Raw genomic sequence first — 144,179 nt, forward strand, 5'->3', positions numbered from 1 at the left:
TACATACTGGCTCCCTCTTCAAAATATGTCCCTTTGAATAAAAAGGCCTAGCGATTGTGGTTGAACTTGGAGTCACTTGGTCTCTATGGCAACCACAGCGAATCTCCACAAGTCACAGGAAAAGGGCACTTGACATCCTGAAGCACAATAGACAGACTCTTTATATTATATCCATTTCTCTCACTGCTAGAAGGATGAGCAATGGGAAAAGACGCCATCAAACACGCATTCCAGAGCTGCCGAGTAGAACCCTCTCTGCACTCAGCCTGATGCCTTAAGCTGTTGCTGAGTTCAAGAGTCATTCATGAATAGCACCACTCGTGACAGCCTCAGATTGCTCTGTGACACTCTCTACCTCAAGCACCCACAGAACTGAACCTAGCTGTAATTTAGATGTATCAGAAATTAGTTTAACCAGGTAAGACAGACAATCCAAATGAACAGTGCCTTAAACACACGAGGCTCTATTCTTTCACATAAAAGGTCTGGAAGTAGGCAGTTAGCTGTTATTAGTTGCCATTGAATTGGCTCTGATTCCTGGCAACCCCGGAACAAAACATTGCCCAGTTTTCTTTACATGGCACCATCTTCGTGGCTGTTGGTGTGCTGGGGTCTATTGTTAAGACCACTATCCTGTGGTGATCCACAGAATACGCACTGGCTAATTTTCAGGAGTGGATTGCCAGGTCTTCCTTCCTAGTCTGTCTTAGTCTGGAAGCTCTGTTGAAAACTGTCCATCGGGGTGACCCTGCTGGTAAGTTTCCAGCATACTAGCAACATGCAAGCCTCCACACTATGACAAACTGACAGGCAGGTGGTGGCGGAGGAACACTCCAGTGCATATATGGCTACTGCCCAGTGATTCTTATAAGGAAACTAGCCTCCTTCCAGAAATCTGTTCCACCATCCCTAGGGCGTGACTCTTTTCTTTGTGGTCCGAAAGCTATCATATTCCAGAGAGCAGAAGGACGAAGGGATGATGCAGAAGGGCCAATGGGTGTGTGCCCAGGTTTTACTCAAGTTGCCACACAATATTTGTACTAACATCTCATTGACCAACACTTAAATCCTTGGTTACAACTGGTTGCAAAGGAAGGGAAGTGGGGAAATACAGTCTTTATTCCCGATGGCCCCGTGCCCAGGTGAAAAACAGGCATTCTATTATAAGGATGGAGGGAATATGGATACTTGGGTAGGGAGCCGGAAGTCTGTGGCATGATATGGAATTCCTTGAAGATCTGTCTCAACCTCTCAGTTCAAACTATAGCTCAATTTTTTTATTGTAAATGTATTTGTACCAGAACATTTGCCTTTTCAACATTCTTCACCTGTACAACTCAGCACCCTTAATTATGTTCATCGTGTTGTGTGGCCATCACCATTATCCTCTTCCAAACTTTCCCATCACCCTAACAGAAGCACAGTGTCCCCCAAGCAGCGAGTTCCCCTCCTCTCCTCCTTCCCGCCCAGCCCCGAACACCACTAATAAACTTTGGTCTCTATACACTTGCCAATCCTAGATATTTCATATAAGGGGAATCATACAGTATTTGTCCTTTTGTGTCTGACTTATTTTACTCAGCGTAATGTTTTCAAGCCTCATTCATGTGGTAGCCTGTATCAGGACTTCATTTCTCTTTGTGGTGAATAATACTCGATTGTATGAATGTACCACGTTTTGTTTACCCATTCATCTCTTGATGGACATTTAGGCTGTTTACACCTTTTTTGCTATTGTGAATAGTGATGCAGTGAACATTTGTGCGTAAGTATCTGCGTTATAGCTCAGTCTTGGCTCCGAGCTCTGGCCCGTAAGCCCACCAGTAAATTATATTTTATATATCTTATAATTGGAAACCCTGGTGGCATAGTGGTTAAGAGCTGTATCTGCTAACCAAAAGGTCAGCAGTTCAAATCCACCACGCTCTCCTTGGAAACTCTATGGGACAGTTCTACCCTGCCCTATAGGGTTGCTATGAGTTGGAATCAACTTGACGGCAACAGGTTTGGTTTTTTTTGTTTTTGGTTTATACTGAGAGTTAACCTCTGTACCAGTACTGAAGCTTTAGGATCATTGGCCCATAGTTATAATATATAAAACCAAAACCAAAACAAAACAAAAAAACCAAGCCCATTGCCGTTGAGTCGATTCTGACTCATAGCAACCCCTGTAGGACAGAGTGGAACTGCCCCATAGTATTTCCAAGGGGTGGCTGGTGGGTTCAACCTGCCAACCTTTTGGTTAGGAGCCAAACTCTTAACCACTGAGCCACCAGGGCTCCAACTCTTAGTATAGACGCCACTATACAATGAAGTCATGAGGCAGAGGAGCCTAGGGTGGGAGGCATCAGTGACATCACTTGGTCCAGGATGGAACTCGTAGGCAGACATGTCTCCAGGTGGGTATGGCCTTCTGTTGTCCCTGAGCAGCAGCATGCCTGGGCCAGGGCACAGCTGGACACATCATAAAGCGAGGAATGCCTGCCCTCCAGCATTGCACTCAAGTGTGGGAGTGAGATATACTGATTGCCGGGAGCCAAAGAGTCTGAGGGTGCCACCTTTTGAGGGAGGGCTGAGAAAGTTAGCACCTGGAAGCCTCACAGCCCCGGACACTCAGGTCCATGAGAGACTGGGTTCAGGCGCAGCGTTGACTGCTGGGTTATTTATGGGGTGGTCCTGCTTCTTTCTCCCCAGGATTAGAGAGGGTCAGTTTTCAGGCAGTCTGGGCTTACGGCTTCAAAAAAGGAAGACCACAGCCGAACAACTTAGAATAAGAATCGCATGTCTCAGGTTCTGAGATTCAAAACATACTTATGAACTCCCAGCAGATATAATAGGTTGTCAGAAAGGGCTTTTGTGTCTCAATGCTGGCTCTGGGGTATTAAAAGCAAATGTTTCTGCCATAAGCAACAGATCTGGGGAAAATGCATGATCGTAAGGACGTAAGTGCCAATTTTCTCAGCCCTTAAGCTTGGATTCTGTCAGGGGACAGGCAGGACACAGGGCAGAGGACAATGGAGGGAGGCAGCGATGGAGTTTCAATCCTACTGCCTCAGGCCCTCTCTCAGGGGGCAAAGTGCCACAGAACCCCAGACACGCTTATGGATTTTGTTCCCTGAATTTCACTGGGGCTCTGAGCAGTGACAAACATAGCAGAGTAGAGATGACAGCATGAGACACTGTCATGTGTCCCCTTTAAAATTCATTTCCACTCAAAACCTCAGAATGCAACCTTATTTGAAAATAGGGTCATACTGGATTAAGGTAAGTCTGAATCCTTACAAGGAGAGGAGAGGACAGAAGCACACTCAGAGAAGAGCCCATGTGAAGACAGAGGCTGGGACAGGGATGATGCTGCCACAAACCAAGGAACTTCTGGGGCCACCAGAAGCTGGAGGAGGCAAGGAAAGAATCCTTGCCTAGAGGCTCTGGACTTGACTCGGATTTCTAGTCCCCATAACCGTGAGAAAGTAAATGTCTGTTGCTTTAAGCCATCCAGCATTTAGATGGTGCTAGAGTTTTTTTTTTTTTTTTTAGAGGGCGAGAGGACCTTGGGTGGCCCAGATGGATTGCTCTTGACTGCTATCCTAAAGGTTGGCAGTTCAAGCCCACCCAGGAGTACCATGAAAGAAAGGCCAGGCAATCTGTTTCCATAAAGATTTCAGCCAAGAAAACCATATGGAGCACTTTGTACCACATGGAGTGTCTAAGAGTTGGAATTGACTTAATGCAAATGGGTTTGAGTTTAGTTTGGGAGAAGAAAGAAGGGCAAGTTTTGAATTGATGGAGTTGAAAGCTGAACTGACTAAGAAAACTCTGAATTGACTGAGGAATACTGGAATTGACAAAGTAAGTCATTTCTGTCATCAGGAGACATCAGGCTCAAGACAGAGACTAAGTTCAGTTATAAAATGAAGAACCCTCCATGTTTGGCCCACCTGAGTTTACAGCATGAGAAATTTGGACTTGCTACAAAATTGTGTATCAACCAGCTTAAAAAGTCATCAGACTTTATTTCTTATCCACTTGAATCGAACAGTAAACAAAAGGTATTATCATTCCTGGAAGGATCTCATGTTAAAAAAAAGAGTTTCTGTGAGTTTACTCACAAATCTTCATGAATAATCCCCCCACTCTTTTCTTTTTAGCTAAAACCCAAACCCACTGCCGTCAAGTCGGTTCTGACTCATAGCGACCCCATAGGATAGAATAGAACTGCCCCCCCAGAGTTTCCAAGGAGCACCTGGTGGATTTGAACTGCTAACTGCCGTAGCACTTAACCACTACACCACCAGGGTTTCCTTTTAGCTAATAGGCACATTTAATCAAATGTTATTTAATCAGATGGGGACACTGGTGGTCAGTGGTAGAATGCTCACCTTCTATGAGGGAGACCTGAGTTTGATTCCCAGCCAATGCACCTCATGGGAAGCCACTACCTGTCTGTCAATGGGGGCTTGCATGTTGCTATGATGCTGAACAGATTTCAACGGAGCTTCCAGACTAAGACAGACTAGGAAGAAAGGCAATCTACTTCCAGAAAAAAACAGCCAATGAAAACCCTGTGGATCACAACAGTCCAATCTGCAACTGGTCATGGGGACCACGAGACTCGGCAGTGCTTTATTCTGTTGTGTATGCGGTCGCCATGCACGAGTCAGGGGCTGACTCAGCAAGAGCTAACAATATTTCATCAGACTTTATTCATATTTGTGGATAAAAATTGCACAGAAACCTAATTAAATAAGATCTGCCAAGAAGGGAATAATTGGCTTATCAAGGACCTCCAGAGAGGAGATCCTCACTGGACCTTCTCAGTCTTCTAGTTAGTGCTAACATCTTCATGCTTGGTCTCTCCAAGACAGGCTCTGCTGCTCCGCCACATCTCAGCATTTCCCAGAGGGTTCTGCTGCCACAGCCTCACAGACTTTTAGTCAGCCTCTCCCCTTCCCAGCATCCTTGGGGAAAGTTCGGTACCATTGCACTGGAGTAATAATGGGCGTAGCACCCAACAGGGTGGGAGTCTCAGTGGTGGTTCCCTTATTTGCTTGTTTTGTTTGACTCCTCATGCCTTCATTGAACTTCTTTCTGTAGCCTTTAAAAAAAAAAAAAAAAGTAATCTGTAAACGCCTTCACGGTAGCCAGGTGGTCCCCCTAGACTCTGGCCTGTTGATTCCTGGTCACTTAATTAGGGCCAATTCCCTCTAGCTGTGAGACTCGGGCACATTATGTCACCTCGCTTAACCTTGATTTTCTCATGTATAAAAGCAGGATATTCATACTTTTCTCATGGAGATGTTGAAGGGGTTAATATAAATCTCAGCACCTGATGCACAGTGGGGCTCCTTGTCCTTTCTTTTCTTTCTCGATGCCTCTTCTGGGTGGAGAAGAACGCATGAGAAAGCATCCTCCACCCCCAAGTCCTATACACTGGAATCTTTGAATAGCATTTGCTGAAGGTCTGCTCTACCCAGTAAGATATTTTGAGGTCATCTATGAAAGTATGTATCCAGACATAAGAACTGGTTTCCATCAAGTCAACTCTGACTCATGGTGATTTCATGTGTGTCAGAGTAGAACTGTGCTTCGCAACGTTTTCAAAGGCTGATTTTTGGAATCAGATCACCAGGCCTTTCTTCCAAGGCACCCCTGGATGGACTCCAACCTCCAACCTTTGGGTTAGCAGCTGAGTATGTTTACCATTTCCACCACCTAGGGACTACGCATTCATACACAGTTTTTTATTTTTAAGAGATCTCTGAATATTTGATTTCTCTTTAGTAGGAGTATTGGGAAGCCTTGATTTTTCTCAAAGAGAAAAATGATTTTTCAGTTATAGAAGGGTGGCCAAGCTGTAGAAAATCTAATTGACATACAAGAGCCCATTGTTTCTATGGTAAGTACTGAATTATGTCAGACAAAGATCAGAAAGCTGCTGCTGGCTTCCCAATGGATGTTAAAAATAGCTGGGATAGTGTGATTTCATTATCCAAAGCAAGGGTGAGGAGACTTAGAAAAAATCTAGCTGAGAGCTACTCGAAGTTGATGGTCTATTTAAAAGAACAGCAACTAAATAAACTGGGCTTATACAAAGAACAACAGAAAAATAGAAACCGTTTCCTACATTGGCTATTAAAATAAAGGATACAACATAAAACTCTGTTCAACAAATACAGAAAAAAATAAAGCCCTATACCATAAAATTTTGATTATCTGGTGCCCTTTGGAAACAAGCTGATAGCTGACTTTTCTATATAGCTCAGGATTTATATCTTCAAGCAATTATTTTTAAGACTTTAAAATGGCAATCTCTCTAAACAGATCCTACTCTTCTGTACATTCTTAGAGTATAAAAGAGTGCAATTTAGCCTTCTCTTCCTGACTTTGGGTCTTACTAATTCATATTAATAACAATTATACCAAAAATCAAAATCAATGCCACTGAGTTGACTCATGGTGACTCCATATGTACCAGAGGAGAACTGTTCCCCATAGAGTTTTCAAGGCTGCCAGCTTTTAGAAGCCCATTTGCAGGTCTTTCTCCCAAGCTGACGCTGGGTGGGTTCAAACTGCCAACCTTTCGGTTAGTAGTCAAGTACTTAACCATTCGTGCCATTCATGAAGTCCTAACTATTACGCAGTCCTCTGTTAATACGAGGATGATCTCAAAATCAGTGTAGGTACCCATCTGAGGCTGTTTGCCTCTTTATTAGCCCCCGATTGCTGCATGTTTTTATATTCTCACTGCTGTTACTATGTCCATTACGTTATTATGTGGTCCCTTATCTTCTTCCTTATCTCCTTCAGTGATTGGCAAGTTAGATCCAAGTTCATTAAAGCTATTTGTAAACTAAGAGTAAATTGATTCTGAATGAACACCTGTGGGTTTGAAAGAAAGGAATATGAGCCTTAATGATTGGACTTTATATACTTTAGTTATTCAGAGCCTTTTTTGTTTATGTTTTACTCTGCTGGTTCCTGATTATACCTTGTTATCAAATGATACCAATGTCTATGAAAGCCTTTCAAAAACTGTAAAAACCAAACCCATTGTTGTTGAGTCAGTTCCGAGTCATAGAAACTCACAGAATAGAACTGCCCCATAGGGTTTCCAAGAAGTGGCTGGTGGATTTGGACTGCCGACCCTTTGGTTAGCAGCCAAACACTTAACAACTGTGCCAAATTAAAAAGTGCTGCTCAAATATAAGGTAGTACTAGTATCTGTAGGGATTTTTGTATAACCTGCATTTTCAGCTCTGGTCAACCAGCTTTGCTCAGCTCTCTTAGTCCCTGAATAGGTTGTACTTGTCCATACACTGGTTCCAGTTACTACATGCCTGCGAAAACAGAGTGAGCTGGGCCTGGCCCTAGTTTAGGAGGAAAGTGCACCTGGATAGAGGGTTTTATATTAACGAGACCTTGTTGGTTAAAGACGAATTTTTGCAACAAGTCTGGCAGGGGTTGCTGGCCACTGGGCTGACCGAGACCCTCTAGCTTGTCATGTGGGTCCTGGTGTGCTTCAGGCAGAGCTCCGAGGTCTCCCTGGAGGCCCACAGGGCCTGGAGCACCTGGAGCCCTCAGGCCAACCTCTTCTTGCCGTGAGCAGCCTTAGAGATCTATCCCAGTTTGCTGTATAAATATTACCATTTTCTATGTTTGTCATGGTGTGAAAAATGCCAAGAAGCGCAGGTGTAAGGTGGTTATGCTGGATTGCAAGAAGCCATGTTTAGAGGTGTAGATGGCCTAGTTGGTGGTGTTAGTTGCCATTAAGTCGGCCCTGACTTATGGCAACCCCATGCACAACAGAATGAAATGCTGCCTGGTCCTGCACCATCCTCATGATCAGCTGCCGATTGGCCCATTGTGATCTATAGGGTTTTCACTGACTGATTTTTGGAAATAGATTGCCAGGCCTTTCTTCCTAGTCTATCTTAGTGTGAAAGCTCCTCTGAAACCTGTTCAGCATCATAGCAACACACAAGCGTCCACGGACAGATGGGTGGTGGCTGCACGTAAGGTGCATTGGCCAGGAACTGAAGCAGAGTCTCCTGTTATGAAGGCAAGAATTCTCCCACTGAGCCACCAATGTCCCCAGATGGTTTAGTAGACCCTGCTTATGTGTCCTCTGATATTCACTTTCCTGGTGTCCTTCACTGAGGACACATTTTTCTTTCTTGTTACAGTAGACAGGTGTGGTCTGAGGAGTTCACTCTCAACAAAGCCACTGACCCACCCTCGTGTGAAACAACCAAGCTGGTCCCAATATGTGGGAGGCTTTAAATTAAATTAATTCATTTAACATGTATTTATGGAGCACAGTCACTGTAATAAACTCTGGAGACACAAGGATGAGTAACAGAACCTCTATCCCAAGGAATTTGAAAGGGAGATGGACGTGTACACAAAGAATCCCAATATGATGTGATAAAAGAAAGCACCACACAATTTTGACCTTCATACAAGGACAGCTGCCCTGCCCCTTCTCTCCTCATCCAAACAGGAGATGAACACAGCACAGCAACAAGATTCTCAACCTCACTAAAACACCTCACGGCATGTTTCAAGTCTGTTGTTACAGTTCTGAGTGGTATGACAGCTTATTACGTGGCTGAAGAACCATAAAAAAAAAAAAGATTCATTAATTTTCTCGTCCTGCTTATCTGCAGATAAACGTCCCAGTCTCAGCAGACGCCTGTGGTGTCTGACGCATTTACCACAGAGCAGGAGAGTGGGTTGAAGTGACTTCCTGTCACACCACAGTTATAGACAGGGAGCCCGGCCAAGAGCAGACACTGCAGAGCAGCTCTCCTCTGAGCCAAACCGCGAAGGTGGGCTCATTCTTTGTTTTCCTTCCACTGAAACCGTTTATCACACCTGAAAACTTTCCATTCTGAATTCATTTAAGATTTTTATTGAGAAAAGTCTGGAATGGGACAGACGGACACAATCAGGCTTTAATTTTGAATTTTTTTTAAGTCAGCTGTTATGGTAATTTTTGACCTAAGATAAAGGAGGGAAATCAAGCAAGTCAACAAAGCCACCTCTAATGATGACATTGTAAGTGCTTTGTTTTGAAAATCCAGGAACATTTTTGAGCTTCAGTGTGAAGGTTATGGTTTCCTTTTCAAACAAAATGACTTGAGATTTACTTCAGGTAAAGTTTAAGAGGACTGTGTTCTCTGAACATCTAAAATCCTTAAAGTCAATCTGAGTTTACCTGTTCTGTTCAGTAACATCACCAACAACTAACATTAATTGAGCATTTGCCTGGGACTGTGCCAAGTGTTTACACGGATTAACTCTTATTAGTCTAAAATCAGAAAGTTATTGGTGTGTCAAATTTTATATTACTTTGATCTTTCTGACAAGTATGTTTTGTTGCCTGATAAAAGATTCAAGAGACAGAAAAAAAAAAAAAATAGACTGTCAATGCAGTATTGGGCATAACTGTTGTTCGGTGATTATCTAAAGTTCTGGATTGGTTTTGAGAACATGCTTATTACCCCTCCCAGGCCAGGCAGGTTTAGAGCCTATGTGCTCTGAGGACAGAGCTGTGTGTGTTAGTCAGGTTCTCTAGAGAAACAGAACCAGTGAGGTGCATACATAGAGATAGAGTTTTACTTCAAGGAATTTGCTTACGGGATTGTGGAGGGCTGGCCAGTTCAAAATCTGTAGGTCAGGCAACAGACTGGAGACTCCTATAGACTTGTATTCCAAGGTCCATAGGTCAAATGATGACAAGAATGAAGAGTAAGAATGTTCTGGCAGAATAAATGTCTATCATCTGAAGGCAGAACACTCCCTAGGGAAACTCTCCCTCTCTCTCTCTCTTTTTTTTTTTTTTTTTTTTTGGTCTTAAAGTCTTCAACTCATTAACTGAGGCCAACCATCATTAATCTGCTTTATTTGAAGCCAACTGACTTAACCACATGTAATTATAACAGCAACTAGACTAGCATTTGGCTAAACAACAAGGCACCTTAGCCTAGCCAAGGTGATACATAAAATTAACCATCACACTGTGTTTGTTACCTATTCAGATTCTACTTTGTACTTTATGTAACCCAATAATTTACCAGCAACAATGAACTAGGGTCTCCTACGTTTGAGGCAAATGTTACATTGGCTATGAGAAGGCTTCATGAAACAAACACTTTTAGAACAGAGTACACTTCTGTGGTTTTGCCCAGAGAGGTCAATATTGGTGCCTGGTATATCTGAAGCATCAAAAACCAAACCTGTTGCTGTGGGGTCAATTCCAACTCATAGCAACCCTATAGGACAGAGTAGAACTGCCCCATAGAGTTTCCAAGGAGTGCCTGGTATATTCAAACTGCTGACCTTTTGGTTAGCAGCAGTAGCTCTTAATTACTACGCCACCAGGATTTCCATCTGAAGCACAGACAGTCAATATTCCACTCATTTCAGCAGCTCAAAAGCCTGACTTTCCTTCTCCAAAGCAGCCAGCTCACCATACTTTGGTCACATTGGCCTCCTTTTTCATCCTTCAGGCACACCAAGTCCTTTTTTGGCCTCAGGGCCTTTGCACTTGCTGTGCCCTCTGCCTGGAAGGCTCCCTCATCCAGCTGTTTTTAAGCTTGCTTATTCTCATTCTTCAGATCTTTGCTCAAAAATCAAGATGTTTTCCCTGACCACTTTGCTAAAGTAGGACTCCGCAAGTTACATATTACATCATCCCCAAGTTACTTGTTACACTACCTATTACATTTGTTTCCAACACAGCATTAGTTCTAATCTGTGGTTACCTTGTAAATTTACTTGCCTTATGTCCGGCTCTCTTCCCAGCCACGTAAGATCCATGAGAGTGGGGCCTGTGTTCGCCTTGCTCACCACCGAATCCCCACTGCCCAGCACAGTGCCTGGCACCTAGTAGTTGCTCAATGGACATTTATTGAGTGAGTGAATGAGTAAATGAATTAAAGTATAAATGAATAAATATTCAATTTAGCTATATTAGTAAAATGGGATATTATCGGGTAGCATACAAGCCTTCTGGAGTCCTGGTGGCCCAGTGGTTAAGAGCTTGGGTGCTAACCAAAAGGTCGGCAGTTTGAATCCACCAGCTGTTCCTTGGCAACCCTAGGGGCAGTTCGACTCTGTCCCATAGGGTCGCTACAAGTCAGAATGGACTTGACGGCAATGGGTTTGGTTTTGTTACATAAGCCTTACTACATTTATATTGGAGTTCCTGGGTGGTACAAACAGCTAACACACTTGGCTGCTAACTGAAAAGTTGATGGCTTGAGTTCACCCAGAGGTATCTCAGAAGAAAGGCCTGGCAATTTACTGCTGAAAAATCAGCCTTTGAAAACCATATGGAGCACAGTTCTTCTCTGACACACATGAGGCTGCCATGAGTCAGAATCAACTCAATGGCAACTGGGAGTATATTTATATTGTTGCTTCTCTGAAAAACGTGCCCCTGTGAATCAAATTGTGAGTGGGCTGAAGACTACACGTAAGGGTAAAAATGGGCCAGCACAGAAAGTGCAAATGGTAATATGAAAATACTAAATTTGCCTTTGAAGAAGGATAAAGGAAGTTGACGGGTCTTAAAAAATCTTTAGGTCCGAAAATATTTCATCTGTCAAAATCTTGCCGCTCATTCCTTTTTCCCACTCTTGATATGACTGCTCCTGGAAAAATAGAAATGTCCACCCACATTGCTGATTGCCTCGTGTTTCCTATAAAAACTGGGGGAGGGAAAAAAGGCAGAGGAGAATGGTTATAGGGAGGTGCTAAAAAGCTTCTTTTAGAGACCCCCTAATTCCTTGGTCTGTTTTAATGGGGCAACTCCTGTTTTAAGCCTTAGGCTTTTGAATCTATAGAAATCTACAGCTGACACTGTAAGCCATTGGTTACCAGGAAATGAAGCCATCAAATACGATGTTAATTTGATTAATAGAGGAGGGAGGATATTTGTTATGAGCAGCCTCGAGTTGCTGCAAGAGATTGCCAGGATGTAGGCCTCTGCCCACAGGAGGGAGAGAAGACTGGAGGAGTCTAAAAGACAGAAAAAATAATGCCCTTGACCCTCAGCCTCAGTCCTGAGGGACTGTGAAGCTGAGATGGAGATCAGGTCCCAGAGGGAAAGGACATGACTGCAGTTTGGGGGGAGCTCTGGGACTCTGTTGCTTCTGATCCTGTATATAGTAACCAAACCACTTGCTGTCGTTTGCTGTCGAGTTGATTCTGACTCAGGGTGACCCCAGGTATCACAGTAGAACTATGCTCCATAGTGTTTTCCATGACCGATTTTTCGGAAGTAGATCCCTAGGCCTTTCTTCTGAGGTGCCTCTGGGTGAACTTGAACCTCCAACCTTTTGGTTAGCAGCTGAGGGTGTTACCTGTCTACACCATCCAGGGACTAGTAAACTGTTGGGATTATCCAAATCTTAAGAGTGGAAGAGTGACCACAGCCCAGATTTTAAAGTGGCCGCGACTGTGCAGGGAGAAAGACATTGGTGGTGCTTACTGGTTCTTGTGTCAACAGAAGAATAAGCTGGCAGCTCACTCCCTGCCATTGAGCACCCCTCAGGGTCTTGGGGAACACATTGTTGGGTGACAGTCTCACAAACAACCTCTAAAGAGCTGGCCATTTCCTCTAATATGTTCAAAGTGCCACTTGAGATGTACAAAGTCCTGTAGAGACTCAGAGAAGGAAAGGCGCACTTCTGTAGATCAGGAAAAGGCTTCAGGAAAGAGCTGGCTCCACAGGATAAGCAGATCTAAGTGGACAGAGAAAGAAAGGCATTCTGGGAGATCAGAGGGCAATAAGAAAGATACAGAAGAAGGAGCAGGGGAAGTTGTAAATGACTGATGTGGAGGCCTGCTACATTTGGTTTAGAGAAGAGGAAGAAGTTAACAAGCCACTGGGGACCCACAGAGGGAAACAGGGTTCTTACTCCGGAAAAGAGTGTTAAAAGTGGAGGCTGATTGACAGATAACAGTTTGGAAAAGACCGATTAGCTTTGCCTTCATCTGAAGGCAAATAAATATTCATATCTTTACCAGTAGATACCTGTTGGCAGCCACAATGTTGCCAGGTATCGTCCTAGCACTGGGGATGAAGTAGGGGCCACTGTAGACAACAGGTCCCTGAATGGCACAAATGGTTTGCACTTCACTGCTAACCTAAATGTTGGCAGTTCAAACCTCCCAAGTGGCACCACAGAAGAAAGTCCTAGAAATCTGCTTCCGTAAAGATTATGGCCAAGAAAACCCTATGGAGCAATTCTGCATGGCCACAAGCAGCATTAGTTGGTCCTGTTGCATTTCATTTCCCCTGAACTCCTGACTCTATGCATTGCAGGCCAAGGGGGTTTTACCCTAGAAGCCTGGTCTGCAGTGGATAGCAGTGATGTCACCCCATGGCCTGATTAGAGCTGGGTACATTGCTTTTACTAATGAGGGAACTAAGGCTCAGGGTGATGAAGGGACTTGCCCAAGATTACACAGTAGTGGAGCAAGTCCTTACTAGAGCCCACTTAACCTGACTTGAGTCAGCTTTTCTGACTTACAAGAGAATCTTAAAGGAAAGTGTTTGTATGGGGGGACCATGGTCTCAGGGAACATCTAGTTCAATTGGCATACAGAGTTTATAAAGAAAATGTTCTACATTCTACTTTGGCGAGTAGCATCTGGGCTCTTAAAAGCCTGTGAACGGCCATCTAAGATACTCTGCTGGTCTCACCCCTTCGGGATCAAGGGAGAATGAAGGAAACTAAAGATACAAGGGAAAGATTAGTCCAAAGGACTAGTTGACCACAGCTACCACAGTCTCCATCAGACTGAGTCCAGTACAACTAGATGGTACATGGCTACCACCATTGACTGCTCTGACAGGGATCACAGTAAAGGGTTCTGGACAGAGCTAGAGAAAAAGGTAGAACAAAATTATAACTTACAAAAAAAGTCCAGACTTATTGACCTGACAGAGATGAGAAACTCCAAAAGTATGGCCCCTGGACACCCTTTTAGCTCAGTAATGAAGTCATTCCCAAGGTTCGCCCTTCAGCCAAAGATTAGACAGGTCCGTGAAACAAAACAAAGACTAAGGGGGCACACCAGTCCAGGGCCAAGGACTAGAAGGCAGGAGGGGACAGGAAAGCTGGCAATAGGGAACCCAAGGTCAAGAAGGGAGAATGTTGACATGTTGAGAGGTTGTTAATCAATGTCATAAAACAATATGTGTACTAACTGTTTAATGAGAAGCTAGTTTGTTCTATAAACCTTCACCCAAAGTACAATAAAAATAAAAATAAAATAAATAAAGGAAGGTGTTTGTACTGAAAGGAGGTGGGGAGATTCTAAACTTCCAAAAACATCCTTGCTTCCCAGTTGCCTATGACAGTGATTGTCCACCTTGGCTGCACATCAAACTTAACCTGGGAAGCTTTTAAAACTCCCAGTGTTCAAGGCCTACCCAGGCCAATTAAAGCAGAATCTCTGGTTACTTGTACACCAATGTTCACTGCAGCATTATTCACAATAGCCAAAAGGTGGAAACAACCAAAGTGTCCATCAACAGATGGATGTTTAAACAAAATATGGTATTGCCATCGAGCCAATTCCATCTCATACCGATTCCATGTGACTGAGGAGAACTGCCCATAGACTTTTCTAGACTGCAATCTTTACGGGAGCAGATCACCAGGTCTTTTCTTTCTCGGAGCCTCTGGGTGGGTTTGCAGCTTAACCATTACACCACCACCCACCAGTGCTCCTAAAATGTGGTATATCAATACCAAAAACTCAAACCAAACAAGTTGCTGGGGAATCAGTTCTAACTCATGGTGACCGCAATGGAATTATCATTGTTAGGTGCTGAGGAGTTGATTCCAACTCATAGCAACTCTATGTACAACAAAACGAAACATTGCCCAGTCCTGTGCCACCCTCACAATTGTTGCTATGTTTGAACTTATTGTTGCAGCCACTGTGTCAATCTGTCTCATTGAGGGTCTTCTTTTTCAATGACCCTCTACTCTACCAAGCAAAATGTCCTTCTCCAGTGACTGATCCCTCCTGATAACATGTCCAAAGTACTTGAGATGAAGTTTCACCATCCTTGATTCTAAGGAGCATTTTCACTGTACTTTTTCTAAGACAAGTCTCATGAACTTGTTTTAACCTTCTTCAGCTTCAACTTGAACTTGCATATGATCAATTGATGGTCTGTTCTGCATTCAGCCCCTGGCCTTGTTTGGACTGATGATACTGAGTTTCTTTATTGTCTCTTTTCACGAGGTAGTCTATTTGATTCCTGTATATTCCTTCTGGTAAGGTCCACGTGTATAGTCACTGTTTATGTTATTGGAAAAAGGTATTTGCAATGAAGTCATTGGTCTCGCAAAATTCTATCATGTGACCTCTGGTGGTGTGTCTATCACCAAGGCCATATTTTCCAACTACCAAACATTCTTTGTTTCCAACTTTCACATTCCAATCACCAGTAATTATTAATGCACCTTGATTGCATGTTTGATCAATTTCAGAATGCAAACATTGGTAAAAATCTTCAATTTCTCTATCTTAAGCCTTAGTGGTTGGTGTATAAATTTGAATAATAGTCCTATTAAATGATCTTCCTTGTAGGCATACGGATATTATCCTATCACTGACAGCGATGTACTTCAGGATGCATCTTGAAATGTTCTTTTTGATAATGAATGCGATGCCATTCCTCTTCAATTTATCAGCCCCAGCATAGTAAACAGATTACATGATTGTCCAATTCAAAATGGCCAATACCATTTCAGTCCACTAATGCCTAGGATATCAATCTTTCTTCATCCCATTTCTTTTCTGACAACTTCTAGCTTTCCTAGATTCATACTTCATATTCCACATTCTGATTATTAATGGATATTTGCAACTGTTCCTTCTCATTTTGTGTCATGCCACATCAGCAAATGAAGGTCTCAAAAGCTTTACTCCATCCATGTCATTAAGGTCGACTCCACTTTGAGGAGGGAGCTCTTCCCTAGTTGTATTTTTTTTTTTAATATTTATTGTGCTTTAAGTGAAAGTTTACAAACCAAGTCAGTCTCTCATACAAAAACTTATATACACCTTGATATATACTCCTAGTTGCTCTCCTTCTAATGAGACAGCACACGCCTTCCCTCCATTCTCTAGTTTCATGTCCATTTGGCCAGCTTCTGCCCCCCTTTGCCTTCTCATCTCTTCTCCAGACAGGAGCTGCTCACATGTGTCCACTTGATCCAAGGAGCTCACTCTTCTCCAGAATCATTTTCTTCCCCATAGTCCAGTCCAATCCCTGTCTGAAGAGTTGGCATTGGGAATGGTTCCTGTCTTGGGCTAACAGAAGGTCTGGGGACCATGACTTCTGGGGACCTGCTAGTCTCAGTTGGACCACTAAGTCTGGTCTTCTTATGAGAATTTGGGGTCTGCATCCCACTGCTCTCCTCCTCCCTTAGGGGTTCTCTGTTGTGTTCCCTGTCAGGGCAATCATCAGTTGTAACTGGGCATCACCTAGTTATTCTGGTCTCAGGCTGATGTAGTCTCTGTTTTTTTTTTTTTCTAGTTGTATTTTGAGTGCCTTCCAATCTGAGGGGTTCATCTTCCCACACTATATGAGATAGTGTTCCGCTGCTAATCATAAGGTTTTCAATAGCCAGTTTTTTCAGAAGTAGATCACTAGGTCCTTCTTCCTAGTCTGTCTTAGTCTAGAAGTTCTGCTGAAAACTGTCCACCATGGGTAACCCTGCTGATATTTGAAATACCCATGGCATAGCTTCCAGCATCACAATAAACACACAAGCCACCATGGTACGACAAACAGAGAGATGAGTGGTAGAATGAAATATCATTCAACATTAAAAAGAAATGAAATTCTGATGCACACTATGACATAGACGAACCTTGAAAACATGTTGAGTGAAATAAGCCAGACAGAAAAGGACATATATTGTATGATCTCACTTATGTGAAATATCTAGAATAGCCAAATGCATAGTCACACAAGTGGATTAGTGGTTACCAGGAGCTGGGGAAGGGACAAGGAGGAGTGATTCCTAACGGTATTGAGTTTCGGTTTGCGATGATGAAAAACTTTTGGAAATAAATGATGCTGATGACTGCACAGCACGATAAGTATAATTGATGTCACTGAGTTGTAAAGTTAAAAATGGTTAAAATGGCAACCTGTTTGCTTATATACATTTTACCACCATTAAATTTTTTTAAAGGCAAACAAACAATCTCTGGAGGTGAGCCCCAGGCATCAGCATTTCTTAAAACTTCTCAGATGGGACCAGTGTGTGGCTGAGGCTGAGAACCACTGCTTAATGGCAAGCCCAGTTGCAGCTCCTGAAAATAAAAATACAGTAATTTAGGAGTGCTCTAGGAAAAAAAAGAAAAAAGGATTGGTAATTTGCTACTTTTCTCTGGCCACAGTGGAGCAGTCATTTTTCAAGATAAGGACCTGGGTTAAGTGGGTGTAAAAATATGAATAAAATTTAAAATAAATTACTAAGTGAGACATAAAAGCCGTGAATAATGTAAAAAGGGGAAACGCCAGAAGAACTAGGGCAGAAAGCAAAGCCAAGAAAACAGAAGAAGCGGGTCACTCAGAGAAGACTCTGTGGGGTCTGAATACAAATGGAGGAAGGAAAGCTAGTACGCAAATCCTGTCTTTTTGAAACTTTGGAGCGATAAGTATTTCGGATGCCTGAGGGAAATCAGCTCTTAAAAATGATCGACAAGCTCTAGCCACAGGCTGCCAACGCCTTCCGTGAGGACAATCCCTGCCAGGTATGTGCAGCGTGTCCAGGGCTGAGCGGGAAGCTGTGAAGGGCAGTAGAAATTCTGCAACGCCAGCCAGCCTCACCCTTCGCAGGTGCAGTGTGGGGAAAATCCTTTGGCGGATGGGGAAGAGAGAGGGACTTTGTTCAGTTTGCAAAAGCTCTGGTGATTTGGGCATCCTCCTGTCCTCTTCCTCCCTCTCTACCCCTCCATCCCTCCACTGAGAACTTCTGGTCCTCATAAGGACTTACCTCTGTGACCTGCTCCCCTGTAGGCCCCATACGATCAGAAACTTCACAGTCATTGGCACTTTCAAAGCAACTACCTGAAAGGACACACCTGGTGGCAAGGTGGCAGGTAATGGTTTCAAATCACTGTCACTTGGACTGTGATTGACATTAGCCTCAGTAATGGTTACCACCCAAACCTACCAAAGGAAAAAACCAGTGCCCAGTGACTGAAAACAATGTGTTCTTGAGAGGAGCTTTCTGGCTGAGTTTTATAAACTCAAACTATGTCAGCAAATGTAAGCATTTATTTCCACCACCCATCTGTCAGTTTGTCATACTGTGGTGGCTTGTGATGTGTTGCTATGACACCAGAAACTATGCCTCTGGTATTTCAAACACCAGCAGGGTCACCCATGGTGGATAGGTTTCAGCGGAGCTTCGAGACTAAGACAGACTAGGAAGAAAGGCCTGGTGATTTACTTCTGAAACGTAGCCAATGAAAACCCTATGGATCACAACAGAATATTATCCTATATAGTGCTGGAAGATGACACCCCTAGGTAGGAAGGCACTCAAAATACACAGTGGCCAAAAAGATGGCACAGGACCAGGCAACGTTTGGTTCTGTTGTACATGGGGTCGCCACGAGTCAGAGCTGACTCGATGACAACTAACGATGAAACAATAAAGCATTTATTTGCTTTATGATTTCAGGGTCACACTTTCTCCCTCAGACACTCTACTGAAGAGAAATCCCACTGTGAAAGGTTTATTTGTTTGAACTGACAATTCTTTACCATTAATTAATTATGCTTGAAAGCTGTTAGGTACTTGCAATTGCTACGTGTTTGGAGATAATTGTAAGGCACTGAGTCCTACCCTGATGGCATAGTGGTCAAGTGCTACTGCTGCTAACCAAAAAGGTCGGCAGTTTGAATTCACCAGGAGCTCCTTGGAAACTCTATGGAGCAATTCTACTCTGTCCTATTAGGGTCCTATGAGTCCGAATCGGCTCGATGGCAACGGATTTGGTTTTTCTTTTTTTGTTTTTTTGGTTTTGAGTCCTAAGATACCTCTATGAATTGTACTAGAGCCAGGGCAAGAGAATTTTGTGATATTTGAATGATTTTAGTTCTCGGGTATTGCAAGAATTATGTGTGTGGTTCTCTAACTCAACCTATTTGACCTGTGAAAACCTTGAGAAGATAGAGGAGTTTTGATTAAAAAGTACTCTTTATACTCTCTGAAGACTTTGTTTGTAACATGGCTAAAAAGGAAAAGTTGGTATGGAAGATCTTCCTTGCCTTCTCAGTACACTTCCATGTAGTTGCAAGTTGTACCTTTCCGTGCTTTATAAGATGGAGTATTCTAGATTGTTCTCAAAGGCTTTGATTGGATGAGCATAAATGTTTGATTTTTATGAGCTCCCAGTTATCCGATTTCTCTTCTGGTGTTTGTGCGTTGTTAATAATGTTTTGTATACTGTTTATGCTGTGTATCAGGACTCCTAGCATTGTCCCTATTTTTTCTTCCATGATCTTCATCGTTTTAGATTTTATATTTAGGTCTTTGATCCATTTTAAGTTAGTTTTTGTGCATGGTGTGAGGTATAGGCCTTGTTTCGTTTTTTTTGCAGGTGGATATCCAGTTATGCCAGCACCATTTGTTAAAAAGACTGTCTTTTCCCCAATTAATGGACTTTGGGCCTTTGTCAAATACCAGCTGCTCAAAGGTGGATGAGTTTATGTCTGGATTCTCAATTCTGTTCCATTGGTCTATGAATCTGTTGTTGTACCAGCACCAGGGTGTTTTGTCTACTGTGACAGTATAATAGGTTCTAAAATCAGGTGGTGTAAGGCCTCCCACTTTGTTCTTTTTCAGTAATGTTTTACTTATCCAGGGCCTCTTCCCCTTCCATATGAAGTTGGTCATTTGTTTCTTCATTTCATTAAAAAAATACCATTGGAATTTGGATCGGGATTGCATTGTTTCTGTAGATCTCTTCGGGTAGAATAGACATTTTCACAGTGTTGAGTCTTCCTATCCATGAGCAAGGCATGTTTTTCCACTTATGTAGGTCTCTTGATTTCTTGCAGCAGTGTCTTATAGTGTTCTTTGTATAGGTCTTTTTTGTCTCTAGTTCGGATAGGATGTGTTTTCATTCTCATTGGATTCTATGAATTACTTTTTCCATCCTTAATTTCTTCTGTAACCCAATAGTTTTTGAGCAAGATATTGTTCAGTTTCCTTGTGTTTGATTTTTTTTTTTTCCTTGCTTTTTCTGTCATTGAATTCTACTTGGGGGCTATTGTAAATGGTATTGATTTGGTAATTTCCTCTCCGAAGTTCTCTTTGTTGGTGTAGAGGAATCCAGCTGATTTTTGTATGTTTATCTTCTATCCTGATGCTTTGCTGAAATCTTCTATTAGTTCCAGCAGTTTTCTTGTGGATTCTTTAGAGTTTTCTGTGTATAGGATCATATCATCTGCAAATAGAGATACTTTTACTTCCTCCTTACCCATCTGGATGCCCTTTATTTCTTTATCTAGCCTAATTGCTCTGGCTAGGGCCTCCAGCACAATGTTGAATAAGAGTGGTGATAAAGGGCATCCTTGTCTGTTTCCTGATCTCAAGGGGAATGCTTTCAGACTCTTTCCACTTAAGATGATGTTGGCTGTTGGTTTTGTATAAATGCCCTTTATTATGTTGAGGAATTTCCCTTCTATTCCTATCTGCTGAGAGTTCTTATCATGAATGTGTGATGGACTTCTTCAAATGTCTTTTCTGTATCAGTTGATAGGATCATATGGTTCTTGTCTTTTATTTTATTTATGAGGTAGATTACATTATTTTTCTAATGTTGAACCATACCTGCATACCTGGTATGAATCCCACTTGGTCATGGTGAATTATTTTTTTGATATGTTGTTGAATTCTGTTGGCTAGAATTTTGCTGAGGAATTTTGCATATAAGTTCATGAGGGATATTGGTCTCTAATTTTCTTTTTTTGTGGTGTCTTTACCTGGTTTTTGTACTAGGGATATGGTGGATCCATAGGGTTTGGGAGTATTCCATCCTTTTCTATGCTCTGAAATACTTTTAGTAGTACTGGTATTAACTTTTCTCTGAAAGTTTGGTAGAACTCTCCAGAGAAGCAGTCAGGGACAGGGCTTTTTTATGTTGGAAGTTTTCAAATTCCTTTTCAATTTCTTCTTTCTTACAGGTTTATTTAGTTGTTCTACCTCTGTTTGTGTTAGTTTAGGTAGGTAGTGTGTTTCTAGAAATGTGTCCATTTCCTCTAGGTTTTCAAATTTGTTAGAGTACAATTTTTCAAAATATTCTGTTATGGGGATTCTTCTAATTTCAATTGGATCTGTTGTGATATCACCCATCCAATTTCTTATTCAGGTTATTTGCTTCCTGTCCTGTTTTTCTTTTGTCAGTTTGGCCAATGATTTGTCAATTTTATTGATCTTTTCAAAGAACCACTTTTGGTCTTGTTAACTCTTTTGATTGCTTTTCTATTCTCTATTTCATTTAATTCTGCGCTAATTTTTGTTATCTTCTTTTCTTCTGGTGCACAAGCGTTTCTTTTGCGGTTCTTTTTCTAGTTATCTGAGTTCTTGGGTTAATTCTTTGATTTTGGCCCTTTCTTCTTTTTGTATGTGTGCATTTATTGCAATAAATTGACCTCTGAGCACTGCTTTTGGTGTGTCCCAAAAGTTCTGACAGGATGTGTTTTCATTCTCGTTGGATTCTATAAATTACTTTGTTCTATCCTTAATTTCTTCTGTAACCCAATAGTTTTTGAGCAAGGCGTTGTTCAGTTTCCATGTGTTTGATTTTTTTTTTTTCCTTGCTTTTTCTGTTAATGAATTCTACTTTTATGGCTTTATGCTCAGAAAAGATGCTTTGTAATATTTCGATGTTTTAGATTTTGTTAAGACTTGCTTTATGGCCTAATATGTGATCTATTCTGGAGAATGTTCCATGTGTGTTGGAAAAAGAAAGTATACTTGGCTGCTGCTGAGTGGAGTGTTCTGTATATGTCTACGAGGTCACATTGGTTGACTGTGGCATTTAGATCTTCCGTGTCTTTGTTGAGCTTCTTTCTGGATGTTCTTTCCTTTACCGAAAGTGGTGTGTTGAAGTCTCCTACTATTATTATGGAGCTATCTATCTCTCTTTCCAATGCTGTTAGAGTTTGTTTTATGTATTTTGGAGCCCTGTCGTTGGGTGCATAAATATTTGTTATGGTTATATCCTCCTGGTATGTGACCCTTTAATCATTACATAGTGTCCTTCCTTATCCTTTGTGGTGGGTTTTACTATAAAGCCTTTTTTGTCAGAAGTTAATATTGCCACTCCTGCTCTTTTTTGATTGTTTTTTACTTGATATACTTTTTTCCATCCTTTGAATTTTAGTTTGTTTATGTCTTTAAGCATAAGGTGTGTGTCTTGTAGGCAGCATATAGACAGATCTTGTTTTTTTATCCATTATGCCACTCTCTGTCTCTTTATTGGTGTATTTAGTCCGTTTACATTCAGCATAATTATTGGTAGGTATGAGTTTAGTGTTGTCATTTTGATGTCTTTTTTTGTATGTGTTGTTGACAGTTTCTTTGTTCCACTTAATTTTCTGTGCTGAGTCATTTTTCTTTATATATTTTCTTTTCCTCTTTTTCATTGTTGTTGATTTTGTATTTGATGAATCTTTATGTTTTTCTTGTTCTCTTATTCTGATGTGTAGGATTGTTGGTTTTCTTTGTGGTTACCTTAATATTTACCCCTATTTTTTCTAAGTTTAAATCAATCTTTTTTTCTTTGTATCATCTTGACTTCCTCTCCACATTAAAGATCTATGACTACCTTTTTTAGTCCCTCTTTTTTGTTTTAATGTTGTCACATTTTACATAATGACATTTGTGTTTCCCTGTTTTGAGCACTTCAGCTTTGATTTATTCCTGTGATTTCCCTATCTGGGTTGATATCTGGTTGCTCTGTCTTGTGTTCCAGTTTTGGGTTGTTATCTGATGTTACTGACTTTCTAACCAGAGCATTATTTTTAGTATTTCTTGTAATTTTGGTTTGGTTTTTGCAAATTTCCTAAACTTCTTTGTCTGGAAATGTCCTAATTTCACCATCATATTTAAGAGACAGTTTTGCTGGATATATAATTCTTAGCTGCCAATTTTTTTCCTTCAAGTCTTTATTATATATGTCATCTCATTGCCTTCTTGCCTGTATGGTTTCTTCTGAGTAGTCCAAGCTTAGTCCTATTGACTCGCCTTTGTAGGTGACTTTTTGTTTATCCCTAGCTGCTCTTAAAATTCTCTCTTTATCTTTGGTTTTGGCAAGTTGGATTATAATATGTCTCGGTGACTTTCTTTTGCATCTAACTTCTGTGAGGTTCAATGAACATCTTGGATAGATATCTTCTCATCTCTCATAATATCAGGGATGTTTTCTGCCAACAAATCTTCAACAATTCTCTCTGTATTTTTTGTTATCCCCCCCGTTCTGGTACTCCAATCACTCATAGGTTATTCCTCTTGATAGAGTCCCACATAATTCTTAGGGTTTCTTCATTTTTTTTAATTATTTTATCTGATTTTTCCTCAAATATGTTGGTGCCCAGTGCTTTATCTTCAGTCTCACTCGTTCTGACTTCCATTGTCTTAATTCTGCTCTTATAACTTTCTATTGAATTGTCAAATTCTGAAATTTTATTATTAATCTTCTGAATTTCTGTTTGCTGTCTCTTTATGGATTCTTACAACCTATTGGTCATTTTGCTCTTGTCTAATCTGCTTAAGTTCCTTTAATGCTTTGTCTGTGCCTTCCTTGGCTTGTTCTTCATTTTGCCTTGTCTCCATCCTGATCTCTTGCAGAGTTCTGTATATTAATCTTTTGTATTCTCCCTCTGGTAATTCCAGAAAATTCTCTTCATCTGGAAGAGTTCTGGATTCTTTGTTTTGGGAGTTTACTGAAGCCATCATGGTCTGCCTCTTTATATGATATGATACTGACTGTTTTCTCCAAGCCATCAATAAGTTATTGTATTTATTTTATGTTTGCTTACTGTGTCCTACCTTCTTGTTTTGTTTTGTCTTGATATGCCCAAATAGGCTGCTCAAGTGAGCTTGTTTGATTATTGGCACCTTTGAAGCTGTAACGTCTTGTCCTCAGGTGGTTGGAGCTGTTACTAGGTATGTGAGTCCAGGAATCCATTCACTTTTCTTGTATGGATTCAGCTCAGGTGTCCAGATAGGTGCCAAGTGTGTGGTGCAGGCTCTCAGCTACAGTCCTAGACAAGCAGGGGTGATTAGTGTAGGCACAGGTATCTGGGTGCAGTAGAGGGTCATGCGCTGAGCAAGGCAGGGGGGCTGACAACTGCCCCTGAGTGTCTGTGAGGAAAGTGTGCCCCTGTTTCCTAGACCATGTAGGTGGGTGGGCTTTGTGTCCGAACTATGGGCACCCAATGCTATTGGCTGTAAGGACTGGGAGGCACTACTTATTCTTGGACCCCTGTTGCAGGTGGCTAGGTGTCATGGGTGGAACCACCAGTCCTCAGGCCCCTGATGTGGGTAAGTGAGGACACTGCTTAATAGGCAGATTGGTGTCAAATCACATGAACTTGCCTCTCCACCATATAGCTGAAAAAGTTGAAGTTAGACTTCAGGTATATACCCTGTTGTACTATGCTAATGAGGGCCTACACAGGTCTATGCAGGGGTGAAAGGTATTCAAAATCTGTGGACCCCTTATGCCTGTGCCTAGGCAAAGGAGCTATTTCTGCCCTGAGTTCCCAGCTTAGGGGAATCAACAGATTATTTTTTTTCTGTTTGTTAATTTGGTCCCTCTCCAAGGCCAGACGAAAGACTCAGGGTGAGTGCAAGGTCCTTCTTCTGGCCCAGGAGATGCAGCCAGCTACGACCCAGTGCAGAGCAGGAAGGGACCAGGTAAGTGGGTGAAAGGCTTACCCTGAAGGAGTATGTTTGGATTGCAGTAGGTTAAACGCAAGTACTTATTGTTTGCCAATTGTGGGCTGATTCACACATGTTCTAGAGAACTGAGCAGACTCTCTGCCATTCAGCCTCCTCTGACGTGGAAAATGCATTCCCAATGCCTCTGCTTGTCTCACTGTGCTTGTGGCAGTGGCAGAATTGGCCTGTGTGGTGCTGGTTCCTGCCAGGTCAGGTCTGGCAACTCTATGCTGCTTCTGAAATGTTTCTCCCTCCCCTGCTGCTCAGTCCTATTCCTCAGCTTTGCCTTTGGTGTTCTTATATAATTAATTCACTTGTTTTTTTGGGTCTTTGTTGTGAGAGGGACCAGAGGAAGCATCTGACTACTCTGCCATCTTGGCCCTGCCTCCAAGAGCATTGATTGGAAAGACAGGTATCATTATCAAAGTGTAGTTAAACAGACACCATCATCTTTGATGATTTACCATGTTACTATAGTTTCCTGAAAGCAGAAAAAACAAGTTCCAAATTGGCAGATTGGCATAAATGGTGCATAATGAGATATTTTTTGATTGTTTAAGGTGGTAAATGGATGTCTTTGATATGAATGGTTGTAAATGTGCTTTTTGACACCTGTGTAAATGCATAAAACAGATATTGTGGTGCCAGGCCCAGCAGAAATTACCATAGATACAGAAATCCCCAAACAAACATTTAACCTAATGACTACCAAAGGAATCATAATGTTCCCATTGAATCATCTAAAATAATATGAGATCTTTCTTCCTGCATGGAATTAGTCAAGCTCTTCTTTGCAGGATTCCATCTATGGTGGAAGCTTCCTTCAGGCTTAACACAATTATTTAAGCATTGGCTGATGCTGTGTACTCGTTAATGCAAAAGGGATATCTTGTAGCTCTTAAAAATATGACAAGGTTGGGGAAAGGAGACATAGTCACAAACCATGGGATTAGCAGCCAGGAAAAGGGAAAGTACAGGCTCAGCATTTGGATATTCAACTGATTCCTGGACTCATCCAGAATAGCATAGTATAAACTACCTATTAACTAGACATTTGTTGTTGTTGTTAGGTACTGTTAAGTCAATTCCAACTCATATCCACCATATGTACAACAGATCAAAACACTGCCCAGTCCTGTGCCATCCTCACAATCATTGTTACGCTTGAGCCCATTGTTATAGCCACTGTGTCAATCCATCCCATTGAGGGTCTTCCTCTTTTTCACTGACCTTCCGCCTTACCAAGCATGATGTCTCACCGTCCTTGCTTCTAAGGAGCATTCTGGCTGTACTTCTTCCAAGACAGATTTGTTCATTCTTTTGGCAGTCCATCGTATAGTCAACATTTTTCACCAACATCCTAATTGAAAGGTGTCACTTCTTCTGTCTTTCTAATTCATTGTCCTGCTTTCACATGTGAATGAGGCAATTGCAAACACCATGGCTTGGGTCAGGCACACCTTAGTCTTCAAGGTAACATCTCTACTTTTTAAAACCCTAGAGGACTTTTGCAGCAGATTTGCAATGTGTTGTTCAATTTATTGATTGTTGCTTCCATGGGTGTTGATTGCGTATCCAAGTAAAATGAAATCCTTGACAACTTCAATCTTGTCTCCATTTATCACATAGACCAATGGAATAGAATTGAGAGCCCAGAAATAAACCCACATATCTGTGGTCAATTGATTTTTGACAAGAGCGCTAAGTTCATTCAATGGGGAAAGAAGCGTCTCTTCAACAAACAGTGCTGGGAAAGTCGGATTGCCACATGCAAAAAAAATAAAACAGGATTCATGCCTCACACCATACACAAAAACAAATTCAAAAGGGATTAAGGACCTAAATGTGCAAACTAAAGCCATAAAAATTTTAGAAGAAAATGCAGGGGCAACGCTGTTGGGCCTAGCTTTTGACAATGGATTATCTAATATAATAACAAAAACACAAAAAGCAAAAGACAAAATAAATAAATGGGAACTCAGAAAAATCAAAAACTTCTGTTCACTAGAAAAAAAATTTTTTTTTTTAAAACGTTATCAAAAACATGAAAAAACAAGCTACCAACTGGGAGAATATCTTTGGAAACTATATATCTGATAAGAATCTAATAACCAAAACATATAGAAAACTTCAACAACTTAACAACAAAAAGACAACCCAATCATAAAATGAGCAAAGGACTTGTATAGACATTTCACCAAAGAGAACATTCAAATGGCCGCCAAACACATGAAAAGATGCTCAGTGTCATTAGCCATCAGAGGAATGCAAATCAAAACCACAATGAGATACCATTTCACTCCCACTAGGATGGTTACGATATAAATAAATAAATAAATAAATAAAACAAAAAATAACAAACGTTGTCGAGGATATGGGGAAAATTGGAGCCCTGACCAGTTGCTGGTGGGAACACAAAATGGTACATCCATTGTGGAAACAGTGTGGTGGTTCCTCAAAAAGCTAAAAATAGAACTACCAGGTGATTCAACAATTCCTCTCCTAGGCATATACCCAGAAGACTTGAAAGCAGAGACTCAAAAAGAGACTGGTACACCAAGGATCATTGCAGCACTATTCATGATAGCCAAAAGGTGGAAACAACCTAAATGTCCATCAATGGATAAATGGTTAAACAAAATGTGGTACATACATACAATGGAATACTACTTAACCAGTAAGAAAAATCAAGCCTTAATACATGCTGCAATATGGATGAAACTTGAAGACGTTATGCTGAGTGAAGTAAGTCAATCACAAAAGGACAAATATTCTATGACCTCACTTATATGAAAAGACAAGAACAGGCAAATGTATACAGACCAAAGTTTGTTAGTGGTTACCAGGGGCAGAAGGGAGGGGGAAGGGGAGTTATTGCTTATGAAGTACAGAGTTCTGGTTGACAGTGATGGAAAAATCACGTTGATTAAGGGTATGGTTGCACAGCTGATTAACGTAATTGCTGTCAATAAGTTGTACACCTATAAAAAGTTGAATCAGGGAGGCGGAGCCAAGATGGCGGACTAGGCAGACGCTACCTCGGATCCCTCTTACAACAAAGACACGGAAAAACAAGTGAATCGATCACATACATAACAATCTACGAACCCTGAACAACAAACACAGATTTAGAGACGGAGAACGAACTAATACGGGGAAGCAATGATTGTTTCCAGAGCCTGGAGCCAGCATACCAGTCAGGTACGGCACAAGCACAGAGACCTGCTCCACCCCCCTGAACTAACCCCGGGAGGGGGACTAGCCGGTTCCACGGGCGGCGTGGGACGCAGCCGTTAGGAGAAGTCCCCGGGAGGCAGTGACTGATCTTGGAGCAGAAAGAGCAGCATCCGAGCCGGGGAACCGACCCACAGGGATTTGGACTGCACGCAGGTACGCCATAAACACGGAGAGTTGCTCCACCCCCTGAACTAACCCCGGGAAGGTGACCATCCGGGTCGCGCGGGCGGCGTGGGACGCAGCCGGTAGGAGAAGTCCCCGGGAGGCAGCAACTGGTATTGGAGCGGGGAGAACAGCGTTCCAGCCGGGACACTCGGTCGCGGCACAAGCACGGGGAGCTACTCCACCAATCTGAACTAACCCCGGGAGGGGGCCCACCTGGTTCACGGGGGCGGCACGGCCACGCGGCTGGAGGGACGAGAAGTCCCCAGGAGGCAGCGACTGATTTTGGAGTCGAGAGTGCACCGTCCCAGTAGGGGAGCCTTGACGCTGGGCGTGGGGCTGGAAGCGGAGGATCTGACCGTGACTCCAGCGGGCCAGACCCCCCGGGGGCAATCTCCACACAGACAGCACACATAGGCGACGCGCCCGCGGGAATCTCAGATATACTAGTCATTCCAAGCAAGACAAGCAACTCTGGCTATATTCTGAGGTGCTACTCTCCTATCTCTCTGTTCCCTCCCCCACCCTCCCCAGGCGGCTTCATTAACATCTGAATAGCCTGAGCCAGAGGGAGAACTCTGATAGGGATCTGACTGCAGTTTTTTTTTAGCGGATTTTCTGGAAAAACTAGTTTCCCAGTGATGGCTCGGAGACAACAATCCATATCAAACCACTTAAAGAAGCAGACCGTGACAGCTTCTCCAACTCCCCAAACAAAAGAATCAAAATCTTTCCCAAATGAAGATACAATTTTGGAATTATCAGATACAGAATATAAAAAACTAATTTACAGAATGCTTAATGATATCACAAATGAAATTAGGATATCTGCAGAAAAAGCCAAGGAACACACTGATAAAACTGTTGAAGAACTCAAAAAGATTATTCAAGAACATACTGGAAAAATTAATAAGTTGCAAGAATCCATAGAGAGACAACATGTAGAAATCCAAAAGATTAACAATAAAATAACAGAATTAGACAACACACTAGGAAGTCAGAGGAGCAGACTCGAGCAATTAGAATGCAGACTGGGACATCTGGAGGACCAGGGAATCAACACCAACATAGCTGAAAAAAAATCAGATAAAAGAATTAAAAAAAATGAAGAAACCCTAAGAATTATGTGGGACTCTATCAAGAAGGATAACCTGCGGGTGATTGGAGTCCCAGAACAGGGAGGGGGGACAGAAAACACAGAGAAAATAGTTGAAGAACTTCTGACAGAAAACTTCCCTGACATCATGAAAGACGAAAGGATATCTATCCAAGATGCTCATCGAACCCCATTTAAGATTGATCCAAAAAGAAAAACACCAAGACATATTATCATCAAACTCACCAAAACCAAAGATAAACAGAAAATTTTAAAAGCAGCCAGGGAGAAAAGAAAGGTTTCCTTCAAGGGAGAATCAATAAGAATATGTCCTGACTACTCAGCAGAAACCATGCAGGCAAGAAGGGAATGGGACGACATATACAGAACACTGAAGGAGAAAAACTGCCAACCAAGGATCATATATCCAGCAAAACTCTCTCTGAAATATGAAGGCGAAATTAAGATATTTACAGACAAACACAAGTTTAGAGAATTTGCAAAAACCAAACCAAAGCTACAAGAAATACTAAAGGATATTGTTTGGTCAGAGAACCAATAATATCAGATATCAGCACAACACAAGGTCACAAAACAGAACGTCCTGATATCAACTCAAATAGTGAAATCACAAAAACAAACAAATTAAGATTAATTAAAAAAAAAAATACACATAACAGGGAATCATGGAAGTCAATAGGTAAAAGATCACAATAATCAAAAAGAGGGACTAAATACAGGAGGCATTGAACTTCCATATGGAGAGTGATACAAGGCGATATAGAACAATACAAGTTAGGTTTTTACTTAGAAAAATAGGGGTATATAATGAGGTAACCACAAAAAGGTATAACAACTCTATAACTCAAGACAAAAACCAAGAAAAACGTAACGACTCAACTAACATAAAGTCAAACACTATGAAAGTGAGGATCTCACAATTTACTAAGAAAAACGCCTCAGCACAAAAAAGTATGTGGAAAAATGAAATTGTCAACAACACACATAAAAAGGCATCAAAATGACAGCACTAAAAACTTATTTATCTATAATTACCCTGAATGTAAATGGACTAAATGCACCAATAAAGAGACAGAGAGTCACAGACTGGATAAAGAAACACGATCCATCTATATGCTGCCTACAAGAGACACACCTTAGACTTAGAGACACAAACAAACTAAAACTCAAAGGATGGAAAAAAGTATATCAAGCAAACAATAAGCAAAAAAGAAGAGGAGTAGCAATATTAATTTCTGACAAAATAGACTTTAGACTTAAATCCACCACAAAGGATAAAGAAGGACACTATATAATGATAAAAGGGACAATTGATCAGGAAGACATAACCATATTAAATATTTATGCACCCAATGACAGGGCTGCAAGATATATAAATCAAATTTTAACAGAACTGAAAAGCGAGATAGATACCTCCACAATTATAGTAGGAGACTTCAACACACCCCTTTCGGAGAAGGACAGGACATCCAGTAAGAAGCTCAACAGAGACACGGAAGATCTAATGACAACAATCAACCAACTTGACCTCATTGACTTATACAGAACTCTCCACCCAACTGCTGCAAAATATACTTTTTTTTCTAGCGCACATGGAACATTCTCTAGAATAGACCACATATTAGGTCATAAAACAAACCTTTGCAGAGTCCAAAACATCGAAATATTACAAAGCATCTTCTCAGACCACAAGGCAATAAAACTAGAGATCAATAACAGAAGAACGAGGGAAAAGAAATCAAATACTTGGAAAATGAACAATACCCTCCTGAAAAAAGACTGGGTTATAGAAGACATCAAGGAGGGAATAAGGAAATTCATAGAAAGCAACGAGAATGAAAATACTTCCTATCAAAACCTCTGGGACACAGCAAAAGCAGTGCTCAGAGGTCAATTTATATCAATAAATGCACACATACAAAAAGAAGAAAGAGCCAAAATCAGAGAACTGTCCCTACAACTTGAACAAATAGAAAGTGAGCAACAAAAGAATCCATCAGGCACCAGAAGAAAACAAATAATAAAAATTAGAGCTGAACTAAATGAATTAGAGAACAGAAAAACAATTGAAAGAATTAACAAAGCCAAAAGCTGGTTCTTTGAAAAAATTAACAAAATTGATAAACCATTGGCTAGACTGACTAAAGAAATACAGGAAAGGAAACAAATAACCCGAATAAGAAATGAGAAGGACCACATCACAACAGAACCAAATGAAATTAAAAGAATCATTTCAGATTATTATGAAAAATTGTACTCTAACAAATTTGAAAACCTAGAAGAAATGGATGAATTCCTTGAAAAACACTACCTACCTAAACTAACACATTCAGAAGCAGAACAACTAAATAGACCCATAACAAAAAAAGAGATTGAAACGGTAATCAAAAAACTCCCAACAAAAAAAAGTCCTGGCCCGGACGGCTTCACTGCAGAGTTCTACCAAATTTTCAGAGAAGAGTTAACACCACTACTACTAAAGGTATTCCAAAGCATAGAAAATGACGGAATACTACCCAACTCATTCTATGAAGCCACCATCTCCCTGATACCAAAACCAGGTAAAGACATTACAAAAAAAGAAAATTATAGACCTATATCCCTCATGAACATTGATGCAAAAATCCTCAACAAAATTCTAGCCAATAGAATCCAACAACACATCAAAAAAATAATTCACCCTGATCAAGTGGGATTTATACCAGGTATGCAAGGCTGGTTTAATATCAGAAAAACCATTAATGTAATCCATCACATAAATAAAACAAAAGACAAAAACCACATGATCTTATCAATTGATGCAGAAAAGGCATTTGACAAAGTCCAACACCCATTTATGATAAAAACTCTTACCAAAATAGGAATTGAAGGAAAATTCCTCAACATAATAAAGGGCATCTATGCAAAGCCAACAGCCAATATCACTCTAAATGGAGAGAACCTGAAAGCATTTCCCTTGAGAACGGGAACCAGACAAGGATGCCCTTTATCACCGCTCTTATTCAACATCGTGTTGGAAGTCTTAGCCAGGGCAATCAGGCTAGACAAAGAAATAAAAGGTATCCGGATTGGCAAGGAAGAAGTAAAGTTATCACTATTTGCAGATGACATGATTATATACACAGAAAACCCTAAGGAATCCTCCAGAAAACTACTGAAACTAATAGAAGAGTTTGGCAGAGTCTCAGGTTATAAAATAAACATACAAAAATCACTTGGATTCCTCTACATCAACAAAAAGAACACCGAAGAGGAAATAACCAAATCAATACCATTCACGGTAGCCCCCAAGAAGATAAGATACTTAGGAATAAATCTTACCAAGGATGTAAAAGACCTATACAAAGAAAACTACAAAGCTCTACTACAAGAAATTCAAAAGGACATACTTAAGTGGAAAAACATACCTTGCTCATGGATAGGAAGACTTAACATAGTAAAAATGTCTATTCTACCAAAAGCCATCTATACATTTAACGCACTTCCGATCCAAATTCCAATGTCATATTTTAAGGGGATAGAGAAACAAATCACCAATTTCATATGGAAGGGAAAGAAGCCCCGGATAAGCAAAGCACTACTGAAAAAGAAGAAGAAAGTGGGAGGCCTCACCTTACCTGACTTCAGAACCTATTATACAGCCACAGTAGTCAAAACAGCCTGGTATTGGTACAACAACAGACACATAGACCAATGGAACAGAATTGAGAACCCAGACATAGATCCATCCACGTATGAGCAGCTGATATTTGACAAAGGACCAGTGTCAATTAACTGGGGAAAAGACAGCCTTTTTAACAAATGGTGCTGGCATAACTGGATATCCATTTGCAAAAAAATGAAACAGGACCCATACCTCACACCATGCACAAAAACTAACTCCAAGTGGATCAAAGACCTAAACATAAAGACTAAAACGATAAAGATCATGGAAGAAAAAATTGGGACAACCCTAGGAGCCCTAATACAAGGTATAAACAGAATACAAAACATTACCAAAAATGATGAAGAGAAACCCGATAACTGGGAGCTCCTAAAAATCAAACACCTATGCTCATCTAAAGACTTCACCAAAAGAGTAAAAAGACCACCTACAGATTGGGAAAGAATTTTCAGCTATGACATCTCCGACCAGCGCCTGATCTCTAAAATCTACATGATTCTGTCAAAACTCAACCACAAAAAGACAAACAACCCAATCAAGAAGTGGGCAAAGGATATGAACACACATTTCTCTAAAGAAGATATTCAGGCAGCCAACAGATACATGAGAAAATGCTCTCGATCATTAGCCATTAGAGAAATGCAAATTAAAACTACGATGAGATTCCATCTCACACCAGCAAGGCTGGCATTAATCCAAAAAACACAAAATAATAAATGTTGGAGAGGCTGCGGAGAGATTGGAACTCTCATACACTGCTGGTGGGAATGTAAAATGGTACAACCACTTTGGAAATCTATCTGGCGTTATCTTAAACAGTTAGAAATAGAACTACCATACAACCCAGAAATCCCACTCCTCGGAATATACCCTAGAGATACAAGAGCCTTCATACAAACAGATATATGCACACCCATGTTTATTGCAGCTCTGTTTACAATAGCAAAAAGTTGGAAGCAACCAAGGTGTCCATCAACGGATGAATGGGTAAATAAATTGTGGTATATTCACACAATGGAATACTACGCATCGATAAAGAACAGTGACGAATCTCTGAAACATTTCATAACATGGAGGAACCTGGAAGGCATTATGCTGAGCGAAATGAGTCAGAGGCAAAAGGACAAATACTGTATAAGACCACTATTATAAGATCTTGAGAAATAGTAAACCTGAGAAGAACACATACTTTTGTGGTTACGAGGGGGGGAGGGAGGGAGGGTGGGAGAGGGTTTTTTTATTGATTAATCAGTAGATAAGAACTGCTTTAGGTGAAGGGAAAGACAACACTCAATACATGGAAGGTCAGCTCAATTGGACTGGACCAAAAGCAAAGAAGTTTCCGGGATAAAATGAATGCTTCAAAGCTCAGCGGAGCAAGCGCGGGGGTCTGGGGAACATGGTTTGCGGGGACTTCTAAGTCAATTGGCAAAATAATTCTATTATGAAATCATTCTGCATCCCACTTTGAAATGTGGTGTCTGGGGTCTTAAATGCTAACAAGCAGCCATCTAAGATGCAGCAATTGGTCTCAACCCACCTGGAGCAAAGGAAAATGAAGAACACCAAGCCCACATGACAACTAAGAGCCCAAGAGACAGAAAGGGCCACATGAACCAGAGACCTACATCATCCTGAGACCAGAAGAACTAGTTGGTGCCCGGCCACAATCGATGACTGCCCTGACAGGGAGCTCAGCAGAGGACCCCTGAGGGAGCAGGAGAGCAGTGGGATGCAGACCCCAAATTCTCATAAGAAGACCAAACTTAATGGTCTGACTGAGACTGGAGGAATCCCGGCGGTCATGCTCTCCAGACCTTCTGTTGACACAGGACAGGAACCATCCCTGAAGACAACTCATCAGACATGAAAGGGACTGGTCAGCGGGTGGGAGAGAGACGCTGATGAAGAGTGAGCTAATTATATCAGGTGTACACTTGAGATTGTGTTGGCAACTCTTGTCTGGAGGGGGGATGGGAGGATAGAGAGAGAGGGAAGCCGGCAAAATTGTCAAGAAAGGAGAGACTGAAAGGGCTGACTCAAGACGGGGAGAGTAAGTGGGAGTAGGGAGTGAGATGTATGTAAACTTATATGTGACAGACTGATTGGATTTGTAAACGTTCACTTGAAGCTTAATAAAAGTTATTATTAAAAAAAAAAAAAAAAAATTGAAAACTTTTGTGCATCAAATGGCTTCATGAAGAAAGTGAAGAGCCAACCTACAAATGAGAGAAAATATTTGGGAATTATATATCTGATAAGGGTTTAATATCCAAAATATATAAATAAATAACTCCTGCAACTGAACAACAAAAAGACAAACAACTCAATAAAAAAAATTGGCAAAGGACTTGAATAGACATTTTCCCAAAGAAGATATACAAATAACCAGCAAGCACATGAAAGATGTTCAACATCATTAGTTATTAGGGAAATGCAAATGAAAACCACAATGAGATACCACTTCTCACCTGCTATTATTAGAAAAACAGAAACAATAAGGGTTGGAGAGAACATGGAAAAATTGGGACCCTCATGCATTGCTGACGGGATTGTAAAATGGAGCCAAGCTGCTAAAAGTTTTGTGGTTCCTCAGAAAGTTAAACATAGAATTACTATATGATCCAGCATTTCAACTATATGTATACACCCAAAAACTTGAAATCAGGGGCTCAAACAGATACTTGTACAACAATGTTCATTGTAGCATTATTCACAATAGTCAGAAGATGGAAACAACCCAAGCGTCCATCAACAGATGAATGAATAAACAAAATGTGGTATATATATGATGGAATGTTATTCAGCCATAAAAAGAAATGAAGTTCTAATACATCCTACAACATGGATGAACCTTGAAAAAATTACGCTAAGTGAAATAAGTCAGACAGAGAAGGACAAATATTGTATGATCTCACTTACATGAAATATGTAGAATAGGCAAATGCATAGAGATAAGTTTATCAACCGTTACCAGGAGCTGGGGAGAGGGGAAATGGTGCGTTATCACTTAAGAAGGAGAAATGGGGAGTTACCTGTCCATTCCGTGTATTTCTGTTTGAATTTCTTTTTGTACTGATGAAAAATTTTTGGAACTGGATAGAGGTGAAGGTTATATAAAATGGTGAATATAATTAAGTCATTGAATTGTACACTTAAAAATGATGCGAGAAAATTTTTTGTTATATATGTAACAATAAAATTAGAAATAACAACTATAAAAAAAAAAAAAAAAGTTGAATCAGCAAGAGTTGTATGATAGATATATTAAGAATGACAAAAAGAAACGAGTAGCTCCTGAGGTTGTTTTTATGTACAGCTAAATGCCTCATGGCATTTGTTTCCTTGGTTTGGAGGCTTAGGGTAATGGTTTCATGTGACAACCCTGTTAATTGGCCTAATAACGTGTACAGTGCTTCTTCTCTACCTTATAGCTTGTTGCATAGTCCCTGGTGTCTTACAAGCTTGCTAGTGGCCATCCAAGGTACAACAATTGGTCTCTAATCACCTGAAGCAACAGAGGAAGAAGAAGAGTCAGGAACAGGAGTAAATGAAATGTGTAACTAATTGCCTCCATGAACAACTACCTCCTTTGCCATGAGACCAGAAGAACTGGATGGTGCCTGGCTACCATTACTGAACATTTTGATCAGGATTCTGTAGAAAACTGTACCCAAAAGGGGGAAAATACAGAATGGAATTTCAAATCCCCATGGAATCCAAATTTTCTGGAGCCATGGAGGCTGGATGAACCCCTGAAACTGTTGCCCTGAGAAACTCTTTAAATCTTAACCCTTAAACTAAAAATATCCCCTGAAGTCTTCTTAAAACCAATGATTTCACTTAACTAGTAAAGAATGTCTTCCTTGGGCATTGTGCTCTTTTAAAATCAATCTATATGGGATCAAAGTGACAACCTCAAATTGAAAGATTAGATAGGAAACTTAGGGGGCAGTGAGCTTATGTTAATAGGGAGGAACAGCTTAGAAAAGGAAGATGAGAATGGTTACACACCTCTAAGAATGAAACTGATGTCACTGAACAGTACATATAGAAATTGTTGAAATGGTGTATGTTCTGCTGTGCATATTTTCAAGAACAACAAAAATAAATTATTTTTAAAAAATGAGCAGAACTTTATCATATCCTAGTTCTGGAGTCTAGAAGTCCAAATCAGGCTATCAACCATTTGGTTTCCTTCTGAGAGCTCTCAGGGAGAAACTGTTCTATGTCTTTCCTAAGCTTCTGGAGGCTCCCAGCAAACCTTGGCATTCCTGGCATGCAGCTGTATTTGCCTCCATCATGATGTAGCATCCCTTCCTCTGCCTCCCTGTCTCGGTACATCTTCTCCTCTTTTATAAGGACACCACTCATAAAGGATTAAGACTCACCCTACTTCAGTATGGTATTATGTTAACGTAACTGATAACATCTTCAAAGACCCGGTTTCCAAACAAGGTCACCTTCACGGGTACAGGGGTTTGGACTTCAGCATGTTTGGGGGGAACACAATTCAATCTGACAAGGGCCCTTGGAGGTACCGTGTAGGATGGGGGAGCTGGGAGGTTTTTCTATTGACACCTGGCCCTCATTTGTTGGGAGTTGCCCCTGGTGGCATTGAGTGTACAGCATTGCCTGCAGGCTGCCCTACACATGGGCTGAGCAAGCACTTGGGCACTGGAGAAAGCCTTCAGACAGAGAAGCAGAGAGATGCAGGAATTCGAGGTGGGAAGCTGACAGCCCATATGCAGACTGTCCACTGTAACTGCAGAGGTAGCTGGGGTGAACCCAGGGCATTTGAGACAGAGCAATAGTGTCTGCTATACTACCTCATGGGGTTGTTATAAAAATGGTGTGAATTAATATTTGAAAAACACTTAGAAAAATTCCTGGCATTTAGTAAGCGCCACTTAAGAGACTCTCAAATAAACTCGTAGCAACGCTATAGGACAGAGTAGAACCGCCCCATTGGGTTTCCAAGGCTGTAAATCTTTAGGGAAGCAGACTGCCACATCTTGCTCCCATGAAGTGGCTGGTGAGTTCAAACTGCCAACCTTTTGGTTAGCAGCCGAGTGCTAAACCACTGTGCCACCAGGGCTCCCATATAAAGAGTAGGCAACCTTTGAAATAATAGGGAATGAAACTAGGCACAACAATTAAATTGCAGAAATTATATACACCTAAAGGGAATACTGGAGCCCTCGTGGCATAGTGGTCAAGAACTTGGCTGCTAACCAAAATGTCAGCAGTTCAAATCCACCAGCTACTCCTTGGATACACTATGGGCCAGTTCTTCTCTATCCTATAGGGTCGCTATGAGTTGGAATCAACTCGATGGCAATGGGTTTGGTGTTTGGTTAAAGTTAATGTTTGGTGCAGGACAGGGCAGTGTTTTGTCCTGTTGTACATGGGGTCGCTATGAGTCAGACAACTCGACAGCACCTGAAAACAACAACAAAGGTAATACTGGTAAAAAACTCAAATAAATTCTGCAATGAATTGTGAAGGAACACCAGAACTGTTGGAAGCAAGTAGGTAAATTATAGGCAATGGCCTCTCCAGCTGTAAAGCTGTGAGTCAGCACTGTATACTACATAAGCTGATAACAATGACTTAGCGTAATTCTAGGGTGGCTGGGGACATTAGTTATCAAATAAAACTTACGCCATACTTAATGTATGCCTAGTCGTTATAGCATGATATTTAGGCAAAAATAATATACCATTTACATAAATTACTATAATTTGTGTTACTTTTACAGAACCAAGTAAAAATTTTGCTCTTCTCATTTTGTTAGTCCTATCCAGTATATAAAACTGGGAAAATATTGTTTATCATTACAACCATTTGTGTTCAAGGATGAAGGCCCTGATTGTGACCCATGTAGTTTGGGCTTCCCTTGTTTACAACCCTCCTGACTCTTAATTCTATTCATTCTCACCGTGCTAAATCACTCTGAAGTCCTCCCATACCCAAAAAAACAAAATTAAACCCATTGCTGTCAAGTCAATTCCAACTCATGGTAATCCTATGTGTTGCAGAGTAGAACTACTCCATAGGGTTTTCTTGGCTATAGCTTTTACAGAAGTGGATTGTCAGACCTTTCTTCGGTGGTGTCACTGGGTAGGTTCGAACCACCAACCTTTAGATTAGTAGTCAAGCACAAAATGTTTGCACCATCCAGGACCAAGTCCTCCTTCCCCTCCCTTTTCCATGTGGCTTTAAGACATATAAGCACATTTCCCTCCCCTTTCCCTGAGTATTCTTGTTACTGGAGGGCTCTCGACCTTGTCTTATGTATTGTCTCTTTAGCAAGAGGTCTTAGCCTTGTTGTCACATTACAGCAGGATGGTGAGAGGGATCCCTGACCAAGGGTACCCAGGAAAGAATAGGGAACACAGTGGGAATGAGTTGAATCTTTATCATCTAGGATTCCCAGGTGATGGGAGGTGAAGCATTTGTCTTAACGAGTCATAGGTCAATGAAAGGACAGTGCTCATGCAAACTGGTTCTTGTTCCCAGGATTCATCTGCAGAAACCTGGGCAACAATCTTCTGCAACCATCAGTAGCTATAAGAATAAGCCTTCATGGTCTCAACCCACCTGGAGCAAAGGAGAATGAAGAACACTAAGGTCACACGACAACTAAGAGCCCAAGAGACAGAAAGGGCCACATGAACCAGAGACCTACATCATCCTGAGACCAGAAGAACTAGTTGGTGCCCGGCCACAATCGATGACTGCCCTGACAGGGAGCACAACAGAGAACCCCTGAGGGAGCAGGTGATCAGTGGGACGCAGACCCCAAATTCTCATAAAAAGACCATACATAATGGTCTGACTGAGACTAGAGGAATCCCGGCGTTCATGGTCCCCAAACCTTCTGTTGGCACGGGACAGGAACCATCCCCGAAGACAACTCATCAGACATGGAAGGGACTGGACAGTGGGTAGGAGAGAGATGCTGATGAAGAGTGAGCTATTTGTATCAGGTGGACACTTGAGACTGTGTTGGCATCTCCTGTCTGGAGGGGGGATGGGAGGATAGAGAGAGTTGGAAGCTGGCAAAATTGTCACGAAAGGAGAGACTGGAAGGGCTGACTCATTAGGGGGAGAGCAAGTGGGAGTACGGAGTAAGGTGTATATAAACTTATATGTGACAGACTGACTTGATTTGTAAACATTCACTTGAAGCTCAATAAAAGTTAATATAAAAAAAAAAAAAAGAAGAATAAGCCTTCAACCACTTCCAGGCATCAGGGAAATTATCTAGAGTGAGAAGAGGAGGAAACAACCATGGCTTCTGCCTAACCTCTCTAAGCACCCACGTTACTAAAGTAGAATAATCTTGAGAGACGTTCCTAGGCAATGCATGTGCCTCAGTCAAATGCTCTTGACTGCAAGAAACAGAAACAAAACCAACTCAAAGTGGCTCAAACAATAAGGAAATTTATTATTCCACAAAAGAAAATGTCTAGGCTTGCTAAATTCATTGCTTCAAAAAAGTGTCATTGGGGATCCAGACTCATAATTCTGCCAGTCTGGGTGTATCTTTGTCCCCAGGCTAGATCCCGCAGGGTTAATGATGACCTCTGCCTCTCCATGCATCACATCTAGACACAGTCACATCCAGAGGAAAGAGAAGCCATCTCCTCATGGGTATCTGCTTTAGGAGTGAGGAAGCCTTTCCCAGAAGTATCCTAGAAAATCTCCTGAAAGCTCGCTGGCCAGAATGGACCACAACCCCACTCCTAAACAAACCATGGGCGAGAGGAATAGCCATCATGGTCAGCTTAGATCATTTAGGATTTGCTGCTGGAGGTGGGCTGGGGTTGCAGGCAACCTTCCTTGAGTCACATGCGGGAGGAGTAGATTCCAAACCAAATTTGAGGTTCTGCCCAAAACGGAAGAAGATGGATTGAATGTTGGCTCATGACCAAAAACAGGATTTTAGAGATGTCAGGAAGACCCATTTGATACTCTATCCCCCCCAATCTTTCCTATGTATTTGCAGATGACTTAAATTTATCTGACAAGAGGTCTTTTATTTCATAATTTCCAGTGAAAAGCCCAAAAATAGAAGTATGGCTGGAAAACTAGTGGTAGTAGTTGGGAAGGTCTAATACAGTGTTTTCCTCTTTGGAAAGAGGAAGGGCATTAGAAATTAGGAAGATACTAGGTACCTGAAGAAGTCGGCTTAAATTTTTGTACATATTTTTATTACAGTTGTTGTTAATCGCTGTATAGTTGACTCCAAGTCCTTTTGTATAACAGAATGAAATGTTCCCAGTCCTGTGCCATCTTCATGATTGTTGGAATATTTGAGTCCGTTGTTGTGGCTGTTGTGTTAATCCAGCCCATTGAAGGTTTCTCTTGTTTTCGTTGACCCTCTACCAAACAAGAAATTCCTTTTCTAGAGATTAGCCTTTCCTCATAATGTGTCCAAAGTAAGTGAGCCAAAGTCAAGCCATCCTCACTTCTAAGGAGCATTTTAGTTGTATTTCTTCTAAGAATAATTTGTTCATTCTTTTGGTGGTCCACAGTATATTCAATAATCATTGCCAACACCACAGCTCCAATCATGAATGCTTCTTCTGTCTTTCTTTTTCAATATCTAGATTTGCATGCAAATGAGACAATTGCAAAGATCATGGCTTGGGTTAGGCGTACCTTAGTACTTAGCTTATACTCTGGTTATTTACATACTTATGTCTTGTCCACCACTCTGAGCCCATAATGGCAGGAGAGACCTTATATCCCCAGCAATCAGCACAAATTGGCACATATTTCATGTCTTGCCACACTGCCCATATGCCCACTTTAGTGAGAACTATGATGAAAAACATTCCAGTTCAGTCATGCATCTCAGACATAAGAAGCCCTAGTGGCACAGCCATTAAGTGCTCGGCTGCTAACCTAAAGGTCGGCAGTTCGAGCCCACCAGCTACTCTGTAGGACAAAGATATGGCAGTCTGCTTCTACAAAGATTACAGCCTTGGAAACCCTATGGGACAGTTCTACTCTGTCTATAGGTGCCTATGAGTTGGAATCAACCCAAAGGCAGCAGGTTGAATCTGGCTTGTTGTTGTTGTTAGGTGCCGTTGAGTCAGTTCTGACTCATAGCTACCCTTTGTACAATAGAACAAAACACTCCCCAGTCCTGCGCCATCCTCACAATCGTTATTATGCTTGAGCCCATTGTTGCAGCCACTGTATCAATCCGTCTCTTCATTTCCCCTGCACTTTACCAAGCATGATGTCCTTCTCCAGGGACTGATCTCTCCTGATAATATGTCCAAAGCATGTGAGACCAAGTCTCACCATCCTTTTTTCTAAGGAGCATTCTGGCTGTACTTCTTCCAAGACGGATTTGTTCCTTCTGGCTTATCCAGGTCTAAATCCTCACCTAGGCTGACTAAGTACTTTCTTGGTCATGGTTCTTGAGAACATTTTCTTAAGAGGATTTGCCCAAATCTAATGACCCCCTCATCCCACACACACCTTCCCTCAAAACTTCGGTTATTGTTTCTCCTGCATTTTTTAGTTTTAGCCTCTCCATTCTTCTCCCTTTTAGATCCCCAACCAATGTCAAGTTCTAGAAAATGCTTCTCTTCTTTATCATCAGACAAATAATAATTTACACATTATTTTTACATCTATTACTTCTTGTAATACCACTGTGGTGTTTGCTTTTGTTTGAATTTATTATTTCCTTTTGTCCTTAGGTTCACACTTTCTGCTTTCCCCATCCATCTTCTCCTCTCCTCAGATCCATAATCCCCATTGTTTATTTCTGCCAATCACTAAGAAGCATCCACAAAATTCATATTTGCACCAGCATGCAAAAGATAACTTACGTGTCCGCAAAAAGGGGTACACCCCCAACAGTGGCTGTCCCACACTTACAAAGTTCTCATACAAATGGCCAGTTGTACACTGTCTTCCCCTCACCCCTTCATTCCCCTCTGTGCATATAAACAAGGAGGCTGTGACAGGCATGAATTCAATAAGTGCTTGCAGAAGCCTTCCAAATGGAAACCTAATGTTCTTTCCCTGCCACAGCTGATCCTATTGTGTATCCATGCAAATGGACATTGATATTTACATAACTTTAAAGGGCTTACAAAGGCCACAAAAGAATCTGACATCCAAATTAAAGCCATGTCCTTAGTTCACCTCGCTGTGCAAAATTATTGCAAAATGTTTGGTGAAGTTAATCTCCATCTGGCTACCTCCACACTAGCTAAACACAGCAGGAGGAATTAGAGAAACAAATTCCAGGCATGCCTTATGATTTATTTGCTGCGCGAGTTTTAAGGGAATGCCTTAACTTTCAATATATATTTTATTTTCAAAATAGGCTGCAGAAGAACTGAATGTAAGTGTTGCCTTGAGGTGTGACAGACTATCTCAGGCTTCTTGGAGTCTGCAATCATTTCTGTTTTCTTTTCATAGTGTATATGTGTATTGTATATATGGTATATGTTCTTCTTGTGGACATTACAGCGTAGGCTAGAACGTATTCCCAAGCGTACATGCTTTCTACTCTGGAACCAAAGAGAGAATAATCAGAGATGAGGTGTTGGAATGTATTTAGGGGCATGGAAGCCAATGGTAGGAACATGTGTTTATGGGAACACTTAATACCAGTCCCTGAGGGAGTAATCACGCATAGACATTGAAGCTGCTTAAGAACTGCAGCATCATAGATTTATATAATCTCTTCAGTAACTTCACTAGATTAGCCCAATGCAGTTTTGGGTGCTTAGAAGGGGTGCAACAACCACCTGTTGAACTAGCTTGAACCTTAAGAACAGCTGAAGCTTAGTGAACATAGGAGGGGAGGGGCCTCAAACTCTTTCAGAAATGAACTAAATCTTGATGCTCTGTCTCTGTCCTGTTTAGAGTTTGGAGTCAATTTTCCAAAAGTCAGTGCTTGAAGGGCAAGGAGTAGGATGGTGAACAGGATCAAGGGAAACCTTATGAAGACAATAGCTCACAATTGGCTCAATGGTTAAGAGTTCAGCTGCTAACCAAAAAGGTTGGCAGTTCGAATCCACCATCTGCTCCTTGGAAACCCTATGGGGCAGTTCTGCCCTGTCCTATAGGGTCACTATGAGTCAGGATCGACTGGACAGCGATGGTTTTTTTTTGGGGGGGGGTGGAATGTAGACCAGGAGTCCCTGAATGGTGCAAATGGTTAACACGCTTGACTGCTAACCAAAAGGTTGGAAGTTTGAACCCATTTAGAGGCATTTTGATAGAAAAGTATGGCAATCTACTTCAGAAAAATCAACCATTGAAAACCCTATGAAACACAGTTCTACTGTGGTACATACAAGTCACCATGAGTCTGAGTCCACTCAACAGCAACTAGCATGTTTTGCTTTGTTTGTTTTTGTTTTGTTTTCAGTATAGAGCAAACATTGTGATGACGCTTTACCAGGACTCCAGGGGAATAAAATGAAACTCTGAACCCATGAAATTTTAACCAACTCTGCCCCTTAATTACAAAATTAATTTCTAATATCACTTCATAGTGGTCGTCTACTCTGACATTTTAAAATAAAATGAAAGTATTTTTGTTTGCTCTTATATTTAAAAACTCACAATGAAATAATAATGAAGGATTTCATTATGCCTATGAAATGGAGACCATGTATACAGTAAGAACTGACCTTGATGTATAAAGGAAAAAACTGATTGGTGGAATCTTAACACTGTTTTAGACACCAACCAGAGCAGTCTTAAATATGACTTATCCCAACCAGCCTTCCATTGTTCTCTATGGCAGGAAGAAGCAGTATGCTCTGGATAAACAAGAAAGAAGGTTTGCTCATTTATTTATTAACTCAACAAGTATTTATTGAGTTCTGTTAAGTGCCTTGGGGACATTTGTGGTCCAGTGGTAGGATTCTTGCCTTCTGTTATGGATTGAACTGTGTTCCCCAAAAACGTATCTCAGTTTGGCTAGGCCATGAGTCCTGGTATTGTGTGGTTGCCCTCCATTTTGTGATCTGATGTAATTCTCCTATGTGTTGTAAATCCTAACCTCTCTGATATTAATTGGAGCCCTGGTGGCACAGTGGTTAAGAGCTCAGGCTGCTAACCAAAAGATCAACAGTTCAAATCCACCAGCTGCTCCTTGGAAACCTATTGGGTAGTTCTACTCTGTTCTATAGGGTGGCTATGAGTCAGAACTGACTCAATAGCAATGGATTTATGATGTTAATGAGGCAGAATTAGAGGTAGTTATGTTGATGAGACAGGACACAATCTATAGGATTAGGTTGTATCTGGAGTCGATCTCTTTTGAGATATAAAAGAGAGAATTGAGCAGAAGGAAGTGGGACTTCTTACCACCAAGCAAGAATAGCCAAGAGTGGAGCACATCCTTTGAACCTGGAGTCCCTGTGCTGAGAGATTCCTAGACCTAGGGGAGCTTTGATGGCAAGGATCTTCCCCTAGAGCTGAAGAGAAAGAAAGACTTCTTCTGGAGCTGGCACCCTGAATTCAGACTTCTAGCCTCCTAAACCATGAAAGAATACATTTTTGTTAGTTAAAACCATGCATTTGTGGTACTTCTGTTATAGCAGCAGGATATGTGGGTTTCATTTCCAGCCAATGCACCTCATGTGCAGCCACCACCTGTCTGTCAGTGGAGGCTTGTGTGTTGCTATGATGCTGAACAGGTTTCAGAGGAGAGTCCAGACTAAGACAGTCTAGGAAGGCCTGGCCTTTTACTTCTGAGAATCAACCAGTGAAAACCTTATAGATCACAATCGTCTGATCCAAAGCCAATCATGGGAATGCCACAGGACCAGGAAGAGGTATGGTCCATTTTGCATGGGGTGTCCATGAACTGGGCCACCTGGATGGCAGCTAACACCAACATTAAGTGCCATACACTGTGCTGAACACAAAGAACGCGACAATGAGCACAACTAATTCCTTACTCCCAAGGAGCTCATTGTCCAGAAGGGAACACAGATGTGTAAATAAGTAGTTTCAATAGAGTATGCACATTTTAAAATCAAGTGCTAAGGAGCCTACAAGAGAACCATCTAACTCAGCCTTAGGGAAGAAAGGAAGAGAAAAAGAGGACCTAAAACAAAGGCCTGAAGGATATGTAGCAGTAAGTCAGGTGAAGGGACAAGAACATTCCAGAAAGAGGGAATGAACCACTTGTACCAAGGTCCCAAGGACATAGCTGTAGACAGGAAGAAACAAAAACAATAATGGGAGTCACCCAGTAAATGGGACGTGAATCTAGGCATTCAGGCCATATTCCTAAGGGTGATAGGACAATAGCCATTATTCTGAATGGTATAAATAATTGAAAGGATTGCCAAAATAACTAGGACACTGAGCACACGAAATGTGTCTCTGGTGGTTTTGGCATTAATCTCACTGCTTTAGACTCACAACGTGCACTTGTACATCGTTTACTGTGTGAATAAAATAAAAAATAAAAGGTACACTAAACTCTAATGTTTAATGATATGTGCACATGTATGTAAGTGGAGCGCTATTAGCTATTGAGCTGCATAGTAATTGAGCCTAAATAACTGTAATCAATAGTACTTTTATAGAGTTAAGGCAATTTTCTCTTCTCTTCTCATTTTGAAAGCTCCTAAATCTCTATTATCGATGAAATGTCATCAATTGTTCCTCGGTTCATGGCCAGGTGATGATAAACAAAAAATCCATTGGACTCACGGCTGCCCTATAGAACAGAGCAGAACTGCCCCATAGAGTTTCCAAGGCTGTGATCTTTACGGAAGCAGATTACCACATCTTTCTCCTGAGGAGCAGCTGGTGGGTTTGAACCTACACCTTTGGGTTAGCAGCCGAGCACTTAACCACTGTGCCACCAGGGCTCCTCTGGGTAGTGATATACAAATCAAAAGACAAAAATCCAACATCTTATTTCCCAGGATCTGGGGTTCCCCCTATCAATCCACAGGCCCCCTTTTGAAGTAGCCTACATGTCAATGAATCAAAGAAGGGAAGTATTGTGTGGTTAAACAGCAACAGCCTAGTAAGGTGGCAAGCAGACTGATTTCAAAACTATAATTGCTTTGGGGGTGAGCATTTTTATGGAGAGAAGTAGAAAGCAACCACAGAGTAAAAGTCTTCTACGAAAGGGCAGAGTCCATCTGTCATAGATTGAATTGTGTCCTCCCAAAATATCTGTCAACTTGGCTATACCATGATCCCCAGTATTATATGATTGTCCACCATTTTGTCATCTGCTACGATTTCTCTACGTGTTGTAAATCCTGTCACTGTGAGGTTAATGGAGCCCTGGTGGTGTAGTGGTTAAGTGCTTGCCTGCTAACCAAAAAGTTGGCAGTTTGACCCCACCAGTCGCTCCTTGGAAACCCTATGAGGTGGTTCTACTCTGTCCTATAGGGTCGCTTTGAGTTGAAACTGACTTGACTGCACCGAACAACAATAGCATGATGTTAATGAGATGGATTAGCCGCCTTTATACACATGATATCAATAAGATAAGATTGTGTCTTAAGCCAATCTTTTTTGAGTTGTAAAGGACAGAAGTGAGCAGAGAGACATAGGGACCTCATACCACCAAGAAAGCAGCACCGGAAGCAGGGCACATCCTTCAGATCCAGGGTCCCTGTGCCTGAGAAGCTCCTCAACCAGGGGAAGATTGATGACAAGGACCTTCCTCCAGAGCCAACAGAGAGAGAGAGAAAGCCTTCCCCTGGAGATGATGCCCTGAATTTGGACTTGGAGCCTACTAGACTGAGAGAGAATGAATTTCTCTTTGTTGAAGTCATCCACTTGTGGTATTTCTCTTATAACAGCACTAGATACCTAAGACACCATCCTAATACATAAAAGCAGGGAGGCTTACATGGCCATTGATAGGCATTTTGCTGCAGTCATTGTATATCAGTCTTTTTCCTTCCTTTTTTTACAAGCACTTTTGCACTGAAGGAGAATTGTACCTCTAGCAATGGCATAAATTGTACAGTTAACAATTATGACCAGAAATAATACATAGATGGAAAGACAGTTGATGAAGACTTTATTTCAAAGACTGCTATCTCAATGTTGCAAACATGGAGGGAAATCTTTGCCGTTTGCATACTGACTAACACAAGCTAGATTAGGCTCATATGAGCAACTGTGAGACAAGCTGCAGGTCAGCAGATGGACTAGCTCTAGATGGACTGCAGAGGCACAGAACCCAGGCCAAAATCAGGAGAGGCATTTACCCACTGCTCCCAGTTCTGGGCTTCACCATTATCCTACTCAAGGGGAGAAGTGGGGTACATTGTTAACAGTAGAACAACACAATAGTTTCATTTGAATATTATTTCAAGTTTGCTGTGTGTCTCCATGCATATGGCAGGGTGGTGTTCTTAATCTTCTTTGTTTCTTTCCATCCTCTGAAGAACTGAAGCTTTGTTATGAATGGTGTGTTGGTCAAGGTTCAATAAAGAAAGAGAACCAGTAAAATGTAAATATATAAATATATAAAATATATACATAAATATAATATTGTCTTAGTCATCTAGTGCTGCTATAACAGAAATACCACAAGTGGATGGCTTTAACAAAACCAAGAAAAAAAAAACTAAACCCACTGCCATCAAGTCGATTCTGCCTCATAGCGACGACCCTAACAAAGAGAAGTTTATTCTCTTACACTCCAGTAGACTAGAAGTCTGAATTCAGAACGCCAGCTCCCGGGGAAGGCTTTCTCTGTCTGTTAGCTCTAGAGGAAGGTCCTTGTAATCAGCCTTCCCCTGATCCAGGAGCTTCTCAGTGCAGAAACCTCAGGTCCAAAGGACTTGCTCTGCTCCCAGCATTGCTTTCTTGGTGGTATGAGGTCCCCCATCTCTCTGCTTGCTTCCCTTTCCTTTTCACCTCTTGAGAGATAAAAGGTGGTGCAGGCCACACTCCAGGGAAACTTTCTTTACATTGGATTAGGAATGTGACCTAGGTAAGGGTGTTACAATCCCACCCTAATCCTCTTTAACATAAAATTACAATCACAAAATGGAGGACAACCACAGAATACTGGGGATCATGGCCTAACCTAGTTAATACACACCTTTTTGAGGGGGACATAGTTCAATCCATGCAAATATACAAATATATATAGAGAGAGACAGAGAAAATGAAATTTTAAGAATTTGGCTTACGTGATTGTAGGAGACTGGCATTCAAAATCCGTAGGTCAGATGACAGACTGGAGACTCCTGCAGTCTTGTGTCCCAAAACTGTAGGTCTGGTGATGGGAAAAGTGAAGAGTGAAGGAGTTCTGCCAAAATGTCTATTTATGGTCTGGAGACAGAATATACCCTAAGGAAAATTCCCTTTTTGCCCTTAAGACCTTCCACTGATTGGACAAGGCCCACCCATATTGTGGAGGCTAATCAGCTTTACTTAAGGCCAACTGATTTAATCACATATAACTACTCCATAACAGTAACTAGATTAGTGTTTGATCAAATAATTGGGAACCATAGCCCAGCCACACTGACACAAAAAATTAACCACCATAAATGGCAATTAGTATCAGCAAGGGAAAATTTTCCTTGTCTTTTTGATCACTTTCACTCAAAGCGTGGATCACAGTCCAGCAACACTGGCATCACTTGGGAACTTGTTAGAAATGCAGACTCTTAGGTCCCACCCCAGACCGACTGAAATAGAATCTGTATTTTAATAAGATCCTTATGTGATTCCAATGCCATAAATGAACCACTCTAAATAATACAAAACACCTTATAAGACTCTAGGGAGCCATTGTCATCCCCAAGATGGAGACAGGAATGAAGTCAACACAACTTCCATGAGGCAGGACACTGGGAGGAGAGAAGTGGTATAGAAAAAGAAAATAGAGGGAGACAAATGTGGGTCTTCCAGGCACACAGGCTGACTGAATGCACTGATAGGTGACTCAATGGGATAAACAAAACAAAAAGACCAAACCCATTGCTGTTGAGTCAGTTGTGATTCATAACAACCCATAAGACCTTGTTTTGCATTTACAGACTCTAAGTTAGCTTGTAATCAACCTTTCATAGAAATGTGTTGATTATGCCTGTGTTTGTGAGTGTTATTCTAGCTATTATGAAGTGTGATGACTTATCTTCAGTTTTCACAGGTAACCTAAACCAGTTGCCACTGAGTCAATTCCAACTCATGGTGGCCCCACGTGTATCAGAGTAGAACTGTGTTCCATAGGTTTTCAATAGCTGATTTCTCTGAGTGGACTCAATCCTCCAACCTTTTGGTTAGCAGCCAAGTGCATTAACTATTTGTATCACCCAAGGACTCCCAGAGTCCTAGCCTTGTTTAAAAATGGCAGTCAGTAATAGCCCATATTTTGCTGACTCTCACTACTACCACCTGCTGTAGGACCCAAGCCGCTATAACATTTCCACCAAAACTATTTAGAGGAGTCTCCCTAAGAGTCTTGCACGTGTGCTCCCAAACTTTTACCATGTGGCATTTGTAGGACATCATGGCCTCTCCTGGGGAGAGATACTTTTTGTAGGTAGAGTTGCATGTGCTGGGCGTGGCCATCACTTCTGTTGGGTTCCATTATGCCTAGGAAGCCCTGTGGCCCGTGCTGACTAGACATTTCCATCCTCATTGCCAGAGAGTTGGAACCCCTGAAACACCAGGGCCAGGTAAAGAGAGTATACTCTGTTAGAGTGACCAATAAGCTTTAATAAACTTCTTTGCCTGTTTGTGTTCATTAGAATTGGGCTCAATAAAATTCTTCACTGTCCATCTCTATCCCTATAAACCTATAACAGGAGATCTCCTTCAGGAACCAACAACAGTGCCCCATGAAACGTGCATATATCTTTCATTTTTCTTTAAAAAAAAAAAAGAGTTCTGTGCTAAATATGTTTGGAAAACACTGGGTTAAACTTAGTTTGAGATATTTCTTTTCTGATGGCAATTACATATGTGTGTGTGAGCTCTAGAAAAAAAAAATGTTTTTTGGAACACTTACTACCACCACCCAGGGTACTAGTGACCAGTTGGTCAGCACTTCTCAAACTGTAAGATGCAGACATCACCCCTGGGGAGCTTGTTAAAATGAAGATTCTGGTTCAGCAGGTCTGGTGTAGGGCTGAACATCTGTATTCTAACGCGTTCCTGGTTGATGCTGGTACTGCTGGCCCCAGGGCCATACATTGAAGAGTGAGGCCACGGAGTACAGTTAAGGAGTCCTGGTGACGTAACAGCATCCAACAACAACAACAAGAGAGTACAGTTTGGTAAATGTTGATCGTGGAAGATATGCCAACAAAAAGGCCTATATTACAGAACCTCAACCTGGAGATGCAAGCAAGGCAGAATAACAGGTCTTCCCTTGTCTCAAATGAGCACTTTGTGTCTTTGAGGTCCTCTACTGCTCCTCGCTCCTCCCTTGGGAATAACTCTCTACTGTGCCTCAGTTACCATTTAGAAGAGACACCTGGGTATATGGACCTGGGAGGCCAGGAAGAACCGTGACAGACATTTTCAATGGGTGCCTCAAAACGGCCCACCAATTTAGTGGCATCCCTTATAAATTGACCCCTGAATAGAACTTAATCCAGCTTGGATACACTGCCCCAGGCCATAGCCGTCTACATACGTACCCCTGCCTCACCCTCTCCAGAGGTAGCCTGGGCCATATTGAAAATCAGCCAAATGGCTGCCTCCTATAGACCTAGCCCCATCAAGTTAACTGAACTTGGCCAAAGCAGGTTTCCCTTCTGAACAACCACCAGCACACTGTAATTTTAGGGACAAAGAGAACCTCACAGGATCCCTTCCTTCCCCTTTTCTCCATTATCTTTCCTACCATCTTACTGATCTTTTATACAGTCATAGAAGAATCCTATGGAGGACTCATCTCTGGTCCAGCAATACGCCGTTCCAGAAATGGGATATTTAAATCTTTCTCCTGCCTACACTGACACACTGTTCTCACAAATTCTGCTTTTGGGGAGACCAAATTTGGACAAGATTTCCTATCAGCAACCCTCAGCAATGAGTCTGGAGTGAGCCGGAAGGAAAAAGAAGGTGGCAGCCTGATGGAGCTAGAGCATCTTAATGCCTGCTCTGCCTCTCAGCATCCCTAATGGTCATGGCCAAGTCCTGTAACCTCTTTTATACTTACTTTCTCACAGATAATAAAGAATAATGGTTCCTACCTTGCAGGGTGGTTATCTAGATAACAAAAGGCCTGGCACAGAGTAGGCATGTTATCCAGCTATTGTGGTTATGCGTTCTCTCTTGAGTACACTTTCAATGGTTTATATTTGGCTAGATTCTAGCCATCCAAGGGCCTTTTTTACTATCATGAGCATGCGAATGTCTGCTGGCCTGGCAGACGAAGGCTGTGCAGACAATCTGCCTGTGACTCTGTCACGTTCAAGGGTCGCCAGGGTCAGCTGGATGGGCTTTATTCTCATGCCTGCATGAGACCGTTCCTACCTGCGAAGTGGTAGCCCTCAGACTCAGGCACCAAAGGAAGCAGAGGGCCTTACCCAGGCTATGCCCTTCTGACCTTGCAGTGTCCTCTTCCCCAGACGTCATCTGTCCTTTCTAGTTTGATTACATGGACTTTGGAATCTGGAGCTGCCACTATTGACTTCCTAGAGGTATTTCTAACCGCCGCTTTCCTTCTGGCCCACACATCCCCAACATGCCACACCCATTCATACCACACACACAAACATACACTCACACCATACATTCCCACACACACACTCACACACACATCCACACACTCGTACCACACATACCCACATACGTGTGAACACACACCACACACATACACACACTTACCCCACACACACCACATACTCGCATGCTCACACACACACATACTCACATCACACATACCACAGATGGCCTTCCATTGGTGTGGATAATGAAGAATTGACGTCCCTTTCATTGTTACCAGTCAGCCGTAAAAATGTCATGTAATGTTTCAGAAAGCTCATAAATAAAAGTAATGCAGTTTTCTCCTGGCTTCAAATCCGAATTTCCAAATTTCATAACACAACTGTAAAGAAAAAAAAAAAAAATCAACCTCATGATCAAATAGAAAACAAATGCGCTTACCCAGAAAGGCTAGCTCTGAGCTAAAAAAGGAATCAGACCGTATTGAGAATGATGTCACATCCCGGGTATTTCGGTCCCTCAGCATTTCCAACGCCACACCCACCTCTTTACCTTTGCTCTGGCTTCTGTTTTGCTCCATCTTTGGGCACAGAAAACTCCAAAGTAGAAATGTTTTGTCCCCAGGTCTTCCATCATGTCCATAAGAGTAGAAGAAAACCAAGAAGATAATGCAGCGTTTATTTCATTTACGTTCTATCAGTGAGAAGTTGAAGTCTTAAGTGGCAGATGCAGATCTGCTACTTACTAGCTGGGAGATTTGGAAAATTTGCTTAATCTCTCTGAACATTAGTTTACTCATCCATCAAAGGGGGATGATAATACCTGCTTGAAAGGGCTTAGTGAAGCTAAATGAAATAATATTTTTGAAAGTACCTGAATAGTGCCTAGCACAAATTATATCTAATTTATGAAAGTCCTTTGTCATCTCTGGAGCCCTTGTGGTGCAGTGGTTAAAGACCGTAGTTGCTAACCAAAAGGTTAGCTCTTTGAATCCACCAGCCGCTCCATGGAAACCCTATGGGGAAGTTCTACACTGTCACGAAGAGTCGGAATCAACTCAACAGCAATGGGTTTTGTTTTTCTGTCATCTCTAAGCCACTATACATATACCAGTTGCCTTCCAGCCAATTCTAACTCATGGTAACCTCATGAGTTGAACTGTGGCTGATTTTTTGGGAGTAGATCTCCAGGCCTTTCATTCAAGGCACCTTTTGGTTAGCAGTGAATGTGTTAACCATTTGTACCACATACAGGTGCTACTAATTTCTCACACACCCTGATTTCTCTGGACACCCTGGTGGCGTAGTGGTTAAGTGCTACAGCTGCTAACCAAAATGTCGGCAGTCTGAATCTGCCAGGCGCTCCTTGGGGACTCTATGGGGCAGTTCTACTCTGTCCTATAGGGTCACTATGAGTTGGAATCGACTCGACGGCAAAGGGTTCTGATTTCTCCAACGTTTTAAGTCTGCAGACTCATATTTGCTCCAATTATCAAGGCAGAAAAATAAATAACAACACTTTATTTCAAAAGAAATTTTGCTTTTCTTAGCTGGAAACTAAATAACTCTGAAATGAAAGATTTGGAGATATGCTGCTAGGACCACTCAATTCCTAAATATAATAAGGCACTTCTTTTTTAAAAACCTGAAAATAATGCAACTAGAATAATTCTGCAATTAAAAGTGATTGCTGCTCCTTAAAAGCTCTTTGAATCGGGTGAACTAGCAGGTTACTATTAAAACAGATTTAATTCGAATAATTTTAAAAAATTGTAAAATGATCAGCATGACTTTTGTTTTGTAGTTGTTATTATTTTGGTAATCAGGTTGTTATTAAAACTTTGTTTTTAATGTAAGTAATTTTTCAAAAGTTTAAGTGTGAGCACAAACTTCTGATTTTTTTTCTCCCTCTTGAATACTGATTGGAAGTAAAATAAATGTAATGTGAAGCTCAACCTTGCTGACACCTCTGGTCTTATAGCTTGATAGATGAGTCATAGATTTTCTTCTCCATGCTAAACATATTGAGCCCCAATACCCAGAGTCAATTATAAAAATTTAATTACAGTTCTAGGAGAAAACATCTCAGCCCAGCATTGCCAATTTGACTTTAAATATAAGTGGAAGGAGAAAATGGATGCTCAGCTATTCCATTCTTCTTGCCCTGCCCATCCTCTCTCCTTTGTTGGGGTCCCTATGGCTCTCCTAGGAGTGAACCACCCCAGGTCCCTGATGGGCTAACAGATGAGTCTCTTTGCCGTGACCTATTTCTAGAACATGTCTCTGAAGGCCAGGGGGATGGGTCTTTTGAATCAGTAAGCTGACATTTCAGTGAGTGAAATCTGCATTACAGAGTTCCTTGGTTGAAAAAAAAGCTGGTCTACACTACATTTAAAGATGGTTGGTTGGCCTTATTCCACCTTTCTATGCTAAGTGCACAGCTGTAACTCAATTAACATTTCAGTTTCAATTGAATTAATGATCTTGTTCTTGACCTTGTATTCAGAGGCCCAAATAAGGGAGGTTAATTTGCTGGGAATATAGCCTTTTGCCAGAGTCACAAATAAGATGTTATGAGATTGGGGGGGGGGGGGCATTAAAAGCTTAAAGAATATAGGATTCATGTTTAGGTACCTAGAGGGGGCTAGAATTAAAAATAACTTTTGAAAGGTGGGCTGGGTCTTATGGAGCTGGGGCTTCCCAGTTGGAAACAAACAGTTTCTGAAAAAGTGAGTTTGAGGGCAAGATTTCAGGAACCCTTCACTCTCACTGCCCAGTACTTTTAGATTTTACTGGGGTTTGAACATGGATGCCTCTTATTTTCACCAATCTTTCTTTCCATTTTGGCCCCCAACAGTATAAAAAAAAAAATGTCATCTTAAATAAAAGCCATCTCTTCAGTTGCAATATTATGCTACATTATTTATGATACGTACATTATAGGGTGGCACAGTTTGTACTTGACTACTAGCCTAATGCTTGGTGGTTTGAACCCACCCAGCAGCTCTGTGGAAGAAAGGCCTGGTGATCCATAAAGATTAAACCCAAGAAAACACTATGGAGCTCAGGTCTACTCTGTATGTAACACATGTGGTCACCATGAGTTGGAGTCCACTCTACAGTACTATACTGTGGTACAGTATGGTATATGGATTTTTCTATCTATCCTTTTGTTGATAATCCTCTTAGGTATTTCTAAATTTACAAAACATTGAAATTTTCTTTAAATAATAAAAGGCTGGAAGCTGAAAGTTAAAATATATCCATGGCATACTGATGGTGTTGTTGTTTTGTATAATGAAGGGAAATGTAAATAGGTAGAGTATAGGATATTGATTCTAGAAGGGACTTCAGTGATCATCTCAACCCTCCCATTTTGCAGGTAAGACACTGAGGGCTAGGGAGAGTTCATGATGTGCCCATAATCATACCAGCTCTCTTGACAACTCAATAATTCTTATGCAACATAATTATATAATAATCGATTATATATATAGCATTATTCTAATAAATTGAAACTAGCTTGCTATAATTAATAATTATCAAATGATATGATTTGCCTTATATGCAAAGGATAAAGACTGGAAAGTGTATTATTTCACAAGGCCTCTTTCCTCTGCCCAGGAATCATACTTGACTTAATGGATCCTGAGTTGTTGGTTTTTACTCCCCATGTTCAAAGCAATAGGGAATTTCCTGCTGCTCAGAAAAAAAAACATTGTATTCATTTTAGGAAACAATTTATTTAAGTAGCTTCCTAGAAACCTCTTCAAAACTGAGATATTATCTTTGAGAGTAAACTATTTTACTAAAGGAAAAATATTTAAAATAAGAGATTATCGGATATCCATTTATTCCTACAGTACAGAACTCAGAACTCCGGAAAAATAAAATGTTTGTCTTTTTCCCCAAATCTGGAGATAAAATCTCTCTTGCTCACTTGCTTTTTTTGTGAAGTTTATCAAGCCCTTTAAAAGTTTTGACCAATTAACCCACTTCTGTCCTCTGAGGGAATGGGGGAAGGGGCAATCTACAGAGGGACAAAGAGAGGATGATAACCTTGGGGAGTATGGAAGGAGACACAAGCCAGTACGTGGAGCCTGACCAAAATTAGCTAAAGGAGCATGGACTGACCCCCTTTAGAGAGAGTAGGATGGGGGTGGGTGGGAGTTGCTGATACAAGTAAGAAAATGCTTGTGGAAGAAAGGTGCATCCCTCAAGTCTGGGGAACTCAGTTCAAGTCCCCATGCCATCATTGTTGTTGGTTCCCAATTCCTGGTGTCCCCATGCACAATGGGATTGGACCATTGTGATCCATAGGGTTCTCATGGACTGACTTTTGAAAGTAGATCATCAGGCTTTTCTTCTAGCCCATCTTAGACTGGAAGCTCTGCTGAAACCTGTTCAGTATCATAGCAACATGCAAGCCTCCACTGACAGACATGTGTTGGCTGTGGATGAAGCGTATTGGCCAGGAATTGAACCCAGGTCTCCTGCATGGAAAATGAGAATTCTACCGCTGAACTACCACTGCCCTTCACCCCATCACTAACCGCCCCCCCCCAAAAATACCATTGCCATTGAGTAAATTCCAACTGATGGTGACCCTATAGGACAGAGTAGAACTGCCCCCATAGGATTTCCAAGGCTGTATGTAATCTTCAAGGGAGCAGACTGCCACATCCTTCTCCCAAAGAGCAGCTAATAGGTTTAAACTGCCAACCTTTTGGTTAGCAGCTAAGTGCTTAACCACTGCACCACCAAGGCTCTTCATCCCATCACTACCCACCTGCTAACTTTGGGCAAATGCCCTACCCCGGACCACAGGCTCCCACTAGCTACACAGCATGGCAGATTCGATGATCTATCACGTTCCTCCATCTCACATTTTATGACTCTGTCTCCTGAGCCTCTCAGCATGGGGCTATGAGTCTGAAGGAGGTTTGGAAGATGGAAGATAGAGCTAAGGTATTACTTTTATCTTTGTTATTCAAAAAGCAATATCAAAACAGGGGCTATCAAGACTGTATAGACTTCCAGGAGGACCTACATACGGATTCCTGTTGAACCCCCTTATTGAAGAAGTCTGTATAGTTTCATGGTCCAGGTTTGAAAAATAAGGGCTTGTGTTAGACTTTCAAAGCTCTTTTGAGCTCTGTGATTTTTTTCTTCTTATTTTTGATGACTTTATGTCTATCCATTGGCTGGAATTTCAAAAGGATGTTGTATCAAAGGAAGTGGCCAAATTGGCTTTTGGAGTTTATCTTGAATTTTAGGGCTTAAAAGAATGTTAAGGCAATCTAATTTCACCTTCTTAAAGACAACGGGAGCCCCAAAACAGGTGGTTTCTCCCAGGGTGCACAGCCAGTCATGGAAAATCCAGGACACAAACTCAGTCTCCTAACTCCTAGTATAGGGCCCTTTTTGATATACTTGACTCCCTCACTAACTCTAACTCCAGGACACCAAGAACATTTTCAGGGTGCACAGTTGCAGGTTAGGAAAGTTGTTGTCTTCCTACTCTACCACCTTTTCTTATTCTCTTATTCCCTTCATAATGTTCCTTCCCATCTGATAACCTGAGGGTGTCGTCATCCATCAACAGTGAGTCTACTGACCTGACACTGTAATGCCAGTGCCATGGGCAACATGAAGGGGATGCAAGAGAGTTGGAATGGGAGGCTCAGCTCAATGCTTCTAAAGCTGAGTGCTTCTGTGCTGACGCCTCAGACAGACTTGTATGTATGTTCAAGGTAGAAGGTGATCTCCAGAGACCATCAAAGGAAACAAGGCCAATTATTGGCCAATCTCATTGTTGAAGATGGTGCAAAAATCCTAAGCAAAACACTAGCAAGCCAAACTCATGAATATGCAAAAAGTTGAAATGATTCTAGAAATGCATGTTTTAACATCAAAAATTAGTCACTTGCTTTTTGCCACATCTATTATGAGAATGAAGATCATTCTCAGAAGCCAGACTGTCAATATTTCAGAAAATACTGACACCACTCTGAAAGGATACACAGTTATTGTGAAGGGCCCTAGAGGAACCCTGCAGGGGGACTTCAATCACATGTATGTATAATTCAGCGTTTTTGGAAAGAAAAAGAAGAGGCTTCAGGTTAACAAATGATGGGAAATAGAAAGGAACTGGCTATAGTTCACACTATCTATAGTCAGGTTTAGAACACAATCAAAGGTGTCACCCTTGGCTACCATTAGAAGTCTGTGTATGCTCACTTCCCATCAATGTTGTCATTCAAGAGAGTGGGTCTCCTGTTGAAATCCAAAATTTCTTGGGTAAAAAATACATCCATAGGGTTGGGAGGAGACTGGGTGTTGCTTGTTCAATATTTCAAGCCCAGAAAAATGAGTTAACTCTTGAAGGAAACAACATTGAACTCATATCAAATTCAGTTGCTTTAATTCAGCAAACCACTCTTGAAAAACAAGGATATCAGGAAACCATTGAATGGTAACTAAGTCTCTGAAAAAGAAACAGTTCAGCAGTATGATGAATAAGATCGAAGAGTTGTCCAGCTATGGAAACAAGAGGCTGGATGACTCCTAAGACCTATTGGTGATATTTTTAAGATGCAATAAAATTCACCTATTAAAAAAACAAAACAAAAAAAACACCCATCACTTAATGGGTTGAGGCTTTGAGTATCGATGGTTGCTAACATCAAAAAAGATAGGTAACTAAACATCATGTACCTCCTCATGAAAGCACACAACACCACATTTGACATAGTCTTGCCAGTAATAACATAAAACTAGAATATAAGCAAGCCTCTAGATCCAGCTACCAATTGACAAGAAATACAGAGGAACTGAGAAACATGTTAAATGACACCATGGAGATGCAACCAGAAAATCCAGGCTGTGGGACATGTACAGAACAATCTATCTATTTTGTTAAACAAATGCATTACAAGAATATAAAAATCTATAAAGGGATTTTAAAAATTCTATCAATCAGTTTGTTTGGATTTGGATTCTGAATCAAATGAACTGTAAAAACAAAATGAAATCATTTATAACATTTATAAAATGATCAAAAATTTGTATAAATACTGGGTACTTAATATTAGTAAATTATTATTAAAAGTTTTGATGTGAAAAATTATTGTGGTTATAGTTAAGAAAAAATTTATTTTCTTTTGGAAAGACATACTAAAAGATTTATAGGAGAAATTATATGATGTCCAAAATTCGTTTCGAAATCATGCACATGAAAGCGAATGAAGATGTAGACAAAAAAAAGGCTGGCTAGAGTTAATAATTGCTAAAATTAAATGACGAGTGTATGGCACTCATTATATTATTCTGCCTCCATTTGTGTGTGTTTAAAATGCCCTATAAAATGAAATCAATTTCTATAATGTACTACATTAATAGGATACAGGAGAAAACCATATAGTTATTTCAATAGCTGTAGGAAAAGCATTTGATGAAATTCAGCATCTACATATGAAGAAAAAAATTCATAGCAAGCTAGGGGAATAAAGGAGCTTATTTAATCTAACGAAGGATATGTACAATAAAAAGCACAGCAGATATTGTATTTATTGGTGATGTTTTTAAAGCTTTCTGCAATTGCGATTGAGACAAAGATTTCTACTGTCATCACTCTGTTCAACATTGTACTGGAAATCCTAGCCTGTGCAATTAAAAAAAAAAAATTGGAAAGGAAGAACTAAAACTGTCACTGTTTGAAGAAGCCATGACGATACATAGCTGAGCCTAAAGAATCTACAAATAAACTATTAGAATTAATAAATGAATTTAGCAAGGTCACTGTATAGAAGTCATTTCTATGTATGAAAAATTGTATTTCAATATACTAGCAGTAAATAAATACAAAATATTTTTTTTAATTTATAATAGTATCAAAAAAGGAATCAATCTATCAAAATGAGGGCAAGACTTACACACACACACAAGAAAAACAAAGTATTGAGAAGTTAAGGAACCCTGGTGGTGCAGTGGTTAAGCATTCAGCTGCTAACCAAAAGGTCAGTGGTTCAAACCCACCAGACACTCTGCAAGAGAAAGGTGTGGTGTTTTGCTTCTGTAAAGATTTACAACCTTTGAAACCCTAAAGGGCAGTTCTACTGTGTCCTATAGGGTCGCTATGAGTCAGAATCATCTCAAAGGCAATGGGCGGAGGGGGAGGTTAATGGATATTGAGAAATTAAAGAAATCCCAACAAATAGAGGAACCTTATTCAAGGACTATAACATTCAATATCGTAAAGATATCAATTTTCCCCAAATTGATCTATAGATTCAAAGCAATCCTAATAAAAATCCCAACAAGATTTTCTTGCTTCCTTTTGTTTTTTAAAAGAAAACTGATGTGCTGATCCTAAAATTCATTTGGAAATGCTAAAGACTGCAAATAGTCAAGGAAGCCTTAAAGAAAAATGAAGCCGGGGGGGGGGGGGCGGAAGGGGTGGGGCAGTGGGAGATTTACATTCCTAGATATCAATACTTAACATAAAACTATATGAGACACTATGGGATTGTTGCAAAAACAATAGACAAACCAATGGAACAGAATAGAGTCCAAAAATATGCATATGTCACTCAATTTCTGACAAAGCTAACACTGCAGCATACGTGATAAAGGGTGGTCTTTTCAGTAGACAGTGGGGGGTCAAGTGGCATCCACATGGGACAAAAAATGAAACGTAACTCCTACCTTGTGTCATAGCCAAAAAGCAATACCAGTAGATTGTCTAAAGGGAAAGATGAAGCAATAAAGCTTTTAGAAGATAATGTTGCTGTTGTTGGTTGCTGCCGAGTTGATTTTTGATTCATAGAAGATAACATAAGAGAATATATTCAGGACCTTGCTCTGTATATAGAGATTTCTTAAACAGAATGCAAAGAGCACTAAATGTAAGAAAAAGATTGGTAAGTTGGACTATATTAAAAATAGGAACATATGTTCATCAAAAGACATAATTGAAAGAGTGAAAAAGCAAGCCACAAAGTAGAAGATAAGTGCTACATTTAGAATTTAGAACATATACAGAGTTTTAACAACTCAATGAAGAAAGATAGACAACTAGATGCATTCAGCTAGATGCATTCATCTCTGAGTAAGTCCATACCTGCCTGGAGTTGCTGAGCTTGCTTTGGGCATTGTTTGTTTCTCCTGGCCCTATGGTACTACCTATTCTTGGATTTGGAGTCCCTGGGTGGTGCCACACCTTTCTCCCGAGGAGCAGCCAGTGAGGTTAAGCTGCCAATCTTTTGGTTAGCAGCCGAGCGCTTAACCACTATGGCACCAGGGCTCCACAAGAATAGTCAAGACTCTTAAAGAAAAAGATCAATGTGGGAGGACTTGTTTTACCAGATATTAAGACTCATTATACCAAAAAAAAAAAAACAACAAAAAAAACCAAACCCATTGCCATCAAGTCAATTCTGACTCATAGCGATGATAATTAAGAGACAATGTGTCTTAGGCTGGGTTCTCTAGAGAAGCAAAACCAGTAATGCGCATAAATATATACAGATTTATTTACATTAAGGAAACAACTCACACAATTGTAGGCGTTGGAACATCCTAAGCCCTTGGATCAGGGTAGAGTCCTTTCCCAATTCACCAAGCCGCAGAAGCTGGTGAACCCAAGATGAGCAGGTTGGAGAGCATGGATCCCGCTCACAGGTTGTGACAATCAAGGAATCCCAACGGTCAGCCCACAAGGTTTCTACTGAGTCACATAGCTGCAGGGGCTGGTGAACCCAAGATAGGCAGGTCGGGGAGCAGGACTCTTGCTCTCAGGCTGTGAAGATGGTGAATCCCAAGATGGACAGGTAAGCTACTAGCTCAATCCCAAGAACCAGGGGTCAGACAAGAGACAGCTGCTATATCCAGAACAAGCCAACAACATTTGCGAGGCGAGCAGGAAGGAAGTCGGCAGCGGAAGGTGGAGAGATGAAGGCTGAGGGGGTGGTGAGCCGCCACAGGCCCCAGCCCTGCCGGTACCACTCAGTAGATTCCATTATGGGGGTGACCACATATCAAATTTCAACAAGAAAATGATCACAATGTTATACAACTGCCAAAACACTGAGAATCATGGCCCAGCCAAGTAGACACACAATCTTAACCATCACACAATAGAATACAGTAGAGTTCAGAAAGATCCCACAAATAAATTTGTGACGAAAGTCATACTGCAAAGCAGTAGTAACAAATGTGTGGTATTTCAGTTGATGAGTACCACTTAGATATCCGTGTTGGAAAAATGAAATTGGACTCTACCTCCTAACATACATAAACATCAATTCTAGGTGGGAGGTAGGTCTAAATTTGAAAGGCAAGATATTAAGCTTCTAGAGCAGAGTTGAAGCTCTGATGGAGAAGTGGTTAAGAGCTTGGCTGCTAACCAAAAGGTCAAAGTTCTAATCCACTAGCCGCTCCTTGGAAACCATATGGGGAAGTTCTACTCTGTCCTTTAGGGTTACAGGTTTGGTTTGGTTTAGAGCAGAGCTTGTCAAATCATGGCCCACAGGCCATATTCAACCCACTACCTATTTTTATAAATAAAGTTTTATTAGAATGCAGTCAAGCCTATTTGTTTATGTATTGTCTACGCCTGCAAGAGTGTCTCTTCAGTGCTTTATCCAGTCTATGTATTTTGAACAACACTAATTTTGTCAGTGAACATCCGTTTCTACAATCCACTATACCTATTAACAAAAACTTTGATAAAGAGGCCTGAAGTACTTGTAGTGACAACTTCTGGTGCTTGGAACTTTTTATTGTGGATTAGCTTGGCTTATGTACTCCCAGTTAGGAAAAATGACCACCTCTAGGACATAGATAATGGAGGTAGTGGTGGGTCAGTGGTAGAATTCGTGTCTTTCATGTGTGACACCAGCTTCAATTCCCAGCCAACGCACCTCATGTACCACCCATCTATCAGTGAAGGCTTGTATGCTGCTATGATGCTGGACAGGGTTCAGTGGAGCTTGCAGGCTAGGATGGACTAAGAAGAAAAGCCTGGTGATCTACTTCCAAAAACTAGCCAGTGAAAACCCTATGGATCACAATGGTCTAAGCCAAAGCCGCTTATGGGGATGGCATAGAACCCGGCAGTGTTTCATTCCTTTGTACATGAAGTTGCCATGAGTCAGGGGTTGACTCGATGCAGCTAATGACAACAACCACAGGACATAAAACAAACATGCACATTTATATTACCCCTTCTAATATAAAGTGTTTTAAGGTAAATTACAGATCATATAACAATCCTTCAAACACCAGCCTGCCACCACCATGCTCTGTTCCCAGAATTCCTTTAGGCCAGGCCATTGTTCTCTCTCTGCTCCTCATTTCTCAGCAATCTGGGGCTCTCTGCCCATGTTGGGCTCCTATGTTGGTTCTTATTTTTTGCCTAGCTCCTTGGACACATGATGGTTTTGAGCTGTCTACCCAATCTTTAGCCCTGGGTCCTCTCTCAAATCGCAACTGTGCTGGTGGGCTTGCTGCTTTCTAGCTCAGGTAGGAATGTTTGCACTGCCCACCAACAAGAGGCGTAGAAATGGGTCCAATGTGATTGGAACCTTGAAACCACAGATACCTGAGATGTGTCAGTGCCCCCATCAGCGTATGTGGATCATGCACAGGATACAAGTATTCTGTCTAGTGGGTTAAGCATCTAATTGCAGCTAGGCTTCCTTTGAACCCATTTGCTTGCAAAATTAAACAGAGCAAGACATTTTATTTAAAGGAAGCATTCACCAATCAAGTCACATGACTGGAGAATTTTGGAGATTGATTCCCACTTCCAGCAGTTGTGTGTATGAATAGATTTTATTTAGTGCTCACTAAATGGATGGTCTAATGCTATTACTTATTTTCAAGAAGAGGTAGTATAAGAAAAAACCTCATCTAAAAACGTGCACGCAGTAATACAAGCACGTATAAATCACCTTCCTCCGTATATAAATGTTCCGCATCTGTTTTTAGCTTATTTTATCGAAAAATTTTACATTTTCCTATTAAAAAAAAAAGGATTCTTCTTGTTTTTTTCCAGGTCAAAATGCACTTCCTCTGCATGGATAGAGTGACATATTCCAAAAAGGCTACTTTAAAATTCTGAAATCGTTAATGCTGACTTTTTTCTTAAATGACAAATGACCACCATGTTCTAAGCAGGTATAACTCATTGTTTGATGTTTCATTTTCATCCAGTTTTCAGTTGACACAAGCTCTTTCTGTACAGTAGAGGGGAAAACGTGAAACAATCTTTCCCCTTGGAAAGCTAAATATTTTAGTCAGGTTTAAAAGTAGGTGTGTGAACCCACAGCTATTGTAATAAATGATAAAGGCTGTTCTCCAAGGATTTGGTGTAGCTTGGTCATTTTTCATCTCTATTATTTTTCTGTCATTTCTTTAAAAACCCAGCCCTTGCTTGTTTATGTTATTATGTGTGACCTTTTTTTTTTTCCCCCCTCAAGATGCCTGGGCTGTTGCTACAGCAAAAATAATGATGAAGTTTTGCCTAATGTTCTTTTGCTCCTGAATTTCAAATTGGAAACAATGTGGCTCGGCCTACCTGTCGCACGTTGTCACCTTCAGGCCTTGCTCAGGTGGGAGAGGAGGGTTTCTTCAATACTTCAGCTAACCCATGCATTTTGAACAATACTAATTTCACCAGTGAGCACTCATTTCTACCATCCATTGCTACTGGAATGAAGACTAAAATTTTGAACTGAATTTACATGGCAGCGTTTGTTCTTCTTTCTCTTAAATCCAGTCAAATGATCTCTGCAGCTTGCTGGGGAAGCTGAATATAACTAGCGAGGGTACATTGCTTTCATTTTATCACTTATTCTACAACTATTGATTGTTGCCTACCATTTGACAGGCACTAGGATGGGTACCAAGGTACCATTATGGAAAGGAAGAACGTGGTCCCTGCCTTCATAGGACTCAAGAGCTCATGTCCGACACAGAACAGTTCAATACAGTGTCCCAAGTGTTACAAAGGTGGACATATATGGTCCTGTTGGAGCACCAGGAGAGTTACTTCATCCCTCCTTGATTTTAGGGAATCAAAGAAGGCCTACTGAAAGGTAAAAAGTGATAGCTAAGTGGAGATAAAAATAATGAGTTGAAATTGTTGTTTTTAGCTGCTGTTGAGTTAGCACCAGCTCGTGGTGACCTTATGCATATGGGAACGAAATGCAATCCAGTCCTGGTCCATCCTCATGATTGCTAGCATGTTTGAGTCCATTGCTGCCTTCCAACCTAGGGGCTCATCTCCCAGCACTATATCAGACAATACTCTGTTGTGATCCACAGGGTTTTAATTGGCTGATTTTCCAGAAGCAGATAACCAGGCCTTTTCTCCTAGTCTGTCATAGTCTGGAAGCTCTGCTGAAACCCATCCACCATGGGCAACACTGCTGGTATTTGAAATACCAGTGGCATAGCTTCCAGTGTCATAGCAATACGCAAGCCACTGCAGTATGACAAACCGACAGACAGGTGGTAGGAGTAGAAATTAGGCAGGTGAAAAAAAAAGGTGGAAAAATACCAGTCTGTTCAAAGGCCCAGGACCAAACAGAGAGTCTTAGATACTTTAGCCTGACTAAACCAAAAACCAAACCCATTGCCGTTGAGTCAATTCCGACTCATAGTGACCCTATCAGATGGAGTAGAGCTGCCCCATAATGGTTTCCAAGGAACGCGTAGTGGATTTGAACTGCCGACCTTTTGGTTAGCAGGGTTTCCTTTTAGCCTGACTAGAGGGTGAATTTCAGGGAAGGTGAGGTGTGAGGGCAGAATGCCAGAATGAGACTGGAGAGATATGGAGGGGCTGAAGGGTCAGGTTTGGAAGGACCTTGTAAGTGGTGATAAAAACTTTGAGTTTGATCATCTGTACAACTGGAAGCCATTGAAATGTTTCCAGCACGTGCATGCAACACATCTCTGGTACAGGGAGTAATTTCAGAGGAATAAACTCTCAGGGATGAGTCGTCTGAATCGGTGACTTCCGTTTCAATCTCACTGGGGTCCTCTGGGGCTGTAATCAGAGAGCTGCTTGATGAGTTTTAGTTCTTGGAGGACTGTGTGGCACCCTCGAAGCAGATTAACAGCACAAAGAAGGAGCTGGGTGGTGGCTGATGTGACTCTGGAATTCTCTCTGCTTTATCGGCTGGGGATTTTCGTCTTGTGTACTTGTGTTTACAATGAATTTGCAGGAAGGGAACTAATGATTAGGCTGTGTCTGCTTTGAAGATATTGGGGACCTGGATTTGACAAGCTGTGCTTCCTGAGGCAAGGCTAGTAGCTGTGGAAAAAAAACGTTGGCCCTGCTGAGCAGAGGGAGGGTAATTTGTAGGACTTTTTCTGTTTCCCAGCCTCCTGCTTCCTGTGCTATGAAGGTTTGGGAGGCAGATCACTCTGGAGGAAGCGGGGACGCAGGACCAACCCCGGGGGCACAAAGTGGCCGCAAACTCAGAGAATTGTGTTCTTCATTTTAGACTTATATTGAATACCAACTTCAGTCCAGACTGTCATCATATCCTCATGACTGTACAACTGAGAAAGACTCCTAACTTGTGTCCCTCTGCCACACCACGCCAACTCCAGGCCATCAGCTCCCTAGAGCATCAGTTCTACCGCATTTCTCCATTGCTCAAAAACTACCAATAGCTCCTCAGCACCTATATATAGCAGTGATTCTCAACTCTAGCTCGTGTTAGAATCACCTGAGGAGACTCCAAAAATACCAATTGAGTCTTAGTATTTTTTTTCACATCTCCAAAGGTGATTTTAACGCACAGCAGGGTTGAGAATTATTGACCTATATAACAGAAATCGAACTGCTCAGTTTAATATTCAGAATATTCCAGTATTCTGGACCTACAGCTCCTAACTTATTGTAAAATGGTATTGTGGCATCAGAATTCATGAGGGGGAATGAGAATTACCATGAGCACAAAGCCAATTGCTATGAGGTGGAGGACAGACATACCTCCACTCTCCAACCTTTTAACCAATTCTGACACGAGCTGTCCCTCCCATAGCACTTTCTACTTCTCTGCTGAGTTTGCTAATTCATTGCAATGGCCACACAGAATTCACAGACCTTACTTACAGGTAAGTGGTTTATTAAGGAAGTAACAGGTTACAACTTGGGATCAGGACCAGGAGGCATGTAGGCAAAGTCTGGAAGGCTCCCCCGAAGTGGAGAGCAGACCCCCACTCCACCCCCTTCAGTGCAGGACAGCTCTCTCAGCTCCTCTTGGCCCTGTGAGCAAGCAGGCCCTTCTCTCTGCCATGCACACCTCCTCCAGCCATGCAGGCCTCCTCTTGGCCCTCTGAAGACCGGCTCCTCTCAGCCACCTCAGGACAGGCCTCTTGTTGGCTCCCTCAGGACAGGCTCCTCTCGGCCTCCTCAGGACAGGCTTTTCTTGGGCCCCCTCAGCACAGACTTCCTTATGGCTATGCATGCCCTATCTCAGCTATACAGGCCTCTCTGCCTTTGGCTTCTCTGCTGTCGGCCTTTCCACTGCTAACTGACCCAGCTCGTAGCCAGTTTAGCAGTTTTGTTCAGCTCTTTTAGCTGCATCCCTAGGAGCAGGTTTCTGCTGTCACCAGTCACCACTGACTTTGCTTTAGGTTCCCTTCCAGGCCTGTCACTCATGGCTCTGCCACAGGGCTCTTTCTGGGCTTCTCGTTGTCTTCAGTGTTATAACCTTTGACCCATGTTACATCTCTTTTAGGAGATCCCTTGCTTCTTCTTTCTTCTTGCTTCTCTTGACTTTTCTCCTTTCTGCCTCCTTCTTCCTTCTTTCTTCATCTGCCAGCCTCTGTGGGATTGGCTGCATATTTAAGCAAACTCCTGGTCAATTTCAAGGCATAGGTCTCCCACCAGTGTCATGAACTGACAAATCACCTCTCAGTAGGCCAGAAGCAGTTTGTTAGTCACTTCATTTTGCGTAAATATATTGACCTCCTGCAAGGTGCATAAAATAGACCAATCAAAGGGCAGGCTGCAGCCCAGGACCAGACAAAAAGTATCAAACTACAAGTTGTGTTCAGCTTACGCAGGAAATGTCAATCACCCTGGACAAAAGTAACTAACCCTCTGAGGTAGAAAACTAGAGCAAAGGCCACATAGGAGAACTCATTTCACTGTATGTATCTTAGTGGCCTTGTACATACCTCAAGCGGTTCCACCTCTAAGCTATGGCTCACAGCACTACACAACCTAGAATGCTCCCCTCTCTGGTCTGCTCTGTCTGTCCAAATTTGCTTGTTGTCCATCAAGGCCGAACTCCACTGAGACCCTCCAGCCTACCATGACCTTCCCTTCTGACTTCCTAGCATTTTGTTTTCTAGAAATAATACTCTAAACAACTTTGTAATAAAACATAATGGTGGCTTATATTACAATTGGTCTATTGCATTGTTATTTATATTTCTTCTTGTGTGTATGACTCTCCCCAACTCAATTCTTGAAATTTCCCTCAGGGCACAAGGTCTTGCACATGGCAGGTGATTCAGTGAATATTTGTTGATCACAAGAATGAACGAATGCAATAACAACAACAATAAGAACAATGGTCTCTCAAATCAATTGGAGGTAGGAAGAGTATAAAGAAGAGGTTAACACAGCAGGTCTGGTTATTTACTCTTTGTTGTCTCCAAGGGAACTTGAATCCATGATTGACTCTTGACCAACTCCTGGGAATATGTCCCTCAGCATGTTCTTTATATAAGTGATTGAAAATTTTGTTATGTACACCGGCACAATGGACCATGTCATACCAGCTTGTTAGGTGGCTTTGCACAAACATGAAGATTGATGATATACACCTGGTTCTAATGGAGGGTTGCTCAGTTTCTTTTGCTGTGGCTGGATGCATAGCAGGTCATGCTTATGTGGCCAACTCCTCATAGAAGTCTCGGACCCTGAGACTCAAAGGGGCTTTCCTCAGCGGAGACATACCGCACATGTCCCTGTAATCCATTGCTGGACACAGAAAGCACCCTGTGTGGCCCCAGATGGAAAATGCCACAAAAGCCTGTGCCTGAACTCTCTGGACTCTTTTTCTTGCTGTTTTTGTTCTGTATCTTTTGCTGTGAAAACCTTAGTTGTGGGTATAAAATTTTTTAAACATCAAAAGACTGAACGAATTGTTAAAAAATAAAATAAAATGGACAGAAGACACATGCATTAATTGTTTATTTTCCAGGTCTAGAATGAATAGATCTGTATTGAGATGCATTTTCTGTACTGCAGAAAAAAATATTTAGTATATATGATTAGAATAGAATTTAATGAGTGCCTGAGTATGTCAATACTTGGCTACCTCTTTTCTCACTTAGCTCCAAAGAGATACTTCTTGGACAGCCGTTTTTCTCATCAAATTGTTTGCCAAGCAGCCCCACTTCCTTGTTGCCTGTTCTACACATCTGGCATGGTATATCCAGAATGCTTTTTTTAAACAGGTAAAAGATGGCTCTGGTTGCATGCCACATCTTCCATGATCATAAGATAATCAGACATACGCCAGAATGTGGGTTACCTGATGGGATGTGCAGGGGGGGAAGGATGGTTTAGATTACAAAGAACGGAAATGAGTTTAGCAGTGCCTGCTGATGAAGACTAATGACACTAAAAACCAAAACCAAACCCATTGCCATTGAGTTGATTCCAACTCATAGCAACCCTATAGGACAGAGTAGAATTGCCCCATAGGGTTTCCAAGGAGCAGCTGGTGGGTTTGAACTGCCAACCTTTTGGTTAGTAGCCAAACGCTTAACTACTTGCACCACCAGGGCTCCAGGAAAAGGGAAGATAACCATATTTTTAAATCTGTGCAACTCTTTCCTGGATCCTATTCACACCTTCTGATAGAGAGGATATGGCAGGAGTAGAAAAGGAATTGGTGATTGTTTGGCTCACATGGCCTTTGGGAGTGAAGACGTGAGAATGGTAAAAGAGAACAAATGTTATAAAAGTTGATAACCCTTTGCAAGGCCCTACCGATGCGTGTGATCAATTCATTTTGATTTAGATTTTTTTTTTTTTTTTTAATTTCTCCAAACGTCTTTGTCCTCTGTCTCTCAAGAAGCTGTGGCGGGCATCTCTTCCTGAAGTTGACATTTTCATTTGTAGAGAAAGCCTGGGGGCTTTGGTAATAGCTGATCACAGGAATCGTGGATAACCAGCTTGGCCTTTTTGCACTGGTTTTACTCTAATTAGATGATCACAGTCATCTCTTTTGACATGTCAGCAAGGGGCTGGAGATATTTGGCAAGGAATCTATCAGTCATGCAGAGAGCTCAAATGGGCTGGGTCAAAGAGGTAATCAGCAACCTCATCTCTATATCACATTTTCTACCTGGAAATTTGGAGCCCTGGTGGCGTTGTAGTTAAGAACTTGGCTGCTAACCAAATGGCCGGCAGTTCAAATCCACTAGCCACTCCTTGGAAACCCTACAAGGCAGTTCTCCTCTGTTTTATAGGGTTTCTGTGAGTTGGAACCAACTCAATGGCACCTGTCTTGGTCATCTAGTGCTGCTATGACAGAAATACCACAAGTGGATGGCTTTAACAAAGAGAAATTTATTCTCTCAGAGTCTAGTAGGCTAAAAAAAAAGTCTAGTAGGCTAGAAGTCCGAATTCACAGCATCAGCTCCAGGGGAAGGCTTTCTCTCTCTGTCGGCTCTGGAGGAAGGTCCTTATCATCAATCTTCCCTTGGTGTGGGAGCATCTCAGCACAGGAACCTCAGGCCCAAAGGACACACTCTGCTCCTGGTGCTGCTTTCTTGGTGGTATGAGGTCCCCACGTCTCTCTGCTGGCTTCTTTTATATCTCAAAAGAGATTGGCTTAAGACACTACCTAATCTTGTAGACTTCATCAATATAACTGCCACTAATCCATCTTATTACATCATAGTGATAGGATTTATAACATATAGGAAAATCACATCAGAAGATAAAATGGTAGACAATCGTACAAGGGAATCATGACCTAGCCAAGTTGACAGATATTTGGGGGGAACACAATTCAATACATGACAGCGCCTAACAACAATATCTGGAAATTGGTCCACAGAATTGAAAAGGGGGGTAGAAAACTTTGTAAGTATATGATATATATGAACCTGCCTGTATTTTATTATAGATTAAAAGATCTGATACTTGAGTTATTTGATAGTAATAGAAAAGAAGACAATTTTTGCATAAACCCAAAAATAGTAAGGAAAGCTGTGAATAATAAATTTCAGTAAATTGATATTATTTTGATGTATTAGCATAATTTGTTATTTAAAGGAACTCTATAATGAATAATCTTGTAATACAAGAAAATATTCTATATAAGGAAAATGCTCTACATCCTACTTTTGTGAGTAGTGTCTGGGGTCTAGAAACCTGTGAGCAGCCATCTGAGATATGGCTACTGGTCCTACCCTGTCTGGAGCAAGGGAGAAGGAAGGAAACCAAAGACACAAGGAAAGATTAGCCCAAATGACTAATGGAACACAACTACCACAACCTCCACCAGACTGAGTCCAGCACAACTAGATAGTGCCTGAATACTACCACTGACTGCTCTGACAGGGATCACAGTAGAGGGTCCTAGACAGAGCTGGGGGAAAATGTAGAACAAAATTCTAACTCACAAAAAAAGACCAGGCTTAATGGTCCGATGGAGACTAGAGAAACCCTGAGAGTATGGCTCCTGGGTGTACTTTTAACTCAGTACTGAAGCCACTCCTGAGGTTCACCCTTCAGCCAAAGATTAAACGGACCCATAAAACAAACAATAATAGAGGCAGCTCAACCATGTATATGAGACTAAATGGGAACGCCAGCCCAGGGGCAAGGTCAAGAAGGCAGGAGGGGACAGGAAACCTGGACCAATGAAAATGAGGAACCCAAGGTCGAGAACGGGAGAATACTGACACGTCGCTGAGTTGGCAACCAATGTCACAAAACGATATGTGTATTAATTGTTTAATGAGAAACTAATTTGCTCTGTAAACCTTCACTTAAATTGCAATAAAAAATATTCCATACCTGTCTCTGCATTTTCCGTAATTTTATAACTTGAATTTTTCCGAAAATTGTATAGGTGGTGCAGATGGTTTGCACTCGCCTGGTAATTGAAAGGTTGGAGATTTGCACCTACCCAGTGGCACCATGGAAGAAAGGCCTGGTGATCTGCTTCCTTAAAGATATTTGTTGTTGTTAGGTGCCATCAAGTTCCAACTCTTAGTGACCTTACGTACAACGGAACAAAACCCAGCCCAGTCCTGCGACATCCACATGATCTTTGTCATGATTGAGCCTATTGTTGCAGCCACTGTGTCAGTCCATATTGTTGAGAGTCTTCCTCTTTTTCATTGACCCTCTACTTTACAAACCATGATGTCCTTCTCCGGTGACTGGTCCCTCCTGATAAGTTGTCCAAAGTATGTGAGTTGAAGTCTCGCCATCCTTGCTTCTTAGGAGAATTCTGACTGTACTTCTTCCAAGACAGATTTGTTCATTCTTTTGGCAGTCCGTGATATATTCAATATTCTTTGCCAATACCATAATTCAGAGGCATCAATTCTTCTTCAGTCTTCCTTATTCATTGCCCAGCTTTCAAATGCATATAATGTGACTGAAAATACCAAGCTTGAAACACCTTAGTCCTTAAAGTGACATCTTTGCTCTTTAATAAAGAGGTCTTTTGCAGCAGGTTTGCCCAATGCAATACGTCATTTGACTTCTTGACTGCTACTTCCATGTGTGTTGATTACGGATCCAAATAAAATGAAATACTTGACAACTTCAATCTTTTCTTCGTTTATCATGATGTTGCTTATTGGTCCAGTTGTGAGGATTCCATAAAGATTACAGCCAAGAAAACTCTATGGAGCAGTTCCACTCTATAACACATGGGGTCACTATGAATCAGAATTGACTTGGCAACGCAAGACAATAACAACAAGCATGTCATTAGAAAAATGATGTTGAATTTTTAGTGGTTATTGTTGCCGTTTATCTATCTTCTCTGGGTTGTATAAGCCGTGATGACAGATATGAATGACTGCAAATCGGGGGAGTTTTGTACTCAGCTCTAGCTATACGGGGTTCAGTTACACCACACCAGTTCCCTATGTGGGCCCAGCACAAATTGAGAATCCTTCTGAGCATTTGTGTCCAGCATTAGGACAGTGTAGATGGCAGTTAGGTGCTCATCCCTTCATCCTATGTCCTGTTCAACACACGACTTCTTGTTTTTGTTAGTTGCCATCAAGTCAGCTCCAACTTATGGTGACCTTATATATAACAATGAAATATTGTCTGGTCCTGCTCCATCTTGATGATTGTATGTTTGAGTCCACTGTTGTGACCACTGTGTCAACCCATCTCATTGAGGATTTCCCTTGCATTCACTGGCCCTCCACTTTACCAAGCATGATGTCTTCCTCCAGCAATTTGTCCCTCTTGATGACAAGTCCCAAGTAAGTGATTTGAAGTCTCCAACAACATTCTGTGATCCACAAGGTTTTTACTGGCTAGTTTTTGGAAGTAGATAGCCAGGCCTGCCTCCTTAGTCTGTCTTAGTCTGGAAACTCTGCTGAAAACTGTCCACCGTGGGTGAATACTGGTGGCAAAGCTTCCAGCATCGTACTAACATAGACACCTCACAGTACAACAAACTGACAAACAGCTGATGGACGTAAGGTGTATTTACTTCAGAATTCCAGGTGAGGATACCCAAGAGTACATCTTCCTCAGGAGCTCTACTGGGGAGTACAGATTCTTTGAAAAGCCGAGACATCTTTGGCTCTAAAGCATGTATCCCATAATTAGATCAACTTTTTTCAAAAACCCAGAAACACAGCACACAGATGTAAACCCAAACTGTGCGCAGCTTGAGCTTACACGGTAAACAGGTAATAGCACTGTGTCAAGTGTGTGGTTGAACTACTTCCCTTAGTTGATAGAGCACCACTGTGGACAGATGTTGTTGCTACCTCCTGTTACAAAGAGGATGCTGAGGTCCTCTGAGGTTAAACTACTCACACAAAGGCATAGCTAGCAAGTGGCAGTGTTTGAATTTCAACCTAGGTCCTCTGCCTCCAGGGGCAATGCTTCAAAATATTATAACCTCACTGGGACTACCACATCAATTTCAGCTTAGCACTGAGCTGTTATTTCCTATTGGGTTCCTTTTCAGCTTTCTGCGTTATTTTATAAGGACTCTAAATGCCTAGGTTTTCTGATTTTAAAAACATATATACAAACATAAGGAGTGCTGGCGGTGCTGTGGTTAAGCACTCGGCCGGTAACTGAAAGGTTGGCAGTTTCAAATCACCAGCCGCCCCGAGGAAGAAAGATGTGGCCATCTGTTTCTGTAAAGAGTAAACCAAAAAACCAAACCTGTTGCCATCCAGTCAATTCTGACTCACAGCGACCCTACAGGACACAGTAGAACTGGCCATAGGGTTTCCGAGGAGCAGCTGGTGGGTTCGAACTATCAACCATTTGGTTAGCCACCAAGCCCTTAACCACTGCACCACCAGGGCTCCTTATAAAGATTACAGCCTTAGAAATCTAACAGGGCAGTTCTACTCTGACTTAATAAAGTCATCATGAGTCAGAATTGACTGGATGGCAACAGGTTTGTTTTTTTGGGGTTGCTATGAGTTGGATCCAACTTGACAGCAAGGAGTTTTTAAATCATCTGATTACTTAAAGTATCTGATACAATGTAAATGGTATGTAAATAGTTGTTTCATCACAACTGAAGACGTGCTCTGGAAGGTAGCCTTATAAGTTTTTGAGCTCTCCTGGGAACGGTGATGCGGCCTGGGAGTTGATGGATGCTGATTCACCCTTGATCTCAAAGTTCTGGAGGCTGGAGCACTTTTCAGAGCTAGCCAGCTGTCCCTTGCTAGCCTTCAATGCCTTCCTCTCACTCTTCTCAACCCCCTCACACTTAGCCTGGGAAGGATTGCTTTCACCACTTCATTGCTTTTGGGGGCCATTTTTTCACAGAACAAAGGGTGCACACAAGGAGTGAACAACAAAAGAGTCGCAATGGGAACAATGCTCAAACAAGGAGTACTGGAGAGAGACTGAGGAACTGTGAAATGGTGGGAGGCTACAGCAGGGGGTGCTGCACATCACTTCTTTCACATGGATTTGTCGTAGTGCTCAGCAAGCGTTAAATTCAAGTTTTGCTTTTTGGAACTTTCTTTTTTTCTTTTTCCAAATACTTTCAATCCAAGGATGGTTGAATCCGCAGATTCGGATACAGAGGGCCAACCGTACACACATATATATACATATTCTCTTCCTTCTAAATGCAGAATGCGTTGCAGAGGCAACACCATAGTGATGGTGTTTTGTTTGTCTATTACCCCTAATTTTAGACAATATTTTTAGTCTAGAAACAGTCTTCATTTCCATCTGTCTTGGAGCAAAAAGATGGAGAGAGAGCAAGTCCCTGCTGATCCCTGTCATAACCTATAAGCTCCACTGGGACAGAAAGCCCTCGCTGGCTTCTCAAACTTCTGAATTGGGTTTTAAAAAGGGCACTTGGTTTCCAGCACAAACAGCAAATCTTCCTTCTAACTCCATTTGTAGACTAAACAATTGTATAACACTGGAGCATAGTAATGCCTAAAGCTAAAGTTTCTTCTTAGTTTTGATTAACTGAGTGAGTATCATTGTTCTTAGTCTTGAAAGCTCTGCTGAAGCCAGACCATGGAACCAATTTTTTCCAGTCCGAACCCCTGCTGGGAAATTGCACTGCCACCCCATCCAAAACCAAACCAAGCTGACTCCCAGCAACCCTATAGGACAGAGTAGAACTGCCCCATAGGGTTTTCAAGGAACAGCTGGTGGATTCAAATTGCTGACCTCTTGGTTAGCAGCCAAGTTCCTAATAACTGCACCACCAGGGTTCCATTTCCACCCCAGATATACTAAATCAGAATCTATTGTTTAACAAGATCCCCAGGTGATTCTTATGTATAATAGTTTTTGAGAACCATTGCTCTACTAGTGGTTCTCAGAATTGGGCCTTAACCAGCAGCATTAGCATCACCTGGGAACTTGTTAGAAAATGCAAATTCTCAGCAGGGGTTCAAAATGGAACAAACTTATTCAAAGCCCTGATTAAACCAAACTTACCACTCTTACTAGATGGTAATGCAGGGTGGGCATAAATAAAATTTCTGTGACAATAAACAACAAATATTCCCTGAATACCTATGATGTGCCAGTCATTAGGGGTGTAAAGGTAGATGGGATACCCTCAGATGGTAGCAGAAGAATTAGATAATAACTATACAGCACCTCATATGTAGCCACCACCCATCCATCAGTGGAGGTTTCCTTGTTGTTATGATGTTGAACAGGTTTCAGTGGAGTGTCCAGATTAAGACAGACTAGGAAGAAGGTCCTGGTAATTTATTTCTGAAAATCAGCCAGTGAAAATCCTGTGAACCACAATGGTCCAATCTGCAACCAATTGTGGGGATGGTGCAGGAAGGCAGCATTTTCCTCCATCATGTATCAGGTTGCATCAGTTGGGGGCCAACTTGATGGCAGCTGACAATAACAATATAGTACCAACTATATTGAGTGCAGTGTGGGGCTTACAACCAGTTACAGATTCCTTTTCTGAAAACCCTGGTGGCATAGTGGTTAAGAGCTATGGCTGCTAACCAAAAGGTTGGCAGTTCGAATCTACCAGGCACTCCTTGGAAACCACATGGGGCAGTTCTACTCTGTCCTAGAGGGTTGCTATGAGTCAGAGTCGACGGCAACAGGTTTTTTTATAAGCGCAAAGAAGGTTGATGGAATTTTTTTCTGTCCATTCGTCTTGTTTTCTTCTTTTCCCATACCACCTCCCACTTACCCTCTGTATGGTGCCCTTCCTCAACTTTATGTACCCCGTATCTTTAGGCTAGCTTCCTAGACCAACCAATGTGACTTCCTATGGAGACCTCAATTTTCCTATAGCAGCAAAGTTCCTGACCTGTCCCTGCTTCTCACACAACAAGACTTAATCCTTCTGTGCTCTACTTTCTCAAAGCAATTGATAGGCTCATTCAAAGATGTTAATTACTAAAGTTTAGCAATCATTTGTATGTTAACAACAGCCTATAATACCTTGAATCACCCTTCTGTCAGTTTGTCCTACTATGGTGGCTTGCATGTTGCTGTGATGCTGGAAGCTATGCCACTGATATTTCAAATACCATCAGGGTCATCCATGGTGGACAGGTTTTAGCAGAATTTCCAAGACTAAAACAGCCTAGGAAGAAAGGACTGGCCATCTACTTCCATAAACCAGCTAACGAAAACTTTATGGATTGCAACAGAAGATTGTCTGTTGTAGTGCTGGAAGATGAGCCTCTTAAGTTGGAAGACACCCAAAATACACAGTGGCTGCAATAATGGACTTGAGCACACCAATAATTGTGAAGATGGTGCAGGATGGGACAACATTTCATTCTGTTGTAAATGTGGTCACCATGAGTTAGAAGCAACTCAATGGCAACTAACAACAGCATAACACCTTGACTCCTAGGAGTAAGGCTTTAAGCAACAGCCGACAAAGAACACATATTGAGAGACATGAAAAAACTGGTAAGAAGCTGAAATCTGTAAAACTGTGTGCTTGGGCTGTTTAACACCAGCTTTCCAACCGTGTCACAGTTTCCATTTTGAAATGTCTATTATTTCCCAGGGCCTTCTGGAGCCTTCTCTGACCTGAATATAGTTTAGGAAAAGAATTTCCCTTTCCCTCATAAAGATTGATTCTGTTAGTCAAAGGCATCAGCAGCAAGTTTAAATTTGCATTTTAAATTTAGAATGATTTATTTTCACTGAAAAGTACATCACCGCTGCAGTTAGTCTAGAAGTGACACGAGGATTGGAGGTTTATATTGAAGGAATGTTTGAAATGTGAGTTTCCCCATAAAGGAAAAGATTGGTACATTTCACTACATAATTTAAAACCTCTGTATGGCAAAAGATTGCATGAGCAAAATTACAAGACAAACGACAGAACACAAGAAAATACTTGCAACATACATAATCAAAGGGTTAGCATCAAGGCTACGTGAGAAGCTCCTATTACTCAGTAAGCAACAGGCAAACAACCTAATTTATATGGGCAAAAAATAAACTGACCACTCAGAGGAAAACTCAAATGATTAATATATGCATGAAAAGATGATTAACCTAACTAATCAAAGAAATACAAACTTCCAGTTTATCACATTAACGAGGGTGAAAAAAGATTAGTGTCAAGATGGGGAAATGGAACTGTCAAACAATGGAATGGAAGAGCCAACTGGCTTTACTTTGTACAGCAATCTGGCAATATTTATCGAAGTTTAAATTTCTTTTGTCTCAGCAAAAATTTCCAACAATGTGTCCTCATAACTATTTGCACACACGGGCAAACATATATGTTCAAGAATCTTAATTGTAGCATTGGGAAAATGAAGCCTTGGAAATAAACTCAGTGTTGACCAGTGGGGGAAAGGAAACATGCATCAAGATACATCTACACAACACGTGCAAAGCAGCTGAAAACTAAGTGAGAGTGTTCCATGGGAAAAGGAATGTCGCATTCGTTTTTTTCCGAAGTTCCATTTTTGTGAATAACAATAATAATATAATAACAAACATCATAATAATAATGTAATATATGTGGATATGAGTATATCTATATTAATATGATTGTTATAATATGGTATAATAATTATATTATAATACAATACAATTATAATATATACAATAACATAATGTAATAATATATGCAGATAAGTGTTAGTAAAATGTCTCAATGATTCAAATTGTTAGCAGTGATCTCCAGGGAGGAGCTTGGGATTGGAACAAGGAAGTATTTTTGTTTTTTATTTTATTAATGTCTCTGCTGCAATTTTTTTTAAGTTAATTTTATTATTCCAAACCCGTTGCTGTCGAGTCAATTCAAACTCATATCGACCCTATAGGACAGAGCAGAACTGCCCCCATAGGGTTTTCAAGAAGCATCTGGTGGATTTGAACTGCTGACTTTTTGGTTAGCAGCTGAGCTCTTAACCTCTGTGCCACCAGGCATCCACTTTCATTATTATTATTAGCATATTGAAAAAAAAGAGAAGAAAAGTTCTAGAATTTTCTTATAAAATCATGCACCAAATCACAAATACCATTTGCTGTTGTGTTCTAGAAGAATTCTTGTCTCTCCTCAAATGCCTCCACTGGCAATGCACATTCACCCATATTTCCCACCAGTATTTGGTGTTGCAGTAGTTAAGAGCTCAGCTTTTAAGCAAAAGGTCAGCAGTTCAAATCTACCAGAGGCTTCTTGGAAACTCTATGTGGCAGTTCTACTCTGTCGTATAGGGTCACTATGAGTCAGAATCAACTAGACACCAATAGGTTTGGGTTTTTTTGTTGTTGTTGTTGTTGTTTAATTTTGGAAAGAGTATTGCACGGAGACTCAGGATATGTGAGTTCTAGTCCCTGCTTTGTCATAACTAAGACTAGCTGTCTGTTTGCAGACTGGCTATTTCACTCCTCTGGCTCTCTAGAAAACGAAAGTTGGACAAGATGCTTTCTTTCTAACTCTGCTCCCTGCAGACCCAAGAACACTTCTCCACAACCACCTACTACCCACCACCCTGCTTTTCAGCCAGGGAATTCTGTTTCTGCTTTATTTATTTGTATATCCACCAAAGATTTTGCCTGATTTCCCAGTAAGAGTCATTTGAAAACCTCTAAAAGAGATTATTTTTATGGTCCTTCCAATAGTAAGTTCTTGAGTCTATGAAATCTAGGCTCTGGTCAGGAGATGCAGAACTTTCAGCCAACTCTTAAATTACCCCAGGTAGAAAGCTGCCTGTTTTCCCCCATACATCAGGCCAAAAGCACAGACAGTCTTTATTTTTTTCCAGAACACAAAGTTGGACTGTGTTACATATAAATCACTATAATGGAGATGACTGAAAAGAAACAAAGTGGATGCATCAGAAAACAAGGGTCAAAGGGGACTGCTGGGGGAAAAGGGAATGCTTGATCTCTTTGTTCAAATGACCATTGGGCCAGTTGGCATTACTGCTGGCATGACAATTCTGCTTTTGCTTACGAACATGCTCTGTTCAGAAATATTAGCTGGTAGAGTGCCCTGAGAATACATTCATTAAGGAGTTACCATTCTTGCCTTACAGTTAAAGGTCAGACCAGAAATGCACCAGCTCTTAATCAACAGCTGAGTGGGAGGAGAGGGCCAGGACATGGTCTTCAATGTCCACGCCCAATGGAGTTGAGTGTTTGTGTTCAGGGTCACCTTCAATCAGCCCAGTAAGTCAGGTAAAAATTTAACAATCAGGTGACCTTTTCTTTTGACTTAGGTGAAAAGACAAAATTGAGAACTTCTAGAGAGTCCTAATTAAAAGCAGACATAACAGAGCTAAAGCTGTTGTTACTGCACTGTTTTCACTTATCCCATCCTTTAAAGACACAACATTATAAATATAATAAACTCATGTCTGTAACACCATCATCCGCATCATGAGGTAAGTGTCTGTGAAACTGCCAAAGTAAGAAGTGAAAAGAGTGCCAAGATAAAGCACTCGTTTGTCACGTTCCCATTTCCCAATCCAAACCTAATCTGCAGGGCTTGATTAGAAGTGAAACAAACAGATTGGCCATTAATGCTATCATTCTACTTTTTTCCTTACAAAAAAATCTTAATACTGTGCTTAAAATATCACAGACTAAACCCACTCGGTCCCAACTCATTGAATTCCTCAGTTACCTCTTAACACTTCTATATATACCACATACCATTGAAATTAAGTCTTATTCTTGGATTTGCATTATTGACGTTAGAGCTCAGTCTGCTATTTCTCTTATATCCCATCAAAGGCCCCAATGAAATGCCAGAAACCAGTAGACTAAATGTGATTGGAATTCTTTGCCATTAAAAAAGATAAGATAGAGGCAGGGCCAAGATGGTTGACTAGACAGAAGCTTCCACTGAACCCTCTTGCAACAAAGACATGAAAAAACAAGTGAATTGATTACATATATGACAATCTACGAACCCCGACCATCGAACACAGAACTAGGGAATTGACCTGAGTGAGAGGGGAGCCAGGAACCACGCAGAAGCAGCGACTAGTTGCCGAGGCCGTGCAGCACCTCAGCTCCAATTCCTTGGTGCTGTTCTTTGGTGTGAATGTGGTGGGGCTGATGGTAGTTTCCTGAGACATGGCAAGCACGGGACACAGCCCTAACCCCCTGGAGCAATCTCAGCGGCAACCCAGCCATTGCACACAGGCTACACATGCCTCTGGAACCTCAGATAAAACAGCGCTCTCACAGAAGATCAGTGATTTTGTATATTTTACTGCTACTGTCTCCTATCTGATCCTTCCCCTCCCTGTCCCAGCCAGCTTCATTAACATTTGAATTCTCTGGACCTGAGATAGAAGTGCAGTGTTCTTTTCTGATCCATTCTCCTGGCCTGGGAAAGGTAGCAAATTAACAATCAGGGGAAAAAATACTTTCCCAAACCCCCTAAACTGGAAGATCAGAGCAGAAGCAGCTCCAGTCCAGGCATAAGAGATGCATAGACTTTGGTTTTCAACCCTACATAGAACCAGGTGGCTATTATAATGTAAACGCAAATCTGTTAGAAGTCTGACTATAATTGTTTCAGCTGAGTGGTTGAGAGGTAGGTTTTGGAGGTCTGATACCTCTCTACCTATTAAACAGAGCCCTCACCTACCCACAGCAGGGACCTGAGGGCTGAGGCTCCATCCACACCACTTAGCCACCTGTGAAAGGGGTCTGAGGATAGTGGTGCCTACCAGTCTTTATGGGTATAAGCGTTGGGTGCCTAAGGCACAGGTGCAGAGCCCACTCACCAGAGCTCTCTAGAGAACAGAGACACTCCTTCCTCACTGGCACTTGGGGGAAGGCTGTCAGCACCCTACCCTCCTCAGAGTGTGACCCCCTGCTGCTACCAGAAACCAGTGCATACAACCATCACCACTACTCCTCTAAGATAGTAGGTGAGTGCCTACACCACACGTTAGGTGACCAACTATCAGAACACCTGAGCAGATTCCATTCAAGAAGAGTGAATGGACTCATAGGCTCATATACCTGGTAACAGCTCTAACCATCTGGTAACAGGACACTAGTGCTTCAAAGGCCACAATAATCAAGTTAGCACACTCTAGTATCCCGTCTGGGTATACTGAAACAAAACAAAACAAGAAGATAGGACTCAGTGAGCAAATATAAAATAAATTATTACAATAACTTATAGATGGCTCAGATACAGCAGTCGATATCAAATCACATAAAGAAGCAGACCATGATTGCTTCTACAAACCTCCAAAACAGAGAATCAAGATCTCTCCCTGATGAAGATATATTCCTGGAATTGCCAGATGTAGAATACAAAAGATTAATATACAGAATGCTTCAAGACATCAGGGATGACATGAGAAATGAAATCAGGAAACGTACAGAAAAAGCCAAGGAACACACAGTTAAAGAAGTTGAAGAAAATAAAAAGATTATTCAAGAACATAATAAAAAATTTAATAAGCTGCAAGAATCCATAAAAAACAAAAAAAATCCATAGAGATACAGTATTCAGAAATTCAAAAGATTAACAATAAAATTACAGAACTAGACAACTCAATATGAAGTCAGAGGAGCAGATTTGAGGAATTGGAATGCAGAATTGGGGAGATGGAGGATAAAGCAATTAAAAAAAAAATTGGCACCAATATATTTAAAGAAAAATCAGATAAAAGAATTTAAAAAATGAAGGAACCCTAAGAATCATGTGGGACTGTATCAAGAAGAATAACTTGGGTGTGACTGGAATCCTACAACAGGGAGGGATAACAGAATATACAGAGAGAATGGTTGAAGACTTGTTGGCAGACAACTTCCCTGACATCATGAAAGATGAAAGGATATCTATCCAAGATGCTCATCAAACCCCATAAAAGGTAGATCCCAAAAGAAAATCACCAAGACATATTATCATCCAACTTTCTAAGACCAAAGATAAAAAGAAAATTTTAAGAGCAGCCAGGGATAAGCAAAAACTCACCTACGAAGGAGAATCAATAAGTTCGGACTACTCGGCAGAAACCATGCAGGCAAGAAGGCAATGGGATGACATATACAGAGCATTGAAGGAGAAAAATTGCCAGCCAAGAATCATATATGCAATAAATGCACCAAAAAAACAAAAAAAAACAGTGCCGTTGAGTCGATTCCAACTCATAGCAACACTATAGGACAGAGTAGAACTGCCCCACAGAGTTTTCAAGGACAGCCTGGCAGATTTGAACGGCCAACCCTTTGGTTGGCAGCCGTAGCACTTAACCACTATGCCACCAGAGTTTCCAATAAATGCACACATACAAAAAAAAAGAAAGGGCCAAAATCAATATCTAGCAAAACTGTCTCTCAAATATGAAGGTAAAATTAAGTCATTTACAGATAAACACAAGCTTAGAGAATTTGCAAAAAGCAAACCAAAGCTACAAGAATTACTACAGGAAATTCTTTGGTCAGAAAATCAATAATATCAGATATCAACACAACACAAGGACACAGAACAGGGCATCCTGATACCAATTCAGATAGGGAAATCACAAAAATAAAATAAGATTAATTTTTTAAAAATGCTCAAAACAGGGAATCATTGATGTCATTATGTAAAAGATGACAACAATCAATAAAGAGGGACTAAATACAGGAGGCATAGATCTTTCATATGGAGAGGAAATCAAGGTGACATAGGGAGATACAAGTTAAGTTTATACTTAGAAAAATAGGGGTAAATATTAAGGTAACCACAAAGAAGACTAACAATCCCACACTTCAAAATAAAAACCAAGATAAACATAAAGACTCAGCAAAAACAAATTCAACTACAATGAAGAAGAGGAAGACACAATTTAAAAAGAAAAACTTCTTAGCACAAAAAAGTAAGTGGAAAACGAATTGTCAACAACACACAAAAAAAGGCCTCAAAATGACAGCACTAAAAAAAAAAAAGCTCATACCTATCTATAATTATGCTGAATGTAAATGGACTAAATGCACCAATAAAGAGACAGAGAGTTGCAGATTGCATAAAAAAAACATAATCCAGCTGTATGCTGCCTACAAGAGATGCACCTTAGACTTAGAGACACAAACAAAATTAAAACTCAAAGGATGGAAAAAAATATACCAAACAAACAACAATAAAAGAAGAGCAGAAGTGGCAATATTAATTTTTGACAAAATAGACCTTTAAAGTTAAATCCACCACAGAAAGATAAAGATGGATACTATATAGTGATTAAGGAAGACATGCCATAATAAATATTTATGCACCCAATAACAGGACTTCAAGATACATAAAACAAACACTAACAGCACTGAAAAGTGAGATAGACAGCTCTACAATTACAGTAAGAGACTTCAACACACCATTTTGGTGAAGGACAGGACATTCAGAAGATCTAAATACCACTATCAACCAACTTGACCTCATAGACATATACAGAACACTCCACCCAACAGCTGCAAAGTATACTTTCTTTTCTAGTGCACATGGAACATTCTCCAGAATAGACCACATATTAGGTCATAAAGCAAGCCTTTGCAGAATCCAAAACATCAAAATGTTACAAAGCATCTTCTCAGACCATAAGGCCATAAAAGTAGAAATCAACAACAGAAAAACCAGGGAAAAGAAATCAAATACTTGAAACTGAACAATACCCTGCTCAAAAAAGACTGGGTTATAGAAGACATTAAGAATGGAATAAAGAGATTCATAGAACCCAATGAAAATGGAAACACTTCCCATCAGAACCTTTGGGACACAGCAAAAGCAGTGCTCAGAGGTCAATTTATATCAAAAAATGCACACATCCAAGAAGAAGAAAGGGCCAAAATCAAAGAACTGTCCCTACAACTTGAACAAATAGAAAGAGAGCAACAAAAGAAACCCTCAGGCACCAGAAGAAAACAAATAATAAAAATTAGAGCAGAATTAAATGAATTAGAGAATAGAAAAACAAGCTGGTTTTGTGAAAAAATTAACAAAATTGATAAACCATTGGCCAGACTGACAGAAGAAAAGCAGGAAAGGAAACAAGTAACCCAAATAAGAAATGAGATCGGCGATACCACAACAGACCCAATTCAAATTGAAAGAATCATATCAGATTACTAGGAAAAATTGTACTCTAACAAATTTCAAAACTTAGAAGAAATGGATGAATTCCTAGAAACAAACTACTTACCTAAACTAACACAAACAGAGGTAGAACAACTAAATAGACCCGTAACAAATAAAGAGATTGAAAAAGTAATCAAAAAACTCTCAACAAAAAAAAAGCCCTGGCCCTGACGGCTTCACTGCCAAGTTCTACCAGACTTTCAGAGAAGAGGTAACGCTACTACTACTACTACAGGTATTTCAGACCATAGAGAACGACAGAATACTCCCTAACTCATTCTATGAAGCCAGCTAAGGACACCATAAAAAAAGAAAATTATAGACCTATATCCCTCATGAACATAGATGCAAAAATCCTCCACAAAATTCTAGCCAATAGAATTCAACAACATATCAAAAAAAAAAAAAAATTCACCATGACCAAGTGGGATTTTTACCAGGTATGCAGGGATGGTTCAACATTAGAAAACAATTAATGTAATCCACCATATAAATAAATCAAAAGACAAGAACCACATGATTTTATCAATTGATGCAGAAAAGGCATTTGACAAAGTCCAACACCCATTCATGATAAAAACTCTCAGCAAAATAGGAATAGAACAAAAATTCCTCAACATAATAAATGGCATTTATACAAAACCAAGAGTCAACATCATCCTAAATGGAGAGATTCTGAAAGCATTCCCCTTAAGAATGGGAACCAGACAAGGATGCCCCTTACCACCACTCTTATTCAACATTGTGCTGGAGGTCCTAGCCAGAGCAATTAGGCTAGATAAAGAAATTAAGGGCATCCAGATTGGTAAGGAAGAAGTAAAAGTATTTCTATTTGCAGATGACATGATCTTATACACAGAAAACCCTAAAGAATCCTCAAAAAAACTACTGAAACTAACAGAAAAGTTCAGCAGAGTATCTGGATACAAGATAAACATACAAAAATTAGCTGGATTCCTCTACACCAACAAAAAGAACATCAAAGAGGAAATCACCAAATCAATATAATTTGCAGTAGCCCCCAAGAAGATAAAATACTTAGGAATAAACCTTACCAGAGACGTAAAAGACCTATACAAAGAAAACTATAAGATACTACTGCAAGAAACCAAAAGAGATCTCATTAGTGGAAAAACATACCTTGCCCATCAATAGGAAGACTTAACACTGTAAAAATGTCTGTTCTACCAAAAGCCATCCAGAGGTACAATGCAATTCCGATCCAAATTCCAACGACATTTTTCAATGAGATGGAGAAATAAATCACCCACTTCATATGGAAGAGCAAGAGACCCCAGACAAGTAAAGCATTACTGAAAAAGAAGAACAAAATGGGAGGCCTCACTCTACCTGATTTTAGAACCTATTATACTGCCACAGTAGTCAAAACAGCCTGGTACTAGTACAACAATGGATTCATAGACCAATGGAACAGAATTGAGAATCCAGACATAAACCCATCCCCATATGAGCAGCTGATATTTGACAAAGGCCCAAAGTCAGTTAATTGGGGAAAAGACAGTCTTTTAGCAAATGGTGCTGGCATACCTGGATATCCATCTGCAAAAAAATGGAACAAGACCCATACCTCATACCATGCACAAAAACTAACTCAAAATGGATCAAAGACCTAAATATAAAATCTAAAACAATGAAATTATGGAAGAAAAAAATAGGGACAATGCTAGGAGCCCTAATACATGGCATAAACAGTATACAAAACATTAGTAAAAATGCAGAAGAGAAACCAGATAACTGCAAGCTCCTAAAAATCAAACACTTACGCTCACCCAAAGATTTCACCAAAAGAGTAAAAAGTTTGCCTACAGACTGAGAAAAAGTTTTTAGCTATGACATTTCCGATCAGTGCCTGATCTCTAAAATCCACATGATTCTGCTAAAACTCAACCACAAAAAGACAAATAACCCAATGAAAAAATGGGCAAAGGATATGAACAGGTGCTTCACTAAAGAAGACATTCAGGCCGCTAACAGATACATGAGGAAATCCTCACGATCATTAGCCATTAGAGAAATGCAAAACAAAACTACAATGAGATTCCATCTCAGTCCAACAAGGCTGGCATTAATCCAAAAAACACGTAATAATAAATGTTGGAGAGACTGGAACACTTACACTGGTGGTGGGAATATAAAATGGTACAACCACTTTGAAAATCGATTTGGCACTTCCTTAAAAAACTAGAAATACAACTACCATATGATCCAGCAATCCCACTCCATGGAATATATTCTAGACAAATAAGAGCCTTTACATGAAAAAATATATGCATACCCATGTTCACTGCAGCACTGTTTACAATAGCAAAAAGTTGGAAGCAACCAAGGTGCCCACCAATGGATGAATGGATAAATGAATTATGGTATATTCACACAATGGAATACTACGCATGGATGAAGAACAATGATGAATCCATGAAATATTTCATAAGGCAGCAGGAGAGCAGTGGGATGCAGACCCCAAATTCTCATAAAAAGACCAGACTTAATGGTGACTGGGACTAGAAGGACCCCGAAGGCCATGGTCTTCAGACCTTCTGTTAGCCCAGGACAGGAACCATTCCAAAGCCAACTCTTCAGACAGGGATTGGACTGGAATATGGGATGGAAAATGATACTGGTGAAGAACGAGCTTCTTGGATCAAGTAGACACATGAGGCTATGTTGGCATCACCTGCCTAGAGAGGAGATGGGAGGGCAGAGGGGGCCAGAGCTGCCCGAATGGACACGAAGAGAGAGAGTAGAAGGAAAACTATGCTATCTCATTAAAAGAGGGAGAGTAATTAGGGGCGTATAGCAAGGTGTATGTAAATTTTTGTATAAGACACTGACCTGATTTTAAACTTTCACTTCAAGCACAATAAAAATTAATTAAAAAAAAGAAATACAGTAAGAGGAAGAAATATGTAACAAAATTTAGTCTGTTTTTCACCGAAAACCCGTGGGGGGCGGGAAAGATAAGATGCTGTATAGAAGCAAATCAAATATGTCAAATTGCCAAAGAAGGGTATTAAATGTAAGAGTGTAGATAGGTTACCTGTTGCTGTCAAGTCTGTTCCAACTCATGGTGACCCTATGTGTGTCAGAGTATAACTGCTCCATTGGGTTGTCAATGGCTACTTTTTTGGAAGTAATCATTAGGTCTTTCTTCTGAGGTGCCTCTGGGTGGACTTGAACCTTCATTAACCACTTGTACCACCCAGGAATTCCATAGATAGGTTTAAAGAAAAAGGAATAAGGTACAAAGGAAGGGAAGAATAGATAGATGAGGAACTGTCTCTGTTCTTTAAATAAATATACGCTTGGGTCACCAATGGCTGTGGGTCACACTTGTGTAGGTGTCTATTGCCACAAAGATGATGAGAAACAAACAAACCCCAAAACTCATTGGCTTAAAACAATGAACATTTACCTCAAGAGTCTGCAGATGGGTCATTTAGATTGGACTCAGCTGGGGGATCCTTCTTGTGTCAACTTGGCTCACTCATATGTCTGAGGTTGTTGGCTAGAGTGACGGGTGTTGACTGGGTCAAGTGTCTCATTCTCCAGCAGGCTAGCCCAGGCATGTTTTCATCATGGTGTTAGAAGGCAACAGCCACAGCAAGTCCTACTGTGCAGGTGCTTTACAAGTCTCTGCTTACATCACGTTTACTAACATCCTGTTGGTCAAAGCAAGTTGCAGAGTGAACACAGAGGCAAAGTAAAGAATACTGGTATGTGAAAAAAAGATAAAAGAATTGAGGCCATGAATGCTATCACCCTGTCAGGTTCTGTGTTGATTTAACCTATACCACCTCATTTAAGACCAAGATTTTATTGTCCTGGTGAAAGGATATCTACTATCCTTTCTATCTACTATCCTCATTGGCTCAGTTAAAGAATGGTTAAAGAGCTGCCAACCAAAAGGCCGGCAGTTTGAATTCACCAGTTGCTTCTTGGAAACCCTGTGGGCAAGTTGTATTCTGTCCTACAGGGTAACTATGAGTCAGAATTGACTCAGCTGCAACGGGTTTGGTTTTTGGGTACCCCATTCAGAGGATCCCTGGTGCCACAGTGGTTAAAGCACTCAGCTGCTAACTGAAAGCTCAGCTGTTTGAACCCACCAGCTGCTCCAAAGGAGAAAGATGTGGCAGTCTGCTTTCATAAAGATTACAGCCTTGGGAACCCTATGGGGAGGTTCTACTCTACAGTTCTGCCTACAGAGTTGCTATAAGCCAAAATCAATTCAAAGGCAATGAGTTTGGTTTGGTTTTAGTTATCCCCGTTCAACAGATACTTAACACTGAGGATAAGAGAAGGAAATGCCAACAAGCTGCTAAGCAATAGAGCACTCCTTCTTTCCCTCTTATATATGAACTTCTGTCTCCACACATTTTGGAGTTTTCTATAACTTTATTATTTAAATGCAAATACAGAAAATTATGTCAATAAAGAAGGGAAGGCTTTCAAATGGAATGGTCTTTGGAAGAGAATGGCAAAGCTGGAAACCAATGAACCCAGTCTCTTTATTCCATTTAACTTGTGGAATGATTCCTTTTCAAAAGGATTGAATCTATTGTGTGTCAGTCACGTTGTTGTTAGATACCAGCAAGAAAGATGAAAGGGGAAAATATAAACAAGGTACATCTAGCTGAGTCAGTTACTTTATAAATATGCCTTCTGCTTAAACTTCATAGGCTGGACTTAGACACATGGCAAAGATTCAAGGGAAACTGGGAAACAGTCTAATCACTATAGTGAGCAGAGCAATGTCCTATGGGATGGTAAGTAATCAAATTTCCTACAGACTAGGTTAAGGATGTCAGTGAAGATGCGTTGTTGCTGGATGTAAGTTAACTGCATTGAGTGGTGCCTGCCTATTGGTTTAGGAAAAAAGAAGTGTGCCAGATTGACTTCTGCATGATAGACAGCAGGGATTGTCTTGATTTGCTCCCTAAAAACAAACCACATCTGTAACAGCGTCTGCAATTGGAGTCACTACCCAATTAAGTTTCTTAAAATGCAGTCATTCTCTAAAACCTCCACAACTTCTGCACAGGCCAAGAGATGAGGTTAAGCAGGTATTTTCCAGGTCTTTTCTGTTGGCACTAATTCTGCAATTCCCCCTGGAACGTGGTGTTGTCTTGGTTCACAGTTTGGAGGGGGTTTGTTCTGGGAACTTCCCATGTAGCCCTTCTTCTGGTATTAGCCCTTATCCCATGAATCAGAGAACAAATGTGGGATTCCCCCATATATTCATTTCCCAAGCCTGATGTAACAAAATTCCACCACAAAGGGGGTAGTTTATAGGAACAGAAATTGTTTATCTCCCAGTTCTGGAGGTTGTTGTTGTTATTGTGTTCCATTGAGTTGATTCTGACTCATAGCGACCCTATAGGACAGCGTAGGAATTCCCCATAGGGTTTCCTAGGCTGAAATTATGGGAACAGATTGTCTTGTCCTTTCTCCCAAAAGCAGCTGGTGGGTTCAAACAGCCGATTTTTCAGTTAGCACCCAAGTGCATAACCATTTCACCACTAGATCTCCTTTCTGGAAGGCTAGTAGTCTGAATTGAGAATATGAGCAGGGCCATGTTCTCTCAGAAATTTTCAGGAGAAGATACTTTCTTGTCTCTCCCAGCTTCTGGTAGCCTGGGCATAGACTCATTGGACCCATTGTGAGACAAACCAGTCAAAACTCTTTATCACTAGAACCTATAAGTCCCAGTCTGACTAGTGGACCCTTCTGGGTCCCCAGAGAACTCTCTATTGAAAGATGCTTGTGGTATCCAACACCTCATTGCTTCTGACCAAGAAACCCCTTTCACAGCGGGAAGAGAGATATAATGAGCTCACATGCATGGGATTCAGTTCAAAGCCAGTGTCCAGAAGTGCCCCAAATCTGGTATTCCCCTTTTCCAAGTACAAAGGCCCCCTTGCTAATGGATGCAGAATTCTTTAGGGAAGGCGAAGAAGATTTATAGTTCATTTATGTTACAGGTGAGTTTTTAAAGGCACTTTTCATGTAAGGGGCTTAGGGTCTGTGAACTGGCTCAGATCTGGAAATTAGGTAAGAGACTATGAGTGTCCATTGTGGTAACTTAAGTCAAGTAGGTCTGGTGACTCTATTGACCGCCCTAAAGCATCATCCACTATACAATCATCTATTTGTATAATGCCCATTTATTTTAGTGCTGGAGGTGTTATGATCAGTTATCCACTGCAAAAGATCTATGAAGGTAAAACCATTCCAATCACTCCTCTGGTCCTGCTGCTTGTTGCAGTGGCCACACCCACCTTTTGTCTCATGGTTTACTTGGACTCTATCAATCTAGGATCCCACAGTCCCCAGTGAAATTACAGAGCTCATTTTAAGGGCAGTATCTCCCACCTTCATCCCAAGCCTTATTGCCAGAACCAGTTTCATATCTAAATCGCTAGCTACAAGGGAGTCAGGAAATTCCATTTTTAGCTTTCTAGCTACTGGGTTACAGGACAAGGCTGAGGATGAATGCCAAGTGCCAACACACCATATCCTCACAGAGGAGGAATAGCATTTTCTGTGAATTTACAGAAAAGATGGAATTTCTGCTAATGAATAGGGTAGACAAAAGGATTAAGAATGTGTATGGGATGTACACAGAGGCTTACTGAGTCTGAAGTGGTATGGAAAATGTTCTTTTGTAAAAATGGCCCTTTTAATTTTCCAGAATGGGTACAGAGTACACACAGGACTCCACAAAGCAGGGATCTACCAAAGCATAACCCCTGATGCTGGCTTCAAGTCAGTAAAAAATTATATTTGCAAAGAATACTTGATGATGTAAGGAAATGCTCACGCTATCACATTAAGTGAAAAAGGGGAGATACAAGACCATATACGCATTCTCAATTTGTGTGTGCATTTACACTTATTCACACATATGTATACACACATGCTGGAAGGAAGTACCTCAAAGGGCTCAGAGTGGTAGAATTACAAATAGCAATATAGATTTCTAAATTCTTTAATTTTTCTAAAACTTTGCAATTACTTGCATAATTAAAAAAGTTAGAATTTTTTTAAGTTAATACTAATTTCTTTAATTTTAGTTTTAGCATACATATATGGCAATGTAAGATATTAACATTGGGGAAGCTAGGTGAAGAGTATACAGGAAGTCTCTGTATTACCTTTGCAACTTTTTTTTTTTTAGATTAGATTTTTTATTTTTTTTATGCTCAGTGAAGTGTCTCCAGGTGGATCAAACCCATAGCTCTGGTAACATTATATTCTACCTCAAGGGTTTTCATATTTATAGACAAACATTTGAAACTTGATAAAATGCAGAGTTAGAATTATTTTAATGAAAAATACTATATAAAACCAAAATGAAATAGCTAATATATGTGTTCTGGTTACAGTCTAAAAAAGGCTAGTGTTGTCATTATTCCACAACTCTACAATCTGCTTCTAACACAGTGTAAAGAGGGAAACTAACACAGTGTAAAGAGGGAAACCTTGAGAACTAGGTCCAGGGTTGAGGAAAAAAGACGTGTTCCTAAACTCCTAAGGGTGGACTTTATCTCAGATTCTCGGTAGTGAAAGCTAGGCTCTAAATATCAATAAGTTCACTGGCTTTGTAGACTTAGTTTTAGCAATTGAGCCCCCATTGTTTTTAAATAAAAGTGTAGACAGACTACTAATATCCAAAACAAGTAAAAGTGAAGCTGCTTCATTTGAAACCAAACCTTCCAGTAGAAGACTTGAACCCTATGGAAATCCATTGATCTGGTCCAACCCATCATTTCATTGAAGAAGAAATCCCCAGAGGGGAAGAGGCTAAACCTCCACTACCATAATCAAGGGTCAGATAAAAGGAGCACCCCATGATACCACACAGAGGGCCAGGGCCAGGTACCTCTTATCATTCTTCCTAGACATGAAGCTAAAAATAGAGGAGGAAATCCCGTCCCCAAAGGGCTATCAGAGGGCAAAACCAAAGGTCAAAACCAGGATGTCACCTTGAAGGACCTGAAGGCAGAGATAGAGTGCAAGGGCCAGCTGCTTTTTTCCTAAGCTCCAGTGATAGCTTGAAAAGTATTCCAGGCTGGTTTAAAGGGTCAAAATGGGGCAGATAGTAAATAGCTTAATGAGGGTCACATGGCCAACTAGCGAAAGCGCTAGAGCTGAGAGCCAGGTGTCACAACTTAATAAGATACCTTTGCCTCCTAATGTCTCTCTCACACACACACACACAAACCCACCAGCAAGTGAGCTACATGAACTTCATCTCCTGTATCCACCTTATTGAAACTGTCCTTACTGAGGTCATCAGTGACCACATGATTGCCAATTCAGTGGATAATTTCATTTCTTTTTCTACTTGATCTCTCCTTTTCCCTTCCTTCAGCCGTCTTCCCAATTGACACTTTCTCACTCTCTCGCATTACATCTATCACCATCTAGCTGTGGCAATTAAACTTGTGTGCGTTTAAGAATCACCCAGGAAGCAGGATTAGAAGGATGATTTGGGGATCCTATTCCCAGAAGCTTTCTTCAGTAGATCTGTTGTGGGGCTCTAGGGAGCCACATTTTTAACCAGCACGTTGGGGAAGAGGTGGGGAGTTGTACACACACGTTCCTTGAATCACAATTTGAGAAACACTGAACTATGATTGTCAAAGTATCTCCAGCCCAGATCTTTCTCCCGGGCTCAAGGTCTAAAATTTCAACTCCCTGATAAATTTAGTTGAGCCCTGTCACCTTACTCACCTAACTCCAAATCTCCTGTGCCTTTTCCTACATGCTCATTTTGGTCCTACCACCTCCTGAGACATTGCCATGAAGCTGATGATGTCCTCTGTGCTTGTGAGGCCCACCTTCATCCCCCCATTCCTAGACTGCCATCTCTCTTCTCTCCCTCCCTCCCTCCTAACGGCTTGTTGTTGTTGTTGTTAGGTGCCATCTAGTAGGTTCCGACTCATAGCGACCCTATGCGTAACAGAATGAAACACTGCCTGGTCCTGCACCATCCTCATGCTTGAGCCCATTGTTGTAGCCACTGTGTCAATCCACCACACTGAGGGTCTTCCTCTTTTCTGCTGACCCTGTACTTTGCCAAGCATGATGTCCTTCTCCAGAGACTGATCCCTCTTGACAACCCTAATGGCTTCAGCTCATGCAAAGATAGGAAGAGCCTTTGACTTTATAACACTCTGCCCTCCGCAAAATCTCTGAGCTAAATAATTGCAACAGCTGCTCCCTGCTTGGACTGGGGAGAAGGGGGAAATGTAGGAATAAGTGTACGAATAGTTCCATGCCCCCATGATTTCCCAAAACCTTATTCAAAAAGGTCATTTGGCCGTCAATCTTTATTGAAGATTCAGAGCTAATTGAGGGGCCTGGAGTACAAGCAGTTAGCAGGGTTCCTATACAATTGAATGCTTCAAGTTAAATATTAAGTAGCCTTACTCTTAAAAGTTATTTTTTCCGTTAGTCTGCTCCCCACTTTTCCCTGTGGCTTTGGTCCCTTTTTACTTCACTTTTCTTCCTGTTAACTCACTGAGACCCCTGACTTCCTGGGCTTCGCTCCTGCCAAGCAGTAGAGCTGTTCTTTCATCTTATTTCAAGCCCATCCCAACCATGCCCAGAGAGCAACCTCCTCAACTGGAATGGACCATCAACGGATTTTAAAAGAGAGAGATGTTTCTCCTCCAGGAAAAATTCTCCCGCCAGTTCTTAAACCAACATTTTTTTTCTCCTGGTGGCATATTACTACCTGGCTCTTCTGAAATTGCTTTAATATCAGTCACAGTCTGAAACAACAGTATTTTCTATTCTCTTCCTCATTACAAGGATGGTTGAGTAAAGATGGTTACAGAGAGGTATTAAAGAGGCCAGCCTCTTGGACTCAATCCTTTTGACATCTAATCAGCTTTGTACCATCTCCCAATGGTTGCGGTAGTCTCTACCTCCTCCCTCCACCTGGCTGTCCTGCAAATGCAAGCTGTGTATTACAAAAAAAAAAAAAAAAAACCCAGTTTGGGAAAGAACCAAACCCATTGCTGTCGAGTTGATTCTGACTCATGGCGACCCATAGGACAGAGCTGCCCCATAGGGTTTCCAAGGAGTGGCTGGTGGATTCGAACTGATGACCCTTTGGTTAGCAGCTGTTTTAGTCATCTAGTGCTGCCATAACAGAAATACCACAAGTGGATGGCTTTAGCAAAGAGAATTTAATTCTCTCACTGTCTAGTAGGCTACAAGTCCAAATTCAGGGTGTCAGCTCCAGGGGAAGGCTTTCTCTCTCTGTCGGCTCTGGAAGAAAATCCCCATCATCAATCTTCCCTTGGTCTGGGAGCATCTCAGGGCAGGGACCTCAGGTCCAAAGGATGTGTTCTGCTCCCGGTGCTACTTTCTTGGTGGTATGAGTTCCCATGTCTCTTTGCTTGCTTCTCTCTTTTATATATCAAAAGAGATTGGCTTAAGACACTACCTAATTTGTAGACCTCCACTTATTACATCATAGTGATAGCATTTACAACATAGGGAAGTCAGATCAGAAGATAAAATGGTAGACAGTCATACAAGGGAATCACGACCTAGCCAAGTTGACAGATATTTTGGGGGAACACAATTCAATCCAAGACAGCAGCCAAGCTCTTAACCAGTGCACCATCAGGGCTCCTTGGGAAAGAAAGGAGGGAAAAAGGGAGGAGGGAAGGGAGGGAGGGACAAAGGGAGAGAGGACCACCAGAAACTGAAAGGGGCAAAGAAGGATCTTCTCCTAGAGCAGACAGAGAGAGCGTGGCCCTGCTGACTCCCTAGATGTAGACTCCTGGTCTCCAGAGCTGTGAGGCAATAAATTCCTATTCTTTAAAGTCACCCAATTGGTGGTATTTTGTTACGGTAGCCCAAGGAAACTAAGACACCTTAGTTCCTTAGAGTGATACTTACATGGCCTGTCTAAGCCATACATGAAAGATTTATCAAATGAATGTATACCTGAATTATAACAGTGAAAGTCTGAAAGACTAAATCAGAAGGAAGGAGTTTGAGGCCCTGTGACGTGAGAACATACTAAACAACTAGGTGTGAAAGATTAGCACTGCCCCAGAAGTCAGGATTCCAGGGTTCTGCTCCTTGCTCAACCACATCCATGCTGTGTCACTCTGAGTGAGCCATTTGGTTAATGCTCAATTCTCTTGGTGTGAATTACATAAAATATGCACGCTCCCATGCTTTGTAAACTGTTATATGTTATGTAACATCAAATTTTATATCACTATCATTCTTCGCATGACAACCAAGAAGGAAGCAGAAAACTCGATCAATCTGAATGTAGTTAACTCAAATAGCTGTTTCAACTACCTTGACTTTCCGTAAGCTTTGTATACATTTACAAACGTAAGCCAAAACATAGTTAGTTGGTGTTTCACACTGTGGTGTTGATATCCCCCAACTTCCTTTTCCCGTGATTTTCCTTTTAAATCCAAGTATGTGAACTCAGTTAAAGCCCATCACAAATCAGTTGCTCTAAGCAGGTTTGTTCCAGAAGTCCTTAGCATGGAGCTCATGGACCTCAGGGTCATCAATGTGCTTCAGGAAGCCCCATGAAGCATCTGGAAAGTTTTGCGAAATTGTATGAATCTGTGCTCAAGTAAAGGGGCTGTAGTTTTCATTAAACCCTCAAAGGGATCAACGTCCAGCAAAAGTTTAAGAGCTACTATTATGGTTTAATTAACCTGGAAAATCCATTGGACTTGTACTTGCCCAAAACAATGGGCTGAAACATAGCAACGATTGTAAGAATGACATAAGGCTGGGCAGAGTTTCATTCTGTCGTATATAGGGTCTCTGTGATTCGAAACAGACTTGGCAGCACCTAACAACAACATCAACAATACGATGCTAGGAATATGACTTAAAAGTGTGTGGGATGGCAGCCTCAACTATCCTCACGCAAGAGGAACTAGATGATGTCCAGCTACCACTAGCAACCATTCTGGCCAGGGACACAATAGATGGTCCCAGATAGAAAGGGAGAAGAATGTAGAACAAACCTCAGATTTTTTTTTTAAAGACCAGACTTACTGGACTGGTAGAGATTAGAGGAATCCCCAAGAATATCACCCTGAGACACCCTTTAAACTTCATGCTGAAAGCACTCCTGGAGGTCACCCTTCAGCTAAATAACAGATTGGCTCATAAAATAAATAATATTACCCATGAGTACTGTGCTCCTTTTTTTAAAAAAAAATTATATCAGACCAAGTAGTCAACATTTACCCTAAAGCAAAGATGAGAATGTAAGGGGGGTGGGGGGAAGGCAGGGAAGTTAGATTAGTGGAAACTGAACAACCAGAATGGAAATAACAAGAACGTTGACACATTGTGTAAAATGTAACCAATATCACTGAGCAATATGTATGTTGTTGTTGTTAACTGCCGTGCCGTCAAGTTGCTTCCGACTCATAGCCACACTATGTACAACAGAACGAAACACTGCCTGGTCCTGCATCATCCTCATGGTTGTCATTAAGCTTGAGCCCATTGTCGCAGCTGCTGTGTCAATCCATCTCTTCGAAAGTCTTCCTCTTTTTCCCTGACCCTCTACTTTACCAAGCCTGAGGTCCTTCTCCAGGAACTGATTCCTCCTGATAACATGTCCAAAGTACGTGAGATGAAGTCTCGCCATCCTCGCTTCTCAGGAGCATTCTGGCTGAGCAATACTGATAGAAATTGTTAAAAGGGAACCAAATTTGTTGTGTAAACTTTCACCAAAAACACAATAAAATATTTAAAAGAAAGTGTGTAGGATGGGAATCTAGCTAGAAAGCTGTTAGAGTTTTCCAGGGCAGCATTAAGAGGCATCTGATCTGGGAACGACAGTGAACATAGAAAGGAAGAAGTGGTTGCAAGTTGTGTCTTCTAGACAGCCAATCCCGCTCTTGGGTGCTTTGTCAATTTTCACCTTCCCTCACTTGGTATTCTTAGCTCTATGGGCAAGTTATCTCTGTCCTAGTTTTGAAGTTCCATCTTCCTTTTGGCCTTATATCTTTCTGAAACTTAAAAAATAATTCATCTCTAACTTTGGAAAGATAACTGGAGACTCCTGATGTATGATTGAGGCATAAAGGATGTTTTGCTGAGTTTGACTTGAGACCAGTATGAAGAAAAGGAGAGTCTCTGGGTGGTACGAAGAGACTACTCAGTTGCTAACCAAAAGATTGGAGGTTCAGGTCCACACAGAGGTGCCTCAGAAGGCCTGGCAATCTATGTTTGAAAAATCAGTCATTAAAAACCCCGTGGAGCACAGCTCTACTCTGACACACAAAGGGCCACCAAGAGTCAGAATCAACCTGACAGCATCTATGTGTATGTTGTCGTTAGGTGCTGTCGGGTAGATTTAGACTCATCATAACCGCATGTGATAGAACAGAACTACTCATAAGGTTTTCTAGACTGTAATCTTTACAGAAGCAGATTGCCAAGTCTTTCTCCCACAGAGCCACTGGGTGGATTCAAACCACCAACTTTTTGGTCAGAAGCCAAGTACTTAACTGTTGTGCCACCCAAACCCACCGCCGTCGAGTCGATTCCAACTCATAGCAACACTATAGGACAGAGTAGAACTGCCCCATGGGGTTTCCAAGGCTGTAAATCTTTATGGAAGCAGACTGCCACATCTTTCCCCCACAGAGTGGCTGGTGGGTTCAATCCACCAACCTTTCAGTTAGCAGCCAATCACCGCACCACCAGGGCTCCATTTTCTACCAGGGCTCCTTTATATATATAATGTATTATACAGAAATGAAGGTCTCTGAGTCATGCAAGCAGTTTACGCTCAACTACTAACGGTTTGAACCCATCCAGTGGCATCAGGGAAGAAAGGCCTGGCAGTCTGCTTCCATAAAGATTGTAGCCAAGATAACCCTATGGAGCAGTTCTCATCTGTAACACATGGGGTCGCCTTGAGTCAGAATCAACTCAATGGCAGTGGGTTTATATGGAAATGGAAGCCCAGATAGGGTGCGGCTGGAGAGGCTACTGGAAGAAGAAGAGGTTTCTAAGAGAGAAGAGAAATGAATTGTTAGCAAAAAGAATTTTGGAGAAAAGTAGAGACATTAATAAAAAAAGGGGGGGGTGGAGTTATGCACGCAGCTTTGCTGTGTGGTGTGCAATGGGACCCTTTATACCACTTTCTTCTTGATGATAGAGTGAAGTCCACGTTATGCAGATTGGTATAAACTCCTGAATCTAGATGAATGGTTTTCAACCTTGGCTGTCCATTATAATCATCTGAGGAACTTTTAATAAATAGGCTATCTGTTGGCCCCAGTCCCAGATATTCTGATATATTTGGTTTCAAATGGGGCCTCAGCATCAGTAATTTTAAAAAGTTCCTGAGTGACTAATATCCTTTTAAAACCAATCATCTAGTGTCTGAAACAGCAGTTTTTAGTTGTCCTGCTCATCAGAATCATCCGGGGAGCTTTCAAACCACACGGATACCCTGGTCCTACTTCAGACCACTTCACATTCAGCCAGAATCTCTGTGTACGAGGGTTTTTTGTTTTGTTTTGTTTTCTAAATTTCCCCAGGTAATTCTGACGCAAGGTGAGGCTTGAGAACCACTGGCTCTAGAAGAAATTATACCAGGACCTAAAAACAGGACAACTCCATTAAAAATCAAACATACTGCTCCTTAATGACACTAAGAGAACTGATCCCCTGTTCTTGTTATCTCACTCTCCAAAGGTGTTTACCAATAGTTCATTGCTATGCCCACTAGATGAAAAAGATGTCAAGAGCCTACCCAGTGTTGACCCTACACTCTAGGCAAAAAAAGGAGCAAGATATTTGAGATAAAAAGAAATCACCTCACTCAACCCTTGTCGTGCCTAAGGAATTCATATTTTAAGGTTGACTGATTGTTAAAAGGAATTGTTGCTGTTGTTGTTAGGTGCCATCGAGTTGATTTCCGACTCATAGTGACCCCATGCGACACAGCAGAACTGCCCCATGGGGTTTACTTGGCTGTAGCCTTTACGGAAGCAGATCACTGGGTCTTTCTCTCACGGAGTTGCTGGGCGCGGTTAAGCCACCAATCTTTTGGTTAGCAGCTGAGCACTTAACTGTCGCGCCACCACAAAAGGAATTGGAAGTGGTAAATGGCAGGAACTCTGGCTTACAGTAAGATGGGGGTAAAAGGAAAAGGAGACCATCTTCAGAAGAGCTGAGGTCCTTTTGGTATGGGAGCGCTGTAAAATCATGCTGGTTATTGCTCTGCTGCAGAAATAAGCAGGCCTTCCTACAACTCACAACGCTGTAGCAGGGAGACATTTCAGTACTGAAGCATGTGGGGCTCGGACTGCTAACCAAGCACACACACACGCACACACACGTGTCATTTCTTGGATATATTCACAAGCAATACACACATGTACATATGCACACACTTAGAATTTCTTGCGTATATTTATAAGCATACACACACGGACGCGCACATACTCCTATGGTTTCTTTCAGCTGATTCTGCATGTTCTGCTCTTGTTCATAATATATAGAAGCAGTTGCCTGTTGCTGCAGCAACTATTCCCATTATTAGGGCAATGACACAGGTTGCCAGCAAGCCATAAAAGGCCCGTTCGTTTAAAAATGCCAGCATTTTCTTTCTTTCTTTTTTTTCTGAAATGAGTTCCTTACTTGCAGAGGACAGAACTGTAATTACACAATAAGGCTGCATTTGGTCACGGGAAAGTTGCTGGCATACCCTGTGTTTAAGAAAGCGACACTATGATTATCCTCAGAGTACCTGAATTCTAATCAGGAATTTTCAGTGCTGTGGTTTCAGTGTGAGAAAGAAAACAGAAAGGAAGAGAACAAATCAAAAGTCTGACCCTGAGAACCAAATGCGGGTAGTGAGACTTCAAAGGCCAGCACTGAAGGCTGGAGATGATCTCAAATCACCTTAGATCGGCTCAGACTTAGCCAAAGCCCAAGAGGCCAAAGCCATTGAGTTAAGATCGGGCCGATCATCGAAGTATCCACGTACCACGAAGTGTACCTAGATGAAAAATACCCTTCTACTGACACATGAAAGATAATTCAGGCAGGATTTATTTTGTTTTGTTTTACCGTAACAAAGTCATAAATAAAATGAAACTTTAAGCGCGATACCGACTGCTGATATGCAAGTCTTTTTTAAAAAAATCAAGTATGAACACAATGCTAGTTTTATGCTACTTTTTTCAAAGTACTACTGACATTGATTCAATGATAAAAAGGGATTCGTTTCCAGAACTGGGGTGACTTTTCATTTGCTTTTATGAGCCAAGGGGTATTTCAAGCAGCATGTGTTTATTGAATAGGCAGGGGGGAGAGGAGAGAGCTTTCCAGCTGGGTAACTGTGCTGGGAAAGCCTTGGAAGTGGGCATGAACAGAACAGCATGGGAAGCATGGTGACAGGTGACTCTAGTGAGACTCTGGTTGGAATTCTGACTCCACCTGTCAGCTCAGCAACCCTGGAGAAGTTACTTAATCTCTGTGCCTCAGTCTGCAAAATGGAGATAATAACAGTATCTCCTTCATGAGTTGTTAGATCAAAAGAGCTTCGTGCGTATAAAGTGCTCACCAGAGCCCTCAATCAACGTTAGCCTCTATCAGTCATCTTTGACTCATCCTTCTTCTGCCTTTGGACCCTAGCTTATTACCAAGACTTAGAGATTCTATCTCCTCAGTATCTCTTCCAGAAACCTCCACCTTTTTGATCTCTACTGCTGCTGTTCCTAGTTCAGGCAGGTCCTCATTATTTCTTATCTGACATCTTGTACCAACCTCCACGTGGGCCTCCTCACCCTTTATTTTCTTTCTTTCCAGCCTATCCTGTTCACTGAGGCAGATTAATCTTCCTGCACTATAGTTCAGATCACAGCCCTCTCTCATGCACACACCTGTGAGTCCCCAGTTTCCACCAAATGAAGCTCCTGGCAGCAATTAATAGTGATATTGGAAAACAATATCTCCATCCTATGAGCCCAACAAACTCCCCAGCTAGGCTCCCACTCCTCTCCCAAATGTCCTGTAGCCATCAAGCCTAACCACAAGACGTATCGTTGTTGCTGTTATTGTTAGTTGCCATCAAGTTGGCTCCAATTCACAGAGGTCTTATGTACAACAGAACAAAGCGTTGCCTGGTTCTCTGCCATCTTCATTATTTTTGCTATGTTTGAGCCCATCATTGTGGCTATTCTATCATATAATCCGTTTCATTGAAGGTTTCCTTCATTTTTGCTGACCCTCTGCTTTACCAAACATGATGGCCTTTTCTAGCGATTGGCCTTCCCTGATGACGTGTCCAAAGTGAACCAGCTGAAGATTTGAACAAAATGCTGGCCATGTTCTGCCACCACGCTGCGTCCTGTCCTTGGCATCTGCCACCCCTCTGCTGTTTCTCCTTCCCTTTCTCCCTCACTTCCCCCCCACCACCCACTTGAACATTTCTGCTTGTTAAAATCATCACCATTCTGAGTGTTTGAGATTTAATGCCACTGCTCTGTGAATCAGCTTTCCTTGAGCTCGGCAAACAGATTCCATGTCTTGTCCTCTGAATCCATGTAGCAATGTTTGGATATCTCCCTTAAGGAATTTTCTCCCCATGCAGTACAGCCACATGACTCTGTGTAGTCCTCTTTTTGCCCTGGTGAATTTTCAGGACCTGGCCCTGTATCTTATTCACCTTTGTCTCTGCTGTACTGCCTAGCCTCTGCTGCAGCACCTGACCTATATTAGAAGCTTGATAAATGTTTATTGAATGGAAGATGTTCCTTGCAATTAAACACTGTTGATTTTGCAGTGGTCAATGTAATCAGTATACAGAAAAATCCCAAAAGATGGTTGGAATAAAGTCTTAAGAAATGAGAGGACAAAACTAAGAATTGGAGACTATTTCCAGCACGGATCTGAGGCTGCTTGTCATGTATTTCTCTGTCCTACATTAGGGGTTATATCCCCCTTTTGGTCATTCAGTGATAAACACCCTGGTCCTCGTGACAAGTGTATTTTCCATAGTTTATTGATAATTTGGCACTTTGGTTTGGAAATCAGCCCACTGTGGAATCTTCCTTCATGGGCCGATCATTGCTGGCTAAGTGCCAAGAGATGTGCAGACAGCTAAGACTTGGACCTGTGCTGGAAATAAACCAGGGACGAATTACCCAATAAGCAAGGTATGCAAGGGCTTACTCATGCTTGCTTACCAACCTATAAAAAAACCTATAGTGCATGTGAAATTGTGCACTACAGATTAGTAAGTAAACACACTTAAGCCCAGTGTGTACCTTGCTTACTGGTTAATCTGCCCCTGGCTGGAATGCCCTACTCAAGGCCACAGAAGAAGAATGAAAGGCCAAAAGCAAAAAACTAACCCAACTGAACTAGAAAACACCTTTTAAAAGCCCTCCCAAGTCTCCTTTTATTAAAACAAGTCTAAAGCTCCTTTGGAAACCCTGGTGGTGTAGTGGTTAAGTGCTACAGCTACTAACCAAAAGGTCGGCAGTTCCAGTCCACCAGGTGCTCCTTGGAAACTCTATGGAGAGGTTCTACTCTGTTCCATAAGGTCGCTGTGAGTTGGAATCAACTCGAAGGCAACAGGTTTGGTCTGTTTTTTTAAAGCTGCTTTAAAGCAGAGCCCTGGAGGCGTAGTGTTAAGAGCTTGGCTGCAAACCAGGAAGTTAGCAGTTCCAATCCACGAGTCACTCCTTAGAAACCCCCTGGGGGAGTTCTCCTCTGTCCTATAGGGTCTCTGTGAATTGACTCAACGGCACCTAACAGCAACAACAAAGCTCCTTTGGGCCTCGGAACCTTTCTGGATCTTCTACTTGACTCCTGGCCCCCCTAAATTATCTCTCCTTCCCCCTCCACACTCTGTCAGGGCCAAGTCTAAAGTCAAAAGGAGAGGGCATGAGGGTGGGATGTACTTCTTGTAATCTTCTGGCCACAGAGTGAGAACCAGTGAGTAACCTCTCCCTCCTAGGCCCTCCACCCTCCCTTTAGGACCCTCTGTGCCCCTCCGGATCCCCCTTGCTCTCATGAACCATTCCCACCCCTTTCTTGGGCTCCGTTTGTCTCTGGTCTCGTCTCTGAATGTCAGCCTGTGTGTGCCTGCAGGCATCTGTCTCTGGTAATCTGAGATGCTATTAAAGTGGTTGGGATTGTATACAACAATATGCAAATTTATGCAACAACTAATGCGTAATTTAGCATTTTACTTTGAAGCCAAAAGTCTACACTTGACTATTTACGATGATTTTATCTCCTCCAGAAACTTTTGGTTATGGAAAAAAAAAATCTCTGTAGCTGGTCTGGGGCAGCCATTGTCTCTATTGCTGTTTTAGTCACCAGGAAAAGGCAGTCAGAAGAAATGCTACCGGAAGGGCCAAACATCTTGAAATCAGCCCTAAAAAACAAAGCAAAAAAGAGGTGTACAAACCGCTAGCATATGGAAGCCAAGAAGGGAAGCTTCAAAATGAAGACAGTCAGCATAATCATTTTTAAACGGCACCATGTGAGCTGGGAAATGTTTTGCTAACCAGTCCTTAGAGAATTGAGATCTCAAATGACCTGAAAAGAAAGCAAATACATGGCAACACACATGCACAAGGTACAGCTAATGAAGAAAGCAAACTGAAGTTTGCTAAGTGAGTCTAAGTATTTATAGAATAGATTTTTCACAAAAGTAAAGTCCTGCTATTTCCTATTTTATTGTGCAATAAATCAAGAGATTTAAAGGAGCTAGATACTCTGAGAATGTTATTGTTGAAAAATTAAAAAAAGCAAAGGAGTTTTTCTATTCTCAGTTTGCTGCCCTTGCCCTTCAAGGACAACCAAGGTCATTCCTTACTGCCAGGACAACCTCACTCTGCACAGACAGACTCTTATGCCAGTTATTTAGGGATTGTGTTTCTTTGTCCACGAGTTTCAAATTCATGGTGTTTTAAAGTATTCCTCATGGAGTCCCTAGGTGGTGAAAGAATTAAAGCTCTCAGCTGCTAACTAAAAGGTTGACGGTTCGAGTCTACCCAGTGGCACCTTAGAAGAAAAGCCTGGTGATCTACTTCTGAAAAATCAGCCACTGAATACCCTATGGAGCACAGTTCTACTCTGACACACCTGAGGTCGACATGGGTTGGAGTTGACTCAAGACTGCAATTGGGTTGATTTGTTTTTAAGGAAGTCAGAGGGCTATCCATGAGAGATACTCCATTCCATAACGGAAGGAGCTTGGACATGCCTGTCAGAGGGAAACTTCAACTGCTTAGCTGTGCAGACAAGCAGATAGTGAATGAGACTGAACATGTTGGGACCTCTTCCCTGCATTTTATTTATAATACTTCACCATGTAGTTGGCTCTTGACATCCAATTTCTCCTCTCCTCTGCCTCCTTTAATCTCCTGAGGTTAAGTTGTTGTTATTGTTGTTAGGTGCCCTCTAGCTGGTTCCAACTCATAGCAACCCTATAGGACAGAGCAGAACTGCCCCATAAGGTTTCCAAGGAGCACCTGGTGAATTTGAACTGCTGACTTTTCAGTTAGCAGCCGAGCTCTTAACCACTATACCACCAGGGTTCCTAAGATTAAGTCAGTCCCAGGGTATTTTATGGCTTCCATACATGTCAGTTAAGATCCTCTGGAGTCACATGTAACAAAGAGCCAACTACAGAGGTTTAGGGAGTCCCCACATGTTGCTAACAGTTAATGCTCAGTTTCTAATAGAAAGTTTGGAGGTTTGAGTCCACCCAGAGGCACCTAAGAAGAAAGACCTGGTAATCTACTTCCGAAAAAATCAGCCATTGAAAACCCTATGGAGCGTAGGTCTACTCTGACACACATGGGGCCAGCAGGAGAGAATTGACCTGATGGCAACTAGTACAGAGGCTTAACCAAATCAGTCGTTAATTTTTCTGGCTGAATGAAAAGGCCAAATGTTGGCAGACCAGGGTGGGCGCTGAGACTCAGGGAAGTCATCAAGGGCTCAGGCTCCTTTGGATTTCTTGCTCCACCATTCTCACTGTGTGCATTCGTCCCATGGCTGCAGGATGGATACCCCACTTACAGAAATTGTGTCTGCATTCCAAGCAGAAAGAAAACCAAAAAACCAAATCCATTGCCATCAAATCTATTCCAACCCGTAGCCACCCTACAAGACAAAGTAGAACTGCCCCATAGGGTTTCCAAGAAGTGGCTGGTGGATTTGAACTGTCGACCTTTTGGTTAGCAGCCAAGCTGTTAACCACTATGCCAACAGGCCTCCAAGCAGAAAGATGGAGGAGGAAAAAAAGGAAAAGGGTAACTGCCAGCCAAGACTATCTTCTCTCTCTTTTGAAGAACCCCTCCACCAATCCCCCCAGACATCTGGGTTAAGTGCTGCCTCTTTTAGAAGTCACATTTGAGAGAGAAACAAAAATATAGTAACAAAAATGAGTAATTTAAATTTTGAACTTCATATGAAAGTGATCAGAAGCATGAATTGAATACTTCATAAAGTTGTTCATGAGAGCTTTGTAGAACTACAGAAATAGGCTTTGTCATTATAGTAAAAGTAACTAATTTTATTTTGAAACTTCTTCTGCCTCCTATTTCCTTATAATTCCTAAAAATTGATCAACCCTGCCCTCCTCCCAGACTATCTTTTCATCAGAGGAACAGTATCTTTTCTAGAAGCCCCTCTGTATAGATTTCAATGATATCTCACAGAATCTGGGTCATGTAGCCACGCCTAGCTGCAAGAGAGTCTAAGGAGATGACATTTTTAAGGGGGAATATCATCCTGAACAAATTCAGATTTCACTTTGTAAAGAAAAAGAAGCGGTGAACCTAGTGTCTTAGTCACCTAGTGCTGCTATAACAGAAATACCACAAGTGGATGGCTTTAACAAAGAGAGGTTTATTCTTTCACATTCCAGTAAGCTAGAAGTCTGAATTCAGGGCACCAGCTCCAAGGGGAGGCTTTCTCTGTCTGTCGGCTCTGGAGGAAGGTCCTTGTCATCAGTCTTCCCCTGGTCTGGGAGCATCTTAGCGCAGGAACCTCAGGTCCAAAGGACACGCTCTGGTCCCGGCGCTACTTTCTTGGTGGTATGAGGTCCCCATGTCTTTCTACTCGCTTCTCTCTTTTATACCTCAAAAGGGCTTGGCTTAAGACACTACCTAATCTTTTAGACCTCATCAGTATAACTGCAGCTAATCCATCTTATTACATCATAGTGATAGGATTTACAACATAATTGTGAAATAACATCAGAAGATAAAATGGGAGACAATCATACAATCATACAAGGGAATTGTGACCTAGCCAAGTTGATGGATATTTTGGGGGGACACAATTCAATCCATAACACCTAGGTATATACCTAAAAAACTTGAAAGCAGAGACTCAAGGAGATACATGTACCAATGTTCATTGCAACGCTATTCACAATAGCCAAAAAGTGGAAACAACCCAAGTGTCCATCAACAGATGAATGGATGAACAAAATGTGGTGTATTCATACAATGTAATATTATTCGCCCATAAAGAGAAATGAGGTTCTGTTATATGCTACAACATGGATGAACTTGGAAAACATTATGTTGAGTGAAATAAATATGACACCTGTGATAGTTAAGGTTGTGTGTCAACTTGGCTTGGCCATGATTCTCAGTGGTTTGGCAATTGTGATATAGTTTGACAGTTATGTAATAATGTAATCACCTCCATGATGAGATCTGCTAGGAACAGCCAGTCAGTTGAAAGGGATTTTGCTTGGTGGTATGGACTGCATCCAATATATATGGACTTTCTGCCAAAGCTCGCTGACTTTTGCTCTGCTCTGGATCCTGCATTTGGCTAGTCGCCATCTGAACTCTGGTTCTTGGGACTTGAGCCAGAAGTCTGCTGTCTTACCTGCCAGTCTTGGGTTCAGCAGCCCCTACAGTTACATGAGTCAGCAGAAGCCTCCAGCCTGATGCCTGACCCATGGACTTGGGACTTTCCAGCTTCTACATCTGTGTGAGCCATTTCCTTGATATAAATCTGTCTCTCTCTCTCTGTATATATACATATATTTGGGGCCCTGGTAGTGCAGTGCTTAAGAGCTTGGCCTCTAACCAAAAGGTTGGCAGTTCGAATCTACCAGCCACTCCTTGGAAACCCTATGGGACAGTTCTACCACGTCCTATAGGGTCACTATGAGTCAGAATCAACTTGATAGCAATGGGTTTTATATATATATATATATATATATATATATATATATATATATATTTTACTGGTTTTGCTCCTTTAGAGAACCCAACCTAAGACAAAAACATGCTGAGTGAAATAAGACTCAAAGGACAAATATTGTATGATCTCAGTTATATGAGATATCTAGAGTAGGCAAGTCTATCAAAACAAAGATTAGTGGTTACCAGGGTGTAAGGGGAGGAGAGAATGGGGAAAAGGAAGGAAAGAAGGGGAATTTATTTATTTACTTTTATGCTTTAGGTGGAGGTTTACAGAGCAAATTAGTTTTCCATTCAATAATTTAGACACAAATTTTTCCATGACATTGGTTGCAATCCCCGCAACGTGTCAGCACTCTCCCATTACCACCCTGAGTTCCCCATTTCCCTTCATCTGGTTCTCCTGCCCCTTCCTGTCTGCTCATCTTTGCTTTTGGGCCAATGTTGCCCTTTTGGTCTCATACAGTTGATTATTCTAAAGAGCACTTTTCTCGCGCTGTTATTGTTTATTTTATAGGCTTGTTTATTATTTGGCTGAAAGGTGATCTCCGGGAATGGCTTCACTTCAAAGCCAGAAGAGTATCTAAGGGCTATAGTCTAGCAGGTTCCTCCAGTCTCTTTTAGACAGTAAGTCTGATCATTTTATGAATTTGACTTTTGTTCTACATTTTTTTTTCCGACTCTAACTGGGATCTTGTATTGTGATCCCCATCAGAGTCATTGGTTGTGGTAGCCAGGCACCATCTAGTTCTTCTGATCTCAGGCTAGTGGAGGCTGTGGTTCCTGTTGTTGTTGTTGTTAGGTGTTGCCAAGTCAGTTCCAACTCATAGCGACCTTGTGTACAACAGAACAAAACACTGCCCGGTCCTGTGCGATTCTCACAATCTTTGTTAAGTGATTCCTATAGTGGGATTTACTTTTTAAAAAGGAAAAAAAGAAGTAGGTGTCCACTAGGTACTTAATTAATTAAGAGTATTTTGTCAGCACTTACTACATGTAGGGAGTGATGCAGGGTGTTACAGGAGAGAGAAAAGTACAAGACAATCATATTACTTATCACATAAGCACTAGGGGAGTTTGAGAAAGGGCAAGAATACTGCACACCTGGCATTGTCTAGAGAGGCAATCTGCAAGGTCAAAAATATTTTCAGAATAGCACTAAGACATGGTTTGCCTCTTTCATTCTCATTCGCTCTTGTGCATACAGTCAAGTTTTCCAGGGGCTACATGATGTGTGAAATACATGGTAAATATAAATAAAATATAAGTACATGATGTGTGAAATACATGGTAAATATAAATAAAACATAAATAAACAAATATAATCTACATAAGCAAAGTCTTTTTAGGGTCCTTTTTTTTTTTTAATAATTTTTAAGAGAGTGAAGGGGTTCTGAGACCAAAAAGTTTAAGAACCACTGCAATAGACTGGGACGTGAACAAAGTATCACTTAATGAAGGAATGTTAATTTAGGTTAAATTGAAATGAAGGTCTGACAGAGGAGGCAAAATTTCAATTAGACTTTGAAATCTGAGAGAGACTTAGGTAAGGTATAGCACTGAGGCCCAAATCTCTGGCCTACTGCTTACTAGTTGAGTAACTCTCACAGATGATTTAAGCTTTTTAAACTTCAGTTTTACCACATGCAAAGTGGTGATGATGATAATAGCTTTGCCAACATCACAGAGTTGTTGGAAGAAATAAAGGAGGCAATGCATTTAAAAAAATATATTTTGAGCAACATCTTATAAGTGCACAGTAAATACTGGCAATAATTTGCTATGCTTCATTTATTAAATTTATTCTGCAAAATATGTATCGAGCACCTACTATGTGTCAGGCACGTTCTAGGAACTTGGGATACACGCAGCAAAACAGACCAAGATTCCTGCCCCTATAGAGCTTCTGTTTTGTAGGGGTGGGAGAAGAGCTTGGCAACAAGTACAATAATGTAAATAATTGTTAGAGTAGGAGTCCCTGGGTGGTGCAAATCATTAACACACTCAGTTGCTAACTGAAAGGTTGGAAGTTTGAGTCCACCCAGAGGTGCCTTGGAAGAAAGGCCTGGTGATCTATTTCCAATCAGCCACTGAAAACTATATGGAGCACAATTCTACTTTGACACACATGGGGTTGCCATGAGTAAGAGCTGACTCAACATCAACAAATGGTGGGAGTAGTAACATCAAGACCTTTCTAACTTCAGGGGGGTAATGAGAATCAAGATCAGTACAAAGCGGATTCCTATGAGGGGGAGATTTAGACATATCTCCACTCTCCAAATTATTTAACAATTCTATCACCCAATGCCCTCCCCACAGCACTCTCTAGTTCTCTGCTGCATTTGACAATTGCAATGGCCACACAGAGCTCATAGGCCATACTTAGATTATATGGTTTATTAAGGAAATGATAAGGTGAAACCCAGGATCAAGGTCAACAGGCTACAACTCAGGATCAGGATTAGGATCAGAAAGAACACAGGCAAAGCCTGGAAGGCTCTTTGAGCTCCTCTGCACTGTGCAAGCAAGCAGGCCCTTCTCTCTGCCATGCCGGCTCCTTCCTAGCCATGCAGGCCTCTTCTCAGCCCCCTGAAGACAAGCTTCCTCTCAGCATCCTCAGGAAAGGCCTCATCTCAGGCCCCTCAGGACAGGCTCCTCTTCGCCCTGCCATCTGTCACCACTGACTCTGCCACAGGGCCCCTTCCAGGTCCCTCACTCTCTTCAGTGTTACAGCCTTTGACCCATGTTACGGCTCTTTTAGGAGGTTCCTTGCCTCCTCTCTCTCTGCTTCTTCTGTCTTCTCTCTCCCTTCTGCTTCCTTTCTGAAAACTTCTGTGGGGTTGACTGCATATATACACAAACTTCTCATCAGTTTTAAGACATGACCCTCCCACCAGGGCCATGAACTGACCAATCCCCTCTCAGTAGGCCACAGGTAACTTCATTTGCATAGTAGGCTGTAGTAACTTCATTTGCATAGTAGGCTGTAGTAACTTCATTTGCATAGTAGGCTGTAGTAACTTCATTTGCATAGTCAATAGTCACTTCGGAGCCCTGGTGACATAGTGGTTAGGAACTCATCTGCTAACCAAAAGGTCAGCAGTTCAAATCTAGCAGCCAATCCTCAGAAACTCTAGGAGGCAGTTCTACCCTGCCCTATATGGTCACTATAGTCGGAATCAATTTAAAGCAACGGGTTTGGTTTTTGGGTTTTATAGTCACTTTATTTGCATAGTATATTGACCAATCCCTGCTAAGGGCATACCAATCACAGGGCAGGCTGCAACCTAGGACCAGAAAAAAAGTCTCAAACCAAGTTGTTTACAGTTTACCCAGGAAATTTCAATCAAAGTAGACAAAAGTAATAAACCCTCTGGGGTAGAAAACTAGGGCAAAGGTAACTCCTCAGGGTTTAGGGGAAAATCTCTCAAACTGTATTTCCAAAGAACCAAGGCAAAAGGTCACATAAAGGAACTTATTTCACCACACTGATAAATGTTATGCTAAATTAGAAGGAGGGAAGTGCTATGAATAAAAGAAAAAAAAAGTAGTAGTAGAAAGATAAAATGGGAAAGGCAGGTGTTATGGATTGAATCGTGTGCCCCCAAAATATTTTATAAATTCTAGTCCCAATACTTGTGGTTGTAATCCCATTTGGGAATAGGGTTTTCTTTATTATGTTAATAAGACCATATCAGTGTAGGGCATATCTTAAACCAATCCCATTTGAGATATAAAAAGAGCAGATTAAGCACAAAGAAGCAAGCACAAAAGGAGAGGAAGGTACATTCCACACGAAGATCATCAAGGAACCAAGGAACAGACGCTAAAGAGAAAAAAGGATCTTCCCCTGGAGTTGACAGAGACAGAAAGACTTCCCCTTGAGCTGGTGCCTGGAATTCAGACTTCTAGCCTCCTAAACTGAGAGAAAATAAGTTTGTTTGTTAAACCACCCACTTGTGGTATTTCTTATATGGCAGCACTAAGAAACTAAGACAGCAGGTTGCATCATTAAATAGGATGATCTGGGGAGTTTCAAGGAGGAGGTGAGATTTGAACAAAGACTTGAAGGAGGTGAGAGAACTCACTAAATGGCATCTGGGGGAAGTGTGTTCTAAAAGAAGTTTTCTGAGTGGTGGAGGATGACGTTTAAAAGGCGAAGCTTCCACTAAAGTTATACCTATCCCAACAAAAGCCAGGGAAGTCTAGAACCCTCCACCAGCACTCCCTCTTCACCGAGGAAAGATTTTGTAGTTGATGATTGCTAAAACGTTTTTACAGAGATGGAGATTGCAACTCAAGCATTTGCATGAATTTATGTGATAATATCTAGTTAATGAAATCTCTCATTTTCTTAACGTTTAATGCTGAGGAATAAAGACAAAAATCGAAAATTCTTAGCATCTATTGTTTCAGATCCACTACTGTCTGTCAGCTTGTCATACTCTGGTGACTTGCGTGTTGCTATGATCCTGGAAACTATGCCACCAGCATTTCAAATACTAACAGAGTTATCCATGGTGGAAAGACTTCAGCAAAGCTTCCAGAGTAAGACAGACTAGGAAGAAAGTCCTGATGACCTACCTCCGAAAACCAACCAGTAAGATCCCTATGGGTCTTAACAGAATATTGTTTGATATAGTGCTGGAAGATGAGCCCCCTACATTGGAAAAAGAAAAAAAAATTTTTTTTTTTTTTTTTTAAGGCACTCAAAACACACACAATCTGCAACAATGGACTCAAGCATACCGACGATCGTGAGGATGGTGTAGGACCAGGCAATGTTTTGTTCTTTTGTACATGGGGTTGCCGTGAGTCAGAACTGACTCAACAGCAACTAAAACAACAACGTGACTTGATATAACCAAGAAAACAATTTCTTGTGAACTGACTAGCCTCAAATATGAACAACTGGTCTAGAGTAGATCATAAAAGAGAATCAAAGGGCCACATAGGACCAGACAAAAGAAGAAGACTGGGACTAGGACAGAGGTATTCCTTGTAGCCACACCTGGAGAAGTTTTTCACATTTTTAACAGTGAAGAATTTGGTAATAAGCACCACAACTACTCTGTATCCATTTCATGTGCTGTATATAGTAGGTTTTGCATAGTAAATGGTTCAGAAAATTCTAGGTAGTTCTAAAGTAGGGGGTCTGTTCTGCTCAAGGTATTAAAGATCTGAACCAGATAACCAAATCCAGCAATTACTGCCAAGATTCTGGGCTCTAGGCTATCAAGTCAGTTCTGACTCGTGGTGAACCCCAGGTGTGTCAGGGTAGAACCATGCTCTTTAGGGCTGTCAATGGCTGATTTTTCAAAAATAGATCACCGGGCCTTTCTTCTGAGATGCCTCTGGGTGTCTCCAATCTTTAGGTTAGCAGGCAAGCATGTTAACTGTCTGTACCACCCAGGACTGGAGAATAAGTAAACACACTTCCCTGTAGAATGGGTCCTTATTGTTTGTTGTTGGTGTCAGTGGTCATGGAGTCCATTCCAACTTTTGGCAATCCCATGCGTGCAGAGTAGAACTGCTCCATAGGGTTCTCAAGGCTGTAACCTCTCGGAAGCACCTGCCACTCCTGTCTATCGAGGTGCCTCTGGGTATGTTCAAACGTCCAACTTTTTGGCTAGCAGTTGAACACCTAACTGCACCACTTAGGGACTCCAGAATGGGTCCTTACCAAGGTCTATTCCTATTTGAGAATGCCAAATCACAAAAAAGAAGGAAGACAGAAGGAAGGAAGGAGAGAGGGAGGGAGGGGGGCAGGCAGGCAAGCAGGCAGGAAGGCAGGAAGGAAGGAAAGAGGAGCTGCATACAATACTGTTTCTGCCATTTGAAACTTCTGTGTGGCCTCAGGGAAACCACTAACTTTAAGATAAAGGAAATGGCCCATGGACAAATTGTCAGCCTTACAAATTTAAAATATAACTTCCACACTAAAGACCAATGGAGTCAATTTTGAATCTTTTGCTGAACAAAAGTAAAGGAAAGCATGGCGTGGGTTTTATTTCACATTCTAAAGGCAATATCCTTGGAACTGGTATGTAGGGTAATTAGATGATCACAATACAAACTTCCACCCAGCATGGCAATTCAGTCTTCAGAGTAAAATATTAATTTAAATCCCGTGGAGCCCTGGTGGTGCAATGGTTAAAAAAAAAAAAGAGCTCAGCTATTAACCAAAAGGTCAGCAGTTCAAATCCACCAGCTGCTCCGTGGAAACCCAATGGGGCAGTTCTACTCTGTCCTATAGGGTTGCTAAGAGTGGGAATCATCTCCATGGCAACCAGCTAATGCACACAAGTGAGCTAAACTTACCTTTGTACTACCTATGAAGAAACCGATTGTTTAGCAAATTAAGTATGAATAAGGATTTAGGTGGGTTTATTTAACTTATCAAGAAGGTAAAGCGCTCCTTAATGGTATCATTTGCATTTAATGTGCTAATTACAGTATAAATTAGAAACTGTGTTCACGTATATTACTGGCTAAAACTTATTTTAAAATACTAAAAAAAAAAAAAAACTCATTGCCATCATAACAGTATTGAATAATTCAGATCATATTGCCCCTTTTTTTTGTTTGTTTGTTTTAAATTGGTGTCTTAGTCACCTAGTGCTGCTGTAACAGAAATACCACAAGTTTTTTTTTTTTTTTTTTTTAACAAAGAGAAGTTTATTCTTTCACAGTCCATTAGGCTAGAAGTCTGAATTCAGGGCACTGGCTCCAGGGAAGGCTTTCTCTCTCTGTCAGCTCTGAAGGAAGGTCCTTGTGATGCGTGGGTCTTTCCTTGGTCTGGGAGCATTTCAGCGCAGGAACCTCAGGTCCAAAGGACCCGCTTTGCTCCTAGCACTGCTTTCTTGGTGGTACGAGGTCCTCCTGTCTCTCCACTCACTTCTCTCTTGTATATCTCAAAAGAGGTTTGCTTAAGACACTACCTAATCTTATAGGCCTCATCAGTATAACTGCCACTAATCCATCTTATTACATAATAGTGATAGAATTTACACATATAGGAAACATCACATAAAATGGTGGACAATCGCATAAAATGGTGGACAATCACTCAATACTGAGAATTGTGGCCCAGCTAAATTGACAGATATTTTGGGGGGACACAATTCAATCAATGACAATTGGTGAACTTTATATCATTTTAAGTAGATTCTACATCTGGCAAAAACTAAACCAAACCACTTTGCTGACAACTTGATTACTGACTCATGGCAACCCCATGTGTTTCAGAGAAAAATTGTACCCAACAGGGCTTTCTTGGCTGTAATCTTACAGAGGTAGATGGCCAGGCCTCTCTTTTGCAGCCCCACTGGTGGATTTGAACTGCCAATCTGTCAGTTAGTAGCCAGGTGCTTACCCGTTTGTGCTACCCAGGGACCTAGATCTGGCTATGGCCCATACGAAAGAGAATCTAAGTGTTTAATAATAGTTGTCCTACAAGTATAAGATCTGTGGTGGCACAGTGGTTAAAGCACTCAGTTGCTAACCGAAAAGTCAGATGTTTGAACTCACCGGCAGCTCTGTGGGAGAATGATGTGGCAGTCTGCTTCTGTAAAGATTACAGCCTTCAAAACCCTCTGGGGCCGGTCTACGCCATTCTATAGTGTGGCTATGAATCAGAATCCACTTGAAGGCAGCAGGTTTGTTTTTTTTGGTTCTCAAATTAATGTGAATTATAGTTCTGTCTACTTTCTTCTCAAGTTAACCCACCCCAGGAAAGAAGTCTCTGTTCTCCAACGGATCTTTGAAAACAATTCCTTAAAGGCTGACATGTGGCATCTGTCAAGCTCCCGCCGAGCTCTGGTTCCCTGGAGACCTAAACCAGTTTTTAACCAGCTTTGCAGTGCTTCCACTAATAAATGATTGCTCCAGCAATACCGTTTTGCTGCAACTCATCAGTTTTACTGAGCACAGTTCAAATGCAGATATTTGTTCTTGTCATAAACCTGCTATGCCGTTTGGGCTCCTCTGTGTGATACTGTCTGGGACACATTAAAGCGTCTTTCCTCTGTGGCGATACGCTCTTGCACCTTGTTCAGGCAACGGGGCCTATTTGAGCTGTGCTCTGGGGTTAATTGCCTACCCATCCTCAGAAGCTGGTCAACTCTTCTCAAATGCCTTTCATGCTGGCTGAATTAGGCGGTGGCCCACACTAATGGCAGTGCTTGAAGTGAATGAACAAAGAATAGCAAATGGCTGGTGTATCATTATTTTATTTGGGAATTAAAGGGATAGGATGATGTGTTCATAAGTTTAGTTGCTTCCCCAAGTCTGTCAAGGGATAATTAAGGTACATTAAATCCCTGGAAAAGGATCCCAGGTGGGGTAACAGTTAAGCACTTGGCTGCTAACTGAAATGTTGGCAGTTTAAATCCACCTAGCTGTTCTGTCGGAAAAAGACCTTGTGATCTGTTTTCGTAAGATTATAGCCAAGGAAACCCTATGCGGCAGTTCTACTCTGTCATGTGGGTTGCTGTGAGTCAAAATCAACTTGACTGCACCCAAGAACAACAACCAATCCTGGAAATGAGGCTTTGGTGGTTCATGGTGGAATCCATGCAGGAGACCTGGGTTTGGTTTCCAGTCAATGCACTTCACGGGCAATCACCACCCATCTGTCAGTAGGGGCTTGCTATGTTGCTACGATACTGAACAGATTTCAGCAGAGCTTCCAGACTAAGACAGACTAGGAAGAAAGGCCTGGCATCTACTCCGAACATCAGCCAATGAAAACCCTAGGAATCACAACAGTCCAATCCACAACTGATCATGAGGATGATGCAGGACTGGGCAGCACTTTGTTCTGTTGTGTATGGGTCATCATGAGTTGGAGCTGACTTGACGGCAGCTAACAACTCAAATCCTGAAAGAAGCGGGAGAACACTGAGCTTTATCTGCTCCCCAAATCAAAAGCAATCCCTGGCAGGTGAGCCTCTTCTCAAACAGACATATAAGAAATACACCATAAATGTAAAAACGTAAGGAACATGGTGAATCAGATTAACGTCACTGGATTGCACATGTAAAAATGGTTGAAATGGCAAATGTTTTGTTGTACAGTAAAACCTGTGAAAGCCAGAGCCTGTGTAAAGTGAAAACCTCCCAGAGAAGGAAAACTGAAATATTTTGCACTAAAAAGAACCATAGAGAAGTGGTGAGACTGCACTCTGTAAAGGTGGGAAGCTCTGGAGACCCAGAAAAATAAGGTAGTCCCGTTGAGTTCTGGATCTCACAGGTTTCACTGTACATTCTGCCACAATAAAATCATATTAAAAGATAACATAAGGAATGAAACTGCTTTTGCCTTTTCCTTAACAACTCAAAATGTAACTTGTTGAAGAGTCTTTATTGAATTTACTGTATCGAATCTTATCATAAAACCAGATAAGAATGTTTAAGAATTCAGAAAATCAAAGGAAATCATATAACTTAATGGCTAAACTAAGTAAATGTTTTTTGTTTTATTGGCATAGCCCCTGTTATGGATTGAATTGTATCCCCCCAAAAATATGTATTGAAATTCTAACCCCTGTACCAGTGGGTATAATTTTCTTTGGAAAGAGGGTTTTTTTTGTGTGTGATTTTAATGAAGCCATACCAGTGTAGGGTGGGCCCTAAACCTAATCACTTCTGAGCTATAAAAAGAGTAGAATAGACATAGATACATACACATGGGGGAAGATAGATGCCATGTGAGGGCTGTGTACCAACTAAAGAGCCAAAGAACATCAGGGGATATAGACAAGGAAAGAATCGACAGAGTCAAGATTCTGATTTGAACTTTAGCCTCAAGAACTGTGAGAAAAGAACTTTCTGTTCCTTAAACTCACCCACTTGTGGTATTTCTGTTATGGTGGCACTACGTAACTAAGATAGACCCCATCAACCATTTCCCCTGAGAAGGACAATGGAGCAATAGAACACCAAAATGGGCCCATGGAATCCACCCAAGGGGTGGTGCCCTGTTACGTGCCAAGTTTACGTGGGGTCAAGCCACTGCCAGAAGCATCACGCAGGAGGATGGGCCAACAAGGGACATTCAATCACAGATGCCAACATCCAGCGAGTGAGAACACAGCTGTGGTAGGGTCAGACTGTCCTGGTCCCCAGTCCAGGCTTGTTAAGTGAACACCCTTGGGCTGCACTTACAGTTTTAACCACTTGTGCCCTGCCCTGTTTGTGACGACTGCCCATTGTTTGCTTTACAGAAGCCAGGTCCATTCGTGTTTGTCAAACGCAGTTACATTAACCTTATCTCCCCTCTTTATTTTCTAAAAATAATCAATAAATTTAAAAATAACTGTGGGGACATGAGACTACGTGGGTAGCTCCTCTCTGGAGGGGAGATGAGAGGGCAGAGGGGGTCAGAAGCTGGCTGAATGGACGTGAAAACAGTGAGTGGGGAGGAGTGTGCTGTCTCATTAGGGGGAGAGCAATTAGGAGTATATAGCAAGGTGTATATAAATTTTTTTTTTAGCAAGGTGTATATAAATTTTTGTATGAGAGACTGACTTGATTTGTAAACTTTCACTTAAAGTGCAATAAAAATTAAAAATAAAATAACTATGGGGAAAAACGAAACCCTGGCTTAGTGGTTAAGACCTACGGCTGCCAACCCAAAGGTTGGCAGTTCAAATCCACAAGGTGCTCCTTGGAAACTCTACAGGGCCATTCTACTCTGTCCTGTAGGGTCGCTATGAGTTGGAATCGACTCGTCAGCAATGGGTTTTTAACAGGTGGGGAAAAAAGAAAATTAAATCTGAATAGCAACTCTTGTCAAAAACTCCTGTCACTGAAAACCTTTGTACTGGCATTAGTCAGAAAGAGAAAGCTTTCAGGTCAGATGATCCATTTATTTCATGCTGACAACTGTAGCGTGTTACATAGCACAGGTCTAGAACCTGTTTCACCTTGTTTGAAGAACACATAATACTAGTATCATGCTGCAGAAACATGGGTAATTTCTCCCATTGCCGTGGACCGTACAGCTATCTATATATTTGAGATGAAAAGTCTTTAAATTGTCATGTTTAGCACCCAAGAAACTAATGGACTTGGAAAAAAAATATATTGGCATGACAGTAGCCTAATAAGATGATTACTATTGAGGCAATTATTTTTGGTGAGTAATATTACTGTCCTCTATTTGATGGTTTTTTGAGTTTTCATTAGAGGCCTCAGCAAAGCTAAGTGATTTTTCATCCCTGTGATGTGCAGCAGAATTTCATACTCAGCTTTCTGTCCACATCCAAGCCAGCCTCAAGATAGGCTTATTGCTTCCACTGTCATTTGGCCCTCTGGCTCGGGAAGACTTTTGCTGTTTTGCAGAAATTCATACGACTGACCCTTTCAAAAGCAAAGAACATCACAAAATTTTAGTTTGCCTATTTCAATCCTCTAAAATAATATTTTTAATAATGGGAGCAAGGGGTGTAAGTTTAATGCTGGTTTTCTGAACAAGTCTCACTGTTCTGAAAGATGTTTTCATTATGTATCTTCCCTTCCTAGGCCTTGAAGGCCCAATAACAAAAAAATTGGTGGGCTCGAAACTGCTAAGAGGTCTTCCACTTCTGGCACTCTTGTGGATAAATTGCACTGGACAATTCTCCCTCTGAAACAGCTAAAAATGCTGGATAGTTTTTTAAAATCATTTAAAATGCATTGCTAAACTGGCAATAAAGAAAGGAACCCATAGAGGCCAAATATAAAGTGAAAGCGGGAATGTAAAGATGGAAGCAAGCTGGCTTTCACCCTGGGAACAGAGGTCGAGACTTGCTGACTTGGAATTCTGCTTTGACAGCTGCTTGGGGAGCAGGGACAAAAAGACAAAGGCATGGGCCCACCCAATGTGCGAATCAAGTAAGTGACCCAGTGTTAAGCTGGCATGCCAAAGAATTGCTGTCATTGTAAGGCTCTGCTAGAAATAAGTCTGCCTCACGGATGGGGATGGCAAGGAAAACTTCCACTCTGTCTTGGTTATCTAGTGCTGCTATAACTGAAATGCCACAAACTGATGGCCTTAACAAACAGACATTTATATTCTTACAGTTTAGGAGGCTAGAAGTCTGAATTCAGGGCACCAGCTCTAGGGGAAGGATTTCTTTGTCTGTCAGCTCTGGGGGAAGGCACTTCTCCCTCCAACTTTTGTGTCCTGGTTCCTTGGAGATCTCCAAGTGGCTTGGGATCTCCCCCCATCTCTGCTTGCTCTCGTGCTTGTTTAATCTCTTTTAGATCTCAAAAGAGATTGAACCAAGATACACGGTACTCTAATCCTCCCTCAGTAACATAACAAGGATAACCCATTCCCAAATGGAATTATAACCACAGACATACCTGTCGCTGTTGCCGTACAGTCATTCCAACTCATAGCGACCTTCTAGGACAGAGTAGAACTGCCTCATAGAGCTTCCAAGAAGCACCTAGTGGATTCAAACGGCTAACTTTTTGTTAGCAGCCATAGCTCTTAACCACTATGCCATCACGGTTTCCAACCACAGACATAGAGGTTAGGATTTACAACACATATTTCTGGGGGTCACGATTCAATCCATAATACACTCCAGACATTATATCCAAAAGCTGGCTGTTCTGAACATTTGCTGCCCAAATTCACACTATCTGTGTTGTCCTGCTAACCCCAAGCTAATGATTTATTTTAAAGCATGATGGGTTAGAAATGCCCCCAGTAGCCTAAAAGAAGCCAACAAAAGTACTTACTGGATAAGTCAGAAAGAATCATGTATCAGTCCTCAAAGAATTACGACAAATAAAGTCCCAAATGGCATGAAATCAGAGTTACACACATACGCACACACACACGCGTACACGTATGCGCACACGCAAACATGTGCGCACACACACACACGCACACTACAAAGATCTAAGCCACCACATGTAACAGCCAGCAGAAACAACACAGAGCAAAATTAAACCTAAGATATTGGACAAAGAATAAAATTTATATATGATTTAATTGTTCAAAGATATAAAAAAGGGATTGAAATATGAGTAGTATGACCAGGAGACAATAAAAATAATGGAGATATGGAAAGGAAATAAATATTTATTTTATTAATAAAAATATAATAATTAAAATGTAAAAGTTAAAAGACTTATTAAGAGCAGATTGTCATTGCTGTTTTAGATGCTGTTCAGTCAGCTTTGACTCATAGTGACCTGATGTATAACAGAAAAAAACATTGCCCAGTCCTGCACCATTTTCATGATCATTGGTATGTTTGAGGCCATTATTTTGGCTATTATATCAACCCATCTCATCGAGGGGTTCCCTCATTTTCATTGACCCTCTGCTTTACTAACCAGGGTGTCCTTTTCTGGTGATTGGTCTTTCCTGATGACTTACCTAAAGTAAGCAAGCTGAAGTCTCTCCATCCTCGCTCCTAAGGAGCATTCCGGTTATATTTCATCTAAGAAGATGAGATTAGACCCAGCTTCAGAAAGAATCAGAGAAATGGAAAACAAAGTTGAAGAAATTACCCAGAATGCAATATGGAGAGACAGAGATGAAAAATATGAATAATTAATAAAACCCTAAAGAATAATATAAGAAGATTTAATACATATAATCTGAGTTTATTGATAGAATAGAGATAATGAGGGAGACGCAAATATCCAAAGAGATGTTTCCCAACATTATTGCAAGATACCAATCTTTAGATTCAGAAATCTGAAGGAGTTTTAAACAACCTGTTGCCATCGGGTCAATTCTGACTTAAAATGACCCTATGAGTGGTCATGTATCAGTCACGTCATTCTCTGCTTAATAATAATAACCTTTGAGTGAGTACTATGTGCTAGGCAGTACAACAGCATTTTACATATGGAGTAATCTCACAGGCACCTTTCTAAAACTCAGTGTAATGTTCTGCCTCCAAGGTACTATTCTGTCTGATGCAGACACGTAATTCCGTTGCTTCCTCATGAACTCAGCCTAATTCTGTGGCCTCTTGGTCTATACAGACTTACAACGCCGCCACTTTCAAATGAATATCTCCCTCTCACTAGTGCCCAGCCCTTTTCTCCTCGAGGTGTCTGCAGGGGGGCAGCTTCCAGCTTCTTGGTCTAACTCAGGAGCTCTCAACCTTAGCTGCCCATTAGAATCAATCAAGGTGCTTTTGAAATATACCAAAGTCCAGGCTCCCCTCTAGACATTCTGATCTCAGAGGTCTAGGGTAGAGTCCAGATATCTGTATTTTTAAACATTCTGCAAGGCTGAAAATCAGACGTAAGCCCTATGCAGGCCTTCAACTGCAGGCTGCGCATATCTGGTCTGGCTCTCATCCCTGACTGTGAGCAGCAGCCTTCTCAAATGTTAATGTGCATAGGAGCTACCTGCGGTCTTTTTCAATTGTGGATTCTGATGCCGAAGGTCTGGGTTTCAATTGTGGATTCTGATGCCGAAGGTCTGGGATAGGACCTGAGATTCAGCACTGCTAACACACTCTAAGGTGAAGCTGATGCCGCTGGTCTGTGGACCACACTTTGAATAAGTAGCAAGGAAGAAAGAACAAGCTGACTGTAATAGGTTGAATGGTTGTCTCCAAAAAGATACGTCCACATCCTAATGTCCCAGGACCTGTGAGTGTAAAAGAGTCTTTGCAGATGTAATTAAGTTAATGATCTCAAGATGAGATCATTTTGGATTAGAGTGGGTCCTAAATCCAATGACAAGTGTCCTTGTAAGAGAAAGATTTGAGACACAGAAATACAGAAAAGAAAGCTGTGTGAAGATGGAGGCAGAAATTGGAGTGATTTAGCAACAAGCCAAGGAATGTCTGGAGTCACCAAAAGCTGGAAGAAGCAAGGAAGGAGTCTTCCCTAGAGCCTTGGAGAGAGCATGGCTCTACCGGCACCATGATTTTGGATGTCTAGCTTCCAGAAGTGTGAAAGAATAAATTTCTGTTGTTTTAAGCCACCAAGTTTGTGGTAGTTTGTTACAGCAGCCACGGGAAATGAATATACTGAATCAGTGGCTATCAACCTTGACTTTGCATTGAAATTACTTGGGGAGCCTTGCAAGATAATAATGCCTGAGTCTCATAATCAGAGATTCTGATTAATTGGACTGGAATGTGTTCCTGGCATCAGAATTTTGTAAGTCCCCGAGGTTGAGTGTTCAGCTGCTAACCAAAAGGTTGACAGTTCAAACCCACTAGAAGCTCCCTAGGAGAAAAGGCCTGGCAATCTGCTCCTGTAAAGATTCTAGCCTAGAAAACCCTACGGAGCAGTTTTACTCTGTGTTTTGTGGGAAAGAGTCTGTATGAGTTGGAATCTACTCGAGGGCACACAGCAACAACAACAAAGATTGAGAAGCACTCCCTTAAATAATGATCTAGGCCATCTGCTGGTGCTGCTCCACTTGACCCTCTAGTTCTGGGGATCTGCTCTGCTGTGGCCACTTGCCCCAGGCTGTCATTCCCACTGTGAGGCCCCGTCCAGGCCCACTGGCCCCCTCACTACTGTTTTGCAGCTCTCTCACACTCAGCTAACTTCTTCCTCCCACTGGGGGACTCGGGGAGATTTGAGATGTGCCTATTCCCCACCTCCCTTCATCTGGGGACTCAGGAGTCTCAGGGCAGGCAGTAATCGCTCATTCTACCCTTACCCACCCTTTAGCCCAAGGACCCTCAGGGTTCTCAACGGACTTGTAAAGTAGGGGACTTCTCTACTCTCAGATTTCCCAAATGTCTCCTATGGCTTCTTCCTGCCCTCTCAGACGTACTGCTGGCCAGGACAAGGAGACCCATGTCCAAGTGTTCTTGAATTTTCCTCCAACTCTTGCCTTTCTCTTCAGCTCAGACAGAGTCCTTTATCACAGTAAACATTGCAAGGAAAATATTTGCTCACTGTTCACATCCCCTTTCACATCTGCTTTGTCTTACAACTTCAAGAAGCCTTTTAAACTTAAATGCAGAGAAGTCAGAATGAAGGCACAGAGGGTGTGTATAACTTAGCAAAGGACGAGGTAGGTGAAGAACCAGAAGTCGAGGAGGTTTGTGTGACTCTACAGCTCATCCTCCTCACCACCATGTCTAGCATTGTCACAGCAGCCTCCCTCTCTTAATCTGACCTTACTGATGCCAGTAAATTTCCATAGTCTTAAACTAGCACAAATCAGATTTGGCCTGCCCTGCATGTGCAGAAGGGCCAGCTGTGACCAATAATTGACCTCAACAGAGGACGCAGCAACAGGAGGAACAAATCAGAAGGAAAATCATCACCAGACACTATTTTGAAGCAAGAGTTCCGACAAGAACCATGCCACCTCCTCTTTCCTGGCTGCCTTCTAGAATTTTCCCTCCCCAGAACACCTGAGTGGTTGCCATCTTGCTGCCCAAATCACATATAAGCCCTGCTTCCCCATTTTTTTTCCCCCATAGCTCAGGGAGTTGGATCTTAGGAACTTCCTCCCAACTCCTTGCTCTGAGAATTGCATTAAAGTTACTTTCTCTTTCTCAAGGACTGGTGTCCAGATAACTGGCAAGTCTGAGTGCACCAGACAAAGACCCACCTTTTAGGGTTCAATAACACTCTCACCTCCTCTGTCACCATGGCCTACATTTTCTAAGCTAATATCTGGTGCCTTTAAGCTACACGTAGACTCTCCACATAGAGCTCGGGGTGCTTCAGGGGGCCGTGGCTGGAGATGAAAATGGATTTGATGGTCAGAGGAAAGAAAACACTCTCTCTTCCTTTCTCTTTTCCTCATGCAATCCATGTATGTGTGGGAGAAGAAAAGACACTACTCTCTAGAATCTTCCAGTCACACAAGCAGTGAACTAAAAATCTTAAAGCATATTTTTAAAAGAATTAACAAGCTAATCATGGCCTAAAAAAAAAAAAAAAAATCTCAGTTTTAAAGAACAAAACCTCCATCAAAACCATATTTCTGACAGTAAGTGACCCTGATGCTATATTACATATAGTTATATAAATATTTGATAGACAAAGTGAATGTATTAACCGAAGACTAGAGGGGAGATAGAACCTTGTGGTCACATGAAAAATAACAACTTAGCGTTACAGATTCTTATTCCTTTTACAGTCATATTAAATTGTCATGCTCTAATCAACAATGACGTGAATTCAAGCTGTGAAGCGAAGATAGTTTTACAATTTGTGTTTGTACATAACCTCTGATTTACTTGAGGCAAAGAAGGACGTTGAGTAATTCCAGCTGCGCCTACACAAGGCAAATGTTTCCAGCTGAACAGTAGAGTATAGCTGAAAAAGAATGTATTTTTTCTTCTCTTTTCATATTCCACAAAATTCTGAGTACAAGGAAAGATATAATATGAAAATATTTTGAAACAAATAAAATTCACATCTTTATGAAATCTTTCAGTAGTCAAAACTCAAGTCAGTAAAAACAGTAATTCTGGAGCAAAACTTTTTAGAACTGAAGCTATTTGTTGCTGGAAGCTTTGTTACCCTCATTTCTTGCACAAAAGCTTTGGAAAGTTATGAAGAGCAGGATAAGAAGCACTGTGATAATAAAGCTCTTGTAGGTTCAGGAACATACATATTGACAGCAACTAACCAGCAGTCAGTGAAGCCCTCTGGGTTTGTCTCATTATTACCAGAGAGATAATTTTCTGTCTTTTCATGATGTCAGAGAAATAATTTGGTTGTAAGTCTCTCCTTAGCCCAAAGCACAAAGTGTTTGCTAATCGTCCATTCTGAACATTAATTATTTCCATTGTAATAATAATATATGCATCCATGTACCTAAGTCTATGTCTTCAGTGGTTATGATTTCAAATTCTCATGTTTGGCGAGATCAAGAATTATTAACAGGTGCTCATGAAAAGGGCCAGTGTGTTTCAGTGATAGAATTCTTGCCTTCCATGAGGGAAACCCAGGTTCGATTCCCAGCCAATGTAACTCATGCACAGCCCCACTCATCAGTGGAGGCTTGTGTGTTGCTATGATGCTGATCAGGTTTTAGCGGAACTTCCAGACTAAGACAGACTAGAAAGAACGGTCTAGTGATCTACTTTCAAAGATTAGCCATTGAAAACCCCATGGACCACAATGGTTCAATCTGCAAGCGATCATGGGGATGGCACAGCACCCAGCAGAGTTTTGTTCCACTGTGTGAGGGGTCACCATGAGTCAGGGGCTAACTCAATGGCATCTAACAACAATGAAAAGAAATATTCATTATGTTTATGAAGCTTTTTAGAAATTCACAGACTGTCTCTTCTATCTTCACATGGTTCTTTAAGGAATGTTTCCTGTTTAAAATGTTGTCTTATTAGAAATTAAAGAACAAAGTGAAACGAAAATCAATGTGTTCACGCGATAATGAGAGCTAATCGGTACCTGGATTCTACTGCTGAATTTAGGGTCAAAATGTGACTCAGGACAGGGTGATGGGTCAGCAGGAACTGAGGAATTGCTTATACATGTTGGTGTACCAGTGGATTTTCCACATGCCTCTGCCTCCTCCCTCCATTCCAATAGCTGGAGGGCAATGGGGACTGATTGATGTTGTAATAGAAGAACTTTTCCTAAGCTCCATTGTGAGGAAAATAAATTACTTCTAATCCGATTTTTCTGAAGCCCAATATACCCAGTGTTATGGATTGAATTGCATCCCCCAAAATATGTTTTGGAGTTCTATCCCCTATGCCTGTGGAAGTGATCCCATTTGGGAATAGGGTTTTCTTTCCTACGTTAATAAGGCCATATCAGTGTAGGGTATGTCTAAAAGCAGCCAGTTTTGAAACATAAAAGGAGCACACAGCAAGCAAGGACAAATGGGGAAAGACTGATGCCACATGGTGATTGCCAAGGAACATTTACCTGGATCAGTTGTAAGTATTAAGGATTCGACAACAAATAAGAAAATTTCTGAGCTGAGGGAGTTCGTATTATAGTAGAATAGACAGAAATTTAATTGATAATTACAATTAGTTGCAACAAATATAAGTAGAGGGTGGACTATAGTTGAACTATTGTGATTAAGTACATAGGTCTTAAATTAAGGCATGCTGGGTGACTTAGTTTCTTAGTGCAGCTATAACAGAAATACCACAAGTAGATGGCTTTAATAAACAGAAATTTATTTTTTCATAGGAGGCTAGAAGTCCACATTTAGGGATGCTCTTGGGTAAGCCTTTCTCTTTCTGTCAGCTCTGGGGGAAGGTCCTTGTGTCTTTTCACCTTCTGTTCCTTGGTTCCTTGGCAATCACCATGTGGCATCAGTCTTCCCCCAATAGATGCTCTGAAAAATCTTTGCTAAATAAACAAATGAATAGATTCTCACAATGGAAAGACTGAGATGCTGTGGGTGTGGAAGAGCTATCCCTTAGGATGCTTTCAGCTGCAGGCAACAGAAAGCCCAAATCAAAGTGGCTTCAGGGTTGGTAGACCCAGCAGTTTCATAATATCATCAAGGCCTCAGGTTCTTTTCATCTCTCCACTCTGCCCTCCATAGGGCTGGCTTCAAGGTTGCAGGGTGGCTTCCTTAGGAAATAGGACTGCATGATTCCCTGTTCATGTTTGGAGAGAGAGAGGTGAGGGAAGAAAGAAGAGAAGGGAGTGGGGGAGGGGGAGGGAGGAAAGGAGGGGAGGGGATACAGTTTGATCACAGTCTACCCTGAAAATAAGCTCAATTCTGCAAACCTCATTGCTCTCTATAATGGATAAGGGACAGGATGGAGTTGAGGATCACCACAGCGGGTGGTGTTTCCAGTAGAGATTTAGATATATCAATTTCTAAATAAAATAACAGTTGTCTCCATCAAATGTCTATGCTATGAGTACCCAGAACCCTCACAATGCCACACAAAAGAAAGAGTCTGGGGTTGGATGTTGTGGCTGAACTTTTGCTGCTATTGTAATTATGGCTGGGGACCCCTAAGAGCGTGAATCCTTCCCTGTAACAACAAAATAGGAAGTTGGGCTCCACTTTATGAATAGATGCAGAAGTGCCCAAACCGAAGACAAGCCTTCTGGAAGGAAAATGGTGATCTCCTGCTCCCACCCATTTCCATAGCTACCTCTAGATTTTAAATCTTGGGCAAAGCACACTCAGATGAGAAGGTGGGGCACAAGGTCAAGAGAGCAAGCCAATTCTATAGAAAAAGCTATTCGAGCCTCATGCAAAGAGAAGATAGAGAATAAACGGAGTGAAACAGCCCTGGGCTGCCCAAGATGTCAGCCCTACCTAGGCCTGAGGCCAGAAACACAAGAGTAAGAAGGCTGAGCTTGGGCACTTGCCCTGCAGGCAACATAACTCCACCCACCGGTAAAACACAGCCCAGTGAAATCCCAAAATACGACCAACATTAACCATTTCTTCTCCATTGCAGGGCAGCAAAATGGAATCCTGGTATCAGATTTTATAAGGCAGCTAATATTTACAAGGCATTTGACACTTTACATTCACAAACACTTTCCCATTTTTTCTCACACGTATTCCATGTGCAGTGACTACTAATGCCCACTCTACAGATGAAGAGACCGACATTCAGGCCTAACCCAGGTCATTTGATTCCACAGCATGTGCTCGGGTGTCTCCAGGCTCTGAAGAAGGAAAAACAAATTGTCCAAAAATTTGAGGTAAACATCTAATACCTGCAAAAAGAAGTAGACAGAGAACGTCAATTTGTCTAAAAGCTTGCTACTCAAACTGTGGTCCGTAGACCACCTACATCAGCATCACCTGGGAGACCTTGTTAGAAATGTGAAATTTCAGACTCTACCTCAGACCTGGTCAATCAGAACCTGAATTTTAACAAGTTCCTCAGGTGATCTGAAAGCACACTGAAGCAGAGAAGTACTGGTCTAGAAGATATGGCACCCAGTCTGGGGCATCTGGGCTATAGGAGATCAGGAAGCAGGCAGGGTGAACAGCAAGGACAATGTGTGGGCAGACTTGGGGGTTAGGGGGTGGCAGGGTACTTTCTGGGAACTCCAACAGGCAGTAGACAGGATCACAGTGCACAGTCAGATCTCCTATATTAGCATTTGCATCTGGGTCCAGTAGCTTTTAATTTACCTAGACTAAAAAAGCATCCCAGGGAAGACAGCTCTTGACGTGTCTTTGTTGGTACACGGATGGCAGTTTCAATTATTCAGCTCCATTCCATTGAGAGCATGATTGGAAAAAACCCTTGCAAACTGCAGGCTGAACTCCAGGCAACAGCTGAGGAGCTCTCTATATCTTCCCTTTCCTCTCCTATATGAAAGGACAGACAGGAGTATTTCCTCACATGGAAGTGGTAAAAATTAAGACCTGGCTTCACTCTTTCTCAAAGCCAAGTTGAGTGCGTTAACAGATCTATCTTCAAGGAAACAAAAGTTATCCCAAGAAATCGCCAGCATGCAAAGTGTACAAAGAGAAAATAATGTGTACACCAGTGTTCGTGGCAGCACTATTCACAACAGCCAAAAGGTGGAAACAACCCAAGTGCCCATCAACAGACGTATGGATGAACAAAATGTGGCGCATCCACACAAGGGAATATTTTTCAGCCATAAAGAGAAATGAAGTTCTGATACATGCTATGACATGGATGAACCTTGACGACATTGTGCTGAGTGAAAGAAGCTGGACAAAAAAGGACAAATATTGTACGCTTATACAATGGAAACCCTGGTGACGTAGTGGTTAAGAGCTACGGCTGCTAACCAAAAGGTCAGCAGTTAAAATCCACCAGGCGCTCCTCGGAAACCCTATGGGGCAGTTCTATTCCGTCCTACAGGGTCGCTATGAGTCTGAATCAACTCCACGGCAATGGGAACCAACAAAACGAACCACTTATACAAAATACCCAGAATAGGCAAATGCATAGAGACCAAAGTTCATTAGTGGTTACCTGGGTGGGTGGGAGGAGAAAATGGGGGTTTATTGCTTAAACAGCACAAAGTTTTTGTTAAGGGTGATGAAAAAATTTAGAAACAGTGTACTTGCTGTACAATACGGTAAAAAAAAAAAAAAAATGTAGTTAATGTCACTAAATTGTACACATAAAATTGTTGAAATTGTGACAAAATTTCATCACAATAAAAATTTTAACTAAAAAAAAAAAAAGACAGTAATAACCATAGAAATCAAGTCTTCCAAGAAGACTGGATTTTCATCATTACCCTGTAATGCTGGCATAGCAATCTGAGGTCAGGATGGGCCACAGTATACCGAAGGACCAAAAGCTAAAGAGAGTCGTCGTTTCTGTTCAAATACGTTTGAGTTCGCACAAGGAATTGTCTTTCATTTTTATACTTCATAAACACCCTCCAGAAAAGACAGATTTCTAAAAAACAAATTATCACCCCCCCTAAAAAAAATCTCTTTTTACATAAACAAGATTTTTATTTCAGCTTTTACAATACCCTTCGCCCTTCTGAGCTTTGTCCTTTATAATTCATGGGATGTGAAGTTTTTGGCTCTTGAATTTTCTTTAGAAAAATAAAGTGATTATACAGTTCAGTTCTATCACACAGGGCAGAGAGTATTTTTCTATGAAAGTGGAGGATTTGGACTTTTCCTGATAAAGTCAGGTACTCTCGCAGAGCAAAATCTAACAAAGAAATACAATAAAGTGTCATTTTTTTTAAAACTAACTGGGTGAGAGACCATGCGAAATCAATAAAAAGATTGAGTTATAGACTCTACTTCAAAGAGACACAACTTTATGACTTTCAAGTACATATAACGTCAAGCCAGGCTAATCAACGAAAGGTGTGTAGTAAGGGTGCTTTGAGGACAAATACCCAACAATACCCAAAACAAACAAACAAACCAGTTCCCATCAAGTCAACTTCAACTCCTGGTGACCCCCTGAGCATAAGAGTGGAACTGCGCTCTCCACTGGGTTGCCGGTGGTCTTTTGCAAATAGATCACCAGGCCTTTTTTCCAAGGCACCTCTGGGTGGATTCAAACCTCCAACCTTTTGGTTGGCAGCCAAGCGCATTAACCATTTGCATCATCCAGAGACTCCTATCCACTAATACCACTTGTTTATTTTTTGTTTTACAAAAATCCTGCTTCTATAGGAAAAAACGTTGCAAGTTTCTTCACTCAAGCAATTTTAAAATTCTCCATTTAATTTTTTTTACACAGTTCATAAAGCTTGGTTTCAACACTACCACTTCGTAGTCAAGGTTTAGAGGGAATTCAAGCATAAGATGTGTAGATGAAATGATCTTTAACTATGATGGAATGATTTCCTTCAGTCAACTATGGTTTAGTGGGGGGAAAAGTTGAAAGAACTGGCTGGAGACAAGTTATTTGCCCTCTTGGATCTTATTTCTTCTTCCCTTTAGGATTGATACATGCTTCAAAAGATTGTGTTAGGATAAAACAGAAAAGCACTGTTCAAATGTTGGATATTTTTATTCTATTCTGTCATACATAAGGTCTCCAGGAGTCAGAATTACTATTTCAAATTTTGGATTCATGAAGCCCAAGTTACTGATATTTTTTTTTCCCATGTATGAAAAGAAGTTGTTCAGTCAGATTTTTCCCTTTGTGAGTCACTCCTTTTGAGTAACGAAGTTCATTGAGAAATTCCCCACTTTTGTCAGACTTCTAGAGCACTACCCCGTTTACCTATGTTGCTGTTGTTGAACCTGGCTGAAAGATTGTTGTTAGGTGCCTTCAGGTAGGTTCCAACTCATAGAGACCCTGTGCACAACAGAAGGAAACACTGCCCCGTTCTGCGCCATCCACACAATCTTTGTTATGCTTGAGCCCATTGTTGCAGCCACTGTGTCAATCCATCTCATTGCGGGTCTTCCTCTTTTTCACTGACCCTCTACTTACCAAGCATGATGTCCTTCTCCAGGGACTGACCCCTCCTGATAATATGTCCAAACTATGTGAGATGCAGTCTCGCCGTCCTCGCTTCTAAGGTGCATTCTGGCTGTACTTCTTCTAATACAGATTTGTTCGTTCTTTTGGCAGTCCACGGTATATTCAATATTCTTCACCAACACCACAATTCAAAGGCGTCAATTCTTCTTCAGTCTTTCTTATTCACTGTCCAGCTTTCACATGCTTACAAGGTGATTGAAAACACCATGGCTTGGGTCAAGTGCACCTTAGTCCTCAAGGCAACAGCTTGCTTTTTAACAGATTTGCCCATTGCAACACATCATAAACTTAGGCTTTGACAAACGGCAGAAGTGCTACTGGCGCCACATATTTTCTGCTCTCCATGCTATAAGGAACAGTAAAGTCCCAGCCCTCTGCCTGGAACGGGGACTAAGAGGTAGAAATGTAGAGAACAAAACATAAGGTAAGAACATTTCAGGAAAGGAATCTGCCACGTATTTTATAGCTTTTCTCATGTGGCTGCAGTTCTTATCTGCAGTTATTTAACTCTGTATTTGGGTAAGTTTTTTAACCCAACTGTGTTGTAGGTACCTTGAGGCCAATAAATGTTTACATCTTTTTATCCTCTTTGCCACCTGGGCGAGTTTTATGATCAGGGAAAGCACTTCTGAATATTTGTTGAATGACCAGGAATGAATGTTCTCCAAGACAGTCCAGCTTATTACCACGACCCAACCCTGTACGGACATAGTCTCAAAGGACACACAAAAAAACAGACACTTCAGTTGATGGAGATCCCTCTTTTGTGTGGTATGTCCTTTTAAGTATTAGGTGATGGAGAAATTGGTACTTCTTATCACCAGGCCTTTCTTCCATGGCAACTCTGGGTGGACGCAAACCTCTAACCTTTTGATTAGGAGCCAGGCAGGTTAACTGTTTGTACCACTCACAGACTGCAAGGAAACTAATGCAACCTCTACCTAGGATTCCAGTTCTGTGTGTGGCTATGTTAGTGGGAAAAAGTAGATCTGATTGCTCAGCTCGATTATAATGATAATGAAGACTCCAACTCACCACTGCAGGCTCCGGTCGCCATTGAGTCAATTCCAGCTCAGGGTTGACTCAGCAGCAACAGGATCATCTCAAAAGCTTCTAACGCTCTGTGCGAACGTCACACCAGAAATTTACCCAAAAGGAGGGTTATCAGATATTGCAGACCATGGCCCCTTCAAGCCACATTTCCAAAGGCTGCTGTAGTTGAGAGCCAGGAGGAGTGGTAAGATCAAGATCTTTAATTTTGTCATTCATGCAAAGCTTCTCCTCTCCCTCCTCCTACCCCAATGGTGTTCTTATTATTAATGCCAGAACCCACCTAAATTATAATTATTAATGTGATGATTTTCCAGTGTGTACATTATTTGGGCATTTGCTTCTCCATTTTTCCTGGATTTTTTTTTTTTTTTTTTTGCCATGTTATCCTAGAAGTGGGGAGATAAAACTCAAAGAAGTCAGTTCAACAATTACCAGCTCTGGCAAAAAGCTTGATGAAGAGGTTTAGTTAATTGACTAAAATGAAAATGATCGTACTTGGGATTTGTTTATTCCTTGCCCAATTTAACTCAAATAATCAAGAATCAGTAATATACACTGAGTAGAGAACTTGGACGTATACCCAATAAATCCTTCATTTTCTTTTAATATTTTCTTTAGGTATTTATATTGCTAGTTGAGCAAATTTCAAAGTAATGAGCCATGGAGAAGTAGATTGTAAAACGCTGACCTGAGGGACAAGAGACTGGTTCTGTTTTCTGTTTACTCTAAATTTGCTCTGACTAGTTACTTAACTTCTCTGTGGGGAGTTTGAAAAATGAGAACGATTATATTTACTTTCTTTTCACTGTGGTTGTTGTTAGTGACTGTGGAGGCAGCCACCGACTCATGGTGAGCCCACATACAAGATCGGACCATCGTGGTCCATAGGGTTTTCATTCAGCTGATTTTAAGAATTAGATCGCCAGGTCTTTCTTCCTGGTCTGTCTTAGTCTGGATGCTCTCCTGAAACCTGTTCAGCATCATAGCATCATGCAAACCTCCAGTGACAGACGGGTGATGGCTGCACATGAGGAGCCTTGGCTGGAATCAAACCTAGGTCTTCCCGTGGAAAGTGAGAATTCTAGCACTGAACTACCACTGCCCACCTTATATTGGTCCAGGGCTCTTTTAAGATAAAGGATCCAGTGAATTCAGACTCTTGAGTACGAAAGCTCTAGAAAATAAAGTATGCTAAGCACTTTTATGTTTCTAATGAAATATTTAATTCTGCAGGTTTATATATTTCTATATTCATTCATTCACTTGTTTGTTTATGCAGCAAGTACTTACGCAGTGCTAACTGCGAATCAGCTGCTGTTCTGGTTGTTGGGGGACCTCAAAAGCCCGTGTGTGCTTTGTAGTACTCTCAAAGCACAGCTAAAATACTGGGAGAACCTAATTTAATTAGTGTAAGTTTCTTTGCACTCCTGAGAAATCTAGGTCAAAACAGGCCGTCACTGTTCCTTTGAGTCTAGGGTAGGACGTTTATGTTTCAACAGCCCTGCATGAAATAAGAACCACTGGTCCGTCAGTTTGTCGTACTGTAGTGGCTTGCATGTTGCTATGATGCTGGAAGTTATGCCACAGGTATTTCAAATACCAGCAGGGTCACCCATGGTGGACAGGTTTCGGTAGAACTTCCAGACTAAGACAGACTAGGGAGACAGGCCTGGTAATCTACTTTGGAAGATTAGCCAGTGAAAACCCCAGAGATCACAACAGAATGCTGTCTGATATAGTGCTGGAAGATGAGCCCCCTAGATTGGAAGGCACTCAAAATATACAGTGGCCACAACAATGGACTTACATACACTAGTGATCATGAAGGTGGCACAGAACCAGGCAACATTTTGTTCTGTTGTGTGGGGGGTCGCCAAGAGTCGAAGCCAACTGGACACAATTAACAACAGCATGAAATAAAGATCTGGTCAGTTCATCTATTAAGGGAATCAATAAGGGTAGCCAATCAAAATAATTCTAACTCTGGAAAGGAGTTTTTTTTTTTTTTTTAAATAATTTTTATTGAGCTTTAAGTGAACGTTTACAAATCAAGTCAGTCTGTCACCTATAAGCTTATATACACCTTACTCCATACTCCCACTTACTCTCCCCCTAGTGAGTCAGCTCTTCCAGTCTCTCCTTTCGTGACAATTTTGCCAGTTTCTAGCCCTTTCTACCCTCCCATCTCCTCTCCAGACAGGAGATGCCAACACAGTCTCAAGTGTCCACCGGATACAAGTAGCACACTCTTCATCAGTATCTCTTTCCAACCCATTGTCCAGTCCCTTCCATGTCTGATGAGTTGTCTTCGGGAATGGTTCCTGTCCTGGGCCAACAGAAGGTTTGGGGACCATGACCGCCAGGATTCCTCTAGTCTCAGTCAGACCATTAAGTCTGGTCTTTTTATGAGAATTTGGGGTCTGCATCCCACTGATCTCCTGCTCCCTCAGGGGTTCTCTGTTGTGCTCCCTGTCAGGGCAGTCATCAGTTGTGGCCGGACACCATCTAGTTCTTATGGTCTCAGGATGATGTAAGTCTCTGGTTCATGTGGCCCTTTCTGTCTCTTGGGCTCATAGTTGTCGTGTGACCGTGGTGTTCTTCATTCTCCTTTGATCCAGGTGGGTTGAGACCAATTGATGCATCTTAGATGGCCGCTTGTTAGCATTTAAGACCCCAGATGCCACATTTCAAAGTAGGATGCAGAATGTTTTCATAATAGTATTATTTTGCCAATTGACTTAGAAGTCCCCTTAAGCCATAGTCCCCAAACCCCTGCCCTTGCTCCGCTGACCTTTGAAGCATTCACTTTATCCCGGAAACTTCTTTGCTTTTGGTCCAGTCCTTTTGAGCTGACCTTCCGTGTATTGAGAATTGTCCTGCCCTTCACCTAAAGTAGTTCTTATCTACTAACTAATCAGTAAATAACCCTCTCCCACCCTCCCTCCCTCCCCTCCTCGTAACCACAAAAGTGTGTGTTCTTCTCAGTTTATACTATTTCTCAAGATCTTATAATAGTGGTCTTATACAATATTTGTCCTTTTGCCTCTGACTAATTTCGCTCAGCATTATGCCTTCCAGCTTCCTCCATGTTATGAAATGTTTCAGAGATTCGTCACTGTTCTTTATCGATGCGTAGTATTCCATTGTGTGAATATACCACAATTTATTTAACCATTCATCCGTTGATGGACACCTTGGTTGCTTCCAGCTTTTTGCTATTGTAAACAGTGCTGCAATAAACATGGGTGTGCATATATCTGTTTGTGTGAAGGCTCTTATTTCTCTAGGGTATATTCCGAGGAGTGGGATTTCTGGGTTGTATGGTAGATCTATTTCTAACTGTTTAAGATAACGCCAGATAGATTTCCAAAGTGGTTGTACCATTTTACATTCCCACCAGCAGTGTATAAGAGTTCCAATCTCTCCGCAGCCTCTCCAACATTTATTATTTTGTGTTTTTTGGATTAATGCCAGCCTTGTTGGAGTGAGATGGAATCTCATGGTGGTTTTAATTTGCATTTCTCTAATGGCTAATGATCAGGAGCATTTTCTCATGTATCTGTTAGCTGTCTGAATATCTTCTTTATTGAAGTGTGTGTTCATATCCTTTGCCCACTTCTTGATTGCGTTGCTTGTCTTTTTGTGGTTGAGTTTTGACAGAATCATATAGATTTTAAAGATCAGGCGCTGGTCGGAGATGTTGTAGCTGAAAATTCTTTCCCAGTCTGTAGGTGGTCTTTTTACTCTTTTGGTGAAGTCTTTAGATGAGCATAGGTGTTTGATTTTTAGGAGCTCCCAGTTATCTGGTTTCTCTTCGTCATTTTTGGTAATGTTTTGTATTCTGTTTATGCCTTGTATTAGGGCTCCTAACGCTGTCCCTATTTTTTCTTCCATGATCTTTATCATTTTAGTCTTTATGTTTAGGTCTTTGATCCACTTGGAGTTAGTTTTTGTGCATGGTGTGAGGTATGGGTCCTGTTTCATTTTTTTGCAAATGGATATCCAGTTATGCCAGCACCATTTGTTAAAAAGACTGTCTTTTCCCCAATTAACTGAAACTGGGCCTTTGTCAAATATCAGCTGCTCATATGTGGATGGATTTATATCTGGGTTCTCAATTCTGTTCCCTTGGTCTATGTGTCTGTTGTTGTACCAGTACCAGGCTGTTTTGACTACTGTGGCTGGATAATAGGTTCTGAAATCAGGTAAAGTGAGGCCTCCCACTTTGTTCTTCTTTTTCAGTAATGCTTTGCTTATCCGAGGCTTTGGAAAGGAGTTTTTTTAATCTAAATAATCCACTTTAACAGTCCAACAGGTCAATCAAGTGAATGTGATCATTAGCAAATAATCAGTATAAATGTCTATGTGACTTGGTGTTATGTAGACACGAGCTCAAATTTTGCCTAGATGTAGGCTCCCTTTCTCTAAACCTCCATCACGACCCCATTTTGTAGGGTTATAAGTTTAGTTATTACAAATAAGTTAGTATCCCAACGATAAACATTTCGTTGTTTATTAGAACTCTTTACAGTTCAGTCTGTATTGGGATGGCTGGCTTCCTGAATTCCTTTGGTATGTACCTAAAACAAGAAGCCAATGAATGTAACTAAAATAATAATAATAAGGCCACAGGAGAGAGGAGGGATAGGAATGACATTTCATCATCCTGGTGTTGAAAGTGTGTCTGACCCAGAAAATAGGAATTCTCTCTGTTTAGAATAACAGACTGTCTTTTTGGTAGGCAAAACTGCCTACTAGTCCACTGATTTCTTCTCTTTCTATTTAAAAATATATAGATAGATACATAGATAGATAGGTACTATGTTTAATTCAAGCATGATTCTTAAGTATCAAGACAAAAATACTAAGACATCACCATAACATTTGCACAAATCAAGCATGCTATCTACTATTTACCTAGAATTTTATATTATCAAAATTGGTGGCTGAGGTTTTACGTATTTTACCTATTTGATCACATTGAAAGACATGAAGCACAAGTATTTATCAAGATGCAATTGTCAGTTTCAAGGAGCCCTGGTGGTGCAGTGGTTAAACGGTCACCTGCTGACCAGAAGCTCAGTGGCTCAAACCCACCAGCAACTCCTCGGGAAAAAGATGTGCCGGTCTGCTTCTGTAAAGATTACAGCCTTGGAAACCCTATGCAGCAGTTCTACTATGTCCTATGGGATCATCATGAGTCGGAATCGACTTGATGCCAATGGGTTTTTAGTAATTTTCAATTTCCACCCTTTGATTGTCTTCCTTTCCTTCTTCCGAGAATTTCTTTTTCTGTTTTATTGGTCAGGTGGAAGTTTGAATATTTAGCTCAGACATGTTGGACCCAGGCTGTCCAGATGACCTGGGAGGGCAGGGAAGTGTTGCATCCTGTATTGATGTGGCTCTGGGGTTGGAGAGAACCAAGTGGAAACTCTGGTTCTGCCCTCACTAGCTATGAGATCAGAGTCAGGTGATTTATTCTCTTTGAACTACTGGTTTCTCAACTGTAAACTGCCAATAGCAGTAAATTCTGAGATCCCTGAGGTGGTATGGGGACTAATAAGAATGTCATACAATGCGCCTCAGGCACAGCAAGTAATGGTCCTTGTCTTCTGTCCTGTTCCCTCAGTCCTTTCCAGCCCTCCATACCGTACATTGTTACTGTCAAATGCCCTTGAGTAGGCTCAAGTCACGTTGACCCCATGTACAACAGGATCCCACCATTGTGATCCCCCTAGATTTCATGGGCTAATTTTTTTTTTTAACAATTGATTCCTTTTATTATTCTTGCAACTTTCTGTAAGTTCTCTACTTAAAATAGAAATATAATCTACTTACAAGATAAACACTCATCAAAAAGAAAGAAAAACAAGTTTTTCCCACTGACACCAAAAGAGTTTAGAGACTGCGTTGTGGGTATGAAGTGGACATGTCTAAGCAGTCCATGGAGTTCTAATGAACATGCTCTTAACAGTCTCTCCTTTGGTTTCTTACTCTGATGACTGTATGCCATGATGGTTCTGGACATTAAGTTTTTTAAATTGGATTGTTAGTTATGTAATGTTCATTTTATACCTATAATGGGCCACCACTTAAAGACATTGTATGAAAAACTCAGACATTGACTATAAACTAACTAGAAGCATAAAAATAATGATTCTATAAACATATCTAGATCCAGACCTTTGAGCTGGTTCATCAGGTCAAATCTCTCATACAGTCCATAAAGATGATGCTAGATCTTCAAACGATGTTTAAAAAAAAAAAAAAAAAAAAAGACGTGAATGCTTACATTCAATTTGCTTTACATTGTGGGTAGCCTTTGCACAGAAGTGCTACAAACAGCAACTTGGACTCTTCCTTCATCTGTCATTTAAAAACACAATTATATAGTATTTCAAGCATCAAGTTATAAAAATACATTGTCTTTTTTGAAAACTTAACACATTGTGAAATTTCGGTCAACATTTTAACCTACTCCAAAACAAAAACAATGTTTTTATTTTCAAATTGACACAAAAAGATCGTGATTTTAAAAACAGAAATGTAGTTAACAAAATTTAAAGTATACGCATACCAGTTAGAGGAACTAAAAATGTATAATTAGCACTATTTAAGATCGAATCTTGTAGGAGCCCTGGTGGTGCAGTGGTTAAAATGATTGTTAACTGAAAGGTGGGCAATTTGAAACCACCAGTTGCTCCGGGCTGATTTTCAGAGGCAGATCACCAGGCCTTTCCTCCTAGTCCATCTTAGTCTTGAAACTCCGATAAAACCTCTTCGGTATCACTGCAAAAACTCAACAACAAAAAGACAAATAAACTGATTAAAAAATGGGCAAAGGATATGAACAGGCACTTTACTAAAGATGACATTCAGGTAGCTAACAGATAGATGAGGAAATGCTCATGATCATTAGCCATTAGAGAAATCCAAATCAAAACTACCGTGAGATTCCATCTCACTCCAACAAGGCTGGCATTAATCCAAAAAACACAAAATAATAAATGTTGGAGAGGTTGTGGAGAGATTGGAACACTTATGCACTGCTGGTGGGAATGTAAAATGGTACAACCACTTTGGAAATCAATTTGGCGCTTCCTTAAAAAGCTAGAAATAGAACTACCATAGGATCCAGCAATCCCACTCCTTGGAATACATCCTAGAGAAATAAGAGCCTTTACATGAACAGATATATGCACACCTATGTTCACTGCAGCACTGTTTACAATAGCAAAAAGATGGAAGCAATCAAGGTGCCCACCAATGGATGAATGGATAAATAAATTATGGTATATTCACACAATGGAATACTACGCATCGATAAAGAACAATGATGAATCTGCGAAACATTTCATAACTTGGAGGAATCTGAAAGGCATTATGCTGAGTGAAAACCAGTCAGTTGCAAAAGGACAAATACTGTGTGACACCACTATTCTAAGAACTCAAGAAAAAGTTTAAACACAGAAGAAAATATTCTTTGATGGTCACGAGAGTGGGGAGGGAGGGAGGGAGTATTCACTAATTAGATAGTAGACAAGAACTATTTTAGGTGAGGGGAAAGACAACACACAATACAGGAGATGTCAGCACAACTGAACTAAGCCAAAAGCAAAGAAGTTTCTTGAATAAACTGAATGCTTCTAAGGCCAGTGTAGCAGGGGCGGGGGTTTGGGGACCATGGTTTCAGCGGACATCTAAGTCAACCGGCATAATAAAATCTATTAAGAAAACATTGTGCCTCCCACTTTGGAGAGTGGCGTCTGGGGTCTTAAATGCTAACAAATGGCCATCTAAGATGCATCAATTTGTCTCAACCCACCTGGAGCAAAAGAGAATGAAGAAGACCAAAACACGAGGTAATTATGAGCCCAAGAGACAGAAAGGGCCACATAAATCAGAGACTACATCAGCCTGAGACCAGAAGAACTAGATGATGCCTGGCTATAACCGATTACTGCCCTGACAGGGAACACAACAGAGAACCCCTGAGGGAGCAGGAGAGCAGTGGGTCACAGACCCCAAATTCTTGTAAAAAGACCAGAGTTAATGGTCTGACTGAGACTAGAATGACCCTGCAGGTCATGGTCTCCAGACCTTCTGTTAGCCCAAGACAGGAACCATTCCCAAAGCCAACTCTTCAGACAGCAATTGGACTGGACTATGGGATAGAAAACACTGGTGAGGAGTGAGTTTCTTGGATCAAGTAGACATATGAGACTAGGTGGGCAGCTCCTGTCTGGAGGGGAGATGAGAAGGTAGAGGGGGTCAGAAGGTGGGTGAATGGGCACGGAAATAGAGGGTGGAGAGAAGGAGTGTGCTATCTCATTAGGAGGAGAGCAACTAGGAGTATATAGCAAGGTGTATATTAATTAAAAAAAAATTTTTTTATTAATTTTTGTATAAGGGACTTATACTTGATTTGTAAACTTTCACTTAAAGCACAATAAAAATTTTTAAAAAACCTCTTCAGTATCATAGCAACAGACAAGCTGAAATCCCACTTCCCCCGCGTCTTACCCACCCTGATTGGCAGACAGAGGCTTCCCACGCTGGGAGCCACCACCCTTGCAAACTGCAGCCTCTAACCACGGTTTGTATTTGGCGCCAGATCTTTGCGCATGCAATGGCCAGGGTCTTGAGGCATGCACGGATCTCGAGACGCATGTCTTTACCTGACCCTGGACCTGAGCATCACCGGTGCGGGGGGAGGAGGGGGGAAGGATATTCTCAGACGTACAGTGCCATCAGAGCCCCCTTGTGCAAAAGGAGAATTCCCACAACTCGGACTTCCTATGAAGAGTGACTCAGCATGAGTCAGCACCCAGATCTCCGGATTTGGGCATGGGATGTCTAGGGGTGTAGGCTTTCAGGCGCCAATTCCTGCCCCCTGGGGACTCGAGGACATAAAACGTCCCCGATCCCCTGGGGCAGTGAGCCCAAATGGTCTTTTGGGTGCTAGGCCCCGGCTTCTTTTCTGCGCAGACAATAAATTACCACTTTCTGTTTCCCGCGCAATTGGCGTCTGTCTTAATTTCCATTTTTTTTTTTTTTTAATAGAAGAAAAGAACCTGAGGAATTCAGCTACAAAGCCTCCACTGACAGATGGGTGGTGGATCCCCTTGAAGTGCCTTGGTGTGGAACCGATTCCGGGTCTCCAGCATGGAAGGTAAGAATTCTGCCACTGAGCCACCACTGCTCCCATACACCTTACGTGATGAAAACTTAAATAGAAGTGGTCATAAGTTTGATGGCAGCCTTTTCACTATCACCTTTATACTTAGTCACTGGTTCACACACCTGAGTAATGCAGTACAGCCTTTACCTTTTCCTTTGAACCGTAAGGAGTCCCTGGATGGTGCGAATGGTTAAGGCATGAGCTGCCAACTGAAAGGTTGGAGGTTGGAGTCCACCCAGAAGTGCCTCTGAAGAAAGGCCTGGTGATCGACTTCTGAAAAATCAGCCATTGAAAACCCTATGGGGCACAGTTCTACTCTGACATACGTGGGGTCTCCATGAGTCCGAGTCAACTCAATGGCACCTAGTCTTGGACTAAATTCCTGAAGGGCATGGATTTTTTCAGCTCATCTCTGTACTGCCATCATCTTGCCCAAACCCCCGTTGCTGTCAACTCTATAGGACAGAGTAGAACTGCCCCATAGGGTTTCCAAGGAGCAGCTGGTGGATTCGAACTGCCGACTTTTTGGTTAGCAGTCTAGTTCTTAACCGCTGTACCACCAGAGCTCCATCTTGCCCTATACTTGGGAATTTATCGTAGCTTCATAAGTGTATGTTAAAATGAAATTAAATAAAATGGAGGTAGTACACACCGGAAGGTTGTTACTCTTTTAAATAGGAGCATAGCT

The sequence above is a fragment of the Elephas maximus genome, chromosome 1 (assembly GCF_024166365.1).
Source record: "Elephas maximus indicus isolate mEleMax1 chromosome 1, mEleMax1 primary haplotype, whole genome shotgun sequence".
Lineage (NCBI taxonomy): Eukaryota > Metazoa > Chordata > Mammalia > Proboscidea > Elephantidae > Elephas > Elephas maximus.